The sequence below is a fragment of the Tachyglossus aculeatus genome, unplaced genomic scaffold (assembly GCF_015852505.1).
Source record: "Tachyglossus aculeatus isolate mTacAcu1 unplaced genomic scaffold, mTacAcu1.pri scaffold_187_arrow_ctg1, whole genome shotgun sequence".
Classification (NCBI taxonomy): Eukaryota; Metazoa; Chordata; class Mammalia; order Monotremata; family Tachyglossidae; genus Tachyglossus; species Tachyglossus aculeatus.
Window position 1 is genome coordinate 156,963 of NW_024044905.1, and position 137,621 is coordinate 294,583.

At 51.9% G+C, this 137,621-nt stretch overlaps 2 protein-coding genes across 3 annotated transcripts; one reads left to right on the forward strand and one right to left on the reverse strand.

The window, feature by feature from the left end:
- Positions 1-10,449: 10,449 nt before the first annotated feature.
- DLL1 (delta like canonical Notch ligand 1) lies at positions 10,450-20,995 on the reverse strand. The gene is made up of 11 exons (XM_038742806.1): positions 20,653-20,995; positions 20,152-20,475; positions 18,739-18,799; positions 17,510-17,767; positions 15,645-15,705; positions 15,143-15,273; positions 14,459-14,628; positions 14,131-14,347; positions 12,023-12,800; positions 11,206-11,323; positions 10,450-11,071 (listed from the first exon to the last, which is right to left on the reverse strand). The coding sequence occupies exons 1-11, from the start codon at positions 20,704-20,706 to the stop codon at positions 11,066-11,068; spliced, it is 2,178 nt and encodes a 725-aa protein (XP_038598734.1). The 5' UTR covers positions 20,707-20,995; the 3' UTR covers positions 10,450-11,065.
- A 23,647-nt stretch (positions 20,996-44,642) lies between these two features.
- Positions 44,643-118,114, forward strand: FAM120B (family with sequence similarity 120B). 2 transcript variants are annotated; one of them, XM_038742804.1, is made up of 11 exons: positions 44,643-44,707; positions 49,230-50,285; positions 52,244-52,424; positions 65,591-65,692; positions 73,627-73,808; positions 79,040-79,132; positions 101,709-101,915; positions 103,887-103,995; positions 104,854-104,994; positions 112,631-112,691; positions 117,078-118,114. In XM_038742804.1, the coding sequence occupies exons 2-11, from the start codon at positions 49,266-49,268 to the stop codon at positions 117,175-117,177; spliced, it is 2,196 nt and encodes a 731-aa protein (XP_038598732.1). In that variant the 5' UTR covers positions 44,643-44,707; positions 49,230-49,265; the 3' UTR covers positions 117,178-118,114. The 2 variants fall into 2 exon arrangements, with proteins under 2 accessions (XP_038598732.1, XP_038598733.1); XM_038742805.1 differs by having other exon boundaries at positions 116,592-117,161.
- The last annotated feature ends 19,507 nt before the right edge of the window (positions 118,115-137,621 follow it).

Consider the following 137,621-nt stretch of genomic DNA (forward strand, 5'->3'; position numbering starts at 1 on the left):
TGATTCCCATCCTCAGCTTACCCACAGCTCTTCATGGAGAGCTGGGCACCCCTCCCCAGAAACAGCACCCCAGCCTCCGACTGACAAAGAAAACTGTTCGATGGCTAGTTGGGCCTTACTCCATTGGCTGCTTCCTTTCCATGCCCGAGCACTCAGCTGGGCCTTGGCACACGGGGCCTTTGGGCCATCCTGGCTTGGGCAATTACAGCCCAGAGTTTTCAGGTCAGGAAATCCTTCCTCGATGACCCCTGTTCAGGTGATTCCAGTTCAGAGATCCTGGTTCAGGTTGTGGAGGGTGAGGGGACTGGGCAGAGAGGGTGTGTCAGGTGAGTGGCCAGTAGCCAGCTGGGCAGATGGTGGCCCCCCCTGGACAGACCAGTGCAGCACAGCCCAGGGAAATACTGGATGGGGCCCCCCGTACCAACCACCCCTGGCACCAGCAGCCCCCGGCACGAGTTGCGAGCTTCCCCAGGCCTGCCCTTTTACCGGCTGGGTGCAGATTTCTGCTTCTTCTCTGGCCAGAGGGAGCCAGCCTGGCAGCAAGAGGCAAAGAGGGCACCACGGATCCAGGCAGCTCCTTGATGGTGCCAGCCACAGGAGAACGTGTTGGGAACTTCCAGGTCCAGCACCAATGTTCGGGCCTATATTTCTGGCTTAATTCGGGGGGAAACGAAAACACGCTGCAGCCCCATAGAGAGCAGAGAACTGCGGGTGACGCAACGATGCTTCTGCACACACTTAGGCCCCCTTGCAGGCCAGCCAGACCAGAAAAGGGAGAAGTGTGAGTAGAGCGACCCTGCCCGTGAGTGAACTTGAACCTCTCTCTCTGGGAATGAAGCCAGGACTCTTCCTGCCGGCTCTGCCTGGCTCCAAGACTACCATGAAGCCAGAGTGCGCACTCATCCAGAGCCAGGAGACCAAGTAAGTGCAGTGGGCACATTGGAGACAGCAGGCACAGCAAATACAGTGAGCACACTGCGTGCAGCGGGCACAGCAGACACAAAGGGCACAGTGGGGTCAAGGGGGCAAAGCAGGCGCAGCCGAAGCAGCGGACAAAGCAGGGGGCACAGGAGGGGCTGCAAGAGGAGCAGACCCAGCGAACCCAGGGGCTGGTGACAAAAGGGGCAGCTCAGCCCAGCGGCAGGCTGGCACATTTGCCCTGGGCTGCCTCTTTTCAATGATCCAGACTTTTCATTTGATTATCCAAACGAGCATCAGTTCAGATAATCATCATCATCATCATCATCAATTGTATTTATTGAGCGCTTACTATGTGCAGAGCACTGTACTAAGCCCTTGGGAAGTACAAATTGGCAACATATAGAGACAGTCCCTACCCAACAGTGGGCTCACGGTCTAAAAGGGGGAGACAGAGAACAAAACCAAACATACTAACAAAATAAAATAAATAGAATAGATATGTACAAGTAAAATAAATAAATAAATAAATAAATGAGTAATAAATATGTACAAACATATATACATATATAATCAGTAAGCCAGTCCATCACTGGAGCACCCAGAGCCCAGGACAGAGCTCTACACACAGTCAGAGCTCAGCACTGTGCTCTCTGTACATAGTCAGTGCCCAGCACAGTGTTCTACACACAGTCAGGGCTCAGCACATAGTCAGTACTCTGTACAAAGCACTAAGCCCTTGGGAGCACAATAGCAGCAGAGCATGGGTTTCCTATCCTCAAGGAGCTCACAGTCCAATGGGGAAGAGAAACACCTGTAATTTACAGAGGGAGAGCAAGGAGGAAGAACTAGGGTGGAGCAGGAATTACACTGGGATTAAGGACCTGAATAAAAAATGGGAAGTTCAGGCAGACACAGATGGTGAGACTGAAGGGAAAACAGAGCTATCACTGGAAATCTGAAGGGCAAGGAGAGAAGGATAAGTGAATACACATCAGTGTGTGTAAATCCATCTACACCTAAGGGCTAAGTGTGACTCAGGGGGTGGATGGGGATTATAATACCTGGAAGGTGGGAGCCAATCAGGGAAGGCTCCCTGAGGAAGGTGGGTTGTCAGGAGTCTTGGAAGTGAGGAGGATTGTGGTTCTCCTTCTTCTTCAGCCCAACAAGTACAGGTTTGTGGGGGGGCTGGCAGGATGGGGGACTGCCCCCCAAACTCTCCTGGCCACCAGCTCCCCCTGACCTCCCATCCACTGTGCCACCAGCTCCCCATCCCAGTAGGTTCCCCCAACACCCCCAGCCCCCTTGACTCCCACAACCCCCTCCAGCCCTGCCAGCCCCCAGCCTGGGAAAGCGGTGTCCTGTAGGCCCCCTCCCCGCTTCTCTCCCCCTTCCCCTTCCCTTTTCTCACCTTCTTTGTCTCCCAGTCCTGAGTTGGGCAGTGTGGTCTCATGCCACATATGTGGGAGTTGGGAAAGCCAGGTTCCAATCCTGGTTCTGCCTTTGGCCTGCTGAGAGACCTTGGGCAAGTCACTCAACCTCTCTGGGCTGCACCAGGCTGCTCTGAGCAATAAGAAGAATGATCCTGCCTCTCTTGACCTACCAATGCCAAGAGGGTGAAACACCAGAATTCAAGTGGAAATGCTTGATAGATTCAGAGTCTTACTTTTTTCCCTGGCCCTCCCTGTTCCCCTACTGCCACCCAGGTCCCTCCCTTCCTCTCTCCTCCTCCTTCTCCAGTTCTCAGAAGTCTCACTCACTCAATCAATTAATGGTATTTATTGAGTGCTTACTGTGAGCAGAGCACTGTACTAAGCCCTTGGGAGAGTACATGACAGATTTGGTAGACATGTTCCCTGCCCACAGAACTGCTAAAACATCAAACAGACCCCAGGGATGGTGGTCATTGGCCTCAGAGAGAGGCCCCTCAGGCCCCTTGGATCAGGTGGACTGAGACCACAGGCCTCCCGGGCCCCTCAGGGCGGCTGGGCGGACGGTACCCTGACCCTGGGGAGCCCAGCTGTCTCAGGCAGCCTGGCACCAGAAGACGAGGACGCCAGACTGAATTCCAGTCCGGACATTGGTCTCTGCTTCGTCTGCCACCAAAACTGGGCGCCAGGATATGCCCAGTGGATGAACTCAGGGATGTCGTTGGGCCCAAGCACACACTCCAGCCATGCGCTCCAGCCTCCGGCTCCGGCCACACTCCAGCCACCTGCTCCAGGTACGGGCTCTGAACACAAGCTCCAGGCATCCACTCCCGCAACGCGCTCCAGCCACCACATCCCTCGGCCTGGTGTTCCAGCCACATATTCAACCGTGCACTTGGCCCCGCAATCTGGCTAACTGCCCTGCCTCATGTTCTGACTCTGTACTCCAGCTAAACACTCCATCCCGTGCTCCACTCCCGACACCGGTTACACCCTTTGGCTCTGCCAAAGAGGGCAGGGAGGACACGGGAGCCGGGGGGTTGGATGGGGGCGTTGCCCTCTATCTCCCCTTCCAGGTTGTCCCCTAGGGATCCAAGCTGGGAAGAGCTGCTGGGTCCTAGGCGGCAGGCCTCTGTTGGGGGGCCTGGAAAAGCCCCACACTCCCAGCTGACCTACCCGCAGGCAGCCGGGCAGGAGGGATGACAGAGTCACGGGTCCGGCAGGTCGTGAGGTGCGGAGTCCCGACGTTCCCGCGGACTGAAGAGCTTCAGCAACAGCTGCGTGGACCGTGGCCATGAAAGGGCAGGAGGCGGCACGACGGCTTTGATTGAAAATGAATTAAGGTGAAAATGTATCGGGGGGATCATTTTTTCCCTCTGAGCCAGATGGCCTTTGGGAACAGGTGTGCCGCCGGCCAGACGAGGCTCTGGACGGAGCCCGGGGAGAGGATGGACTCGCCGCGAGGAAGGCCCGACACAAGCCAGGAGACTCCAGCCCCTGCCAGGACTCCCGGCTCCAGGGAGACGGGGCCGAGGCACGTGGCTGCCCCCGTGGTCATTGCTGGGGGGCGGGGCGAGTGACAGGGCTTGGGGGGGAGGCGGGACTGTAGCACAGCTGGCCAATCCTTCCTTCACCCCTTTACTGGGGCACCAACGGCCACCAGGCACGATGCTCTGCACACAGCCGCCACCTGGTACAGGCTCTGCACCCAGAAGGCGCCCAGCACAGTGCTCTGCACACAGCTGACAGGAGGCAAAGAGTTCTATTCACAGTGGGGGCCCAGTAGATACCACTGATTGATCAATGGATTTATTGACTTGATCAATTTGGGGGTGGGAAGGGAATCTTCTGTGGGAGGGACAAGCCGGAAGAGGGTGTGTGTCTTCTGCCCAACTCTCAGGAGCTGGAGAAATAGGCCCCAAACAGGCGGACTGCGGTGGGGGCACAAAGACAACCAGGCCCATTGTGGCAGAAAAGGTCCTGCGGCCCATTTGGGGCATCCCGGGAAATGAACACCATGCCCGCAACCCCATTGCGTACCACGTCCGCCATGTCAGCCTTCCCCAGGGCAGGAGGAACACTGTTGGCACCCAAGAGTAGGGCAGGTCCAAGGACTGTTGATATCTACAACCGAGTGTCAACCAGCAGCCGAGTTCTGGCTCCCAGCCTCTTGAGGGCAGAAGCCGGTGCCCTGTGCCACCCAACGAAGCAGCGGTCTCTGCCTGGTGGGAGATTTCCCAGCCCACCTGTGCCCAGGAACGAGAACTGCGGCCGGCTCAGGGTGCCTGCGGGCAGTGGTGGCCCTCGGGTGGCTCTCACTCAGCCCGGCCCAGCAGCCCAGCCGCCCCAGGCTCCGCCCCAACTGATATGTTGGGAATGGCCCCGACGGTGGCCGGGAGTTGGAGGGAGCGGCTGGAGCAGGGCCGCAACCCGGCTCTGTCCAGGACCCCCCAACTCAGAGGAAGACCAGCCAACCCCGGCCATCGGCCCCAAACTATCCATGCTGATGATCCTCTCCAGTCCATCCACCCTCAGCCTGCCAGCCCAGGACTCACCCCTCTGCTCTGACAGCTGCACCAGGAAGCTGGGAGGAACCGGGGGCTGGTTGCCCACCTGAGTACCGAAAGTAGTGGCTCCAGATAGACCGGACCAACCTCCCTGACTCTCCCCTCTCCATCCTTGACTCCCCAGTCAATCAATCAATCAATCGTATTTATTGAGCGCTTACTGTGTGCAGAGCACTGTACTAAGAGCTTGGGAAGTACAAGTTGGCAACATATACAGTGCCTACCCAACAGCGGGCTCACAGTCTAGAAGGGGGAGACACAGAACAAAACCAAACACATTAACAAAATAAAATAAATAGAAAGATATGTACAAGTAAAATAAATAAATAAATAAATAGAGTAATAAATATGTACAAACATCCCAGAGACCTAGTAAGAATCATCCCCCAGTGACCTGGCATGAGAAGCAGCATGGCCTAGTGGAAAGATAACAGGCCTGAGAGGCAGGGGATGTGAGTTCTAATCCCAGCTCTGACCTTGGGCAAGTCACTTAATTTCTCTGTGTCTCAATTACCTCAATTAAGACCTCCGCCCTCTGATTTAGACTATGAGTGCTTTGTGGGACATGGACTGTGCCCAGACTGATTATCTTGTAATCTACCCCAGCACTCAAAACAGTGCTTGACACATAGTACACAAATTCTATTATATTATTATTCAGCACCCTGACTCTCCCCTCTCAATCAATTGTATTTATTGGGCGCTTACTGTGTGCAGAGCACTGTACTAAGCACTTGGAAAGTACAAGTTGGCAACATGTAGAGATGGTCCCTACCCAACAGTGGGCTCACAATCTAGAAGACTCCATTCCTGACTGCCCCCAGTGACCCAGCATGGACCAGCCAACACCCCTGATTCTCCCCTCTCCACCTCTGATTCTTCTTCAGTGACCCAGCGTGGACCAGCCAACGTCTCTGACTCTCCCTCTCCAACAGCCCTCCTCTGGAATGAGGACGCTGGTCTTGGTGAAATCTTACAAATGTTCAGATAACAATTGCCTACTTACCCCTCCACATCCCCTCCTTTCATTCATTCATTCAATCGTATTTATTGAGCGCTTACTGTGTGCAGAGCACTGTACTAAGCTCTTGGGAAGCACAAGTCGGCAACATATAGAGACAGTCCCTACCCAACAGCGGGCTCTCGGTCTAGAAGGGGGAGATAGACAACAAAACAAAACATGTGGACAGGTGTCAAAACCGTCAGAATAAATAGAATTATAGCCATATGCACATCATATATGCTCCTCTCCAAGAAGTCACACAATCATCCTTGGATTATTTCCCCCTGTGATGCTGGGTCAGAGAGAGCAACGGGGGAGCCACTGGAAGGCCCAATCAATCAATCAATCATATTTCTTGAGTGCTTATTGTGTGCAGAACACCGTATTAAGCACGTGGGAGGAGTCAATGCAACAGGGTTCTAATTCTGGCTCTGCCACTTGTCTGCTGTGTAACCTTGAGCAAGTCGCTTCACTTCTCTGTGTCTCCGTTACCTCATCTGTAAAATGGGGATTAAGACTGTGAGCCCCATGTGGGACAGGGACTGTGTCCAACCTGATTAGCTTGTATTTACCTCAGCGCTTAGAGCAGTTCTTGACACATAGTAAGCGCTTAACAAATGCCATCATTATTACTGTTGTTGTTATTATTATTACTATTATTATTATGCCCATTGTCCTCGCCAGTTGTTGCAGATGTTAAACTCCCTCCTCAACCTCCCTCCCCCAGCCTCTCCCATCCTTTGCCCCTAATGACCTATTTACCTACTTTATTGAAAAACTGAAACTATCCTGCATGATCTCCCGAAAATCTCCCCTGGATTTTAGAACTCCAGGCCATCTCTCCTCCTTGCCCTTCTTCAACTCTCCCATCCTTACCAGCAGGATCTCAAGAGGAGATCTGCCTTCTCTCAAAATCCACCTCCTTCACCTGCGTATCCGAGCTCATCCCTTTGTGCCTTACCAAAACACTTGCTGCCTCCCTTCTTCCCTCCCTGACTGCCACCTTCAACTGTTCTCTCTCCAGTGACTTCTTCCCCATTGCTTTCAAACATGCTCATGTCTCCCCTATCCTAAAAAGACCCTCCCTTGACCCCACGGCTCCCTCCGGTTATCCAGTTAACCCATCTCCCTCCTACCATTCCTCTCCAAACTCCTTGAGCGAGTTGTCTACACCCGCTATCTCAAGTTCCTCTCCTCCAATTCTCTCCTTGACCTCCTCCAATCTGGCTTCCATCCCCTTCACTCCACAGAAATTGCCCTCTCAAAGGTCACAACTGATCCCCTTCTTGCCAAAATCCAGTGGTCTCTACTCCATCCTAATCCTCCTCGACCGCTCAGCCGCCTTCAACACTGTGGACCATCTCCTTCTCCTGGAAACTCCTCCGCTCCTCATCGCCCCTACTCCCTCAATCTGCCCTACCCCCCTCCCCACCCCACAGCACCTGGGTACATTTGTACATACTCATTATTCTATTTATTTTATTAATGATGTGTATCTATCTATAATTCTATCTATTTTGATGCTATTGATCTGTTTTGTTTTGTTTTGTTGTCGGTCTCCCCCTTCTAGACTGTGAGCCCGTGGTTGGGTAGGGATTGTCTCTATCTGTTGCCGAATTGTACTTTCCAAGCGCTTAGTACAGTGCTCTGCGCACAGTAAGCACTCAATTTATAAATACGATTGAATGAATGAATGAATGAATGAATGAATGAATGAATGAATGAATGAAATGAATGAAACATCCAATCTCAGCTTCACTGACACCGTCCTCTCCTGGTTCTCTTCCCATCTCTCTGGCTGCTCAGTTCCTTTCACGGGCTCCTCCTCTGCCTCCCATCCCCTAACTGTGTATGTCCCTCAAGGTTCAGTTCTGTGTCCCCTTCTATTCTCCTTCTACACCCACTCCCTGGGAGAGCTCATTCGCTCACACAACTTCAACACCTCCTCTGTGCAGTCGATTCCCAAATCTTCATCTCCAGCCCCGATCTCTCTCCCTCTCCGCAGTCTCACATTTCCTCCTGCCTTCAAGACATCTCTACTTGGATGACCTGCCTTCACCATCAAACTTGACACGTCCAAAACAAAACTTCTTATCTTCTCACCCAAACCCGGTCATCCCCCTGGCTTTCCCATCACTGTAGATAGCACCATCGTCTTTCCTGTCTCACAAGCCCATAACCTTGGTGTTATCCTTGACTCATCTCTTTCATTCAACCCACATATTCAATCTGATCACTACATCCTGTCAGTTCAACCTTCACAACATCGCTAAAATCTGTCCTTTGCTCTCCATCCAAACTGCTACCACGTTAATCCAAGCACTTATCCTACCTCGCCTCGATTAATGCATCAGCCTCCTTGCTGACCTCCCTGCCTCCTGTCTCTCCCCTCTCCAGCCACTCTTCACTCTGCTGCCCGTTCTACAGAAACGTTCAGCCCACATTTCCCCACTCCTCAAGAACCTCCCACCATCCATCCAACAGAAACGCCACACCATCAGCTTTAAAGCACCTGATCATCTTGCTCCCTCCTACCTCACCTCGCTACTCTCCTACTACAACCCGGACCCCACATTTCGCTCCTCTAATGCTAACCTACTCACTGTACCTAGATCTCACCTATCTCACCGCTGACCACTCACTTACATCATGCCTCGGGCTTGGAATGCCCTCCCTTCTCATATCTGACTCTCTCCACCTTCAAAGCCTTATGGAAGGCATGTCTCTTCCAAAAAGCCTCCTCTAAGCCCTCTTTTCCTCTTTTCCCTGTCTCTTCTGTGTCACCTCGACTTGCTCCCTTCATTCATCCCCACTCCCAGCCCCACACAACTTAAATGCATACCTGTAATTTATTTATTTATAGTAACGCCTGTCTCGCCCTCTAGATTCTAAGCTCGCTGTGGGCAGGGAATGTTGTCTGTTATATTGTTATGTTGTACTCTTCCAAGTGCCTAGTACAGTGCCCTGCACACAGTAAGCATGAAATAATAAATAGGATTGATTGATTGATTGAAGGAGAGCCATGGGGAGATCCCAGGGGAGAGTCTTTGGAGAGAATCCTTGAGGAGTGCCACGGGCAGAGCCATGGAGATAATCCATAGGGAGAGCCCTGTGTGCGAGCCATGGGAAGCAGTGTGGCCCAGCGGAAAGAGTATACCCCTGGAAGTCAGAGGACCTGAGTTCCAATCCCGGCTCCGCTACTTGTTTGCTAAGCGACCTTAGGCAAATCAGTTAATTTATCTGCACCTCTTTCGCCTCATCTGTAAAATGGGGATAAAAACTGTGAACTTTACATGGGACAAGGACTGGGTCCAACCTGATTATCCTGTATCTACACCAGCGCTTAGTACAGCCTGACACACAGTGAGAGCTTAATACCGTTAAAAAAAATCCATAGGGAGAGCCACGGAGAGAATCAGAGAGAGCGAGCCGTGGAGATAACCAAAGGGAGAGCCGGCGGGGAGAAACACGGGCAGGACCAGAGAAAGCAGCTTGCCTCATTCCCGACCCAATCCGTGCCCTTGCCAGGCATACCCAAGCCCCGTCTCCAGTGCCAGCGCCAGCCCCAGCGTGCCCAGAGCCTGCCAGGAACCGGGGAGTGACCTTGGGCCCATCTGTTCCGACCTGCCAGTTGAATCCAAACTCAAATAACTTTGACTGAAAGAACAGAACCAGCTCCAACTCAGCAACACAACATTTGCCATGGCAACCTATTAACTTCCCGAGGAAGTTGGAGCCCAGGCTACGCTGCGGTCAACAGTTTCCCAAAGACGGCACTTCTTTTTCCCCGAAAGAGCCAAAGAAAAGAAGCCGGTTCACCGTCCCTGCGTTTCCCCAGGGAAACGTGACAGAAAGAAGTGTCAGGTGCCCTGCAGCCTCCTTGGGGGCATCAGGTCCTCCCGTGGGCAGGACGGCTGGGCAGGACGGACCGGTGGTAACGTCCTGGCTGGGTGCCCGCTGGCTGCCCAGGACCTGGAAGTAAGAGGAAAGTCCCTCTCCATCTATCCAACGAAACCACGCGAGAGAGGAAACAACGCTGGGATCGTGTCTGTTTCCAGGATCACAGATAGAGTGGCAATATGAGTGGGAGACAGGCAGAGCAGGAGACGGGCAGAAAATGGTGGCAAGCAGACAAGCAGTGGGGAAAAAATCCCTTCAGGTGATCATTCATAATATTTATTTTGGAAAAATATTTTAAAAATGAATTTCTTCATTAACAAAAACAGTAAAAAAACATTTGCACAATATTCCATAAATACATTTATATACAAAAAAATATAGTCACATAGACTCGAAGTGCCTTTGTACATATTTACCAAAATTTAAATTATAAAAAAGGAACGTCACAAAATACTCAAGCTTTACAGATATCAGGAAAATATTTTTACAGATTCAAAAAAATAAGACGCATTTCTCTCCCCACCAGGAAAACACGTTTCAGTGTCCGAAGAGGCGGCGAAGGCCGTGTCCGTGTTTCCGCTGGAGAGGGGCTCCGCGGAGCCCGGGGCCCGAGGGGGCGGGGGCGGGGGAGGAGAGGAGGGGTGGGGCCCAGCACCCAGGGTGGGCTCCGAGCCCCGCGGGGAGTCCGCTCATTAAATATCTCGCTCAAAAGGGCCTGTCCATAGTGCAATGGGAAGAGTCATCAGAAGGGCAGTGCAACAGGTACCCCGGGGCGGCCGGTGGCTGGCGGGCGGGGAGGGTGGGCACAGCACCTATCGCTGCCCGCTCGCTAACTTCAGCAAGAGAACCAGCTCAGTCTGAATTTAGTTCTTGAGCAGCAGGCCACGGCTACCTCTGCTGTTGGTTCCGCCCCCGGCGGAGGGAGCCCAGGGAGGGTGCCCACGGAGGGCGTCCACGGAGGGAGCCCGCGGAGGGCGTCCACGGAGGGAGCCCGCGGAGGACGTCCACGGAGGGAGCCCGTGGAGGACGTCCACGGAAGGAGCCCAGGGAGAGAGTGGAGTTGAGGGGGCCCGCAGAGGGAGCAGAGTGGAGGCGGCCCAGAGGAGAAGCCCAGTGGAGGGAGGAAGTCCTCCCTTCCTTTCTCCGTCCCTCCTTCCCTCCCTCCTTCCCTCTTTCAGCAGCATTCATTCGTTGGGGCAGAGATCTTCGCCCGAGACAAACAGAGGCTGTGCCGCGTCACTTCCACGTTACACCTGCGGGGCCAAGAGGAGGGTTAGGGTTTGCGGGATGGCAACAGGAGAAGGAGACTCGATCTCGGTTTGGGCTTCCCACCGCGCCGCCTCCGACCGGGAGCGGCGGCGGCGGCGGAGACGGCCGCCCTACTGACCTCCGTGGCGATGATGCACTCGTCCTTCTCCTCTGATATGACATATACCGACTGGTATTTTGTGTCTTTGGAGGTGGAGTACACGGACTCTGGCCTTTTCCTTTCGGACACGTCGCCGCTGCCGGAGAGCACCGAGATGACGCTTCGCGCATACCGACGAACCCCGCTCCCCCGACCCCGCCCTCCAACCTCATCCGCAGAACCCCGGCCCCCACAACACTCACCCTCCCCACCGACAGGTCTCCCAGAACCCGAGACCTCAGATCTCGGCTCGTCCACAGCCCCAGTTCCCCAGCCTCCCCATCACCCTATTCAACTCCCTGAGTAATTAATCTGCAGCCCCCCTTGGCCTCCCAATACCCCGACATTGAACCCCCTATTTGTCCACAGCCCAACCCCTCAGGCCCTCATACTTCAGTCGATCGCCTGAGTCACTCACAGCCCCGCTTGTCTCCCAGCACCCCAACACCCCAACATTCAACCTCCCCACTCATCCACAGCCCCAATCCCACAGACCGCAACCTCATTCGACCGTGAGTCATCGACAGTCCCCTTGGCCCCCGACCCTTTAATCTACCCCTGCCTCTCCTAAGATTCTCTTAATCCACACCCCCCCCAGCTCACCCAGCCCCCAATCATCCAACACCCCGGCTCCCCAACACCCCCGAGTCAGCCTCATCCCCTCCTCCCCCACCTTCTGACACCCAGCCGAGCCCCTTGCTCGGTTTCCACGGTCCAGCCGGTGCCCGACACCGGGACTCTCAGAGCCTTCCCTGACATCCCCACGGCGGCCCCCCTCACGTGGCTGGCTGGCTACCTCTTGAGTGGAGCAGGGGTCCTCTCTGGGGCCTCGGGGGTCGGGGCCTTGCCGAGCTCCTCCCCGCCCCGCTCGGCGCTCTTGAGGTCGGGCACCAAGTTATAATCCACGGCCGGGTAGCGGGCCTTGAAGCCGTTGGGCGGGGGCTTACTCTCCCCGTGCAGCTCCGCCTTCTTGTTGGTGTTCTTGATCTGGGTGGCACCGATGACGCTGACGGAGATGTCCTTCTCCCGCTGGCAGTTGGCCAGGTTGTTCATGGTCTCGGTCTCGCCCCTGCCCGTGCCCGCCGGGGGCCGCCGCTTCTGGAGTCTGAGCCGGACGCAGACCACGGCGGCGGCGCAGCCCAGCAGCAGCGCGAGGACCAGCACCACCCCGGCGCCGACGGCCACCCAGGGGAACGGGCCGCCCCGAACCTCCGTGTGCTTCTGGTTCAGGTCCACGGTCCCGGATCCCGGGGCCGGCTCGGGGAGCAGGAACTGGCAGTTGGGGCCGCCGTAGCCGCGGGCGCACTGGCACACGTAGCGGCGGCTCCTCTCGTGGCAGGTGGCCCCGTTGTGGCAGGGGCCGTGCTCGCACCGGCTGACGGGGGCGCTGCAGTTCTTGCCCGTGTACCCGGGCGGGCACGTGCACGAGTAGTCGTTCACCCCGTCCTGGCACGTGCCTCCGTTGGCGCAGGGTGAGGAGGCGCAGTCGTCCGTGTTGTCGTCGCAGTGGGTCCCAGTGAAGCCGGCCTGACATTGGCAAAGGTAGGAGCTCCCGAGGTCCACACAGCGGGCGCCTGGAACACGGTGGAGAGAGCCGACGGGTGAGAGACCGAGTGGGAGCGGCTCCGCTCCGCCTCCGGCCCACCGCGGGCGCGGCCCCAAGGCACGCAGACTTCCTTCGCCGGTGCCGGTTGCCCCTCCGGTCCAGGCCCCCTCGCTGCAGGGGGGCCCGTCGCCCCCCTCCCCTCCGCTCCTGGGACAGGACATCCTCCCATCCCTCTCCTCCCCGCCTCCTGTCCCGCCAGGCTGTGAGAGTGAAAAATCAAAGCTCGATTTCCGACCTGGGACCAGCTCCAAGGTCAGAAACATCCAGCTCCCCCCCGTACCGCGCAAGAGGGCCGGCTGCGCTTTCGAGTCGACTGGAGGGCCGGCTACTGTCACTGAGATGATGATGAAACTAGCACTTCCGGGTCCCCACAAGCTTAAAATGGATAAACCGCGTCCAGGCTTTCCGCCAAACGTCCCCTGCGCTGCTGGATGGCAGCGGGGCCCGGCCGTCTACGCGGAACCAAGCCGCTGGTTCCGGCCTCCGGTGTGCTGGGAGAACGCACGGACCCCTCGGCTTTGGGGCCTGCTTGACGGGGCCCCTCCCGCCCCTGGAGCTGCCAGAAGGGACAGAGCTCCATGCCCTCTCCAGAGTCCCACCGCCCCCATCTCAGCCAAGGCTCCAGGGCGCACATGGGCAGACGAGGCCCTCGGGCCCGGTTTCCTCCCGGCCCGAACCACTTGCCCCGAGCGGGCCGACTCTTGGGGGGCTGGGATCCCCCCCGCCAGCCCCGTGGAAGGGGACCCACCTCTCATCCCCACTGCCGATACCAGTTTGCGCCCCGGTTTCGTTTGGCCGTGGGTCAGATGAGCCCAGCAAGGCTCACCACGCAGGCTCTCCCAAGAGCAGAGTAGGGAGCCGGTGGCTTCCGAGTTTGAACCCCCACCACGGGCAGAGAGTCTGGCTAAGTGAACCCTCTGTGGGACCTGACTGACACAAGTCTACCCCAGCACTTAGGACAGTGCTTGACATATGCCAAGTGCTTAATAAATATGACCATTATCGTTATCATTATTAAGCGCCCACTTGGGCCGAGTGCCCACTGTGATCAGAGAGATGGGCTGGGGGCCTACCGCAGGCAGACAACCAGGCTGGGTGCCCACTGCAGACCCAAGATCCGATGCCTGCTGCAGGCAAAAGGAAGAGCCTAAAATCGCAGGGTGCAGGTTTGAAAACCCGCTGCCCCACCACACATTTGAAAATTGCAGGTTTCCCCGGTCCTAGAGTCTTCCCACACCCCGCCCCCGCAAGACCCTGGCCTCCCCCAAGCTCCCCGAGGTTCCCCAAACTCCTCTCACCATTGGAGCAGGGTGAGGAACTGCAGTGGTCAATTTTCTTCTCACAGTTGAAGCCCAAGTATCCCAGGGGGCAGTGGCACAGGTAGCCTCCATCTGGATTATCGGAGCACCGGCCCCCGTTGAAGCACGGGCCGTCGGCACAAGTCATGGCACTCAGCTCGCAGTTTTTCCCGTAGAAGCCGGGCGGACAGGTACAGGAATAGCTGTTCTCCAGATCCTGGGCGGAGCAAAGGGGACGTCATTTCAAGCTGGTCCCGGAGATGCGGGGGGACCCGTCACCCCACCCCACTCTGCTCCCCTCCCTGGGCCGAGAAGGACGGCTCCTCACCGTGCAGCTCCCTCCGTTCTTGCAGGGACTGGCGTCACACTCGTTGATCTCCATCTCGCAGTTGGCGCCGCTGTAGCCGGGGCGACAAGAGCAAGTGTAGCTTCCCTGGCCGGTGTTGGTGCACGTGGCCCCATTCTGGCAGGGTCTGTGGTGGGTGCAGTAATTGAGGTCTGTGCGGAGGCGAGGGGGAGAGATGGTCAGCACGGGGCCCGGAGTGCCTCGCTTCCCGGGACCGCACAGCGAGTTGGGGGTGGGGTGGGGGGTGGAGGAGGGGGCAGAAGGATCGCTTTCCTGGGCTGGCAGAGTAAGCTGGAGAGCGCACGGCTCCCCCGGCATGGCACAGCGAGCGGAAGAGAGCGCTGCTCTCCCAGGATGGCAGAGCGAGCCAGGGAGACTACTCTCCCGGGACAGGAGAATGACAAGGAAGGTGGCTCGGGTGCGGAAGGGCAGTGGAGCAGCACTGTTCCCCTGGGAGTGGCAGAGTGGGAAAGCACACCGCTAACCCTCTAGACCGTAAGCTCGTCGTGGGCAAGGAGCACGTCCGCCGTACTGTATTCTCCCGAGCGCTTAGTATGGTGCTCTGCACACAGCAGGCGCTTCATAAATACGATGGACCGATCGATCGACTGATAGCTCAGGGGCGCTGGTCTCAAAATGTTCTGGGGCCAAGGACGGAAAACTCACCCTGGTTGCAGAAAAGACCTCCCCAGCCTTCCTGGCAGTTGCACTGCCATGGCTGCTGGCAGGTGCCGTGTAGACAGCCGGGGTAGCGGATGCACTCGTCGCAGTAGCGCCCTTGCCAGCCGACTCGACACCTGCACGGAAATTTGCCAGATCACCAATGGGTGCAGTCTGACTCCCTCCGAAGCCAAGTCCGTCTCCCCTTGGGAAGCCCCTTTCCGATCGGACCGCGCACCCCGGGGAAAACAACTGCAAACAACTTCCGGCCAAGTTTCCTTCACCAGTAAGCCCCCGGGGACCCTGGCATCAGCAGCCGCCACCTCCTCGGCCCTCCCTCGCTTTGGCAAGATCAAGCCCCGCCTCCCCGGCCGGGCAACGTCAGCCAGCGGGTCAGGCCAGGATCGTCTCCGGGGTCCGTCTGTGGGGGCACCGGGCCCCCGCCCCCAGGTAAAGGTGAGGGTGACCGGGGGCAGAGGGTGGAAAGTAAGAAGTTCCGGAGACTCACTTGCACTCTCCGGGCTTGTCACAGAAGCCGTGCTGCTCATTGCACCCTGGCAGGCAGATCGCTGCAACGAAGCACACGCGTACGGGTGAGGCGGCAGCCGGCCCACCCCGGGGACCACCCGGCTCCCGCCACCTCCCGGGCTGGGGAGAATTTAGGCGACGGCACCCAGAGGAGGGGACCTCGGCCCCGGGCTGGCCGAGCGCTGGCGGTGCCCGGCCCCTGACGACTTTCCTCATTGCTGGGAACCGGCGTCGGTCCGTCGGTTGGCCTCCGTACAGTTGCACACAGACAAAAGAGGGCTTACGGGGCCTCCCCCGCCCCTCCAACCCCTTTTCTTGCCAAAGAGGGTCAGAAGTCCTTTCTCCCTTCCCCCTCCCCTTCCCAATCCCATGCACAAAGCCCCACCTCTTAGAAGCCCAGAAAGTGTGTGTGGAGATAAGAGTGGACAGCTGGTGTGCAGGGTGCCAGGGCTGGACAGCTGCCCTATTGTCTATTCTCTCCAGCAGCTGCCCCATTGCAACAATACCGCAGCCCCCCTCCACCCTCAACACACAAACACACACACACACACACACACATGTGCCGGGGGCAAGGGGTGGGGGGGGCAAAGGGGGCCTGGCTCTCTCTCCCACACACGCGCACGCACACGCACACGGCCAATGGGAGCAAGGCCTGCTTCCTGGACAGCCTATCCCCACGGAGATCTAATCTACGGCACGCGCGTGATTCCTCAGCAAGGGGGAGGCTGGGGGGAGGAGGGAAACTTTTGTATTTGAATAAGAAAGAGAAACGGTTTAAGTTTATAGCTATCGTGTCCAGGAAAAGAAAATGCCGGGTGGGCTAGTCCCGACCTCGTAAAGGGTCGGAAGAGGGGGTGGACGGTGGGGGGGAGGAGGTCACGGAGGATGGGAGAGAGTGGGGAGAGGCCCCTTCTCGAGTTGGTTACCCGGCCTGGTTAGAGAGGCGCTCATTAAGCCAGCGGCTCTTCAAGCTCCAATTGACAAAGCCGGGCCAGGCACAATGCCTTGCTCCAAAGGGAACCGGGTGGAGAATCGATCTTCTCCTTCCAGCGGGGGTGAATGGGAAAGCAGCAGCCAGGCTTTGAAGTGAGCCCTTGCTAGCTTCCAGACCCTCTCCTCCCTGCCCCTCACCCCTAGATACCCCGGCCTCCCTCACCTCCACCTGGTTGTCCCTGCAGGGACCCCCCGATACACACACCCTGTGGGACCTACCTCCGCCCAGGTGAGGATGGGAGAGGGGGAGAGGGGGGAGACGGGGCAGTCGCTACTGCCGGTCCCCGGAAAGCAAAGCCGAACCTTCTGTGGACCACAAACTGCCTGCCCTGCCGAGCCAGCCCGGAGGTAGGCAGACTACGCACGCGGGTGGTGGGGACTAGTGGTGGGCAGCCAATGAAGTCGGGTTATGGGGGAGGGAAGAGAGATTCTGCCCAGTGGGGCACTAAGAGATTGGCTTGCTCCCTGCCTCGGTCCTCTTGGCCGGCCGGCCCGAAGCGACCCCCGGTGTCCCTGCTTGCCCCGGGGTGGTGCCACCTACCACCTGCCACGCCACCGCCAGAGCAGCGTGGGGGCCAAGCACCGGCCAGCCAACCGCCATGTATTGGACCGACCGATCCCGGGCCACCACGCTGCTTCTCCCAGGGCACGGACAGGGGCATATCAGGACCCCTCATAATAATAATAATAATAACGATGGCATTTATTAAGCGCTTACTATGTGCAAAGCACTGTTCTAAGCGCTCATCTCGGGTGCAGCATACCGAGTGCAGTCACACTCGCCTGTACACGCGGGCCCACACACGTACACATAGGCCAGGATACGCAAAGGTGAAATTTCGAGGTACTCACGTTCAGTACAATACTGGCCCTTCCAGCCCGGGTCGCACACCTTCTCGCCTCGCTCCCCGCATGTGAAGTGGCCAAAAGCGTCATCCCGGGGACGACAGAAGACGGAACAGCCGTCGCCGTAGTAGTGCTCATCACAGACAAAGCGGTACGAGTACTTGAGGTCCGTGCGACCGCTGCTGTGAAGATCCTGGGACCACTCCTCGCCCACAGTCAGGTGCCGCTGGGTGGTCAGGCGGCTGATCAATCGTTCCGGATTCTCTGCAGCCACAGAGGAGAGGGCCGTGAGCCCAGTGGGGACAGGGAGGAGGCCAGGGGGAGAGAGTCTGGGGGATATGGGGATCAGGAAGAGGTGGCGGGTTGGGACAGAGAGGGGCAGGAGGCCAGGGGAAGCTGGGAAAGACTCAGGGGCAGGAGGCTGGAGGGAGAGACTCAGGGGCAGAGAGAGACTGGGGGCAGGAGGGCTGAGGAAGCAGAGAGAGCCTAGGGGTGGGAAGGAGAGAGCAGGGGGTAGGAGGGCAGGGGGAGCGGGAAGAGATTACAGGGCAAGAGAGCAAGGTGGGCAGGGAGAGATGGCAGGGCTGGAGGGAGAGATGGGGGGAAATATGTCGGGGGGAGCATGGAAAGAGGGGAGGTTGGAGGAAGAGAGTGGAGAATGGGAGGGCAGGAGGGGCCAGGAGAGATGGCAAGGCTGGAGGGAGAATCTAGGGGCAGGAAGGCAAAGGGGGCAGGGAGAGCCAGGAGCTAGAGGGAGAAACTGGGGGCAGGAGGACAGGGAGAGCCAGGAGCTAGAGGGAGAAATTGGGGGCAGGAGGACAGGAAGCAGGAAGAGGGAGGTGGCTGGAGGGAAAAAGTTGGGACCCAGGAAGGCAGAGGGAGCAGGGATTCAGGGCCAGGCTTGAGGAACAGCCTGAAAGGGTGGAGGGCAGAGGGGGCAGCTGGAGGAAAAGAGTAGCATGTAGGAAGAAGGCAGGGGGAGCAGGGACAGGGGATGGCTGGAGGGGAAGAGTAGCAGACAGGAGGGCAAGGGGAGGAAAGGGGGAGAATTGTTGGGCTGTTTGAGGAGGGAGTGAGGAGCAGAATCCTGAGAAGTTCCAGGCCAGCAGGTGAACCCCGGAAGCTCAGAGGTTATAACAGTTTCCATTCCAGAGGGAAGTAGAGGAAGCCGGAGTCTGTCTTGCCCCTGCCAACCGCCCCCCACCCCTTCCCTGCCAGGCAGCTGAGAGATTTACCTGTAGTGAGATCATCGGGGGAATCCGTGTGAAGAGCTTCGATGATAAGCGAAAACGTTCCCTGGAAGAAAGGAAAAAGGAAATGAGTGCGAATCCGAGATCCAGAAAAAGCCGAACCTGGGCGGCAGCAGCGGCGGGGGGGCTGGGGTTCGCTTTTCTCAAGGAAATGGAACAACTTTTTGAAGACTGACTTCCTGGAATGCTTTTTTCAGCCTGTTAATACAGGAGAGAAAGAGAGAGAGAGAGAGAGAGAGAGAGAGAATATGTATGTATGTATGTATGGTGGGGAGGGGGGCAGGGGAATGGAGAAGGCGGCAGGGAGGAGGGGAAGAGAGAGCAGTTGTCATTAATCTCGGCACATGGGCTCACCCAGTTTCAGCCAGTGGGCTCGATGGGGGAGGGCGGCAGAGGGGAGTCTCCGGGAGTTTCACGCGGGGGCTGACAATTACAGAACCCGTCCTTCCGGAGAAGTGTCAGGGGGGAAGGAGGGGAGCGGAAGCGGGGAAACCAAAACTTTCCCACACTCAAGGCCCCAATCTGTTTCGGACTGACAGCGTGGAGGAGAAAGAGGGGGTCGGCGGGGTCCGGGATCGAATGCTGGGAATACCCTCCCCACCGCGGGGCACCTTCCTCGGGGTCTACGGCCAGAAGCTCAGTGGATTCCCGCCAGGCCTGGTCCCCGTCTGGAAGGCCGGGCCCTCATCCTTTCTCCCTCTCTCCCCGTCATCCCATCCCTGGGACTTTCTCAGGGTCGCTTGATCCCAGCCGGCGGCCGGTCCTTCCGCGCTGGGGCAAGTCCCGACTAGGTCGCACCTCGCAGACCCCCACACAGGCAAACCAACACCCCCCCCGCGCCCCCAGCACACACACACACACACAGGTAAGCAGGAGGGCGGGGGTCGGGTCTCTCTCCATCCCCCCCCCCCCCCCCCCCATGGCTCTGCCAATAGCCAGCTGTGTGACTTTGGGCAAGTCACTTAACTTCTCTGGGCCTCAGTTACCTCATCTGTAAAATGGGGATTGACTGTGAGCCCCCCGTGGGGCACCCTGATCACCTTGTAACCTCCCCAGCGCTTAGAACAGTGCTTTGCACATAGTAAGTGCTTAATAAATGCTATCATTATTATTATTACCTTACCTCCTTCCCTTCCCCACAGCATCTGTATATATGTATGTACATATTTACTACTCTATTTATTTTACTTGTACATATCTATTCCAGTTATTTTATTTTGTTGGTATGTTTGGTTTTGTTCTCTGTCTCCCCCTTTTAGACTGTGAGCCCACTTCTGGGTAGGGACTGTCTCTATGTGTTGCCAACTTGGACCTCCCAAGCGCTGAGTCCAGTGCTCTGCACGCAGTAAGCGCTCACTAAATACGATTGATTGATTATTGATTGATTGATGGACTCACGGGCCAGGTGAAGCCGAAGGGGAAGCGGATGGGGTTGGTGAAGGCCGGGTCCTTCCCGCGGGCGCCGTCGGGGACGCTGAAGGAGTTGGCGCCCAGGACCGGGGTGACGGCGCTGCCGTAGGTGCAGGGCGGCTCCGGGGACACGCTGGCCTGGTAGTGCTTCAGGCAGACGCGGAAAAACGTTTTGCAGTCGCAGTGCAGCTGCAGGCCCGGGGCGGGGGGCGCGGGGCCCCCGGGCCCCCCGCAGCAGTTGCGGTTCCCCGGCAGCCCCTTGTTGTTGACGAACTCCTGCAGCCTCAGCTCGAACACGCCGGACCCGCAGACCTGCAGGGGGGGGAGGGGGGAAGCGTGGGTGGGATGGATGGGAGAGGGGGGCCCCCCCAGTCGCCCGCCCCGGGGAGGGGGCCGCCGCCTTCCTTGCGGGGCGGGGGGGGGGACCCACGCGTGCCCGGCCCCGCTCGCCCTCGAGTCCAGGGACCCTTCACCCCCGAGGCCCTTTACCTGGGGCAGCAGGGCGGTGACCACGACGAGGGTGAGCGTGGACGGCGGCCCCATGTCGGCTCCGCCGGAGGGCCCGCTCCTCTCCGGGCCGGGGGCGCTGCGGGCCGAGCCCCGGCTCCACAACGGGGGGATGGCGGGGAGCCCCGCCCCGGCCCCGCCTCCCGTGCCCGCCCGCTCGAGGGGAGCCCTCCGGGAGGAGCCCGCCAGCCGGCACCGGAGGACGTCCTCGGCCCGGCGCCTTTGTCGGTGTTCGGGCCGCCCGCTCCTTCTCTTCGGGAGGCGGGGGAGCGAGGGGGCGCGACGGCCGGCGAGGCCCCCGCTCTCCCCCGCGACGTGTCGTTCAATTGGCGGACGGCCGCGCCCCGGACGGCCCGGCGGACCGCTCCGGGAGGGTCCGGCGGCGGTGGAGGAGGAGGGTCCGGCGGCGGCGGCGGCGGCGGGGCGCGGAGGGGCGGGCGTGGGGGGCGCCGAGGCCCCCGGCCCCTGCCGAGCGGCCCGCGCGAGGCTCAGGGCGGCGGCGACGGTGATCGGAGCGCACGTTCCCCTGGCCCTCCTCGGCCGCGTCGAGGGACAGCCGGGTCGGCTCGTTTATTCGTCTTTGCCTTGCTTTCACCGAATCCAAGGAGGACGGGATTTGCAAAAGGATGAAGCCCACGCCGAGGGAGAGACTGTATTATTTGGGGGGTGGGGGGGGGGCAGAGGGGAGGGTCTTCAACGGGCCGGCGCGCGCGCGCGCGCGCGAGGCTGCGTCTTGGCCGCCGGGCCGGGCCGGGCCGGGTCGGGTGGACGACGACGACGACGAGGAGGAGGAGGAGGAGGAGGAGGAGGTCCGTCCTCCCTCGGCCGTTTGTCCGGCGGGGCGTCCCCCCGGTCTCCTCCGGGCCGGGCTCTGTCGGTCCCGTGCGGCGTCGGCGGGGCCGGGCCCGGTGGGGCGGGGGGGCGGGGGGGGGAAGCGGCGGCGGCGGCGGCCGTGAGCCGTGAGCCCCGAGCCCCGAGCCCCAAGCCCCGAGCCCCTTGTCGCTCCCGGCGGCCCGCCGCCCGCCCGCCTTATATCTCGCCGGACGCCGGCGCGCTTAATGACATGCAAATGGGCGGACCCCCAATCTGGCCAGACCTGTCACAAAGGAACCTTTTCCAACCCCTCTCGATGGATCGCCAAATGGTCAGTGAGCTGTAAAATGGGCAACCCTCCTCCCCTCCCCCGACCGCCCCGCCCCCTCCCCTCTCCTCCTCCTCCTTCCCCTCCTCCTCTCCTCCTTCTCCTCCTCTTCCCTTTCTCCTTTTCCCTTTCCTTATCTTCCTCCTCCTCCCCTTCCTCCTTTTCCTCTTCCCTTTCTCCTTTTCCCTTTCCTTCTCTTCCTCCTCCTCCCCCTTCCTCCTTTTCCTCTTCCTCTCTTCCTCCTCCTCCCCATTCCTCCTTTTCCTCTTCCTTCCTCTCCCTCCTTTTCCACCTCTTCCCCCTCTTCTCCTTTTTCCTTCCTCCTCTTCCTTCTCATCGCTTCCTTTTATTCCTCCTTTGCCCTTCCTCCCTCCTACTCCTCCTTTTTCTCTTCCTTCTCATCCCTTCTCTTCCTCCGTTTCTCTTCCTCCTCTTCCTTCCTTCTTCCTCTTCCTCCTTTTCCTCCCCTCCTCCTTTTTCCTTCCTCCTCTTCCTACTTCTCCTCTTCTCATCCCTTCCTTCTCTTCCTCCGTTTCCCTTCCTCCTCTTCCTTCCTTCTTCTTCTTCCTCCTCCTTTTCCTCCTCCTCCCCTCCTCCTTTTTCCTTCCTCCTCTTCCTACTTTTCCTCTTCTCATCCCTTCCTTCTCTTCCTCCTCCTCTTCCTTTCCCCCTCTTCCCCCTTCGTCCTCTTCCTCCACTTCCTCTTCTTCGCATAAAACAAAATGCCACTCCTTTACATTCCTGCCCAATTTTCAGCAAGACCCCCCCCCGCCCCCGCCCCCGCCCCCGCCCGCCTTGCCCCCTGCCCTCTCGCCTCCCAGCTCTCCGCGCCGGGGGGCACCGGGGGGCAGACTACGCCCGCAGGCCCGCGACCACCACTCCATCCCAGCAGGAAAACAACTCCCAGGCGCAGACACCTGAAAAGTGCCAAAGTCTGGGTCTGAGGACCCTCGGCCCAGCGCCCCTCCCCAAGGCCGCCCACGACGAGGGCTCTGCTAGCCCCCCTGCCGGGTTGCGGGGTGGGGGCTTAGCCTTAAGAGGACGGGGACCCGGAAGGCTCCACCTGAAATCATCAATCCGCTTCGGAAATCCGCGACCGATCCAAACTCGGCACCTTATTTGGGGCTTGACTTGGACAGCCCCTCCCCCTGCCCCCCGGGGAGAGGGGGCGTGGGGTGCGGGGAAAGGATGGGGATACCGGGATGAGGTGTGTGCACAGGGAAGGAGAAACGGTTGAGGGCTCCTCAAACTTCGAAAACTGCCGGGAAAGAGAATGAGACGCAAACCTTTGAGCGGGTTGCCCAGGTCGGCCTTGGCATAGGACAGCGGGGACCTGGGGGCGGGGGAGGAGGGCGAAGAGGGGGCATGGGGGGAGGCAAAGGAGGAGCTTAGGCTTCCTCACGCTTCTCTTCCTCCCCCCACCCCTCCATCTCTTCATCCTCGTCCTCGCTTTGCCCCGAATTTCCGTCTATGCGGAACGCAGGCCAAAACCACTTGTTTCCCAGGTCTGGACTCCAGGCTGCCCCTGGCGAGGGACAGTCAGTTATCCTCCACCTTCCCCTGGGTCCTCCCGTCTGTCTCTCTTATTCTCCCTCTCTTGCTCGTTCGCTCCCGATCCCCTGCGCTTTTTTTTTTCTTCCCTTCTCCTCCTTCAGCTTGGTAAAAAGTGAGTTTGGTGTGTGTCGCTCGCGTGGCTGTCATTAAGGCAGTTTGTTATTGTGCGAAGGCTGAATCAGTCGGCTCTTTGTCCTCTCAGCTGTATGGTAATGCGGGCAGCACCTGCTCGGCCGCACAATGCGGCCGAGTGAAAGAGCCCCTCGGCGCACGCTGCTGCCGCGGCAACAATGGCCGCCACATATTTTAAAGCAATCCCTTCCAGAAAAAAAAAACACAACACCCTAAAAAACATCTTTACACCAACCGCCACCTTATTATTTTTTTTTGCACATCCATCAGACACTAGAACTTTTGTTTTGATTTTTTTTAAGAGATAGAAGAGTTTATTGGGGGGAATCACACACATACCCAGGCCAACGAATATAGGCCCTCAACTCAGAAAAAGGGAGGGGGGGTTCTTAATTATGCTTGCAAGGATTTTTTTTTAATTGGCCTCATTCCTCTGACTCTTGCCCACCATTTTGTACTGGGTCTTCCCATCCTTGTCCCCTGCCCACCTCCCCCCACCTTCCCTAACTCTCTCTCTCCCTCTCTCTCTCTCTCTCTCTCTCTCTCTCTCTCTCCTTCCACTGCCACCCCCACAACCCAACACCTATGGGCTGCAGGGGGGTTCACTGGGAAGAAGGTGACAATGCCTGAACAAATGCCATTTTCGTTCTAACAGATCGTTTCCGTCCAGACTAAGCTAGCGGGTTAATAACAGTAACCCTCTGGACGTGTCTGCTGGGCTACAAGCTTTATTAGGGTGAAGCGATTGCAGGGAAACGTGCATTTGCACGGCAAGATGGGACTTTCATTGAAGCAGATGTCTTGATCACAGATTATCTTACAATGACTCGGGAGAAAGAAAAAAAATGTGCAACGCTTCTTCCAGTAAAATCCCGGGCGCTGCCAGAAAACCCTCCAGCATGCGAGCTCAGGGACACCACCTTGACTCACGGCTGGCCGCCGCTTCCGCCTTACCTGCGAAGTCGAAACGGATCGACCTGCCCAGGGCTAAATTTGAGGTTTCCATTGCTCTCCTGAGTGGCTGGGGTCTGGGTTTTAGAGGAGGGGGCTGAGGGGCAACGGGGGCTGGGGGCAAGGCCGTCGTGGTACATGGATGCCCTGTAACGCTGGCTTAAGCTCTAAGATGCTTTCAGGGCCGTCGCCCCCGAGTCCTTGTCTTCAGCAGTGAGACTCCTCCCTCCCGGCCCCCCTCTCTCAGGTGCTGTCGAGACTTGCTGAAGAAGCAGAGCTAACCTTCATCTCCCAGTTTTATGGCATTGTTAAATGCTTACTATGTGCCAGGCCCTATACTAAGCGCTGAGGTACCCCCTTTCTCGAAGGCACCGGCCTTCTTATGCTTATGAACCTCGAATTCAGGCGGAATCTGTTTCGCACCTGGAATTTAAGAAAATCGCATAGGGAAGGTCAAATGTGGAGCTCATGGGAGAGGGAAGGGGAGGAGAGGGGAAGGTGCCGGTGGAAAGGTCGCAGGGAGAGACCCCTTCTTAAGAGAACATTGGCTCTACATGGAGGTGAAAAGTGATAGCGGTAACATCACTGCAGATCTTTTAATCGGATGCTAGAGTTAGAAATCCCTCATTTGCAACTCTGTTTAAAAAACTGGAAATAAAAAGTTCCACGCGTAAGGGCTTAAGCTTTTTTCTATAAATATATAAGAAAAACCTTGCCCCGAATCTTTAACAAACCCCCTCAGTACCAAGTATTTGTTAAATTGACGCGGCACAGATTTCTCGATTACTGCGGTAAAGCGTAACTGAAAGGCCTCGAAAAATCCATCAGAACCCTGCCCAAAGGGCTTATTCTCTTCCAACTTAATTTATGCCACGCGATTCTGTATTGGGGAAATCAAGCAGAAAGCTTTTTTTCCCCTTCCACCCCCAGGTCCTCCTCCTCCTCCTCTTCTCTCTCCTCCTTTCTCTCCTCCTCCTCTCTCTCTTCCTCCTCCTCCTGCTCCTGCTCTCTCTCCTCCTCTCTTCTTCTTCGTCGTCGTCTCTCTCTCTCTTTCTCCTTCCGTCCGGTTCCGTCCCGATCCCCGCACCCTTTCTCTTTCCCTGTCCCTCCTCCCTCTTTCTCAGATGCTGGGCTAGCGGGGACTGTTTAACCAAGTGTTTCTATAGGACCCTGTTGTAGTTTAACTCCTGCCCACCAGTAGCTGGGAGGAACAAAGGAGGGGCTCGAGGTCTAACCATTCATCCTTTCTTTGCACTTTAATTTTCATTGATTGGGAAGACAAGGGGAGCCCTTAGGGATTTGAGCTGAAGGGAATGACACGCCTTCAGACGCGATCAGCCCCTAGCCAGCCATCTGCTCCTAACCAAATGGCGTTTTTTCACTCCCCAACCGCATGTCTCTATACTCCCATAACGCAGCGCCCCCAGCCCCGCAGACGCGCGAGGGAGCTTAAGTTAAAGTATGTTCAAGAGACCTACGGTGGTGTTTGCCCGCGCTCGCAGCTGCACACCCTCACCTTGCTCCTCGAAATAGGAGCCTGAACTCTCGCTGAAACCCTTCGGGATGCCCCGGCCGAGTCACGGGGCAAAGGGCAACTGCAGAAGGCCTCCACGTCAGCAGACGCCCGGGGTCGGGGGCTGGGACAGTGAACCGGGGTGTGGAGACGCGGGGCCCGGCTAGAAAATCGGAATGAAATACCTGTTCCCCTTCCCTCCCCCCACCACTGCATTAGACTGTAATAATAATAATAAAAATAATGGTATTTGTTAAGCACTTACTATGTGCCAAGCACTGCTCTAAACGCCGGGGTACATACAAGGTAATCGGGTTGGACACAGTCCCTGTTCCTGCACGAGGCTCACACTCTTGATCCCCATTCTACAGATGAGGGAACTGAGGTCCAGAGAAGTGAAGTGACTTGCCCAAGGTCACACGGCAGACAAGGGGCGGATCCGGGACAGAACGCACCACCTCTGACTCCCAAAACGTGCTCTTGCTACTAGGCCAAGCTGTAAACCCCGCGTGGGGCAGGAGCTGTTCCCGACTTCGTTATCTCGGGTCCATCCACTCAGCACAGTGCTTAGCGTAGCAGCAGCAGCATCCCCCACCCCCTTCCTCTTCCTCCTGGGCTGGGCAGGATGACAGCCGAGGTTTTGGTGGGACGAGCGGCAATCCCCACCGGCAGATTTTGCGTCCCGGCTCCGACTCCCGTCCTACCCTTTTAGACTGTGAGCCCACTGTTGGGTAGGGACTGTCTCTATATGTTGCCAACTTGTACTTCCCAAGCTCTCAGTACAGTGCTCTGCACACAGTAAGCGCTCAATAAATACGATTGATGGTGATGATGATACCCGGGGAGCCGGGTGGCAGGGAGGGGTGGGCACTTGGAAACGACCCTAGAGCAGACCCCCCTCCCCCCACGGCCTCCGGCCCCGAAAAACCAGAAGCTGAAGGCGGGTTCGGTTTTGTGTATCAACAGCTCTGCAGACAGGGCCGAGTTTTGGTGCTCTCTCGGGCGGGCTGTGTACCCAACAGACCCAACGAAAACCAGGGCCGCTTCTCTCCCGAGAAGAATGAGGAACCCGTGTACGGAACAACAAAGTCGAAAACTTCCAGTTAGCCAATCTTGTGTTGATCAAACATGCCAGCTGACTTGGAAGGGGGCCTGAAAGCATGTTTATTAATTAGTATTAGCATCACATCGCTCGTCAACATAGCCTCTGCCTGCTCTCCGTCCCTCAGAGGGTTTTTGTGTTTTTATAGGCATAAAAACCGCAGGCTTAAACCTTCCTGCTGTACACCCGGAGGGGCGCACCCCATCACGTGCCGAAAGGAGGGTTGGATGGGCGCCTCCTAAACGTGTGGGGCTCACACAGCCAGGTACAGCACGTTAGACGTTCTTTAAAGGCAGATGAGGAAATCCTGGGCCGGCGGCACGGATACCCCAGTTACCCCTTACACACTCGCGCTCAGACGGACGGACGGACACGTACACACCCATCCCCTGCTCGATGCCACCGAACGGAAATTTCAGCTTTGGCAGACCGCTGCGCTGATTGTTCAAATATTGTTCAAACCCACGAATATGCGGGGGTTCATGGAGGGCAGGGGATGGGGGAGGTCGGGGTTCGGGGCGCTTCTGCTCCTCCTGGGGCCAGGGTTCGTCCCGGTGCTGGCTCTTTTCGGGGAACTCTTTCCTGTGGGTATTTTTTTTTTTTTGCGGGGGTTGGAGGGGGGGGTGTTGTTTTTTTCCTCGGCGCTGGGAGCCGTGATAAGTTTAGCGCGGAGGTTCTTCCAAAGTTGCAAAGGCATGTGCTGATTTGAATGAGAAAGGGCGGGTCGCGTGGCTCAGCTGGCACCCAGAGAACGCAGATGATGGATAAGCGGCAGCTTAGTGGCTTTTTCTCCCGCCCCCCTCTAACCCCCCCTCCCCTTCTTCTTTTCCCAAATCGCGAATCATCTGCTCCAACCCTTCCTTCGCCTCTTATTTCCATAACAAAGCGTGTGTGTTTACCTGGGACCCTAGAGGGCCGAAGGGGCATTCCTTTGTCTCTAGATCAGATTACTGCGGCCAGCTGCTCTTCCGCCTTTCCCGAGCCCTCTCCCTCCCTTCCTCCCTCCCTCCCTCCCTCTCTTCCCTCCCTCCAGCCCTCCTTCTCTCCCTCCCCTCATCCCTCCCTCCCTCCCTCCCTTCCTTCCTCTCGGGGTCTTTCCGATTGAACTCCCGGGGTGCCCCCGGGGAGGGGCGACGGCGGGGAGGGGGAAGCAGGTTTAATATTCCGGCGAGGGCTGAGGCCGGTCGCGTGCCGCTGTCGGCCCGGGGCCCCTCCACCGGTTCCCGAGGGCCAATTCGGTGAAGGTGGTCAGCCCGGTTCCAGGGGCGGGACTGCACACTCCCCGGGCTACAGAAACACGGCCAAAATCTCCTTCATTCATTCATTCATTTTCTCTCTCTCTGTCTCTCTCTCTCCCTCACACACACACACGCTGACAATAATAGTAATAATAATAGTGGTATAATAATAATAATGATGGTATTTGTTAAGCGCTTACTATGCGCAAAGCACTGTTCTAAGCACTGGGGGGATACAATGTGATCAAGTTGTCCCACGGAGGGCTCACAGTCTTAATCCCCATTTTTACAGATGAGGTAACTGAGGCTCGGAGAAGTGAAGTGACTTGCCCAAGGCCACACAGCAGACTGGTGGCGGAGCCGGGATTCGAACCCACGACCTCTGACTCCAAAGCCGAGAGCTTACTACGTTCTAAACTCTGGGGTGGATGCAAGCAAATCGGGTTGGACAGAGTCCCTGTCATTCATTCATTCATTCAATCATATTTCAATCAATCCATCAATCGATCAATCGTATTTATTGAGCGCTTACTGTGTGCAGAGCACTGTACAAAGCGCTTGGGAAGTCCAAGTTGGCAACGTACGGAGACGTTGGTCCCTACCCAACAGCGGGCTCACAGTCTAGAAGGGGGAGACAGACAACAGAACAAAACATATGAACAAAATAAATAGAATAAATATGTACAAATAAAATAGAGTAATAAGTACGTACAAACATATATACATATATAATGTATTTGTGGTATTTGTTAAGCAAATCGGTTGGACAGAGTCCCTGTCCCACATGGGGCTCACAATCTTAATCCCCATTTGACAGAGGAGGGAACTGAGGCCCAGAGACGTGAAGTGACTTGTCCAAGGCCACAGAGCAGACAAGCGGCGGAGCCGGGATTAGAACCCATGACCTTCTGACTCCCAGGCCCGTGCTCTAGCCACTATGCGACGCTGCTTCTCTACCATCCAGATGCACACGACACACACAGAGTGCGCACCATGAACGTCCTGTCTTCTAGGGAACCCTGTTTAGCTCCAAGGGATTTTCCTGAAGTGCAGTCCTGTCTGCAGGGTCAACTTGCACACCCTCAGGCCCTGGAAAAGGGACCTGTCTTGGCCGAATTGTTGCCAAACTGTACTTTCCAAGCGCTTAGTACAGTGCTCTGCACAGTAAGCGCTCAATAAATACAATTGAATGAATGAATGAATGAGTGCAGAGACAGGTGACCACCTGGCTCCTCTCTCCTCTCTGACTGACCCCCAGGATCCCGCTGCCTCAATTTGGAAGGGCACTCTTCTTTCTAAAACTTCCTCTCTGGAAGTGGCTTGGGTCCTGGGGCTCCTGGATAGGGCCTGCCCGGAGAGGGCCAAGGGTGAGAGGCGGTGGGATGGGGGTGACACCCACTGGGAACCGTGCCACAGCAGGGAGCCGGGGCCTAGAAGCAGCTTCCAACCCAAGTTTTACCCCACGGGTGTCAATCCTTCAACATGATCAGGAAGGATTCTGATCCTTTCAAGTGCTTAATACAGTGCTCTGCACACAGTTAAGTGCTCAATAAATACGACTGAATGATCCCTCCGCGCTTTCCTTTCGGTGCACACCTTAGTGCCTGACCGCTGTCGAGAGACCACAGAGACTCGCTGCTTACGGTTTAGGCTTGGCTGGCCGGCCTTCCAGAAGTGACCGTGAAGAGGAGGAAAAAGAGGATGTAGAGACTGAAGATGAGGAGAAGGAAAGAAGTGGAAGATGGGGAGGAGGAGGAAGACAGAGAAGATGGAAGGGGAAGAGGACGGGGAAGAGAGAAGGAGGATGGGAAGGATCAGGAAAAAGAAAGAGGAGGAGGGGGACAAAGAGGAAAGAGGGGGAAGAGAAAGAAGGGGGAGGACCAGAAGACCAGGAGGAGTTAGGCCAAGAGACCCCAGTCCTCTGCCTGAACTTAGCGGTCCCAAAACTGGACTGACTCTCTTCCAGGATGGAAGGCTATATAACCTGTTATGAATGCTATTTACTGATTTTCCCTGCTTTCTTCACATTAAACTCCAATTTCAAATCCCCTTCACGGTCAGCTATCTAATTTGCTGCACGAACTGACTCTCTCTGCAGTGAACTGGGGTGGTCAGGACACGGAACTGGAAAATTCAGACTTTCCTGTTTTTGTGCATATTCCGACCAAAGGGGAGGGGGAGAGGGGATTGCTCTATTTGCTACGCCAATGATCCCTTCACTGATCCTGCCCTGGCCAAGAGGGGCTCTTGCTGTCCAGATCCCTAGGCCAGGCCGTAACCGACCAGGTCCCGCACTCCCCTCAAAGCCAGGTGGGGCCCCCTCCTCCCCCCAGCCTATAGGAAGAAGTGCAGGTGCACCTGTCGTTCTTCTCTCCCTACTCCAGTCCATATTTCACTCTGTTGCCCTCATCATTTTTCCACAAAACTGTTCAGTCCATGTTTCCCCAATAGACCGTGAGCCCGTTGTTGGGTAGGAATTGTCTATCTGTTGCCGAATTGTATTTTCCAAGTGCTTAGTACAGTGCTCTGCACACGGTAAACGCTCAATAAAAACGATTGAATGAATGAATGAATGAATTGCCCATCCACCTCCGCATCTAGACTGTGAGCCCGTTGTTGGGCAGGGACCGTATCTATATGTTGCCAATTTGTACTTACCAAGTGCTTAGTACAGTGCTCTGCACACGGTAAGCGCTCAATAAATATGATTGAATGAATGAATGAAACAGAAACTCTTCACCATTGGCTTTAAAGCACTCAGTCACCTTGCCCCTTCCTACCTCATCTCATCACACTCCTACGCCAACCCAGGCAGCACACTTCGCTTCTCTGATGCTAACCTTCTCACTGTGCAACGATCTCATCTATCTCACCAACGACCTCTCGGCCACATCCTGCTTCTGGCCTGGAACACCCTCCCTCCGCATATCTGGCAGACAAATATTCTCCCCCCACCCACCTCCTTCAAAGCACACCTCCTCCAAGAGGCCTTCCCTGACTAAGCCTGCTTTTCCTTTTCTTCAGCTCCCTTCTGCAACGCCCTGACTCACTTTGTTCATTCCCCCCTCCCGGCCCCACAGCACTTATGTACATACCTGTAATTTATTTGTTTACATTAATGTCTGTCTCCCCCTCAAGACTGTAAGCTTGGTGTGGGCAGGGAATGTGTCTGTTTAGTGTTATTTTGTACTCTCCCAAGCGCTTAGTACAGCACTGTACACAGTACAGTCAATTGACTGACTCACTCTTCCCCAGGGAAACTCATCAATCACTTCCTTCACTGGGACAAACGAAATCGCCCACCATCACCACCACCGGGCCCCCCACCGAACCAGGAACCCCCCACTTCACCTCCAGCTCCACTGCCCTGCTGTAAACCTAGACTCTAAGCTTGTTGTGGGGAGGGAATGTGCCTGTTTATTGTTATATTGCATTCTCATTCATTCAATGGTATTTATTGAGCACTTATTGTGTACAGAACACTGTACTAAGTGCTTAGGAGAGTACAATACAACAATAAACAGACATTCCCTGCCCACAAGGAGCTTACAGTCTAGAGGGGGAGACAAACATTAATATAAATCAATCAATCACAGACAAGTACATAAGTGCTGTGGGTCTGGGACGGGGGTGGGGGAAGGACCCAAGTGCTTAGTACAGTGCTCTGCAAAGAGTAAGCGCTCAATAAATAGGACTGAACGAATGAATAAATGAAGCTGGGGTTGGGTGGGGATTGGGAGGCCGACATTTGATTTGGGTGCCTATGCCTTCCCTATCACCTCCTTTCCCAAATCTCTGCTGCCCAAACTGCTGAGCTGGTTCCCCTCTCTGCCCGTCTCGATGGGCTAGATGCCCCTTCAGGAACAGAGTCCCACCACCCTCTCCCCTCGCCACCCTGTCCTCCGGCCACCCTCTCCCCGTTCCACCCTGGGAGAAAGCAAGGAGCCTCGAAGAAGGGAACTGTGGCAAGGGCGGTGGTCCGAAGCTCCAGGAAAGGCTGCTCTGGTTGCTTTCCCTCCCGGCCTTCCCTGGCGGCCTGGCCTCCCCTCCCACCTCCCCCCTCCCTTTTCTGTGAGCATCTGCCTGGAGAAGAACAGATGTGAGCACCTGCGGTGACAGGCTGCATATGCTCCGGCCCATTCACAGGCATTCAGGCGGGGGGGCCACAATGAGCAGCCTTTGTGCGCATCGAGTCACTAAATATATTAATCTGTTCTCCCCAGAGCACTGCGCTGTTTAATTTTTCACTAGCAATAACATCTGATCTAATCCTCAAATCGGCTCCCCAAAGCCCTCTCCCCTCCCCTCCTGGTCCTTCCCTCCCCACCGGCCTCTCCTGGAAACGTGTGAAGCTATTCAACCTTCCACCTGTTGCCTGTCGACTTGGGGAGTGGGTTATTGCGAACATCTTGTTGGCTCGGGACGCGCTGGGCATCTTCCGGGCCGTGGCTGCCGCTGGCCCCCCGCCCTGGTCACTGGCCCGCCTCCCCGGGCACTGGCCTTTTGTCCCGGGGCTGGAAAATGACCAGGAGGAATCAAGCCTAAGGCAGAGCGCCGATTCCCTGGCTGGAGAGCTAGCCCAGAAAGAGCACCAGTAAACAGCCGGCCAAGCAGCACCTCAGTATACCCACCCTGGCTGGGCTGGGCCTTCAAATACTACTCATATAAAGTTCTCATGTACAGCTTTGTTTAGGAAACTCTAGTGGTTATTATAAACACTGGTCAATAGGCCACGCAGCCAAAAGGTAACATAAATCTCAGATGTAAGACTTGGATTTTTTGCACAATTTTGTTGCATGACTCTTTTATCTTAGCAGCTCTTATTCTATTTTGATTTGTTTTCTACCACAATGAGTCCTTTAGCCCCATTGTGGACGTCACAATGCCCGCGGACATCAGGCTGTGAATGAAGACAGAAGCAGTTTAAACAAACCAGGCTCCTTCTTTCCTCTCTGTCCATTGTGAGATGAATGGGCCTTCTGCATTCTGCTGCTAGGAAACACTCTTTGCAAAGCTACCCGAATAAATGCCCAGAGAGAAAAGACCCCAATAAACAGCTACCTTATAAAAAAAAAAAGAAGAAAAAAGAGGGGACAGACTTAGGCAATCCTTTTTACTCCAACACATCCCAAAATGCTAGGCAAGTTGAGAAAACAAAAACACACCTTACACAGCACGAAACCTCATCTACCCTTCTGGCCTACCCCTACTCCACTCCCTGACCTCCAAGCCCCTTCCTTCCTCCCCTCTCACCCCCTCGCCTGGATCACAGATCCCACTGGGTCACTCTCCAAATGTTTTCAAAATGCTATTTTTTTTTCTTTGAGGAAAACAAGAACTGGGGAGGGGGGCAGGCGCATCGGTGATCATCACGGTTAAGCAAAGATGTTCAGACAGGCAGTACTAGAGCATCCCCGGGGAGGGGCAGGGGTGGGGGGAAACCACTGATGTTAGTCTAGGTGTTGAGTGGCCAGTCTAGACACCTTCTGGTACTTCCGGCCCTTCCAGTCAAATTGTAGTTTGGGAAGGGGCTCCTGATAATAATAATAATAATAATAATAATAATAATAATAAATTTGTTAAATGCTCACCACATGTCAAGCGTTGTTTTAAGTGCTGGAGTAGATTCCAGTTACTCAGGTTGGACACTGTCTCTGTCCCTCTTTAGGCTCATAGTCTTAATCTCTGTTTTACAGATGAGGTAACTGAGTCACCGAGAAGTGACTTGCCCAAGGTTACACAGCAAGTAAACCTGGAGGCCGGCTGAGGCAATGGAATCAGCTTCTTTAGACTCTCTGGACTGCAGGGGCCCCCACATAGGCTAGGGGCTATGCCATCTTCTAATTAATAAACTTTACTCCCCACCCCAAATCAATCAATCACCAATAGTATTTATTGAGCACTTACTATATGCAGAATACTCTACTGAGCGCTTAGGAGATCAATGGTTCTGAGCACTGAACTAAGACCTTGAGCGAATACAAAAGAATTAATGGATACATCCCTACCCGTAATGAGCTCACAGTCTAGAATTGAGAGTACCCCATGAAGGGGTATGTCGGAAAACCAAACTCTTTCACTCGATCCAGTTGCCTTGTCCAGTCCATTCATTCATTCAATCATATTGATTGAGCGCTTACTGTGTGCAGAGCACTGTACTAAGCACTTGGGAAGTACAGGTTGGCAACGCCATACTGTGAATGTGGGGTGCTTGATAAATGGCGTGTAAGAATGACTATTTCAGGCTGTGCCAAAGACTGAGCTCTTCAAATCATAGAAGGTGAAACCCTTCTCCGTGAGCTGTCATTGGGCCAGCCTTCCAATCCAAATCTGAGGAATCAATCAATCAATCAATCCTATTTACTGAGCACTTATTGCTTGCAGAGCACTGTACTAAGCGCTTGGGAAGTACAAGTTGGCAACATATAGAGACAGTCCCTACCCAACAGTGGGCTCACAGTCTAGAAGGGGGAGACAGAGAACAAAACCAAACATATTAACAAAATAAAATAAATAGAATAGATATGTACAAGTAAAATAAATAAATAGAGTAATAAATACGTACAAACACATATACATATATACAGGTGCTGCCTTTCAGATGGGAAGTTTCTGGGGAGCAGCATGCTCTCGGGGGGGAAGGAGGGGAGGAGTAAGAAGTGGGAGTCAGATGGTCAAGTAAAATGGCCATGAGTCTGTGAGTCAAGAGCGCTAGGTTCTAGTCCCCCGGCCTGCTGTGTCACTTCAGACAACTCACTTGATCTCTGTTTCCTCATCTGAAAAATGGAGAGAATGTGTCTGTCTCTAGTCCCTCTCCCCATGAGAAGCAGTGTGGCTCAGTGGAAAAAGCACGGGCTTTGGAGTCAGGGGTTCAAATCCCAGCTCTGCCAACTGTCAGCTGTGTGACTTTGGGCAAGTCACTTAACTTCTCTGTGCCTCAGTTCCCTCATCTGTAAAATGGGGATTAAGACTGTGAGCCCCACATCATCATCATCAATCATATTTATTGAGCGCTTACTATGTGCAGAGCACTGTACTAAGCGCTTGGGAAGTACAAATTGGCAACATATAGAGACAGTCCCTACCCAACAGTGGGCTCACAGTCTAAAAGGGGGAGGAGGTTATTCCCCAAATGGAACAACCTTATCACCTTGTATCCCCCCAGTGCTTAGAACAGTGCTTTGCACATAGTAAGCGCTTAAATACCATCATTATTATGATGATGATTATTATGTAAGCTTTTAGACCGTCAGCCCCTTGAGGGACAGAGACCGTGTTTAATTTCCACCTGGGTATTCTCTCCCAGCATTTTGTATAGTGTTCTGCGCACAGTTAGTTCTTAATACTATTACTACTACAACTAGGCAGTACGGCCTAGTAGGTAGAGCAGGGGCTTGGGAGTCAGAAGGGCCTGGGTTCTAAGCCCAGCTCTGCCACCTGTCTGCTGGGTGGCCTTGGGCAAGTCACTTAACTTCTCTGTGCCTTAGTTATCTGAAAAATGGGGATCAAGACTGTGAGCGCTGTGTGGAACAGGGACCGTGTCCAACTCGATTACCTAGTAACTACTTCAGTGGTTAGTAGAATGCCTGGCACATAGTGAGCACTTAAATACTACAATTATTATTATTATTACTCTCAGGGATGTTGGGAGGATAAAATGATGTCATTGACATGGACGCGCTCAAGAGAAGAGTTATGCAAAGTCAGGTGCTGCTGCTATAATAGTTAAAATAATATCAACATTAGGTAATCCTTGCAAACATTAAAAATCTCAAAACAATCTCCTGAGAGAGCAAGGGGAGCATTCCACCCCAGTTCAAACCTGGATAATTGCAGTCTGCTGAGAAGGTTGCCTTCTGGATACCTCAGTGATGGGCCTCAGGGCGTACTTTGTGGTGGACTTCATGATGCAGCGTGGCTTAGTGGAGAGAGCCCGGGCTTGGGAGTCAGAGGTTCGTGGGTTGTAATCCCTGCTCCGTCACTTGTCAGCTGTGTGACTTTGGGCAAGTCACAACTTCTCTGGGCCTCAGTGACCTCATCTGTAAAATGGGGGTTAAGACTGTGAGCCCCACGTGGGACTGATTACCTCCCTCCCTTCAAAGCCCTACTGAGAGCTCACCTCCTTCAGGAGGCCTTCCCAGACTGAGCCCCCCCATCCTCTCCTCCCCATTGTCCCCACCCCCTCCCTCTGTCCTACCCTCTTCCCCTCCCCACAGCACTTGTGCAGAGCACTGTACTAAGCGCTTGGGAAGTACAAGTTGGCAACATATAGAGACAGTCCCTACCCAACAGTGGGATCACAGTCTAGAAGGGGGAGACAGAGAACAAAACCAAACATATTAACAAAATAAAATAAATAGAATACATATGTACAAGTAAAATAAATAAATAAATATATAGAGTAATAAATATGTACAAACATATATACATATATACAGGTGCTGCCTTTCAAATGGGAAGTTTCTGGGGAGCAGCATGATCTCGGGGGGAAGGAGGGGAGGAGTAATCACTTGATATGTGTATATTTGTACATATTTATTACTCTATTTTATTAATGATGTGTTTATGTCTATAATTCTATTTATTTTGACGGTATTGACACCAGTCTACTTGTTCTGTTTTGCTGCCTCCCCCTTCTAGACTGTGAGCCCACTGTTGGGTAGGGACTGTTCTATATGTTGCCAAATTGCACTTTCCAAGCACTTAGTAATAATAATGATGATGGTATTTGCTAAGTGCTTACTATGTGTGAAGCACTGTTCTAAGCACTGGAGGGGATACAAGGTGATCAGGTTGTCCCACGTGGGGCTCACAGTCTTAATCCCCATTTTACAGATGAGGTAACTGAGGCCCAGAGAAGTTTAGTGGCTTGCCCAAGGTCACACAGCTAAGTAGCTGAGCCGGGATTCAAACCCATGACCTCTGTCTCCCAAGCCCGTGCTCTTTCCACTGAGCCACACTGCTTAATACAGTGTTCTGCACCTTCTAGACTGTGAGCCCACTGTTGGGTAGGGACCGTCTCTATATGTTGCCAACTTGTACTTCCCAAGTGCTTAGTCCAGTGCTCTGCACACAGTAAGTGCTCAATAAATATGATTGAATGAATGAATAGGGACCGTCTCTATACATTGCCGACTTACTTCTCAAGCGCTTAGTATAGTGCTCTGCACACAGTAAGCGCTCAATAAATACGATTGATTGATTGAGCCCCCTCCTTCCTCTCCCCCTCATCCCCCTCTCCACCCCCACATCTTACCTCCTTCCCTTCCCCACAGCACCTGTATATATGTATACATGTCTGTACATATTTATTACTCTATTTATTTATTTATTTTACTTGTACATATCTATTCTATTTTATTTTGTTAGTATGTTTGGTTTTGTTCTCTGTCTCCCCCTTCTAGACTGTGAGCCCACTGTTGGGTAGGGACTGTCTCTCTATGTTGCCAACTTGGACTTCCCAAGCGCTTAGTCCAGTGCTCTGCACACAGTAAGCGCTCAATAAATACAATTGATTGATTGATTAGTACAGTGCTCTCCCCCTCGTCCCCCTCTCCACCCCATCTTACCTCCTTCCCTTCCCCACAGCACCTGTATATATGTTTGTACATATTTATTCCTCTAGTCATTTATTTATTTTGCTTGCACATATCTATTCTATTTATTTTATTTTGTGAGTATGTTTGGTTTTGTTCCCTGTCTCCCCCTTCTAGGCTGTGAGCCCACTGTTGGGTAGGGACTGTCTCTATCTGTTGCCAACTTGGACTTCCCAAGCGCTTAGTACAGTGCTCTGCACACAGTAAGCGCTCCATAAATACGACTGATTGATTGATTGCTCTGCACACAGTAAGCGCTCAGTAAATATGAATGAATGAATGAATGAATGAATGAATACAGGTCGGGCCCTGCCTGAGGCGGCGGTGTGGGCCTTCCGCGCCTGCGCACGGCGCCCCCGCCGCGGGGGTTGAGGCGGCTCCCTCGGCGCGAGGAACCCCGCTTTCCCTTCCCGCGCACGCGCACACGCGCGCGCCCGGGACCGGAAGCGGAAGTGGGACGACGGAGCCCGGCCTCGTTGCTAGGTAGGGCAGGGGCCCGGGCCCTGGGGGAGGGCGCACGGCGCCGGCGCAGCGTGGCTCAGTGGAAATCAATCCATCAATTAATCATTTATTGAGCGCTCACTGTGTGCAGAGCACTGCACTAAGCGCTTGGGAAGTCCAAGTTGGCAACATAGAGAGACAGTCCCTACCCAACAGTGGGCTCACAGTCTAGAAGGGGGAGACAGAGAACAAAACCAAACATACTAACAAAATAAAATAAATAGAATAGATAAATACAAGTAAAATAAATAGAGTAACAAATATGTACAAACATATATACAGGTGCTGTGGGGAAGGGAAGGAGGCAAGACGGGGGGATGGATTGATTCAATCATCATCAATCATATTTATTGAGCGCTTACTGTGTGCGGAGCACTGTGCTAAGCGCTTGGGAAGTCCAAGTTGGCAACAGATAGAGACGGTCCCTACCCAACAGTGGGCTCACAGTCTAAAAGAAGAGCCCGGCCTTTGGACTCCTCAGAGGTCATGGGTTCGAATCCCGCCCCCGCCCTTTGTCAGCCGGGTGACTCCGGCCCAGTCACTTCGCTTCTCAGGGCCTCAGTGACCTCATCTGTCAAATGGGGATGAAGACCGTGAGCCCCACGTGGGGCAACTTGACAATAATAATGGCATTTATTAAGCGCTTACTTTCATTCAAAGTGAAGCAGCGTGGCTCAGTGGAAAGAGCCCGGGCTTTGGACTCAGAGGTCATGGGTTCAAATCCCGCCCCCGCCATTTGTCATCCCCCGGGCCTGGAATGGCCTCCCTCTGCCCATCCGCCAAGCTTGCTCTCCCTCCCTTCAAGGCCCTGCTGAGAGCTCACCTCCTCCAGGAGGCCTTCCCACAATCAGCCCCTTCCTTCCTCTCCCCCTCGCCCCCCCTCTCCATCCCCCACATCTTACCTCCTTCCCTTCCCCACAGCACCTGTATATATGTATATATGTTTGTACAGATTTATTACTCTATTTTACTTGTACATATCCTATTTTATTTTGTTAGTATGTTTGGTTTTGTTCTCTGTCTCCCCCTTTTAGACCGTGAGCCCACTGTTGGGTAGGGACTGTCTCTAGATGTTGCCAACTTGTACTTCCCAAGCACTTAGTCCAGTGCTCTGCACACAGTAAGCGCTCAATAAATACAATTGATTGATTTGTCAGCCAGGTGACTTCGGGCGAGTCACTTCACTTCTCTGGGCCTCAGTGACCTTATCTGTCAAATGGGGATGAAGGCCATGAGCCCCACGTGGGGCAACTTAATAATAATAATGGCATTTATTAAGCGCTTACTTTCATTCAAAGTGAAGCAGCATGGCTCAGTGGAAAGAGCCCGGGCTTTGGACTCAGAGGTCATGGGTTCAAATCCCAGCCCCACCATTTGTCAGCCAGGTGACTTCAGGCGAGTCACTTCACTTCTCTGGGCCTCAGTGACCTCATCTGTCAAATGGGGATGAAGGCTGTGAGCCCCACGTTGGGCAACTTTATAATAATAATGGCATTTATTAAGCGCTTACTTTCCCCTCGTCCCCCCCTCCATCCCTCCTGTCTTACCTCCTTCCCTTCCCCACAGCACCTGTATATATGTATATATGTTTGTACATATTTATTCCTCTATTAATTTATTTTACTTGTACATATCTATTCTATTTATTTTATTTTGTTAATATGTTTGGTTTTGTTCTCTGTCTCCCCCTTCTAGACTGTGAGCCCACTGTTGGGTAGGGACTGTCTCTATATGTTGCCAACTTGTACTTCCCAAGCGCTTAGTACAGTGCTCTGCACACAGTAAGCGCTCAATAAATAAGATTGATTTCATTCAGCATGAAGCAGCGTGGCTCAGTGGAAAGAGCCTGGGCTTTGGAGTCAGAGGTCATGGGTTCAAATCCCAGCTCTGCGACTTTGGGCAAGTCACTTAACTTCTCTGTGCCTCGGTTACCTCATCTGTAAAATGGGTATTAAGACTGTGAGCCCCCCGTGGGATAACCTGATCACCTTGTAACCTCCCCAGTGCTTAGAACAGTGCTTTGCACATAGTAAGTGCTTAATAAATGCCATTATCATTATTATTATTCATTCAAGCATATTTATTGAGCACTTACTGTGTGCAGAGCACTGGACTAAGTGCTTGGGAAGTCCAAGATGGCAACACAGAGAGACGGTCCCTACCCAACAGTGGGCTCACAGTCTAGAAGGGGGAGACAGACAACAAAACATATTAACAAAATAAAATAAATAGAATAAATATGTGCAAATAAAATAGAGTAATAAATATGTACAAAGATATACATATATACAGGTGCTGTGGGGAGGGGAAGGAGGTAAGGGAGGGGGAGGAGGGGGAGGGGAAGGAGGGGACTCAGTCTGGGAAGGCCTCCTGGAGGAGGTGAAGGCTATGTGCAAAGCACCGTTCTAAGCGCTGGGGAGGTTACAAGGTGATCAGGTTGTCCCACAGGGGGCTCACAGTCTTCATCCCCATTTTCCAGATGAGGGAGCTGAGGCCCAGAGAAGTGAAGTGACTTGCCCAAAGTCACGCAGCTGACAAGTGGCGGATCCGTGATTTGAGCCCATGACCACTGACTCCAAAGGCCGGGCTCTTTCCGATGAGCCACGCTGGTTCACTTGATCACCTTGTATCAATCAATCGTATTTATTGAGCGCTTACTGTGTGCAGAGTACTGTACTAAGCGCTTGGGAAGTACAAGTTGGCAACATAGAGAGACAGTCCCTACCCAACAGCGGGCTCACAGTCTAAAAGGGGGAGACAGAGAACTTAGAACAGTGCTTTGCACGTAGTAAGTGCTTAACAAATGCCATCATCAACACGGCCCCCCTGCTGGGGTCATCATCAATCGTATTTATTGAGCGCTTACTGCGTGCAGAGCACTGTACTAAGCGCTTGGGAAGTACAAGTTGGCAACATAGAGAGACAGTCCCTACCCAACAGCGGGCTCACAGTCTAAAAGGGGGAGACAGAGAACTTAGAACAGTGCTTTGCACGTAGTAAGCGCTTAACAAACGCCATCATCAACGCGGCCCCCCTGCCGGGGTCCAGTTGGGCGTTCAAGCCAGTCCTCACCTCTCTGCCCCTTCCCTCCAACAAGCCCCGCAGTGCCGGCAGGGCCCTCTGTCTGACCTATAAAGCTCCATCCCCTAATCGGCTCCGAGGGGCTTAATTGACTGATTGATTGAGCTCCGTCCCACCTGCCCCCCCGCCTGGGATTCATTCATTCAATCGTATTTATTGAGCGCTTACTGTGTGCAGAGCACTGTACGAAGCGCTTGGGAAGTCCAAGTCGGCAACATATAGAGACAGTCCCTACCCAACAGCGGGCTCACAGTCCAGAAGGGGATAACGATGGCATTTATTAAGCGCTTACTATGTGCAAAGCACTGGCCTAAGCGCCGGGGAGGTTACAAGGTGATCGGGTTGTCCCACGGGGGGCTCACAATCTTCCCCTCCATTTTACAGATGAGGGAACTGAGGCACAGAGAAGTGAAGTGACTTGCCCAAAGTCACGCAGCTGACAATTGGCAGAACTGGAAGGAGCCAGGTTTGGGAGTCAAAGGTCATGGGTTCTAATCCCAGCTCCGCCACTTAGCTGTGTGACTTTGGGCAAGTCACTTCACTTCTCTGGGCCTCAATTCCCTCAGCTGGAAAATGGGGATGAAGCCTGTGAGCCCTATGTGGAACACCCTGATTACCTTGTATCTACCCCAGCGCTTAGAACAGTGCTTTGCACATAGTATGCGCTTAACAAATGCGATCATTATTATTATTATTTAATTGCTTACTATGTATCAAGCACTGTCCTAAGTGCTGGGGTAGATACAGGGTAATCGGGTTGGACACAGTCTCTGTCCCACATGGGGCTCACACTTTTAATCCCCATTTTACAGATGAGGTAACTGAGGCCCAGAGAAGAAGCAGCGTGGCTTAGTGGGAAGAGCGCGGGCTTGGGAGTCAGAGGTTATGGGTTCTAATCCCGGCTCCCTCACATCAATCAATCCATCAATCGTATTTGTTGAGCGCTTACTGTGTGCAGAGCACTGTACAAAGCGCTTGGGAAGTCCAAGTCGGCAACATATAGAGACAGTCCCTACCCAACAGTGGGCTCACAGTCTAAAAGGGGGAGACAGAGAACAAAACCAAACATGTCAGCTGTGTGACTTTGGGCAAGTCACTTAACTTCCCTGTGCCTCAGTAAAATGTGAGCCCCACGTGGGACAACCTGATTATGCATTCAGTCGTATTTACTGAGCGCTTACTGTGTGCAGAGCACTGTGCTAAGTGCTTGGGAAGTACAAGTCGGCAACCATGTCTCTACCCTAGTGCTTAGAACAGTGCTTGGCACATAGTAAGCACCTAACAAATACGAACATTATTATTAGTAAGTGAAGTGACTTGTCCAAGGTCACACATCAGACAAGTGGTGGAGCCGGGATTAGAACCCACGACCTCTCCCCCAAGCCTGTGCTGCTTCTTCCTACCTGCATCTCCCCATCCCGGTTGGACAGTCCAGTGGGACTGGGATTCCTCCCGGAGGGGCCTGGCAAGCCCAGACCACCCCTCACTCTGGGCAGCGTGGCACCGTGGCTCAGTTGGAAAGAGCCCGGGCTTTGGAGTCAGGGGTCATGGGTTCAAATCCCGGCTCTGCCAATTGCCAGCTGTGTGACTTTGGGCAAGTCACTTCACTTCCCTGGGCCTCAGTGACCTCATCTGTAAAATGGGGGTTAAGACTGTGAGCCCCCCATAGGACAACCTGATCACCTTGTAACCTCCCCAGCACTTAGAACAGTGCTTTGCACATAGTAAGCGCTTAATAAATGCCATCGTTATTATTATTATAGAGCCCAGCCTCGGAGTCAGAAGCTCATGGGCTCTATTCCCGGCTCCGCCACTTGCCTGCTGTGTGACCTTGGGCAAGTCACTTGAAGCAGCGTGGCTCAGTGGAAAGAGCCCGGGCTTTGGAGTCAGAGGTCAGGGGTTCGAATCCCAGCTTCGCCACATGTCTGCTGTGTGACCTTGGGCAAGTCACTTAACTTCTCTGAGCCTCAGTTCCCTCATCTGTAAAATGAGGATTAAGACTGTGAGCCCTACGTGGGGCAACCTGATCACCTTGTATTCCCCCAGCGCTTAGAACAGTGCTTTGCTTATAGTAAGCGCTTAACAAATGCCATCATTATTATTATTATTATTATTATTATTATTCTTTGGGCCTCAGTGACCTCATCTGGAAAATGGGGATTGAGACTGGGAACCCCACGTGGGACAGGGACTGTGTCCAAACCGATTTGCTTGTATCCACCCCAGCGCTTAGTACAGTGCCTGGCACATTCAACCACTCATTCAATCGTATTTATTGAGCGCTTACTGTGTGCAGAGCACTGTACTAAGTGCTTGGGAAGTACAAGTCAGCAACACATAGAGACGGTCCCCACCCAACAGCGGGCTCACAGTCTAGAAGGGGGAGACAGACAACAAAACATATTAACAAAATAAATAGAATAGTAAATATGTACAAGTAGAATAGAGTAATAAATATGTACAAACATATACACATATATACAGGTGGTGTGGGGAGGGGAAGGAGGTCTTTTAGACTGTGAGCCCACTGTTGGGTAGGGACTGTCTCTATATGTTGCCAATTTGTACTTCCCAAGCGCTTAGTACAGTGCTCTGCACATAGTAAGCGCTCAATAAATACAATTGATGATGATGAAGGAGGTAAGGTGGGGGGAGGAGGGGGAGAGGAAGAAGGGGGCTCAGTCTGGGAAGGCTTACTGGAGGAGGTGAGCTCTCAGTAGGGCTTTGAAGGGAAAGCGGGCATCCCTTCAAGCGGCACATAGTAAGGACTAAATAAATACCACAATAATTATTATTATTATAGCAAGCACTTAAATGTCATTATTATTATTATTATTATTGTTGTTGTTATTATTAGTGGATGCATCACCTGGAAGAATTCTCTCCCTCAGCATCCTCATTCACCGATGGGTCTAGAACAAAGCTGAGCTGTCAAAGAAAGAGAGGCAGGCAAGCACTTAAATACCATTATTATTATTGTTGTTGTTATTATTATTAGTGGATGCATCACCTGGAAGAATTCTCTCCCCCAACATCCTCATTCACCGACGGGTCTAGAACGAAGCTGAGCTGTCAGAGAAAGGGAGGCAGGCAAGCACTTAAATACCATTATTATTAGTGTTGTTATTATTATTAGTGGATGCATCACCTGGAAGAATTCTCTCCCCCAGCATCCTCATTCACCGATGGGTCTAGAACGAAGCTGAGCTGTCAAAGAAAGAGAGGCAGGCAAGCACTTAAATACCATTATTATTATTGTTGTTGTTATTATTATTAGTGGATGCATCACCTGGAAGAATTCTCTCCCCCAGCATCCTCATTCACCGAAGGGTCTAGAACGAAGCTGAGCTGTCAAAGAAAGAGGCAAGCACTTAAATACCATTATTATTATTGTTGTTGTTATTAGTGGATGCATCACCTGGAAGAATTCTCTCCCCCAGCATCCTCACTCACCGATGGGTCTAGAACGAAGCTGAGCTGTCAGAGAAAGGGAGGCAGGCAGGGGAGTTGAGGTTCCAAGCCTTAAAATGTAGGTCCACTTGTTGTGGACATTTGAGCTGTTTGCAGCTACGGGCCCCTTACTTCTGTTTAAGATGGAAAACCAGCTACTCTCCGTTAGTCTGGTACATTGGCAAAAGGAAGGATGCTTGCTTTGACTCCATGTTATTTCTTGGTGTCTTTTTTTGAGAGCTGGGTATTTAAGTTAGAGGAGTCATCAGAATATCATATTGTCCACAAGTTAAAAGAACACTTCAGTAGTGCCATTTGGTAGGGGTAAAATTCTGTTTACACAGTCCTGTAGTTTTCGCATCCATTCTTCAATGTCGATTTCGCCAAATTACCCGGCTAGGTAGACAATTCCTATAAATATATGTTTCACAGTGAGGAAACTGAGCTGAGCTGAAACTGAGCCACAAGGAGGTTTTGACCTGCTTAGAATAATAATAATTATGGTATCTGTTAAGTGCTTACTGTGTGCTAAGAGCTGTACCGAGGAGAAGCAACGTGGCTCAGTGGAAAGAGCACGGGCTTTGGAGTCAGAGGTCATGGGTTCGAATCCCAGCTCCGCCACATGTCTGCTGTGTGACGTTGGGCAAGTCACTTAACTTCTCTGAGCCCCAGTTACCTCATCTGTAAAATGGGGATTAAGACTGTGAGCCCCACGTGGGACAACCTGATCACTTTGTATCCCCCCAAGCTCTTAGAACAGTGCTTTGCACATAGTAAGCACTTAACAAATGCCAATATTATTATTATTATTACCAAGTGCTGGTGTGATTATGAGCATATCGGGTTGGACACAGTCCCTGCCCCACGTGGGGCTTAGAGTCTCAATCCCCACTGTGCAGATGAAGCAACTGAGGCTCAGAGAAGTGGCTCGCCCAAGGCCACACAGCAGACAAGTGGTGGAGCCGGGATTAGAACTCATGACCTTATAACTCCCAAGCCCATGCTGTGTCCACTGCACCATGCTACTTCTCTCAGCAAGTGGTGGAGGAAGCCACTCAGCCTTTGAGCCTCTCCTAGCCTCAGTGATGGCACTGGAATCATCCAAAGCGTGGAATTCCCTGAAAGTTCTTGGGAAATGATGGAGTAGGGTGAGGAGGAGGATGGTGGTGAAGTCTCCCATGTAGAGGGACTGCTGAGCCTTGGGCCTGAGACTTCAGGGACCCACAACCTGTGTGAAAGAATTGATTTCAGTAAGGGTGTAGTGGCTCGCACAGGCCAAAACGTTCATTTAGTTTCTGGGTCCTTTATGGGGGAAAGGAAAGCGATCAGCCAGCGGTGTTTATTGACAGTGCCTCCAGAGTGGGGAGCGACATGATTGCTAATCATGAGAAGCAGCCTGGCTCAGTGGAAAGAGCATGGGCTTTGGCGTCAGAGGTCGTGGGTTCGAATCCCGACTCCGCCACATGTCTGCTGTGTGACCTTGGGCAAGTCACTTAACATCTCTGTGCCTCAGTTACCTCACCTGTAAAATGGGGATTAAGATTGTGAGCCCCACGTGGGACAACTTGATCACCTTGTATCCCCACCAGCGCTTAGAACAGTGCTCTGCACATAGTAAGCGCTTAACAAATGCCATTATTATTATTAATAATAATAATATAATAATAATTATTAATTCTGCTGGCCTCTCCCAAGTACTCAATACGGTGTTCTGCACACAGTGGGCTTTCAGTCCACGCTGCTGATCGAGGGACCCATACTACTGATTGGAGGCGGACCCCCAGAGGGGGAGCAAGTTCAGCCTCGGCACAGCAGTAAAGGAGTTAAAAAAAATATGGAAAAAGTAATATCCACCCTGCCTTTCTAGATTGTTTTAAACATTTCATTTCACACCACCTTGAAGCGGGGTGTGTGGGAATTGCACATGAATGGTGTGAATATTTAGAGCTTGTCAGAAGTAAAAATACCCGTAGTCCCCCTTTAATGTCACAAGTTCGCAATCCATTTCCTATCCAAATTTTTCCTTTTAATGCCATAGTAGAGCACTTTGTAATGTAACACTCCAGAGCTAATTTGTAATTCAAAATGCGAGGAATCAGCAGTGTGAAAGACAGGAAAGCCAGCCTCCCTGCTTAATTAAAACATTTGAGTGAATTTCTTCCCGACTGGGGCCAGCAAAAAGGGGAAACATTTGAATAAAATCAAAGTGAGAGATCAGCTAGCTCGATGCCTTGCAAAATAAAGAGGAGAAAGGTTTTGTGAAATTCAGTTGACACTTGCGGGCTTCGGTAGAAAATAGTTGAAACGGACACCCTCTTATTGGAGAGGGGGAGGAGCCGCACCCGGGATGGAAGTCAGTGACTGTCCAAAAGGGCAGGAGGGAGGGTTTAGCTTTCAAGCCGCCTCCTAAATCCATCTCCCCTTGCTTAGGTCGATGCCTAAATCCATCTCCCCTTGCTTCTGTCGATGCCGTTTGCATTTGCAGCATTGCTGCACGGTGACTGGAGGAGCGAGCTCAGCCCAGGAGCCGAGTCTCGAGCCCCTTGACTTCCAGTGGGGAGAGCTGAGGGGTTTCCCAAATGTAAAGCATTTTAGAGGAGGCCAAACAGCCATGACAATCTAGCTTGGACTGTGGTGGGGACTGCCAGGAAGCTTTTTGGGTAGAAAGGTGTGTGGAGGTTGTGCAGATGGAGGCAGGTGGCATTCCCAAGACCATTCCCAGCGAGGGAAGACCAGGATGCTGGCAGCGGCCAGCTTCCACAGGTCACCCAGTCAGTGGGTGATCGCCGACCGGCTTTCCCTGGTCGATCGGGTGTTCTCAAGCAGCCGCTCACTGAATAATGCGGGGATGTCAGGCCAGCCTTCTCATCGACTGGGTGACCTTGGCCGGCACTCACTGAGCGGGCCGGGCGATCTCGGCGGGCCCTCGCCGAATACCTGGGCGAGTTTAGTCTGGCTTTTACCGATTGAGAGACTGTATGTCGGCTTTCACCGGTGATCGTAGATAGGCTGTTTGAGTTCCTCCGTCCCGACTGCAAGATGAATGGCTCGAATAGCACTGCACCAAGTAGAGCTTCCTTGCTTCCCTGTGGGGACCGAAGCAGCCTGGCCCAGTGGAAAGAGCGCGGGCTTGGGAGCCAGAGGTCATGGGTTCGAGTCCCGGCTCCGCCATTCGTCTGCTGGGTGACTTTGGGCAAGTCACGTAACTTCTCTGGGCCTCAGTTCCCTCAGCTGGAAAATGGGGATGAAGACTGTGAGCCCCACGTGGGACAACCTAATCACCTTGTACCAGCGCTTAGAAAAGTGGTACGCTTCGGTTGGTGTGTCTTCTTTTTTAAGAAATTGACCACAGTTCCCGCGTAAGGGCCTGGAATTGTACCATTGACATTTCTGTAGCTGGCCTTTGTTTTCCAAGTTGGCACAGCCGGTCTCGAGGTCCAATCCATGTGTGTGTGGCTGTTAAGGCCAATTTGACATGCACCCTTATCTCCTGTGTTGTTTCGGTATCTTTTCTTGGCATTTTGCCCAGTATTCCCTCGAAGCAATGAGGATCGTCGCTGTCGTTTAGTAAAGTCCAACTCGGGTACGTTCTCTTATTGAAAATTCTCCCTGGCCGCAGTCTTTTTTACTTCCCGTTAAAAGTCACTGTGAATTCTCCCCTGCAGCCACCTTTAGCACTTTCCCGTGTCGATCCTGTATGGACTCCCAGCACTCTTATAGTGGGAATTTTGTTTTTTCTTGATGAACCCCATTATAAGCAGTCTGTCTTGGCCAGTACCTCCAGGAGGCAGGTTGCGTTTGATCCAGGTGAACGTGTGCCGCGAGACCTTTCCCTAATCCCTCTATGCCGTTCCAAGAAAATGTAAATAAATGTACGGAGCAACCGAGGGCGCTTGTTTATAGGTTTGTTTCATTTTTCCACGCCCCTATTATTACCAGTTCTAACTATATTTTCCCTCCTCCCCTACTGTAGGAGAGTAACTTACCCCAGTCTGTGTTTCCCCTCAGCTTGGAAGGTCCTGGAGGGCAGGAACTGTGCCTTTGATTTTTGTGGCACTCTTTCAGTGTTACAGAGCCACACACACAGTAGGGCTCTGTAAATACTATTGTGTGAGTCAATGAGGGAGTGGGGGAATGAATGAAGAGGTGGCTATGTCCCAGGAGCAGCAGCAGCAGCAGAGGACAGTCTCAGAATAGGACTGGCCTGTTGTTGGCCAAATGTTCCCTGGAAAGGTGTCACCTTGGAGATGGGCACCGCCACGCCCGCTAATGGGTGTTCTCTCTATCTTTCCTTCTTCAGACCGCTGGGAGACTTTCCCTTGTCGGGAGCGCGGCCATGGGCGTGAGGGGCCTGCAGGGATTTGTAGAAAATGCCTGTCCTGGTGCTCGGGTGGAGGTCAGTTTGAGAGACGTGGCAGAAGAATACCGCAGCAGCCACCCTGGGAGGACCCCCGTGCTGGTCGTCGATGCGCCGGGTTGTCTCCGACACTGGTACAGTCCCGAGTCCTGGGTGTGTGGAGGCCAGTGGCGGGAATACCTCTCGGTCCTACGAGATTTCATCGAAGCTTTTACCGCTGCGGGCATCAAGCTGGTGTTCTTCTTCGATGGTGTGGTGGAGCAGACCAAGAGAAACGAGTGGGTGAAACGGCGACTGAAAAATGACAAAGAAATAGCCAGAATCTTTCAGGCCATCAAGAGAGACGGGCAGCAGCCCGGCAGAGCCATGTTCTTCCTCCCCTCGGGGCTGGCCACGTTCACCCGTTTCGCCCTGAAGTCCCTGGGGCAGGACACGCTGTGTTCCGTCCGCGAGGCCGACTACGAGGTGGCCGCCTTCGGCCTCCAGAACGACTGCCTGGGGATCCTGGGCGAGGACACGGACTACCTCATCTACTCCACCTGCCCCTACTTTTCCGTGAGGAATCTCCGCCTGGACCGGCTCACCACCGTCATGTTCTCTAGAGACCAGCTCTGCCGCCGGCTGGGCCTCCGCAGAACGGACCTCCCGCTCCTGGCTTGCCTGCTGGGCAACGATACGGTGCCGGAAGACTCCTGTGCCGCTCTTCGGGAGAGATGCCTGGCCTCCCGCTCGTGCCCGGCCCAGCCCGCAGCGGACGGGAGGAGTGCCACCGTCCTCGCGGTGGCCGCCTTCATATCCGGGGTTCTCCGTGGGCAGCAGGGGGCCAGAGACTTGGGGGCCATGATACCTTCCGGGCCAGACCCATCGCTGCTGTGCAGAGGGGTGACGTCCTACCTCTTACCTGGACAGGACTCTCCCTGGCTCCTCCAGGGGCCGGATTGGGCCACGGCAGAGGCGGAGGGTCGAGCGGCTCTGTGTCCCGACCCGGAGATCCTTCAGGTATTTCGGGCGACGTACCCTTCTAAACCCATTTCTGGTTTCGGGAATGGGCCAGGACCACATTTCTCCAAGTAGGGCTTCGAAGAGCACGTCTTCCTCCGCTGGGTTAGCCCTGTCCCTTCTCCTTACCTGGTCCCCTTTTTCTCACGTTCAGCTCCAAGGGGGATTTTCAGAGAGCCCCCAGGACGGTGCCAGGCAGGTGGTGGCGTTCAACAGGTTATTGGTGGGAGCCATCAACGGATCGACGGTGTGGATTGAGCAGTTCCCGTGTGCAGAGCACTGTACTGAGCACTTGGGAGCTTACGCTACCACAGAGTCGGTTCCCATCCACGTGAGCCGAACGTTTTTCTAACTACCCTTTACGTTTATGAGTTAACTCTAGGTTTGTAATGAGCATCTAGTGTTACTAGTATCAAAATTTGCCAAGTCCCTCTCAAGTGCAGGGCACTGTACTAAGTGCTGGGGGGCGGGGGGTCCAAAAGAACCGTAAGCTGTATTCTCAGCACACAAGGAGCTTTCCAAGGAAGGGATAGGAATGGTTTGGGAGAAAGGCAGTAAAACACCCTTTTTTAAAAAAAAATTAAAATTCCCTTAATAGTTTGCCTTTAGCCTGGTTAATGGGTTATGTTTTTTCCGGCAACTGTTTTCATGAATTGTGTAAATTTTTCGAAACATGGCGCCGTTTCATTTAGAGAAGCAGCGTGGCCTAGTCGAAAGAGCCTGGGAGTCAGAGGCCCTGGGTTCTAATCCCGATCTGCCACTTTCCTGCAGGGTGACCTTGGGAAAATCGCTTCACTTCTGGGCCTCAGTTTCCTCATCTGTCAAATGGGGACTAAATAGCTGTTCTCCTTCTCCCTTAGACTGTGAGCCCCAAGTGGGAGAGGGACTGTGTCTGACCTGACTGTCTTACTTCTACCTCAGCACCTAATACAGTGCCTGGCACACAGTAAGCACTTAACAGACACCACGATTAGTGTCATTAATATTATTCACTGGGGTTGACTCATTCATAGTGTTCCTACTAGGAAGGGAAGTGTCAAATCTGCTTCCTGGTGATTTTCTGCTGAAAGCATTTCCACATCAGATTAGTGTCTTCCTCTAGGCAAGCCATTTTAGATTGCCCTCACTGAAAATACAGTGCAAGCGCTTAGTACACTGCTCTGCACACAGTAAGCGCTCAATAAATACGATTGATTGATTGATTGAAAATATGTGAGCCATAAAGCTGGGGAAGCATTTTACCCTCAGTCAGAGAAGGTATTATGACTGTGAGCCCCGCGTGGGACAACTTGATCACCTTGTAACCTCCCCAGTGCTTAGAACAGTGCTTTGCACATAGTAAGCGCTTAATAAATGCCATTATCATCATCATTATTGAGGAGCAGCATGTCCTAGTGGAAAGAGCTCAGGCCTGGGGAATCAGAGGACCCAAGTTCTAATCTCAGTTCTGCCATTTGGCTGCTGCGTGACCATGGGCAAGTCACAACTGCTCTGTGACTCAGTTTCCTCATCTATAAAACGGGGATGAAATGCATGATCCCCCCCTCTACATGGGACAGGGACTGTGTCTGACCTGATAAACTTGTATCTACCCCAGCTCTTAGAAGAGTGCTTGACACGGGGTAAGCACTTTAACAAATACCACAATTATTAATCATTACGATCGAACACCTTCTTTGTGCAGAGCTCTCTGCTGACATTTTGGGAGAGTACAGTGCTCTGCATACAGTTAGCGCTCAATAAATACGATTGAATGAATGGTAGAATCGACCCCCGCCCTCAGGGAGCCGACGGTCAGTTGTCGAGCTCCGAGCAGACGTCGGTCACCGCTCAGCTCGGCCCTCAGACTCACAAACCCCGTGGTCCGAGAGGCCGGCCGGGAAGCCTCGGGCTTCTCCCTTTCCTGGCGGTCTCTGAGAACTTAAGAGAAGATCAACTGTCCTTCCCTGACCTGACAGGTGGCTAAGGAGCGGCACATCAGAGCGGAAAACTACCTGGCGTACAACGTCCTGAGTTGCGGGGAGGTCGAGTGCAGTAACACCCTGGAAGATGCCCTGGATGCGGAACTCCCCGGCCAAGCCCTAGTCTACCGCCCGGCCCGGCAGCGCCTGTACTGGGTTTTGCTCGGTGCCGGGAGAGGTGAGTGCTCTCCTCTGTCTGTCCTCTCGTCACCCACGCTGATCGCTGAATCTGAGCCCCACGCCCTTCCTCTGCCCCGCAACGCCCTCCCCGTCCAGATACGCCAGACCACCACTGTCCACCTCTTCAAAGCTTTATTAAGGTTGGGTAGGGACCGTCTCTATGTTTTGCCAACTTGTACTTCAATCAATCAATCAATCAATCGTATTTATTGAGCGCTTACTGTGTGCAGAGCACTGTACTAAGCGCTTGGGAAGTACAAGTTGGCAACATATACAGTCCCTACCCAACAGTGGGCTCCCAGTCTAGAAGGTGGGCTCACAGTCTAGAAGTTTTGGGGAAAGGGGAAAATTTGGGGGAAGTTTTCAGAGCTGGTGGAAACACATCCCATTCTTTCCTGTTGCCAATCCCCGCAAATCAACAAATCAACAAACTTCCCAAGCGCTTCATACAGTGCTCTGCACACAGTAAGCGCTCAATAAATACGATTGAATGAATGAATCTGCTCCAAGAGGCCTTCCCTGATTAAGTCCTCTCTTCCCTGGCCCCCTCTTCTCTTTGAGTCGTCTGTGTACTTGGATCTGTGACCTTCGGGCATTTGAAATTCACCCCACCCTCAACCCCATAGCACTTATGTACATATCTTTAAATTATATATTATACATTATTTCTGTTAATGCCTGTCTCCTCCACTCCACTGTAAGCTCGTTTCAAGCAGGGAACGTGTCTGCTAACTCTGTTGTACTGGACTCTCCCAAGCGCTCAGTACAGTGCTCTGCACAGAGTAACTCCTCAATAAATGCCTTTGCTGCTGCTGATGACCCGGCCTCGGGCTCACCATCCAGCCTGGCTTTTGAATCAGGTTTGGGTTTTGCCAACCTCTACAGCTGAGATTATGGCTCCCGGCTATGTGAAATTTAGGCTGAATGCCCTAGGGCATCTCTAGGTATTAAGTAAGAACTCAGTCAGGATTTGTTCAAAGAAGATTATATTGTTTCTGCCAACTGTTCAGTTTTTATGTCCTAACGGGGTTTTTTGTTCTGGCTGTATGTGTGTTTTGGGAGTGGTTTCTTTTTTTTAAAAAAAAAGAAAGAAAGAAAGGCAAATAGACTATGTATTGATGCTGCTTCGGCCTCTGGCGCAAAGCATGACGTTTAGCCCCCAGCCACCTGGCAGATGCCTGGATGAACTCCAGTAGTCCAGTCATGCCCGAGGGCAGTGTTGCCAAAGCACGCCAACCCTGAATGTACCACAAAGCGCGCCAACGCCGAGTGAACCCCAGAGCGTGCCAACACCGAGTGTTCCTCGGCAGGCCCCTACCCCGGGTGCCCCTCAGAGGGCCCCGACCCCGAGCTTTCTACGTTGTATCTAGAAGGAGAAACCAGAGATGCATCGAACCTGGAAGCCCAATTGTCTCAGAAAAACCAAAATTGTATTCCAAACGTTTTCCCGAGGGGATGAAAAATTGTTGTTACGGACATGAAAACCAAATTACTAAGGCTCTTTTGTAGATGAGCTTCCTTGGAAAGCATTTTAAGGTTTCTGTGCCTCTTATGGCAGATTCTTTCTATTTAAGCACTCCTAAAGTGTTCATTTAGTGCTTCCTTACAAATCGATCTTGACCTTCCATTTACTTTCCTGGTTTAGCATTCCCCCCCTCTATGAGTATTTCATAGGATCTAAAAGGGAAAAAAAAACTGCTGCCACTTGCTCATTACAGTTGCTCTTCTGTGCCATTTCCTCCGGGTCATTTGTTTGAACTGAGTTCTGGCATTCTCTATCCTGGATGTTAATTAAATTAATGGATGAGTGAGAATTGTAAAGCAATCATGTAATGGTGCAGGAGACCACTTAGGAAGTCAGAGGGATGAAAAGTTTAAAGGGAAAATGTGAATCCTGGATTCGGTGGAGAAAATCTACACCACCACCACCACCCCCCGTCAATCCCCGTGAGAGTTAGAAACATGCAGAACCTGACTTGGCTGATTTTCATTGACTTTGATGAAAAGTTTAAAGGGAAAATGTGAATCCTGGATTCAGTGGAGAAAATCTACACCACCACCAACCCCGTCAATCCCTGTGAGAGTTAGAAACATGCAGAACCTGACTTGGCTGATTTTCATTGATTTCAATTTACACCAGGCTTTTCAGTGCTCTAAACAGAGGAGGCACACCTCAAAAAGCAGGCATTTTTGTGAATGGCTGTAGAGCAGCATGGCCTAGTGTAAAGGGCACAGGCCTGGGACACAGGAGATCTGGGCTCCACCACTGGTCTGCTCTGTGATCTTGGGCCAGTCACTGAGCCTCAGTTTCCTCATCTGTCAAAATGGGGATGAAATACCTGTGAATCCCAGGTGGAACAAGGACTGTGTCCTTTTATGCTTCTATTACATCTTCCCCAGCACACAGCACGCACTGAACAAATGCCACCATTATGAGAGCAGCCGTGGGTGTTCACAGACAAACTCTTTGCTTTTCAAGGGGGGGGGCCTCGTACCGTCATATATGTAGTAGATGTATATACGTCATAGCTTTGAATGTGTTTTTGTAATGTCAAAGACTTAGTAGAGGAAGAGATACAACTCTGTGGCTCAAAGTTATTTGTCACTCTCAGCTTGTATAGCTCATTTCCCCTACCCACCCTCCCTTCTGTGTTGCCTAGGCACCTGGATCTGTACCCCTTAATCACTTGATAGTCACCCCAGCTCCACAGCGCTTACATAATATCCTTATACTCTCCCATTTCCCCTATCTGTAATTTATTTTAATGTCTGTCTTCCCCCTCTGAACTTAAGCTTCTTGTGGGCAGGGATCTGGTCTGCAAATGCCATTGATTGACTGAGAGAACTAAAAGTTCAAGAGCTCACTCTGACCTCTCAGTAGAATAGCTAATCGTGCCAGAGTGGAGGCACCCATCCATCCCCAGCTGCCGGGGGCTGGGGGGAGTAGGGGACACTCATAAGACTGAGGCTGTTCAAGTTTTTGTTGGTGGTGGGGAAGATGCAACAGGGAACCTGGAGGGTGGGGTTCGACTAGACGCTGTCCCAACTCAGCAGGCTTGTAAGCATCAGCTATAGTCCTGCAGACGGGCGCTCAGAAGGGGTCAAGTGCAACTCCTCGAAGACCGCGCACACATTGAAGCCCGGGAGAAGCAGCGTAGCCTTAGTGGGTAGAGCGTGGGGCTGAGAGTCAAAGGACCTGGGTTCTCATCCCAGCTCTGCCACTTACATGCTGTGTGAGCTTGGGCAAGTCACATCACTTCTCTGTGCCTCAGTTCCCTCATCTGTCAGATGGGGATTAAAAGTGTGAGCCCCATCTGGGACATGGACCGTGTCACCTAACCTCTCACTGTGCCTCGATCTCACTGGTCTCTCTGCCGACCCCTGGCCCGTGTCCTACCCCTGGCCTGGGATGCCATCCCTCCTCAAATCCACCAAACAATCACTCCCCCCTTCAAAGCCCTGGTGAAGGTGCACCTCCTCCAAGAGGCCTTCCCATACTAAGCCCCCTTTTCCTCAGCTCCCCCTCCCTTCTGCATCACCTCAACTCACTCCCTTTGCTCTTCCCACCCCCTCCCCGCCCCACAGCACTTACGTGCATATATATATATATATATATATGTATACATTATATTTATTAATAATGATGCCTGTTTACTTGTTTTGATGTCTTTCTCCCCCACCCACCCCCCACCAGTTATGAGTCCGTTCTGAGCAGGGATTGTCTCTCTCTGTTGCTGTATTGTACTTTCCAAGTGCTTAGCACAGTGCTGTGCGCACAGTAAGCACTCAATACAATTGAATGAATGAATGATTATTTTGTATCTATCCCAGTGCTTAGCACAGTATAAACTAAGCGCTTAACAAATGCCTTGAAAAACAAAGCAAAACACCATAAAGGAGCTGCAGACCTCTGGGAAGCATTGCGCAGTGTCAGACTTGTGGTATGGACTGTCAGTAATCTGAAGAACACTAAGGCATCGTGCCCGTATACACCAGGGAAACCCTGCCCATAATCAAACGCCTTCATTGGAAACCCAGAACTAAGAATAATAATAATTATGGTATTTGTTAAGCACTTAGTATGTGCCAGGCACTGTACTAAGCGCTAGGATGGATATAAGCAAATCGGATTGGACACAGTCCCTGTCCCACATGGGGTTCATAGGCTCAATCCCCATTTTCCAGATGAGGTAACTGAGGCACAGAGAAGTGATGTGACTTGCCTGAGGTCACACGACAGACAAGTGGTGGAGCTGGGATTAGAACCCAGGGCCTTCTCACTCCCAGGCCCATTATCTATCCATTAGGTCACGCTGAACTGTACCATTTTCGAAGATGCACTCGATAGAAAAGAAGTAGAAAATTCAAGCAAGAAGGCCAACATATTCTTGGAGAAGCTGCTAGAAAATGTGGGGCTGCAAAAGGGCGTCAAACTTCCAAGCCAGTTGAAAAATCTCCTCACCATTGGCTTTAAAGCGCTCAATCGCCTTGCCCCCTCCTTCCTCACCTGGCTACTCTCCTACTACGACCCAGCCCACACGCTTCGCTCTTCTAATGCTAACCTTCTCACTGTGCCTCGATCTCGTCCATCTTTCTGCCGACCCCTCACTCACATCCTTCCTCTGTCCTGGAATACCCTCCCTCCTCAACTCTGTCTGACAATGACTCTCCCTCCTTTAAAAATCTTATTGAAGGCACATCTCCTCCAAGAGGCCTTCCCCAACTAAGTCCCCCTCTTTCCCCTTCAAACTATGAAGAGATGATGTAATGCTTTAGATTTTATTAGATCATACCGAAGTTGGAAGCTTGGAAGATTATTGTGTATTTTCCTTTGCTGAAACTTAACAAAACTTTTGTTTTGTTCTCTGTCTCCCTCTTCTAGACTGTGAGCCCACTGTTGGGTAGGGACCAGTAAGCGCTCAATAAATACGATTGATTGACTGATTGATTCCCTCATCTCCCACTCTCTTCTGCATCTCCCTGATATGCTCCCTTTATTCTTCCCCCCCTCCCAGCCCCACAGCACTTAGGTACATATCTGGTACATAAGATTATTTATTTTTAATAAATAATGGTTATTTACTTGCATTGCCAACTTGTACTTCCCAAGCACTTAGTACAGTGCTCTGCACACAGTAAGCACTCAATAAATATGACTGAATGAATGAATGTACTTCCCAAGCGCTTAATTCAGTGCTCTGCACGCAGTAAGCGCTCAATAAATATGATTGAATGAATGAATTAATGTCTGTCTCCCCCACCTAGACTGTAAGCTCATCGTGGGCAGGGACTATATGTCTGTTTATTGTTGTATTCTCTCAAGTGTTTAGTACAGTGCTCTGCACGTAGTAAATCTCAATAAATATGATTTTTTAGCCCCCTTTTAGACTGTGAGCCCACTGTTGGGTAGGGACTGTCTCTATATGTTGCCAATTTGTACTTCCCAAGCGCTTAGTACAGTGCTCTGCACATAGTAAGCGCTCGATAAATACGATTGATGATGATGATTGAATGAATCTCCAGAATCTTATGAGACCCTAACCCTTTCCCACAGACACCCCTTGAGCAGTGTCGTCGATGTCACCCAGGGCCCAGACTTCAAACGAAAAGCACAGGATCCTGAAACCAAGGCAGCCTCTCCTGCCCTTGAAGTTACGCTCACCTCAACACAGCTGCACTGGGTGGGCCATGGGGGGAGAACGGCGGGCAGCAGGACACCCAGACGGCTGCTCTTTGGGGAGCTGAAGCAGGGTGGCCGAGGATAGGGGAGCAGAGTAAACGTCCTAAGGCCGCCGACAACTGTGGCAGATAGGCAGCCTCTCCTGGTGCCTTGCAATCCACAGAGGGGTGGTGGGTTTTCCTAGCAGGAGCTTTGAGAAATTGGGAAGACCGAGGCAGGCGCCAGAGCAGCACCGGGCTCTGCCAACAGGAGGGCACAGACAGTCTCTGTGTGTGCACAGTGTGCCCCTTTTACCCCAGTGTGCACATAGTAAGTCTCAATAAATACGATTGAATGAATGACTGAATATCCAGAATCTTATGAGACCCTAACCCTTTCCCACAGACACCCCATCTGACCCCTTGAGCAGTCCCCACAGACATCCCTGGGAAAGACGTCACCCTGGGCGGCATCAGTTTTGAATATGAAGGACAGATGTGTGTGTCTGTGCTTGTGGGGGGGGGGGGGGGGTGTGTGCGCGTATTCGCGCACACGCATGCGTGCGTGTATAATGTCTCACTCCGCTCTTTTGAACTTAGAATCCATCGGGTCGGAAGCCCCCCACAGGAAACATCCGTTTCTTTCTATTTCCTTCGCTCAGCATGTTGGTATACGAGACCCGTTCTTAATGGTAATCCTTTTATTTGGCTTAGGCAGATCAAAGCCCCGCGCGAGTTACCGCTATGGTTCGAAAATGCCAGTCAGCATTAAAAAACAAAGTAATTAGTTCCATTACCCAAATGCAAGCATCGCACATTAGGGTCTGCCAATAGGACGATTTTATTTTGAGCCCCCAAAAGAGATAGGGACCCGATCGCTCTCATGCATATGTTGCCAATTTGTACTTCCCAAATGCTTAGTACGGTGCTGTGCACACAGTAAGCGCTCAATAAATACGATTGATGATGATGATGATGCATATGCCACCTGCTTTCCTTCTTCAGCAGGTCCTTATAATACTAACTGTGGCATTTATTAAGCGCTTTCTATGAGCCAAACACCGTACTAAGCACTGGGCTAGATGCAAGATTATTAGGCCCACGTGAGGCTTACAGTCTAAGTAAGAGGGAGAACAGGTATTGGATCCTTATTTTGCAGGTGAGGGAACTGAGGCACAGAGACATAAAGTGACTTGCCCAAGGTTACACAGCAGACAAACTACAGAGTCAGGATTAGAACCCAGGTCCTGTGACTCTCAGACCAATGCTCTTTCCACTAGACCACAGACCCTTCCCCACTCATTCCCAACCCCGCTGTGCTCACCAATTCCACACCAATTCTTGGCTCTTATTTAGCTTATTCCTATCCTCAGCACCTAAGTTTGGATGTCTATTGTTTGGTGTATATTTAATCAATCAATTAATGATATTTATTGAGCACGTACCATGTGCAGAGCCTGGTACTAAGTGTTGGGGGGAGTTCAGAAGAGTAAGTAGACTGGATCCCTGCCCACCAGGAGTTTACAATCTGAGGATACAGGGGAGACATATATTAAAATAAACCACAATTGATTTGTGTATTCGGTTGTTTATTCAGCTGATTCATCCCATGTGCGTGTAATACTTCCTGCTCTATCTGTGGTTTTCCTACCCCCTCCCCGTATTTGCCTATCATTTTTGTCTCTCCCCCAGTAGATTATACACTCCTCGAGGGCAGGGAATGTGTGTCTTGCTTTGAGTAATAATAATATGGTGTTTATTAAGCATTTACAATGTGCCCAAGCCCCGTGCTGAGTTTTGGGGTGGAGACAAAATCATCAGATCAGATCATCCCACACAGGGCTGGCAGTGAACAGGAAAAGAGGGCAGGTATTTTATCCTCATTTTACAGATGAGGAAACTGAGGCCCAGGAAAGTGAAGTGACTTGCCTAAGGTCACAGAGCAGGAAAGAAGTGGCTGAGCCAGGACAAGGACCTGTGGCACCTGACTCCCAGTCTAGTTCTCTGTCCACGTAGGAGACCTCGTAGGAGAGTGTTAAGCATTCAGTAACCATAAGACAAGACAAGACAAGCAATCGATCAGTGACTCTTATTGAGTACTTACTGTGCGGCGCAGAGCACTGTAGTAAGCTCTTGGAGAGTACGATACAAGAGGCGGTAGACACGTTCTTTCCCTGCCCTGGAGGAGGTCACAGTCTAAAGGGAGAGACAGACAGTAAAATAAATTACAGATATGTACATAAGTGCTGTGGGGCTGAGGGTGGGGTGATTATCAAGTGCTCAAAGGGCACAGATCCAAGTGCATCGGTGACACAGAAGGGAGAGGGAGTAGGGGAAATGAGGGCTTTGTCGGGAAATGGTCTCCTGGAGGAGATGTGGTTTTAGTAAGGCCCTGAATAATAATAATAATAACAGTCTTTTAGACTGTGAGCCCACTGTTGGGTAGGGACTGTCTCTATATGTTGCCAACTTGTACTTCCCAAGCGCTTAGTACAGTGCTCTGCACACAGTAAGCGCTCAATAAATACGATTGATGATGATAATAATAATAATGATGGGATTTATTAAGCACTGTTCTAAGCGCCGGGGGGTTACAAGGTGATCAGGTTGTCCCACGGGGGGCTCACAGTCAACCCCCATTTTACAGATGAGGGAACTGAGGCCCAGAGAATCAATCAATCAATCAATCAATCAATCGTATTTATTGAGCGCTTACTATGTGCAGAGCACTGTACTAAGCGCTTGGGAAGTACAAATTGGCATCACATAGAGACAGTCCCTACCCAACAGTGGGCTCACAGTCTAAAAGGGGGAGACAGAGAACAGAACCAAACATACCAACAAAATAAAATAAGTAGGATAGAAATGTACAAGTAAAATAAATAAATAAATAAATAAATAGAGTAATAAATATGTACAACCATATATACATATATACAGGTGCTGTGGGGAAGTTAAGTGACTTGCCCAAGGTCACACAGCTGACAATTGGCAGAGCCGGGATTTGAACCCACGACCACTGACTCCAAAGCCTGTGCTCTTTCCACTGAGCCACACTGCTTCTCTTTCTCCCTTCTCCCTGAAAGTGGGGAGAGTAGTTCTCGGCCAGAAGAAGGATTATGGGCACGGGGTCGGCAGCCCACTCTTGGATAGGGACTGTCTCTATGTGTTGCCAACTTGTACTTCCCAAGCGCTTAGTACAGTGCTCTGCACACAGTAAGCGCTCAATAAATACGATTGATTGATTGATTTATTGATTGAGAGTGAGGTACAACGAGTAGGTCGGCGTTAGAAGAGTGGAGCTACAGGCTGGGTTGTGATAGGAGATGAGCAAGGTAAGGTAGGAGCGGGACAGCTGAGCTCAGTAAGGAGTTTGGTTGATATGGAAGTGGATGGGCAACCACTGGAGGGTCTCAAGGGCTGGGGAGACACGGACCGAATATTTCTTTAGAAAAACGAACGGGACGGCAGAATGAAGTAAAGACGGGAGTGAAACACGCCTCTGCATGTGATTGTCACTGTCACCATCCATACTGAGCATTTACTAAGTGCAGAGCACTGCAATAGGCACTTGGAAACAGGGTAGAAGTAAAAGATTCAATCTCTGCCTCAAGGAGCTTACAATCTGATGGAGGAGGCAGATACACACACACACACACACACTGCAAGTATACAGCAGGAGCAAAACTAAGAACATATATACAAGTACTTTCAAAGCGTTTAGTACAATGCTCTGCACACAGTAAGTGCTCAATAAATACAATTGAATGAATGAACTAGTACGATAAGGAAGTATGATAAAATCTAAATTTGGGCATCAGAGAGAGAGAACTGGAAAGAGAATGTGAGATTCATTCAATCAATCAATCGTATTTATTGAGCGCTTACTATGTGCAGAGCACTGTACTAAGCGCTTGGGAAGTACAAATTGGCAACACATAGAGACAGTCCCTACCCAACAGTGGGCTCACAGTCTAAAAGGGGGAGACAGAGAACAGAACCAAACATACCAACAAAATAAAATAAATAGGATAGAAATGTACAAGTAAAATAAATAAATAAATAAATAAATAGAGTAATAAATATGTACAACCATATATACATATATACAGGTGCTGTGGGGAAGGGAAGGAGGTAAGATGGGGGGGATGGAGAGGGGGACGAGGGGGAGAGGAGGGAAGGGGCTCAGTCTGGGAAGGCCTCCTGGAGGAGGCCTTCATTCATTCATTCAATCGTATTTATTGAGTGCTTATTGTATGCAGAGCACTGTACTAAGCGCTTGGGAAGTACAAGTTGGCAACATAGAGTGACGGTCCCTACCCAACAGCGGGCTCACAGTCTAGAAGGGGGAGACAGACAACAAAACAAACCAAAACATATTAACAAAATAAATAGAATAGTAAATATGTACAAGTAAAATAGAGTAATAAATCTGTACAAACATATATACTGGTGCTGTGGGGAGGGGAAGGAGGTAGGGCGGGGGGGTGGGGAGGGGGAGAGGAAGGAGGGGGCTCAGTGTGGGAAGGCCTCCTGGAGGAGGTGAGCTCTCAGTAGGGCTTTGAAGGGTGGAAGAGAGCTAGCTGGGCGGATGTGCAGAGGGATTGGGGGCATTCCAGGCCAGGGGGAGGACGTGGGCCGGGGGTTGACGGTGGGACAGGCGAGAACGAGGCCCATTGAGGAGGTTAGCGGCAGAGGAGCGGAGGGTGCGGGCTGGGCTGGAGAAGGAAAGAAGTGAGGTGAGCTAATAGGGGGCGAGATGATGGAGAGCCTTGAAGCCCAGGGTGAGGAGTTTCTGCCTGATGCGTAGGTTGACTGGTAGCCACTGGAGATTTTTGAGGAGGGGAGTAACATGCCCAGAGTGTTTCTGCACAAAGATGATCCGGGCAGCAGCGTGAAGTATAGACTGAAGCGGGGAGAGACAGGAGGATGGGAGATCAGAGAGGAGGCTGATGCAGTAATCCAGTCGGGATAGGATGAGAGATTGAACCAGCAGTGCAGTGCTTTGGATGGAGAGGAAAGGGCGGATCTTGGCGATGTTGCGGAGGTGAGACCGGCAGGTTTTGGTGACGGCTTGGATGTGAGGGGTGAACGAGAGAGCAGAGTCGAGGATGACACCAAGGTTGCGGGCTTGTGAGATGGGAAGGATGGTAGTGCCGTCAACAGTGATGGGAAAGTCAGGGAGAGGGCAGGGTTTGGGAGGGAAGATAAGGAGTTCTAGTATGCCCTCAGTTGTAAGTGTCTTCTCTTTAGCAAATGAATTTTTCTCTTGGTAACTTTCTCCGGCATTTATCGGGCCAGGGGAAAAAAAAAGGTCATATCAAAGTTAGAGCTTCATTTAACCCCATTGATTGCCCAAATAATCAGTTTTGTTTGAATTTCGAACTAAGTTGGCAGGGCTTTTTTTTTAGAAAAAGCATGAAATGCCTGCACCTGTATTACTCCTAGCAATTAAAATGGGATGCACTGTGGCACGAACACTTAGCTGGCCTCTAGAAAGGCTGGAATTACTCCCAGTTCTAAGATTAGTAGGTTAAATTGACCCTCCCTTTGACACTGCCAAGAGGCGTCCTGTGTGCAGAAACCTGGGCCAACACAAGTGACAACAGTGTGGAGGGCGGGGCGCCTGGGGGAGGCTTTGCAATGGCAGGGTTTGTCCATGTGGAGAAAACAGGCATCAGGCCAGAATTTCCCAAGTGCTGAACCAAACTCGCCAGCCTTGAAGACGGCTTCTGGAGCCCCTATTCCGGTTCATCCCACCCAGGGCTGACGGAGCGGCTGTCCTCCAGTGATCCCAGAAAGGGCTCGGGTTGGTGAGGGTGGAACCCGGGCCTTCAAACTCATCCTCTTAAATGGGCCTGATTTATTTTTGGAGCCTTCCATAGCATTGCCTTCTTACAAAACACTGTGCAAATATTTGCAGTTCGACCTCCTTCTTGCAGAGGAGGAAACTGGCACCCAGAGAAATTCTGTTGGCAACTGACCATGATATCAGCAGTCAGTGGCACAGCCTAGGTGAAACCACGATACCCCCTGCTGCCACTTCCCACTCTTTCTCTGGCCGGCCTGGCAGCAATGCATTGCTTCTCCTTCCACTCCCAGGCCTCCATCTCCAAAGCGGGCCGTTTCTGAGAATCAGCAAGGACTCTGTCTGTGGCCACACCTGTCAGGACTCCTGTCTGCTCGTTTCTGTCGCAGTTTTCATCATCATGATTGCAGCCACAGTGGCAGGGTGGCTGTGAGGACTGAAGGGCTGAGGTTCCGAAGTGCAGTTATTTTATCTTATCTTGGCCTCTGTGGAATCACTAGACCGTGATTGGGTCTGCCGATCAATCAGTCATTTAGTGGTATTTATTGAGTGCTTATTATGTATCGAGCAATCAGTCATTCACTCGTATTTATCGAGCACTTCCTGTAATCAGAGCACTGTACTAAGTGCTTGGGAGAGTACAACAGAATTGTACTGTAGACACATTCCCTGTTCTCAGTGAGCTTACCTGCTAGAGGGGGAGACAGGCATTAATATAGCGTCTGCCAATTCTATTGCACTCTCCCAAATTCCGAGTTCAGTGATCTGCCCGCAGTAAACACCCAATTCTTGTCTTATGCTATCGAGTTGTTTCCGACCCATAGCAACTCCAAGGACACATCTGTCCCAGAACGCCCCACCTCCATCTGTAATCATTTTGATAGTGGATCCATAATCAATCAATCGTATTTATTGAGCACTTACTGTGTGCAGAGCACTGTACTAAGCACTTGGGAAGTACAAGCTGGCAATATATAGAGACAGTCCCTACCCAACAGTGGGCTCACAGTCTAGAAGGGGGAGACAGAGAACAAAACCAAACATACTAAAAAAATAAAATAAATAGAATAGATAGGTACAAGTAAAATAAATAAATAGAGTAATAAATAAATAAATAGAGTTTTCTTGGTAAAAATATGGAAGTGATTTACCATTGTCTTCTTCCGAAGCACTCAGTAACTACCATTTATTTATTGATTGATTCTACTTTCTCTCTCTCTCATGATCATACTTTGAGCCTCTCTTGAAAGAATCTTAATGTCCTTTATAAGTATTTCACTTCAGCCTTAGCAACACACTCGCTACCTAAGTAAGTAGCTGTCAGGAAGACCCACAACTCACAAATTTGGAGCGAGCTAATTAAAAATCCAAATTATAGGAGCTTGTTGCTGTGTTTGAAGGCTGTCTTGTTCCCACCTGCTAGTGTGCGGCAGCACGGGCTCAGTTTAGCCTCTGTCCAATGTCTGCAGTGTCTGGGTCCCTGCCTATCCCACTGAATCTGCCCATCTGCCCTTGTGGTGGGCTTGTGAGGCACGTTCCTGAGATGGGGCGTCGAGTGTTGGTAGACGTTCTGGGACCGGTTCTAACTGTGACACCCCCCAGGAAGGTAATGCTTGGCTGCTACCCATCTTTCTCTCCCCACTGAAACCAACATAAGCGTTCACCTTGCATGTACTAATCCAGCTTTCTGTTACCAGACCCCTGTGAGGCCCGCCCTGCGGTCAAGGAGTGGTTCGTGCACGCCGGGAATCCACTGAGGCACCCAGAACTCGTCCAGCCCGTTCAGCCTGACCTCCCAGGTACGCTCGTGGTTAGTTTTTGCTTCCGGGGAGTGTGTTCGCCAATCCTCTGGTCAGACCAGCGGACTGGGTGCAGAGCACTGTCCCGGGTACTTGGGAGGATACAGTGAAAGTTCAAGATATGGCCTCTGCCTTCGAGGAGCTTTCAGTTTACAAGTGAAGACCAGAAGAGAGAGGTCAAACTCATGGAATGCGGGGAGCAAGAGGAATAATAGCTCGGTGGGCAACATCCGTCTCCCCTTGCGGACTTGCTGAAGGCGACTGCTTGGGAACGACATGACCGGGGTGGTGAGATCCATTGTCGGATCCACCGTTGAGATGGGCAGGTCTAGTTTGGGTGGTCATACGGTCACTCGGGACAGCTTTCTCCCAGGAGGCAGGTTTTTGGGCTGCTTGGAGGATGGGGAGGGGCCTAGTAGCACTGTTATTATTATTGTTGTTATTATTATTATTATTATTACTCTCCCAGGTCCATAGTCGACTGTGAGCCTGCTGTTGGGTAGGGACCGTCTCTATATGTTGCCAACTTGTACTTCCCAAGCACTTAGTACAGTGCTCTGGACACAGTAAGCGCTCAATAAATATGATTGAATAGTACAGTGCTCTACATACAGTAATCACCCAACAAATACCATCAACTGATAGTTGGTAGAGAGGGACAAAAAATGACTTCCTTTTGATTCCAACTGGGGGAACAGGAATCTCAAACAGCTGAAGGAAGTATTGCCAGAAGAGAAAGGAAATAAAACTTTTTTTTTACTTAGAGAATAAACGGGAAGTTTGTGGCAAGACTAACGTATCCTTAAGTACCTGAAAACAGCCAGGATCTAGGGAACGGCTGCCTGGTCCACTATGCCTGTAGCCTCACTGTCCTGACTGCAGAACCAAGAATGGAAGAAGAGAAGGGAGAGACCTGGAGTTTATTTTTAGTGCCATGTCATTCTCTAAGGGAACAAATTTTTTTCCAAAATTTTGCAGTCCACATCTGTATGTGTTAAATTTTCTGGCCACTCTTTTTCCTCACTGTACATATCTATAATTTTTGCCAAATAAGGATTTCAACCTCATGACATATATTTCTAAAGGGCATCTTGTTCAGAGAGAAGTTTAAAAAATCATCAAAGGTACATTTGACCCTTCTACCCTGGCCACCATTAAGAGTAGTTGTCCACAAGCCACAGGTAATTTTATTTTTTGCTGCAAATGGCAATTAGTATAGCTGAGGAATGACCTTGGAAATGAATACACTGTCCACCTTCCATAGCTTTACAACCTTCTTCCTGGAATGATTTAATCAAAGAAAGTGGAGAAAAATTTTTCCATCTCCACTGATATTTAACTGGCATTGTTGCTCCTAGTACACTGATGCACACACTAGTACATGCAACGCTCTGCACACAATAAATGCCCAGTAAATTCAATTGATTGATTGATTGAGTATCGCCGACATCACACATGTTCCTCTTGGTCAGGTAAACACCTGGATATTGGGCATCCCCAACCCAGCCCTTCCCATCTGGCTGAGATGCTGTTGGGGAACTAGGGAATGACGTTCCAATAACAGCACACGTCTGGAAGAAATGGTTATTAATCATGATCATTGTAATAATAATAAAAACCATGCTGTTATGGCCAGACAAAGCATGTGTCCAAGAGCAAGAGTTTTCCATACCTTGAGGTTTGCTGGGAACAAAACCTTCCCCACCTTGCCCGGTGTTCTCAGAACTCAGAAAATCCAGAGTTTATTTGGATTTTATGGGAAATTTTTGAGGTGCCCAGGACTCATTCATTCATTTAATTGTATTTATTGAGAGCTCATTGTGTGCAGAGCACTGTACTAAGCGCTTGGGAGAATATGCTCTAGCAATAAACAGACGCGGTCCCTGCACACAGTGAGCTTGCAGTGTAGAGGGGGAGACAGATATTAATATAAATAAATAAATGACAGATATTACAGACTCACCTGAATGTCCAGACAGTCACTTTGGGACAGCCGGTATCGCACTCCTCTATATAACATATGCAGCCCTGGAGGAAGGGCTGGAAGAGACCCGTGGAAGTCACGTAGAACTGCCCCTGCCTCTCGACAAGGCACATTTAGCATTTCTGGCCTAATCGCATTCATGGGAGAGCTGCCATTTTAAGTAGATACAATTCACCTAGGGTTCGTTAGAACTACGGCTCCAGGTGCTTTTGATTAAAACACATTTGACTCTTGCAATTTATGCTAATCACCCAAAGAGGTGGAAAATACTACAGGAATACATTTCTTGCCCTTTCTCCCTCACCCTTGCAGAACCGTCTCCTTATTACAGTTGGACGCTAAAACACTGGGTTCTTTCCATTCATTTGCCAGCTACTACTTCTGTCAGCCACCAGAACGGTTCAACCCTGGAAGAGCACTAGGTTTCCTCATAGGAAGGAAATCTTGCCATCATCTACCTGATCCCACTGCTACCCAGTTTTCCTTAGGCTTGGCCATCTTCTGACAGCGTGGCTCAGTGGAAAGAGCCTGGGCTTTGGAGTCAGAGGTCACGGGTTCAAACCCCGGCTCTGCCAATTGTCAGCTGTGTGACTTTGGGCTTCTCTGTGCCTCAGTCACCTCATCTGTAAAATGGGGATTAAGACTGTGAGCCGCCCGAGGGACAACCTGATCACCCTGCAACCTTCCCTGCGCTTAGAACAGTGCTTTGCACATAGTAAGCGCTTAATAAATGCCATTATTGTTATTATTCTGAGAAAACCACCCATTGGCCGGGCCCCCTACAGACTGCCTCTCCTACCGAGGCTCCCATTGCAGAGACTCAAATGCCACGGCTATTGGAGAAAGCTTTCTTCCGTAAACGGCGCCCGAACAGAACTCAAGAGCTTGCTCTGTCAGGTGCCATTCACACACATTCATTCTCACCCGGAGAAGCCAGTGTCCCGCCATAGCTGTCGGTTGAAAGATGGATGTCCTCTCAAAGAGTTTTGCTCCACTTGGCCAAACGTGGCTGTCGAAGCACTAATAGGTGAGCCAAACCTTTTGTTTCCACCACCTCCAACTACCCTCACTCCACCCCCTCCCGAAGAGGTCCTTCCCCCCATCCCTACTCCTCACCCCAGAAACTGGGCGAGTGGAATTAAAGAAACCGTGCGAATGGAAGTAGAAACAGCATTTATTGAACACCCATTAGTGCTCGAGGTGCAGATTGAGTGGAGACCCCCTCATCGATCCAAGGAAGGTGTGCCAGGCTGCTCAAGGAGACCCAAGCAAAGCCCACGTTTTTCTAGTGATAAAATGTGATTGATACGAAGGTGGCAGCATATTCTGAATGGCCAAGAAACTGGAGGTGGGGGCAGGGGAGGTGGAGTTAATGCCCCCCCGCCAAAGGGCACCTTCTCTACGCTACCCAGTCTAAACCAGAACAGCGAGACTGGCTCCTCAGCTGGTTCTGGGGCAGGGCAAAGATGTCTGGTTAGTCTCATCTGAGTGGGAAAGTAGGGTTTGGAGGCACTAAGTCCAGAATCCGAAATGTTTATTCATTGGTTGACTGGGAGTTATGGACACTTTCCATCAAACTGGATCACACTGCTGGGCAGAAACCATAGATTTGCAAAATGAGCAAGTATGGCAGACCAGATTATGGGCCGCTGCAGTTACGCCCGTGGCAGAGATGGAGTTCTGTGGTGAGAGCTAGAGTTCCCATTTAATAGCAGTGTCTCCGAAACCATTATAGGCCTCAGGGCAAGGGTTCAGGGAGAGGCAGTAGAAGCTTCATTTTTAAAGCCACATCCTCTCTGCATCTTGAAAGTAATAGACACTCTAAGCAGTGGAATACCATCATTTTGCAAGCATGAAATTATATGGTGCAGCTGTGGCTAATGTGGAGTTTAATGTTGTCGAGCTGTCCGTGCGCTCTCCTGTCTATATCTGAATGTATTATTTGCTTTTTATAAATAAGCCATTGAAGCTTAGCCAGCCAGTGTAAAGATGTGTAGTAGGCGGGGGGTTTTGTGTGTTGTTTTCATTTAGTTTTGGCCGGGAACTTTTCACCCACAGGGAACTCTAAATGAATGTTAAATTTGAACTCAACTTTCCCCTTCTTTTCCATGTGCTGCCCCGTCTCCCCTCCAACACCCACACACACACACACTGCACTCCCACCCCAGTGAAATTGAGAAAGAAGATCTTTGCATGTTTATTTAGGCTTCTCACCTCCCACACCCTGAGAAAGGGCCAAGCCATTCTGTTTTGTGGTTTTCTCAGCCTAGGAATATGCAAGAAGAACAACCCATAAGATAACTCTTAAACCCAGCTATTAAAACACTTATTTCCCTATAAAAAGCAGAGAAATGACATGGCCCAGAGTCTTGGAGAGCCTTTCTTCAATTCACTTGTGTTGGTAGCCGGAAAAACATAAATGGGACAGTGGCTTTGTTTCTAATGAGGCACGTCCAGCAACCTCCACCCAGGGGTTGGGGAGCCGGTCTTCAGAGCTGTCAGTCAGGGCGATGACCTCCTTTGCCCCGCCCTTCTGCCCGCTCTTCTGGAGTTCTGTGTCTCCTGAAAGGGCCCTAAGGCTGTCCTGTTCCGCTATTCAGGGAAACTTGGACCAAATTATGTAATTAGGGTTTTGAAGTTGATGCGTTTTCGATGTAATGATAGTGAGTGACCCAGAGACAGGGTGACTTGTTTGGGCCTTTTGATTCTTGGTAGCAGCTTTTCTGCTGCCGCCAGTCTGCTGGGTGGCGGGCCAGGGGCCACCTTTGATCTTCCTGGCAGAGCTGGCCTCTTTTCCCACGACCCAACTGTCCCGGGGTCTTTACCGCACTGGTCACTGGTGCCCAGATTCCCCTGGGCAGCCCTGATCGAGAATGGCCGTTCTGGAGAACTGCTGACCCACCGGGCATGCGACCCGTGGTATTTACGGAGCGTTTGGGAGAGGACAGTAGAGTGTAGTAGGCACGACGATCCTTACCGTCAAGGACCCGCCAATGGGTCCAGTGGTCACCACTTTCTCCGCTTGCTGCTCCAGAATTGAGGACGCGGGCCACTGGCCCACTGAGGCGAATGGAGCCGGCCGGATCGAGTCTTCCCAGCAGCCTTTCCCCTGAGGAAGGTGAAGAAGTGTGGGGAAGGTATCTTGAGAGGGCCTCGCACCTTTCCATGCTGAGCGGGCCATTCTGCGGGCGCCGGGCCATTGTCCTGACTGAGTCTGAACCTTTCCTCAGCACTTCACCCAGGCTCTGCGCAAACAAAGTAAGCTCTCAACAAATGGCACAGAAAGAGAATAGGTGCTCATTCAGAAAGAGAAGCAGTGTAGCGTCATCAAAGGGTGGACTTGGAGTCCTCTGCTTGTTGGCCAAAAGACAATGCCCAGGGGCTGTGCTTTCCACGCTGAGCGGGCCATTCTGTGGGCGGGGCCGGGCCATTTCCTGACTAAGTCTGAACCTTTCCTCAGCAGTCACCCAGGCTCTGCACAAACGAAGTAAGCTCTCAACAAATGGCACAGAAAGAGAATAGGTGCTCATTCAGAAAGAGAAGCAGTGTAGAGTCATCAAAGGGTGGACTTGGAGTCCTCTGCTTGTTGGCCAAAAGACAATGCCCAGGGGCTGTGCTTTCTTCCGCAGGAGATAAGATTCCCTGTCAGTCCCTCCATTTTGCTGAGGTGAAACAATGCCCCCTCTGTGGAGGCCGTACTCCCTGGATCTATTTGGCAGGATTAGGGGGTGAGAGGTACTGTAGATTTGAGATGCCCAGAGGCCAGGCTATCAACTGGAGACACAAGGAACACTTTTGGTGGTTGGCTTCAACACGTCCCCTCCCCGTCACCCAGCCCCTCTAGAGTTCTCTTCCAGGACAGTGGAAGCAGCTTGGCCTAGTGGATAGAGCATAGGCCTGGCAGTGAGAAGGACCTGGGTTCTAATCCCGGCTCTGGCACATGTCTGCTGTGTGACCTTGGACAAATCACTTCTCTATGCCTCATTCACCTCTCATCTGTAAAATGGGGATTAAGAGTGTGAGCCCCATGTGGGACAGGGACCGTGTCCAATCTGATTACTTTGTATCTATCCCAACTCTTAAAGCAGTGCTTGGCACACAGTAAGTACTTAATAAGTGCTTAATTAGCACCTCTACACACCTCCTCTACACCCACCTTCACGAACAGAGACTTGGCCCTTTACGCTCTGTCAGCGGGTTCACTCTCTGCCTTTGAAGGGATGGAACCGCGGCTGTGCCCCTTGGGGGCTTATCCGAGGGCTGGAGCCCATCTCCGGGAAGCCCCCCTTGACCTCTACCTGACATTCACCCCTCCGGATTGGCAGTGCATTCTTACCATCGGCTTTCTTCCCGTGAGCTGCAGATGATCCATTCTGGCCGGGTCAGGGAAGAAAATGTGTCCGATTTTGTCCCCACAAAGTAGATCATGAAAAACCAGTCTGGAGAAAATTTCCCGTGCAGAGAAGATGCTCAAATTTGGTCAACAGCAAGTGGCCTTTTTTGAGTGTTTCCCATCTGTTGGTGAAAAACATCTTGCTGGGAATATTTAAAAAAAACAGTCTAGAGGTGCGGGGAGAAAAATGGCAGAATTTCTCCTTTAGATTTTCTTTACTTTGGTACCATTTGGTTAGGATCTTTGTTTGCTCAGTAAACATGCGAGCACCTAGGTTCTCAGATGCCTGGGAGCACTTTTAACCATTTATTCTCACCAAGTGGGGCAAAGCAAGGCTGGCAGCTGTGGCTGACAAAGGAAGATGTGTTACCAATTACAACTTAATCTGCCAGATCTGAAAACTGGCACCTTTCTGTTTGTTCAGCAAGCAAAAGCAAAATTGTTCCACCATGGCAGCGGTGCTGGGAATCTCCACTGGGCCCTCTTGACCACAGCTGAGAAGGTGTCTCTTAGCACCTTGTCCAAGCCCGGTGTTTGTTTGGACAGCGGTTTCACTGGAATGGAAGCGGACAGCTTTCTGTCCTCTTTCTGTCATCTGTGATCTGAGTTTACAAAAGGATCCGTAGCTGGATTTCAGAAAATGGTGCCTTAGAGATTTCTGGGGAGGCCGGTAATGAAGAATTGAAACTCCTGGGCCTGTTCCTGAGCTCCATGGCCTGAGAGGAGTCCTGGAGCCATTATGCTGGGGGGAAGATGAGAGATCGAAGGCGAGAGAGAACGAGATGAACTGGGAAACTGAAAGGAACCTCTTGTCAGGCAGTCATATTTATTGAGCATGTACTGTGTGCAGAGCACTGTACTAAGCACTTGGGAGAGTTCAATTCAACAATAAACAGACTCATTCCTTGCCCACAACAAACTCCAGAAACTGGATGCTTTGAAATTCATGGGCAAAAACTACTAGGGAATCCAGAAACCCATCTATTAGTAGTAGTGCTTCTCCTCTAGTAGAGAAGCAGCGTGGCTCAGTGGAAAGAGCATGGGCTTGGGAGTCAGAAGTCCTGGGTTCTAATCACGGCTCTGCCGCGTGTCAGCTGTGTGACTTTGGGCAAGTCACTTCACTTCTCTGAGCCTCAGTTCCCTCATCTGTAAAATGGGGATTAAGACTGGGAGTCCCACGTGAGACAACCCGATCACCTTGTATCCCCCCAGCACTTAGAACAGTGCTTCATACATAATAAGCGCTTAACCAATGCCATTGTTATTATTATTATTATCCAGTATGATGACTGCTTCTATTATCATTCTACATTAAAGAGCAGTCCCGGTGGATCAAGATGAGGCAGTTTTCTGAGGATCCTTGTGAAGGGGGCCATTCAGGTAGCTAAATATCAACTCCTGGAAGCTCACTGTGCTCTCAGTCTTGCCTGAGCTCCAACTTGCCTAGAGCAGTAGGTCAGGAGAGGAAGACATCCATTTCCTACTATTGTATGCCCGAGAAGGCGTGTTCCAACTTGCTGCTGCAGAGCCTAATTGCCCATGGGTTTCTGTTCACAGGGGGGACGCCCAGTCTGAAGACTCTGTGGCTGGTCCAGGAGCCGGGGGCCAGGGCCCAGCGCTACAGCACGTTCCTGGCCTGCTTCGGCCTCCCTACGATGGCGCCGGAGGCAGAGGAACTGCAAGCCCTGGAAGGCTCCCTCGCAGCCACCTGCTGCCTTCTCAGCTATCTCCTCCTTCAGGTATCACAGCGGCTGAAGGAAGGCACAGGACTGCAGGTTTCACCCAAGCAGTCCTTGCTTGGCGCTTTGGCACGCTGAGCTGGAAGCGGACCACGAGGCCATTTTTCCTGACTCCTCGGGTTCACTCGGCATCTTCAGCACTGGCCTGACTTCACGGGTCAGCCTGGCTCAGTGTCCCAAATGGCACACTTCAGTTCTGGCACGACCGGGTGGGATTCAGCAAGGAAGTAAATCAAACAACTTGTCAATTGAACAATAATTCTGTGAACGTGGTTTTGTTCGGACACCCTGACACAGAGCTTGAGACTTTACCATCTTCCAATCAATCAATCAATCATATTTATTGAGTGCTTACTGTGTGCAGAGCACTGTACTAAGCACTTGGGAAGTACAAGTTGGCAACATATCGTGGGCTCACAGTCCACCTTTTCTCCTTTCCCCTCCACTCCCCCTCCTTTCCCCACATCTGTCTTCTCTCCTCTCTTCTCCTCTTCTCTCATCTCTTCCTCCTCTCCTGTCTTTCCCTCCTCCTGTTTCTTCTCCCTACCCCCACTCTGTTGTTTTTAAGTTGGTTTTTGTGTCTCACTTTTGTTAGAACAAAAAGAGTTCCCTTCCAACCTAACGTCTGCTCCTCTGGCCATCTAGGCAGACTCACCAGCTCCCATGACCCCTTTAACCACCTTGTCAAGTCCCCCCATCCCAGAACATGATGGGTGTGTGGCGAGGCCGTCGAGTTCACGTTGGGCTCTAGTAGGCCAGCGTGTGATTTGGCTTTAGTCCAGACTTGCTGCCCCTCTGAATTTGCTTTTAAAGTTGCCAGTGGCCCTAGAGAGTTTTCTTAAAATGGCCAAATTGGGTCTACTCCCTCCGGGGGTGGATTAAGTGATTCTTAAACACTGAATTTCCTCTCATTATCTGCTCCCCCTCTAGTGGGTGGTTCCTTTGCATTTTCCCCATTACCCAGGGGGACCTGGGCTGTGACTTTTATAAGTGTGCATACCTCTCTATATTAATATTAAAGATTTCCCATCAACTTTCTGTTAACCTCTGTGCTGCCAGTTCTAGCACTGATTTTTAGGTGGGGGCTTGGAAGAAAGAGGAGAGTGAATGAGCTGTCTCTTTTGGGACATGAAAAAATTGCTCCAAAAAAATCTGGTTTTTAGGTTTGCTTTGAGTTTGTTTTTTGTTCTTTTAAAATCTCCATATTTAATGGGGTGGGCCTCTGCCATTTTTTCCCTGGACATATAATTCTAGGGAGGTTTATTATTATTCATTTTCCAAATTATTCCACAGCGATTAATTTCAGGGGGGAAACTAAGGCACCATTCCTCCGTTGAAACCTGCAGGCATCCAGGCAACCGGAGGGACATGCTGACGGACATTAGGGCCTTTGTTCCTGCTTGGGAATTACTTTTAAATAAAATCACATTTGTGCGAGTCAGAGGGGCAGGACCTCTGTAATAGATGGGCTTTTCTCCCCAAAATGATTAAAGATGTGTTTAATGAAAATGAAAGGAGGATACTTTAAGAAGATATATTTTGAAAAGATCAAAGCTACACTACATAAATCAATCGGCAGGATTGATTTAAAGCAAGAAGATGTGGCAGCCTTTTTCATAAACCAAATTACCATCTCAGAATGAAGAATAAAAGATAAATTGATCAAGAATTGTAGTTAAGGCTGTCTTAAAAGATTTTCAGGCAAATAAGCAATCAAGCCAGATTCTGATACAGATTGGTGAGAACCAAGTGTCCTTATTGGGTCTCTTTGTGTTCAGTTTTCCCAGAAGGAAGTGGCGAGGTAGGTTTTCTAAGCAATTCCTAAGAAACTCTTGTAAAAAGTCAAGTTGGCGCACCGGTGATGGGCATGAATTTTGCAGGGGATCCTGCCTTGGGTGGCACAAAACACACAGTAGTTTAAATAATAATAATGATATTGCTCTCAATCCCTGAGAATTTGGACATGCCAGACAGTAGGGGAGAGTAGTTATGGGGTGTTTTGGATTGCTTAATTATCTATGGAGAAGTGTGAGAGAGGGCCAGCCAGATCCAGAAGAAGCTGGATAATTGCAGGCTCCTTGAGGTCAGGGATCATGACTACCAACTGTATTTTATTCTCCCAAGGGCCTAGTCCAGTGCTCTGCATACAGTAGGTGCTTAGTTTTTTTTTTAATGATATTTAAGGCCCTTCAAGGCCCTACTGAGAGCTCACCTCCTCCAGGAGGCCTTCGCAGACTGAGCCCCTTCCTTCCTCTCCCCCCTCGTCCCCCTCTCCATCCCCCCATCTTACCTCCTGCCCTTCCCCACAGCACCTGTATCTATGTATATATGTTTGTACTTATTTATTACTCTATTTATTTATTTATTTTACCTGTACATATCTATTCTATTTATTTTATTTTGTTAGTATGTGTGGTTTAGTTCTCTATCTCCCCCTTTTAGACTGTGAGCCCACTGTTGGGTTGGGACTGTCTCTCTATGTTGCCAACTTGTCCTTCCCAAGCGCTTAGTACAGTGCTCTGCACACAGTAAGCGCTCAATAAATACGATTGATTGATTGATTGATTAAGTGCTTACTGTGTACAGGCACTGTTCTAATCACTGGAGTAGATTCAAGGTATTTGGGTTGGACACAGTCCCTGCCCCACACAGGGCTCACGGTCTCAATCTCCATTTTACAGATGAGGTAACAGGCACAGAGAAGTGAAGCGACTTGCCCAAGGCCACACAGCAGACAAGGGGCAGACCGTCTCTATATGTTGCCGATTTGTGCTCCCCAAGCTCTTAGTACAGTGCTCTGCACACAGTAAACGCTCAATAAATACGATTGAGTGAACCCAGGTTCTCTGGCTCCTGGGCCCATGCTCTTTCCATTAGGCCACACTGCTTCTCAAGTTGACCTCTACTGTGTCGATCAATCAATTAATAACATTGATTGATCTTTGAAGCAGCTTCTCTTTGCCCCCTGGGTAGAGAAGCAGCATGGAGTAGCGGGTAGAGCACGGGCCTGCCAGTCAGAAGGTCATGGGTTCTCATCTCGGCTCCGCCACTTGTCTGCTGTGTGGCCTTAGGCAAGTCACTTCAGTTCTCTGTGCCTCAGTTACCTCATCTGTAAAATGGGGATTGAGACTGTGAGCCCCACATGGGACAGGGACTGTGTCCAACCCGATTTGCTTGCATCCACCCCAGCGTTTAGTTCAGCAGCTTTTCCCTTTTCCCCGGGGCTCTCCCAGAGTACCGTCTCCCACCCCCCACCCCTTGCCAGGCCAACTAGACGGGACAACTCTGCTAAAGGCCGCAGGGGCCCGAGGGGAGCGGTGGAGATTAATTAATTAATTCATTAATGATGGCATTTGTTAAGCGCTGGGAGGGATACAAGGTGATCAGGTTGTCCCACGTGGGGCTCACGGTCTTAATCCCCATTTTACAGATGAGGGAACTGAGGCTCAGAGAAATTAAGTGACTTACCCAAGGTCACACAGCAGACATGTGGCAGAGCAGGGATTCGAACCCATGACCTCTGACTCCCAAGCCCGGGCTCTTTCCACTGAGCCATGCGGTGGCAGCGGTGTGAGGAGACTCTCCCACTCTCGGGTCGCTAGCCCTCCTGCCGAGCGGCCTGTCCTGGGCCTGGCCAGCTCCGCCCCGCCAACCCCAGGAGTGGCGGGTCCCCAGTGCCTCCTCGGGCCACGCGGGGAATCGGCCGGGATAAAGACAACCGACCCGGGAAGCTCCGGCTATTGTGGGCTCAGGACAGGGGGTCAGAAGACGACACGCCACTTTTCCCAAGGCTCATTTCGGGGTCCCCCCGTGAAGAACAAATCTTGGCCTTAGCAGCAATTTGTGTTTAACCCAGAATGGAGCCAGCCAAATGGCTGAAAGCTCTTCATCCCTGAGTGAGGAGTTTCCGTAAGGCAGCCTGGTGTGGGTGAGGAAGCCAGGCGGACAGCAGCAGGCAGCCCCCTGTCTCCTCTACTTGGCCAGCATCTCTCCTCTGCCTGCCTGGACACCACGTGGGATTTAGGAAACATCATCATCAATCGTATTTATTGAGCGCTTACTGTGTGCAGAGCAGTGTACTGAGCACTTGGGAAGTACAAATTGGCAACATATAGAGACAGTCCCTACCCAACAGTGGGCTCACAGTCTAAAAGGGGGAGACAGAGAACAAAACCAAACATACTAACAAAATAAAATAAACACCCTTTTATGCCAAGCTCTTCCAGTTCCAGGAGTGGCAGGGGAGCAGCAGAGGCATCAGTCCATCAGTCGAGAGTATTTCTCGACTGCCCACGGAGTGCAGAGCACTGGACTGGGCCCCTACTTCCCACAGAGCACTGGACTGGGCAGAGCACTAGACTAAGGCCTTTGGAGGGTACAGTTGAAGAGTAAAAGACACAATCTTTGCCCTTGAGAAGTTTAGGGTGTAATTGGGGAGGCAGAGCAGTCATAGATTAGCACACATACAAGTAGACTGCAGTGACAGACAGAATGTCAAGGATCCAAAAGAGGAAAACCCTGGAAAAACAGGCCCCTCGGGCCTGGAGGAACAGCTACTGGGGGAGGGGGAGGTCAGAGTCAGGTGGAGGGGCATTTGGGAAAGGGGGGTTCGAGCAGGGAAAATGAAGGGAGGGTTGGGTGGGTCCGGGGAGGAGAGCCAGGAGGGTATTTTGCTTGGGCTGGGTAGAGCCAGGGGCTCGGTTCCACGAGAACTGGGAGCAGTGAACAATTGGAAGGTAAGGGGTGCAGGAGCACTAGCGGAGAAGTAGCAGAAGCAGCCAAGGGCTTCTAGGTGAGGGGGAACCTGGAAGCCTGTAATCAGTTTGGGCCTCAGTCCAGCAGCAGGGTGACAGGCCTGGATTGAGAGGAATCCAGGATGTCCACTGCAGTCCCGGGCAGCCTAGATGGTCCATCCTGATTTGCTGCTCCCCGGAGGAACTCAGCCTGGCTGCAGCATTAACGCAAGCGTCGTTTCCCTTTGGAAAGGACCAGGGTGGGCAAGACCCTCAAGGTCTCTCCCAGCCCTGGCCTTACCCACAAGTATCCCAGGGGAGGTGGCACAGGAAACTTGGAGCTTCAGATTAGGTGTTGGGGGTGGGGGACGAGTGACGGCAAAGGCCCGGGCCGGGTGCTGGAGGGTCGGAGGTGGCGGAGGAGGGCTGACTCCCATTTGCAAAGTTTTGTGTTTTTCCATAGCTCAGAGCTAGGATTTTTTCTCTCCTCTCTTCCAGGTGGGCTCCCTGTCCCTGGAGGACTTGAATGCTTTTATTGCTCAAACTCTGTGCCTGCGAGGAAAATCGGCTGCCCAGCTCGCTGGCTTGCAGGTAGGGACATGCCACCGGACCCATTAGCATAGTTCTGCTGATGATAACCCTGGAATGACCAGAGGCTTGGCCTGCTGCTGGCCAGCTCGCCATTCCATTCCTGCCATTGTTTCGGGAGGGGAGGGGAAGACAGGAGGGGCTGTTGCAAAAGGAGAGCATGGGCTGCAGCCAGAGCTTCACTCGGTCCCGGGTGGGCCCCAACCCCGGGGACCTGGATGAGTCTTTTGCCCCCTCTGGGGTCCCACCCCCTGTCCAGGGAGCAGTGACCGGTGAGCAGTGAAGCTGACTGGTGGGGCTTACACTTGCCAGTGAGATTGTCTCGCTTTTGGGGGCCGAGCAGGGCTGAATCTGCGGCTCACTTCACTCTCCCTACCCCTTCCTCTCCGCTCTGACTTCTCCATGCATGTGGAGCCAGTGGTGGCCTGGGGGGCGTCTTTCCAGATATGCTTAGACTATCACTTAGTAATGTCAGCCCCATGTGGGACAGGGACTGTTTCCAACTTAACTTGTATTTACCCCAGTGCCTAGAACAGTACTTTAAACATAATAAGCACTTAATAAATACCATAAAAATATGCTCTTGCACATGGTTAGAGGGTCAGGGTATTCCCCTCAGTAGCTTCATCTTTAGAAACAAAAGACTAGTAGAGAGAGAGAGAAAGTCTCTCTCTCTCTCTCTCTCTGTGTCTCCACCCCTGCCTCCCAACCGCTCAAGTGGACTACCATCCCTTCTGACTTCCCTGAAAGGCCTACTTGGTAATGCCTCTTCCTTCACCAGCCATTTCCCTCCGGTCAGTTGGACTGTCCAGACTCTGCTGCTTCTGGTCCAACCGATCTTTCTGACTGTCTATGAGGTCTAGACCTCGCTGCAGTGATGACCGCAACTTTCTTGTACATTTAGTTCTCCTAGATTGCAGGGATTGTGTGAACAAAAACGTACATACTCACCGGTTGCGGGGCAGCGTTCACATGCTCGACTCTTCCGTCCACCGCTGCGTCAGGCTCTATCCACACAGGCTCGCGTTGTTGAGTAGAAGTTTGCAGTTCTCTAACAGTGTTCTAGCCAAAACCTGTACTGAAAACAAGCATTATGCAGGACTGTTTAATATTCTGTCTGGCGTAATGGGGGACAGGAAGGCCAGGGTGCTCAGGGGCAGAGGGACAGGGAGGCTGGAAGTCCAGGAATAGGGAGGTCAGGAAGCAGGGAGGCTGTAGGGCAGAGGAGCAGGGAGGTCGGCCTCAGGAAGAAACAGTGCTGTCCCAAGCTGGAGAAACTTCAGGTGTGAAGAAACAGGTGTTTATGCCACCAACAACCCCTACTACACACTCATTCTGCATGAGTTGCCCTCTACAGTGCCCAGCTGGGCATAGAGTGGGTTGGAGGTGGTGCCAGAGAGACTAGGAACTCCATACTGCCTAGGGGTGCCATCCAGCTCCTACTATCCAGACCCTGGTCGTCCCTCGGCTCCCCAAATGCATGTGAAGGAAAAGTCCCACTAATCGCTAAGGCCACCTTGCTGGAATCACAGCTCCATCATCATCATCATCATTATCACTTTGGTCTTTGGTAAGTACTTACTATATGGCAAGCCCTGTTCTAGGTGCTAGGGCAGAGACAAGATAATCAGATGGGTGGTCTGGGAGGTGGGGGGTTATGGCATTTGTTAAGCGCTTACTACGTGCCAGGCGCTGCTAAGCACTGGAGTAGATACCAGCTAATCAGGTTCGACACAGTCCATGTCCCATGTGGCGCTTACAGTTTTAAGCCCAATTTTACAGATGAGGTAACTGAGCCACAGAGAAGTTAAGTGACCTGCCCAAGGTCAGCCAGAAGACAAGTGGTGGAGCCAGGAGCAGAACCCGGGTCCTTCCAACTCGCAGGCCCATGCTCTTTCCAATAGGCCACGGTTGCTTGGTCTCAGTGTTATGGGAAATCGAGAGAAAAAACGAGAGCAGGGAGGGACAAGGAGAAGACAGGGCAGAGCAGAGGCTCTTGTAGGTAACTGTGCTTCTCTGAGTTCAGCCAGGGCAGTGGGGAAGTCACAATTTACAATTAGGCATCAATAGATGAATTAAGGTGGGCAATCTGTCCCTTCATCATTCATCCCCCATCCCAAGGTGAACCCTTGGCTGTGAACTAGGCTGGGCCCTCAACACCCAACGAAGACAGGGCCAAAGTAATTCTAAGGGCTGTGACTTGGAATCTACCAGGCTCTCTTTCTCTCTCCCCGCCTCATATGATTAGCCAGAGTGAGGGTTCTATTTTAAAGTCAATAAGGCATGTGGTCTTTGGAAGAATTTAGATCAATTGAGTGAAAGATGTGTCCTGGGTGTGGAGTGTGTTTTAGGGGTGGTGGGAGGGGAAAAGGGCTCAGGTAGTAGTAGGAGTTTCATCTGTCCACCGGGCTGTGGAATGCATTGTTCTTTCCTAGACCCTGAGCCTGTTTGAAAGGCCCTTGTCTCGATAACAAGGTAAATGATCCGTTTGTTGAGGGGGAGGAGAGGGACCAGTGGTCTTCAGGGGAAGTAGGGGTCCGCTGGTCTCTAGAGGAGGAGGGGGACAGATTGCTGCTTTGGGTTAGCAGGAATTCCAAAAATGTTCCATCCTAACATTGCTTTCTTGAACCAACGACTGAAATCGGGCATTTAAAGACTGTGTTTCTAACAGGAATGACACCTCTGGGTCTATGTCTGTGTCCAGACCTGCTGAACTGGCCAAGGGAAAGCTGCAGGGTCGAGACAGTGAACTCTCAATCTCCTCCAGTGGTTGATGGTGATGGAGTCAGTGGGAAATGCCAAAGCATTTTGAAACGTGCTGTTTTTAAGAGTGACTTTCAAGCCTATGAAGGGTTACCACACAGAGGATGGGGCTAGCACTGCTTTCCATCCCCAACAAGGACCCCTGCTCAAAAAAAAAAATGCTGTCACTCTAGCTTCACTCCTAGTGAATATGCATTGATTTGTTATAAAAGTGTCATTGCATATTGAATGAATTCTGTCTGGGGGCCTCACGAATCATTCATTGAAGGGACTTTCCCATGATTACCTGTCGTTGTGTGTCTTGACCAGAAATTCCTGGAGGATGGGCCCAATTTTGTTTTACCTTGCATTTTTGAGTCCCCAGAATGGTCCGTGTAACTGTAACTATTTTCATGTTGGTCTCGCATGTTACAGTGCGAGCTCCCTGTGGGTGGGAAACATGTCAATCCTTTGTTCTTCACAAGAGCCTAGTACAGTGCCTCGCACAAAGTGGGCACTCACTAAATGCTGCTGCTGTTACTACTGCTGAATCAGAGCTATTTCAAGATGTAATTGCCCCAGGAAGGCAGCAGGACAATTAAACCCTAGGGTGAATTACTTTCCAAGCTGTCGAAAGGAGTGCCTCCTGACATTTAACAATAGCACGGGGTCTCCTCTGCGCCTGGAATGAGTTCTGTGAGCGCGCATCAAGGTAGTCATTGAGATGGGGGATGGATGGGGCCGCCCAGACAAAGCATTTGTGCCAGAATAGCACCACAGCAGACCGGGAGGCCACTTGTGGCCTGTGGGACTGCAGGGGACCCAGAGAAGGGGCACCAAGGGCATCTGGCCGATTCAGAAAACGATCGAATGTGAGCCCAATGTTTTCTGAAGGGCTGCGGGATGTGGCCCTGGCCTGCTAGTTCACAGTTCAGACCTCGGGGGCTCCACGCTGCCGCTCACCACAAGACCTGCTGCTGCCCGCTCCACCTGCACACCTGGAAGCTGGTTAGGTGCTCTGCACCAACCCCGTGGCCCTGAGCACTGGGAGAGGCAGGGACGCCATGCCGGGGCGGCCTTCCGGCCCGGTCGGGAAAAGGAGACAGGACCCAGTTGGGTCCCGGGGCTGCAGGCTGAAAGGTAGGCAGCAGGGTCAGGTTACTTACCTGCTCTCCTCCTCTGGTCGCTGGTGTAAAGGGTCCCAACACCCAATTTCATGGGGTGGGAATGACAACATGGGGTTAACTGCCCCCACTTGGCCCACGTTGGTTGGTTGATTGGCTTTATGGCTGTGGTTTACTTGTTTCGCTTTAGCCCTCGGCCTTGGAGGACCTGCCTCTGGACAGCCCCAGCCCCCGATCAGGCCCCCACCGCTGAACAACTGTCCAACAAGGGTGGTTTCTGGCAGATTCCCTCCCATGGAATGGCCTTTGTTTGTCACATCAAAGAGAATCGGCTCAGCCCCGCCCTACTCTACTTTGTCCTGCTCTGCCCTGCCCTTCCTAGGCCTGTCCCACTCTGCCTTTCCCTGTCCTGGCATGCGCTGCCCAGCCCCGCCATGCCCAGTCTTGTTCTGCCTTGCCCAGCTCAACGCAGCCCTGCCGTGCCTTGCCATGCCCAATCTTGCCCTGTCCTGTCCTATCTTGCCCAGCCCTGCCATGCTTAGTCTTGCCCTGTCCTGCCCTGCCTTGCGCAGCTCAGCCCAGCCTTAGCCAGCCTTGCTAAGCCCTGCCAAGTCCACGGCAGACTTAGACTGGGATAGACCCGGAGGAAGGAAGGAAACTTCCCAAGCAAACCTACCTACCCTTCCTCTTGGTAAACACACCCTGCCCCAGGAGGGAATTCAGTCCTGGAACTGTGGAAGAACCCAGCCCAGACCCTGCCAGCTGCAGCTGAGTCTTAAAGCAGCTGCCATGGCTGCCTGCCTTAAAGTGCCTGTCCAGCCCCCGTGAGGCGAAGGATGATGTGGAGGTAGGGTGGGGCAGTGTGCCCGGTGGGCCGTAATAGGGGAGTGGGGCATGGTGACATGTGGCATGATCAGGAGTGATGTGGCTCGTGAGGGGAACGGTGTGTGTTGGGATGTGTGATGGTTGGGGAGCGGTGTGATGGGGCATGGTAGACCTGACTCCCAGTCCGTCCAAACGGGATTCTGCTGGAATCCTCTCCCCAAAGGATTGTTTTCCCCTCCTTTCCCTTGGGATCCTTCAGACGGTTTGCTGTGAATTCTGGAAGAGTGGGTAACTGAGAAAACACCTGCCCACACGGGTGCAAGGGTCCTTGCTGAGGGCTTGCCCTGAAGGCCCAGGGTGAGGGGCCACCCTGAGGGTCTGTGCTGAAGGCCCAGGGTGAAGATCCAGCCTGAGGGTCAGTGCCACTGGGATGATCTTGCTTTCTGAGGGAACCCAGAAAAGTGAAGGAGAGGGGGATTAGCCAGCCAGAGGCTGCTGCTGCTGCCCCTCCTAAACAGCCCGAGGCTCATCGAACCTCTGTGTTCCCAAGAAACAGAAAAGCCTCTGGCTCGGAGAAAAGCCACTGCCTAGAAGCCAGAGAGCGGGGGCAAGGGCCGTTTCCCCCCGAGATCTTCCCTGCCTGGAGCTGGAAGAGTAGGAACCAGGGAAGCCTGAGGAGGTGCCAGAGAAGAGGAACAAAGCCCGGAGTGCAGGCCCCGGGCGCACACAGAGCACAAACCCTTGGCATTGTTGCAGCTGGCTATTTTTCAGGGGGAAAGAGATAATCGTTTCCTCAGTGGCCTGATTAGTCCCCAGCCAGTTGGCCTATCAAAGTCTCCCCTGGCTCTTAAAAGGAACGGTTTTTTTTCTGCCCTCCTCTTTATGATAGCTTGAAAGGGCTGATTGTGAAAAGGACCAAGTCAAAGAGGATGGATAGCCGGGAGAGAGAGGAGAGCGAGCGAGCGTGTTTGCTGGCTGGGGTGTGGCTGGCGGCCGGCAGGTTTTCGAGCAACCTAAGTGGCAGGTGGCGGCTGCGGGGCGGGGCGGAGGGAGGGAGGGGGCAGGGGGAGGCCGCAGAGGGTGAGCAGTGGCACCCGCACCTGCCTGTCATCTGCTCTAGGCCGCTGCACCTGTCTGGACGCCCATTGTTACCCGGCCAGGAATGCTAGTGTCACATCTGCCCGGGCTTTCTCTAGGCAAGGCAGATGGCGGGTGAGGCCAAGCTTGGAGGAAGCGGACTGCTGAGGGGCCGCCTGTGTGGACTCACCCTCAGGAGAGCGCTCTGGGGTGAACACCGACGGAGCGATATTCGGGGGGAAGCTTTGAAGGAACAAGACTACGGTGGGGAGTATTGACGGACTGAGACACCATTGGAGAGCACCAGTGGAACAAGGCCCTGATGAAGTGAGGGGACGAGGCTCCATTGGGGAGCCCCGATGCAACGAGGCTATGCTGGGGAGCACCGATGGAACGAGACTCTGGTGGGGAGCACCAACGGAACTATTTCCTCAGGGAGGTTTGAGGGAAATGAGGCTCCAGTGGGGAGCATCGATGGACTGAGACACCATTGGGGAGCACTGATGGAACAAGGCCCTGGTGGGTTGCACTGAGGGGATGAGGCTCCGGAGTGCAGCACCGATGGACTGAGGCTCTGGTGAGGAGTACCAAAGGAACGAGACTCCAGTGGGAAGGGCTGATGGAACTATTTTCCCAGGGAGCTTTGAGGGAATGAGGCTCCGGAGGGGAGCATTGATGGCTCGAGATTCCATTGGGGAGCGCTGATAGAACAAGGCCATGGTGGGATGCACTGAGGGGACAAGAGGAGACTGGGAGCCAGACAGTCTCTAAGCTGATTGCCCCTGGCACTGATCGGGACCCTACTGGACTAATAAGTAAGTCCCGGCACACCGTCCGCTCCGTGCCCACCCAGGGCACACCCTACGGTCGCCTCTCCCTGAGCCTCCAATTAGGGATTCCAAAACTACCGCCCCACTCAAGTCCTGGGACAGCCCGGAGGATATTTCCTTTTCAGAGCTCACCGCAGCTTACCTCATTCACCAAGGAGCTCGTTTCCTTTCCGGAGGACTGGAAAGTCTGTGGTCCTTTAGAATTCCAAACTCTCCTAAGGACACCTTATCCGGCTCCCGATTCAAATCAAGGCAAACCCCGCCGAGACGCCACCGGGCGTTGAGTTCTAAGTTGGAGCAAGGAGGCAGCAGGCCATTACCAAGAGCGTCCGCTGGTGCTGAACCGGAGTGCCCGGCACCCCACAGAAGTGTCGTGGACGGGATCTATCCCCCATTCTTGCCTCGGATCGGATGAGGAAGAGGGTCAGCGTCACATGGCAGGGCTTCCATCCATGCCGGCAGGGGCCCCGTTGCTACCGTTGAAGCCGGAAGGCTGACCTGGGCAGACTGGAGCTTGGTGCCCGGCCTTCCATTCAGATGTTTCTGGGAAGTTCTCTTTTCCTCCTCCTTCCCCTTTCCCTCTTTCTGGCATCGGTTCTGTCCTCAGAGATGATCTGTGAATGTTGACGGCGTTCCCAGGTTCCTTGCTTCCGGTTGGCCCCAAGAAGACTTCTGCGTGGCCTGCCCACCTTTCCTCATTGTGCCCCTATGGAGACAGTCCCTAACTAGAGAAGCAGCATATCCTAGTGGCTAGAGCATGTACCTGGGAGTCAGAAGGACCTGGGTTCTAATCCTGGCTCTGCCATTTGTCTGCTTTGTAACCTTGGGCAAGTCATTTAACCTCTGTGTCTTAGTTGCCACATCTGTAAAATGGGGATTAAGATTATGATGAACCCCATGTGGGACAAGGACCCGTGTCCAACCCGATTGCCTTGTATCTACCCCAGTGCTTAGAACAGTGCTTGGCACATAGTAACAATTATCACAATTATTATTATTATTTATTAGCTGCCGGAGAGCAGCAGTTCCGTACGGAGCCCGGTGCTGCCTCGAGGGCTCTGCATTTCCCCAGGCCATGCCCTCTTTGTGTGCAGGCCAGATTGGTGTGCCTGCCACAGCTGGACCACATCACTTGATGGCTTGCTTCACTCTTTCCTAGGGTGCCCTCTCCCTCCACCCCTCCTTCCTTCTGGTCTGCCGAGGCCAGGCCGGGCCGGGCCGGGCCGCCCCTACTGCACCTAGAGCAGCTGCTTGCCGGAGCTGGTTGACTGGCATGAAAGTGACCTTTGCTCTCTCCCATAAAACTGCTGGGCCGGGTGGGTGCTGGGAGCGGATTCCTCTGCAGTCTGGTGGAAGTGACGCTTCCTCGCATTTCCTCCCAGGCCTTCCGGACACTTGTGGGACATTATCCAGTTATTCTCCCACCGTCCCTCTGAGAGGAGCAGAGGGAGGAATATTATCCCCACTTTCCAGCAGAGAAAGCCACAGTTCCCGCCCTCTGCAGTTCTGCCCAGGGGCTCTCCTGCCACCCAGGACTGTAATTTGTGGTCAGAGGGCGAGTTCCAACCATGTTCAGTGTGTGGTTTTGTCACATGATGGAATCGGGTGGTGAACATGGTTGGTTGGGGCTCCCCGCTCTGACCACTAATTACAGCCCCCTGAGGGACAGTGGGACCCCATGCAAGGCAGCGGGGCCCCTGCGGGCCTCAAGCCATCAATCAATGGTATTGATCTAGCGTTTACTATGTGCAGAGCGCTGTACTGAGCGTTTGGAAGAGAACGACAGAGCAGAATTAGTAGATACGGTCCCTGCCCATAATGTGTTTACAGTCTAGAGGGTGCAGATGTGCCCGATGAATCAGTTGGGATCTGCAGGCTGTGGGTTCTGTGGCCAGAACTCCCACACTCCCTCAAGACCACCCCCTCAACAGCAACAGCCTCTCTCCCCGAGACCTCCTGGACCTCAGCGGTCCTTACGCACGTACGTATGGCCCACAGAAGTGGAGAAGGTAGGACGAGGGCCGGGCTCCGGCTGGACAGGGGCCGGAGTCCCGGCGGGGTGCACTGCCTGCTGCTCACCTCGGTCCTCGGCCTCCAGCTGCCCTCCCTCTCACTGTAAAAAAAGAAAAAAAGCCACGAAGGGAAAGAAATGTCTTTTGGCCTGGTTAATCTTGGGAAGAGAGCCCCTGGCACTGGGGATGCAGGGAGGCTGGTAGCTGATTTCACAGGAAATTTGTTTTGGCGCATCTTCTTAGGGAAGCCAAACCGGGCTGGAGCTTGGCCCTTTTGTTCTCAAGTGAGGGGGAGGTTATCTCCTGAGGCAGGAAAGAAGGTGAGAAACTGCATTGCAAAGTTCCCCAGGAGCCAACTGTTGGCTGAAGTGCTGAACCCTGCAATCTCCACCCATTCCATAATTTGTTCTGAAAAAGCCAAACCATTGTTAAGGGAAAGCCTTTAAAAAGGGTTTGGGAAAACAGCCTCACTTAATTGCTGTTTCCTTTTACCGCTGTGTTTTGTAAGAGATGATGGAGAGGGAGAACAGATCGTTCTCAGGGACCGCACAGACCACATGGAAAGAATGCAGGCGGGCAGTTCTCAATTGTCTGTGTTAATTGGGGCCAGGGAAAGCATGGATAATTGAAATCCATAGATAACCCCAAAACCTCATTTGAACCAGTTAGCCCCAATCCCCTCCCTTCACCAAATCTTTACCTCGAGGGGTTGTCGTTTTGAGCGCCCCCCCCCCCCCCCACCTCCCCTGCCTCCACTCACCTCCCCGTGGAGATGCCAGTGGGATGAAGCGGTGGAAGGTGGAGCACTCCAGGGGCCCGGACCACCATCCCTTGAACAGGAAAAAGTTGGCCAAATGGTTAAGCGAGTGTTGCTGGGTGAAGCTTGTTAATAGTAGCAGTAGTTCTGGTAACAGCAGTTGTATTTATTAAGGACTTACTGTGTACAAAGCACTGTACTAAGCTCTGGGAGAGAATTATCTGGTGGGAACTGGTCATGGTCCTTGCCCCTTGGCGTTCATGATTATTAGGAGGGAATTCTCTTCTAGAGGTTTTGTGGGCGAGTTTTTTTTCCCCGAGGAGAGGCCAGGGATGACCAGAGAGGGAAGTTTCTGTGCTCCAGAAACAGATCCTGGGTGTTGCTAAGTAGCAACTTGGTGTGAGTTACTTAGAAGTGGGGGTTATAGTTCACCCAGTGTTTTGATATTTAGATTTTCTCTCCTTTCCCTGCACTCCAAAACCGATGTTTCCCACCACATCCAGTAGCTACCTTTTGGTCTACCTGCTGTGCTGCTCTCCCCACAGAACCTAGGCCAATGGGAGAATGCAAATAGAATTGTTCATGTGACTTACAGTGATACTGATTTGTATTGTACTTTGATAATTATGCCGTGGCTCCCGCAAACGTATTTTACCCAAGTCTCAGGCAGGAGGTTAATTTTTCCAAAGTTACCTCACAAACTGGTTGCCCCTTCCTTCAGCACCCTTCCTTTCTCGTGCTTTGAGCGTCCCAGTCTGTTCACAGGCTTCCTTCTTCACTGCAACGCGTTTCAAGTTTCTCCTCCGTTTTCTGCTTCACCGGGGTTTTCCCACAGAATCGCCTAGGGGAAGGTTATGGAAAAGCACATTAATTAATTAATAATGGTATTTGTTAAGCACTTATTATGTGTCAAGTACTGTTCTAAGCGCTGGGGTGGATACAAGGTAATCAGGTTGGACACAGTCCCTTTCCCAAATGGAGTTCAGGGCCTAAGCAGGAGTAGGATTTAATCCCCATTTTTCAGTTGAGGAAACTGAAGCATAGAGAAGTTAATCAATCAATCAATCAATCAAATTTATTGAGCGCTTACTGTGTGCAGAGCACTGTACTAAGCGCTTGGGAAGTACAAATTGGCAACATACAGAGACAGTCCCTACCCAACAGTGGGCTCACAGTCTAGAAGGGGGAGACAGAGAACAAAACCAAACATATTAACAAAATAAAGTGACTTGTTCAGGTTACACAGCAGACCAGAGATTGAGCTACAATTAGAACCCAGGTCCTCTGATTCCTAGGCCCATGCTCTTTCCACTTGGCCATGCTGCTTCCCATCTCCTCACTCCAGCTCCTATCAGTCAATCAGTGGTATTTATTGGGCACTTCCTGTATGCAGAGCACTGTACTAAGCAAGTGGGAAAGTACAGTGCAACGGAGTTGGTAGACATGATCCTTATCTTGTAGCTGAGAGTTTTGAAGGGGTAAATGACAAACTGCTTTCAAACCAACACTTGAGGTCCGGTCAGTGGACCAGTTCTTGAGATCTGGGGCAAAGGCTGGGGGAAAGTCCTCCTTTCCTCCGGCCTGAAGGCCGGGAGAGGGGGCTTCCCAGCATCCCGACGTCCGGTTTAGATCAGCGAGGCCTCTTCAGGTTGTTGGCTCCAACTCTCATTCTTCACCTTTCATTCTGGAGCCTGCTTCTTGCCTGAATTTTTTTTTTAAATGGTATTTGTTAAGTACTTACTATGTGCCAGGCAATGTACTAGGCGCTGGGGTAGATATTAGCTAACCAGGTTAGACATAGGCCCTGTCCCACATGGGGCTCACAGTTTTAATCCCCATTTTTCAGATGAGGTAGCTGAGGCACAGCCAAGTGACTTGCCCAGGGTCACACAGCAGACAAGTGGCGGAGCCAGGTTTAGAACCCAGGTCCTTCTGACCCCCAGGCTCGTGTTCTAGCCACTAGGCCATGCTGCTTCTCACGCTGCTCTCCTTGACTCAGCGTCTGCCCGTGCTGCCTCCTGTTCCCTGAAGCGGGAACGATCTCCCCTCTCGGGCGGGGACGAAGCCTAGGAACCGCTGCGGGTCATCGTCCTCTCGCTGAACTCCCTAAATCCGTTCTTCCTCATTCCTTCAGCCAGCTGATTCTTCTTCTTTTAAGAACAGGGATCCTGTTTCATGCCTTGAATCCCCGGCCTTGCCCTGACACAACCGTTTCCCTTGATGGAGCAGAATGCTCTGGGGCCAGGATCCCAGGATCTGGGGCTGCTACCCAGACGGCCCTTTTCCACTCTAGGCCTCTCCTACTTTTTCAGTTCTGGTCCTTTCCTAGTTTGCCCATTTTTTCCCCGTGTCATTCACCTCCTCCCTCCCTCTCTCCTGCACCCCTTCCTCTCCCCGCTTCTCAACTCCCTTCACTGTATCCATCCTGGGGCATATTGTCAAACTCCTAGCTTCTTGCTAAGGGCTCTCAGCAGGGGTCGTTTGAGTAGAAGGAAGAAGCTATATTCCCAAGAGCTGTTTGTTTTTAAGCACTCACTATGTGCCAGGAACTACTAAGCACTCGAATAGATACAAGATAATCGGTTTGGACACAGTCCCTATCCCATATTGGGCACACCATCTTATTCCCCAGTGTACAGATGAGGGAACTGAGGCCCAGAGAAGTTCCATGACCCGCCCAAGGTCACACAGCAGAAAAGCGGAGGAGCTGGGATTGGAACCCAAGTCCTCTGACTCCCAGACTTGCAGGTCTGTGCTCTTTCCACTAAGCCAGCTGTTCCCCTTGCTCATGCTGGTCATTAGGAATTTGGTTGCAAGGATTAGATTGGAAGTGATTGCTTTGATGTTTTCACAGGGCGGGGAAATTCTCCCCTTTTTGAGTGCCACTGGCCTGCAGCTAAAGAACGTTCAGCTCCGGGTGTGCCAATTAGAGCCAGACTCCAGACAGATCCACCACTGGGACCCCCACCTTGGAAGCCGGCCAGGCCGGCCAAGAAGTTGACCGTCTGGAAGTGTGGAGGTCCAGGCCACTCCGGTGACGGTCAAGGGAGGGGATTGTCCTGACGGGAAAACGGGGATCCCGCCGCCGGATCCCAAGCGGTACTTCTTCCCCGGCATATAAGGCGGGTCCTTTCGAGGCCAAAAGCCCCAGAAATCTGAGGAGCACTACCACTCTCCTCTTTATATTTCAGGCTGCTCTGAAGCCCCTCCGCCGTCACTGCTGATGGCATTGGTGAGCACACGGGCTGGATTTAGGCTTGGCCAAGTGCCCCCCAAGGGGGGACCCCCGAGGCCAGGGAGCAGCCAGAGCTCTTGCAGTAGGGTTACACCCGAAAGACCCTCCAGCCAGAGCTGGCCTGGGGGCAGGGGGCCTCCGGAGGCCCTGACAGGGCTAGGTTATGTGGTCCGGGTGGGCCTCCATCTTCCCTCCTGTTGAGAAAGACAGAGAGAGAGAGAGAAAAGGCCCTGGCCAGCATGGGGCAGGGCATCCTGACCCTGGAAGGGCGGCGCTTCGGGAGGAGTTCCTCTCCATTCCCGTGGACCACAGTCCTTTGATCCAGAAAAGAGAACTCACTTGGGAACAGGAGGCGGATGGTTCGGGAGGAACGGAGCGGGTTTGGAGGGGGATGGAGCTCAGTCTTGGTGCACAGCTCCTCCTAATGAGGTGGAGGGGACGACTTTCCTGGGCCTCACGCTGTTGTCCCGGTCCTCTCCACGCGCCTGTGGCTTCACGGTGCAGCAGCAGGGTCATTTGCAAAAGGAAATCAATGCCTGAACCCAGAATGGGGTTTTTCAAGGGAGGAAGAGGGAGGCATTTTATGCAAAATCAATGCTAATTTGAAAGCGTGTTTATGACCTGGATACAGCTGCTGGGTGTGTTGCCTGGAAGCAGATGGTTGGCGTGGGTAATGGGCTCCACCGCCCGTAAATCATTTTTTATAAACTTTCCCGAAGACTTTGGACTCCTTTGATCCAAATTCAATAAGGATCGATTCTGGTTGTAATAGAAGGCAAACCATTACCTTATGCCCTCCTACCGTTCATTCCTATCCACCTGTTTTCGGCTTCCATCTTTTAACCATTTCCAGTGTCCTGTTGTCAGAACACCTGCCCCTCCGCGCCGGGGTTCCCCGCTTCTCCCTACAGTAGTGGCCGTCCGGGGCCCGCTAAAGAGGAATGAAACTCCAACTCGCAGCAAGCCAGGGGTGTTGAGCTAAAGGAGTAGGGGTTATTCCCCTGCCCCAGGAGGAATCAACAACTCGGTGCTTGCGGCCACTCCGTAGGCTGGAGCCCCTTGCCCCTGTGCCCTCCATGCCTGCTGGGATAATGGTGGAAACTGGCTCCTTTCGGTGTTTGGCTTTCCTGAGAAGAGCAGTTATGTCCCACACAAGTATCGCTTTACACAACCACCAATAAACCTCAGCAAATGAACCTTACTTAGCATATAAACACCAAACAGTGAGCTGTTTACTGTTAAATATTTACCATGAAGCATTAGGAACATTAAAAACTGGTTTTTCTAGTTTCTGCCCTCCCATCAGATGCCTTTGAAGGACCCCCACGCCCCCAACCACCTCCTCCACTGGCTTTTCCACCCCTCTGGTGGGCAGCAGCGGCTGCCCGGGCTACTGGTCCTGCCACTGGGACCCAAGCAGGAAGGGGTTAGCTCTTCCCGGTGCCTGACCTTCCGCGTGTTTTCAAAATACTGACCACTTTGATTGATTGATTTGATTTGAGGAGGCAGGGAGGCGAGAGAGAGGCCAAAGCTTCCATCAATCTGAGGCATTGAAGGAGTAACCTCCCCCCCACTCCTAGAGGCCCTCCCCGTGGCACCATGGGTCTTTAACCCTTTTCCGGTGGGGCCCTGGGGATTTTATTTTAACAGAGCAGACAATTTGCTATTCAACTTTCGCTGTTGCTGGAAAATTGACATCACGTTATATCCCCAGAGGATATGTCGACTTTGTGTTTCCTCTGACCTCCCGGGCTCTGTTTAGCTTTCGTTAGTCATCTTGTCCTTGCATTCACTAGGCACTGGGCAGAGTGGAGACTCCTGTCATTCCAGGAAAAGGAGCCTTTCCACAAAAATGTCCACGAGCCTCCAGTTGCCGGCAACCACCCCGGCTCTCTGGCTGACTGGGAGGGGGCCCCCGGCTTGACCAGGAGGAGAAGGAGCGCGCTGATTCCTCCTTCCATACGGATGCCAGCCCACGGGGCAGAAAAACAGCCCTAGAGCCACTGCAAAAAGTGGATTTGCCAGAAAACCTGCCCCAAGTGTGCATTCCCCGGGGCCCACGTGGCTCTCTCTGAACACAGGAAGCAAATGCCACGCGTGCCCATGCCAGTGCATTGGCAGAGAGCAGGGCAGAGGGGAACCTACTGAGAGGAGCCATAGGCGGTGAGCATCTATCTCGGCCCTCCCTTGGAGGGTTCCTGCGGCTCAAACCCTAGTCACCGCTTAAGGGCCGGGGGATCTTGCAGCTGGCCAGAGCCACACGCCTCTGTCCGGCCTCTGGGCAAAAAAAATGGTATATCTCTCGTCTCCCTTGGTTGCCTTCCCCGGAGGGATGTAAGCGTGGGGCATAACAACCCAACTACCTTCGAGGAAGCCCAAAAGGGCCTCAGGAGCCCACCTGGCTTGTCTCTTTCCTTCTCGGGCTTATAAAGGTCAAAATGGATTCACATTCATTTTTTTTTTCCTGACAGGGTCCAGAAATAGGACCTTTTCTCCGCGTTGACAGGCCTCGCCTTTCCCACTTGAGATCCAGTTACTTGGCCAAGGGTTGGGTGAGAGGTGGGCGGGGGGAAGGGAGGGAGAGAGAGAGAGAGAGGGCAGGTGGGCCAGACATTCTGTGCAGCCAAGGGGTCCCCGAGTGCCCGGTTGGGTGTTCTGCACACGGTAGGTGCTCAGTCAATCAGGTTGATTGACTGGTGAGCTGGCCCATCCTGACACCCTTGCCCCCAAGACACACACACACACACCCTAGTGCACAGGCGATGCTGGCTAGGGACCAACGGATCCAAAGCGAGCCCGTCTGCTGCCCAAGTGTGTCGGCCTTCTTGGAGTGTAGTCACTCGGCTTGGGTTTCTCTTTCAGCCACCGAGTGGCCCCAGGTCAGGTTTCATCTCTTTCCATCGCCTCTCCCGCCCTGATGGAGATCACCAGGTGTTGGCAGGTTCTGGCCTGTGGGGAGCCTATCGGAATGGTGTTTGTTGTTGGCTGGTGGGTCTTTATTTTCCCTCCAACGCAGACTAATAAGCAGCTGTGAGGACAGAGCTAGTTGTAATCGGCAAGAAGCAAGAGTAAACATTGCGAAAGGCTCAGCACATACCTAGAAAACCCACGCTGCCTCTTATCGTTCTTCAGGAGTATGAAATTTGCAGAGATAATTCTGAGGGCACGCGCGCGCGCGCTGTAGCAAGCCAGAAACCATTTAGATACCTTGTGACCTCACTGAGCACCTTGGTGCTTCCAGAAAGATACCCTCTAGATTGCTCTCCCCATCTAAACTATAAGGTCATTGTAAGCAGGGAACGAGTCTACTAGCCTGTTACGTTGTACTCTCCCAAGTGCTCAGTATAGTGCTCTGCACACAGTAAGCGCTTAATAAATACCAGTTTGATTGATTGACAGGGTTTGCCCAGTTTCTAAACCCTGAAGGGTCACGCCTTCTGCTCCGTGGTGGGGCTGTGAATGGCTTTCCGTCCTCCCTCTGAGAGGAACCGGCGGGTCGCCCTTCCAGTTTCCCACCTCATCCAGTGGCATTTTCCCTTCCTGTGAAACTCTCAAAAAAACACCTCTTCCTTGAATCCTGCCCAGATTGCCCATCCTGACCAGGTGCCCCCACGCTTTGGAATAGGGCATCTCAGTGAACCCGGAAAGTTTATCTCACTACTTTCTCTAGATTTTTTTATGGCATTTGTTATTGTGTGCCAGACACTATACTAAATGGTGGGGTAGATACAAGCTAATCAGATTGGACACAGTCCATGCCCACGTAGGGCTCATAGCCTTAATCCCCATTAAACAGGTGAGGTAACTGAGGCCCAGAGAAGTTAAGTGGCTTGCCCAAGGTCACCCAGCAGACAAGTGGCAGAGACGGGATTGGAAACCAGATCCTTCTAACTCCGAGGCCTGTGCTCTAACCATTAAGCCACGCTGCTTCCAGGTTGTTTTCCTATTTAAAGTCTGGGGCTTGCCCTCTCCCCCCTACAGGGATTTCAAACTCCAGGAGGGCAAAGATCAGGCCGTGATTGTCCTTTGCACAAATTAGGCACTAATAAACACAAAGTTGCAGCCTCTGCAGCTGCCCCCAGGGCTGCTGATGGGACCTCAGAGCAGGAATCTGATTCTCTGTGGAGCTCTCTTTGTCCAGTAGGAAGTCTCATTCCTGGTACTGAGGTAGAAAAATAATCAGGGAGTAAACTTTCCATAAATGCATCATTTCAGCTTTGGAAGTTTTCCCTAGTTGACACGACCTGAAAAATAGCCCGTGGCAAAGACTGAATTAAAATTAGGAAGATAGTGAGGGCCTGGGAGCTGAATCAGCTCACCGGAGGCCCGATGGGCTGGCGCTACAGGTTGTCGCGGCACACCTGGCTGGCAGACTGGGGCCTTCTGAGGAGGCTGCCGGAGCCACAGGGCTGCTGGGCCTGGTCCCGCTGTTGCCAGAAAGATGGCCCAAAAAGGCCCAGCTTTTTGGAAATTTACCGTTTACAGTTGGCCCCCGTGCAGCATTTTACCTTTATTTTCCCGGTGGAGAGCACGCCGGGCTGGGTGCCAGAAGATTCGGGGTCTAGGCCCAGCTGTGCCACCGGCTGCTGCTGGGCGATCATGGGCAAGTCACTTAGCCTCTCTGGGCCTCAGTTTCTTCCTCTGCAAAGTGAGCATAGGTAGATGATGGTAAGATAGGATAGGGACCGTGTCCAATCTGATAACCTTGTATTTACCCCAGCGTTTAACGCCTTGTGAGCTCTTAATAAATGCTGTAATTATTATAACCTAAGGGTTCTCCTGCGAGAACAAGCAACCTCCCAGGACTCTAGACCAGCTCCAACCAGCTCTTCAAACTCGGCGCTATGCCCTCGGTGCTGGCCATTAGAAAGGGACCGAGTAACACCAGAGCAGGAAGTGATTTGTTTCTCTTCCCCAGACTAAGGGCTGCAAATACTTTTCAGGCCGATCGGGCAATTGGTGTAAAGATGAGGTGCGTATGCTGCATCCGTGGTCCAAGGCACTAGGAGAGTTGTAAGAAGTAAAGAGGTTTGTAACACCTCTGGTTTGTGTTGCCGGACAGTATTGTTCTGTGTATCTCCCTTCAGCTTAGGAAAGGACAGCCGGAAGAATGCCAGCTAGAGTGACAGTGTGGCTTGGCTGATAAGTGGAGGCTGTTTAAATTATAAAAGAATGTCAGATTATTAAATGTGCCCTATTTATTGTGAAGGGGAGGGTATTTCAAATCTTCACTCTGTGAATTAATAGTAGCTGTTGAGCTCTTACCCTGTGCGGGGAACTGTACTCAGAGCTTAAGAAGGTAGAGTTAACAGGAGTTGTGAGTACATGAGAGCTTAGGTGACCTGGAAATGCTAAAGTGACAGTTAAAGGGCTGTAATATGCAGATTAAAAATGAATTGGGGATGGCATCCTGAAAGAGCTGTGATTTAAGAAGGGTTTTGAAAACGGGGAGGGCAGAGCAGTGCTCCATCCGCTGGATGTGAAAGGGGGCCGGAGTTCCAGGCGATGGGAAGGGCCCGAGCAAGACGTCCAGGGCAGGAGAGACGAGACCAAGGCTCAGTGAACGTTAGCCTAAAAGGAGCCGAGAGGGCAGAATCCAAGAATCTCAAGGCCCTGCTGAGAACTCACCTCCTCCAGGAGGCCTTCCCAGACTGAGCCCCTTCCTTCCTCTCCCCCTCGTCCCCCTCTCCATTCCCCCATCTTACCTCCTTCCCTTCCCCACAGCACCTGTATATATGTATATATGTTTGTACATATTTATTACTCTATTTACTTATTTATTTATTTTACTTGTACATATCTATTCTATTTATTTTATTTTGTTAGTATGTTTGGTTTGTTCTCTGTCTCCCCCTTTTAGACTGTGAGCCCACTGTTGGGTAGGGACTGTCTCTATATGTTGCCAATTTGTACTTCCCAAGCGCTTAGTACAGTGCTCTGCACATAGTAAGCGCTCAATAAATACGATTGATGATGATGATGATGAAGAATTCAGGTCTTGGATTATCTGATTTTTAAGACTTAGGTTGAGTATTTTATAGCTATTTAACAGCCTGGGGATTTGAACATTTAAAGGCAATCAAGAGAGTGTCAAAATGACCAAGGGAGAGCATAGGCGTCCAGGCTGTGGGGTCCATACTGGACTGCTGCTTAAGACAAGGAGGTGAGTGCCTCCCCTGGGAAGTGGGTGGGGGGAAAAGAGAGGGCAACCCTCTGGAGATGTTCTCTTTGATGGCTCTGAGCCCCTCCTTCGGGGAGTAATCCCCCCTCACAGTCCACTTGCTTGAGTGTCCTTTTTCCTCAACTCATCCTGCTTACAGAGACTTCCGAATGTAAGTAGGGTAGCGGATCAAGCATCGTGGCCTAGTGGGTAGAGCATGGGCCTGGGAAGCAGCAGGTCATGGGTTCTAAACCTGGCTTCTCCACTTGTCTGCTGTGTGACTTTGGGCAAGTCAGTTCACTTCTCTGGGCCTCAGTTACCTCATCTGTAAAATGGGGATCGAGACTGTGAGCTCCGCATGGAACAAGGACTGTGTCCAACTTAATTTGCTTGTATCCACCCCAGATAATAATAATAATAATAATAATAATAATAATAATAATAATAATGGCATTTGTTAAGCGCTTACTATGTGCAAAGCACTGTTCTAAGCGCTGGGGGGGATACAGTGTGATCAAGTTGTCCCACGTGGGGCTCACAGTCTTAATCCCCATTTTTACAGATGAGGTAACTGAGGCTCAGAGAAGTTAAGTGATTTGCCCAAGGTCACACAGCAGACTTGTGGTGGAGCCGGGATTCGAACCCATGACCTCTGACTCCAAAGCCCGGGCTCTTTCCGCTGAGCCACGGTACAGTGCCTCGCAAATAGTAAGCACTTAACGAATACCATCGTTATTATTATCATCATCTCTGTCGGCAACACCAGGACACCTGGAGGGACTGTTACGTGACCCCCGAGCCAAAGCCTTATTAAAAGCACACCTCCTCCAAGATGCCTTACCCGACTAAGCCTTCATTTCATTCATTCATTCATTCAGTCGTATCTATTGAGCACTTACAGTGTGCAGAGCACTGTACTAAGCACTTGGGGGGTACAAGTTGGCAACGTATAGAGATGGTCCCTACCCAACAATGGGCTCACAGTCTTCTCCCACTCCCTTCTGCCTCACCCTGGCACTTGGATCTGCACTCTTTATTCACCCCACCTGCAGTCCCCCAGCACTAATCTCCATATCCTTAATTGATTTACATTAATCAATGATTTTGTTGTATTATATAATTAATTAAATTGATTATTGAATTATATTAATGCCCTCCCCCTCTAGTCTGCCAGCTCCTTGTGGGCAGGGAACAAATCTACCAACTCTGTTATGTTGTAGTCTTCCAAGTGCTACAGTGCTCTGCACACAGTGAGTGTTCAATAAATATGATTGATTGACTGGGTAGTCCTCATGGACACCTACCCTCATAATTAGGGATGGACCATCCAACACCCCTGACACTTCCATCTCTATTTCTGACGCCCCCCGCCCCGACAGTGTCCCAGCACAGACCACCCATCACCCCTTTGTCTTCACTCTCTAGTCACACCCTTTCTTCTAGTCGAGGGAAAAGCCCTGCCATTTCACATAGGTTGAAGAGCCCCAAAAGTCTCGTGGCAATAAGTTCACTGATTTCAGTTGTGCTTTTAGCCCAACTTCATTGACCTGCTCAGGAGGCCATGCCAGATGATCAGAATTATTACATGGTGAGACCAGACCCTTTCCTTGGGCACAGTGCTTTATGTGTGAGCACCCCCCACCAAACCCACAGACTCTCTTCCAGTTTCCCTCTACATCAAATGGACTTCAAGATTTTCCACCAACTTTCTTCATCCACTTCTCCCTCGCTCACACTCCTTGCTCCTCCCAAGCACACCTTCTTTCAATCAATCAATCAATCATATTTATTGAGTGCTTACTGTGTGCAGAGCACTGTACTAAGTGCTTGTGAAGTACAAGTTGGCAACACACAGAGATGGTCCCTACCCAACAGTGGGCTCACAGTCTAGAAGGGGGAGACAGAGAACAAAACATATTAACAAAATAAAATAAATAGAATAGATTTGTACAAGTAAAACAAATAAATAAATAGAGTAATAAATACCTACAAACATATATACAGGTGCTGTGGGGAAGGGAACCACCTCCAAACCCTGGCTTAAACTCAAACTGGCTTAAACCCAGCTGGAAACTCTGTCCCCTATTGAATTCTCCAGACCACCGCTCTGCCCATCTTCAAAGACTTGCTAAAAACCTCCTTCAGGAACCCCTCTCCAGTTAATACCCAGGACCCCAAGACATGTCGACCCTGAACATGTCCAAGACTGAACTCCTTGTCTTCCCTCCCAAACCCTGCCCTCTCCCTGACTTTCCCATCACTGTTGACGGCACTACCATCCTTCCTGTCTTACAAGCCCGCAACCTTGGTGTCATCCTCGACTCCGCTCTCTCGTTCACCCCTCACATCCAAGCCGTCACCAAAACCTGCCGGTCTCACCTCCGCAATATTGCCAAGATCCGCCCTTTCCTCTCCATCCAAACTGCTACCCTGCTCGTTCAAGCTCTCATCCTATCCCGTCTGGACCACTGTATCAGCCTCCTCTCCGATCTCCCATTCTGCTGTCTCTCCCCACTTCAATCCATACTTCACGCCGCTGCCTGGATTGTCTTTGTCCAGAAACAGTCTGGGCATGTTACTCCCCTCCTCAAAAATCTCCAGTGGCTACCAATCAATCTACGCATCAGGCAGAAACTCCTCACCCTGGGCTTCAAGGCTGTCCATCCCCTCGCCCCCTCCTACCTCACCTCCCTTCTGTCCTTCTCCAGCCCAGCCCGCACCCTCCGCTCCTCTGCCACTAATCTCCTCACCGTTAGGCCTCATTCTCGCCTGTCCCGCCGTCGACCCCCGGCCCACGTCATCCCCCGGGCCTGGAATGCCCTCCCTCCGCACATCCGCCAAGCTAGCTCTCTTCCTCCCTTCAAGGCCCTACTGAGAGCTCACCTCCTCCAGGAGGCCTTCCCAGACTGAGCCCCCTCCTTTCTCCCCTCCTCCTCCTCTCCTTCCCCCCCGCCTTTCCTCCTTCCCTTCCCCACAGCACCTGTATATATGTATATATGTTTGTACATATTTATTACTCTAACTTGTACATATTTTATTTATTTTATTTTGTTAATATGTTTTGTTTTGTTCTCTATCTCCCCCTTCTAGACTGTGAGTCCACTGTTGGGTAGGGACCATCTCTATATGTTTCCAACTTGTACTTCCCAAGCGCTTAGTACAGTGCTCTGCACACAGTAAGCGCTCAATAAATACAATTGAATGAATGAATGAACCGCCCTTGGCATATATGTGTTTATACCCATCTTCAGCAATTCCGTAATTCAATCGATGGTATATATTGAGCGCTTACTTATGTGCAGATTACTGTACTAAACTTTTGGGAGTTGCTGGACATTTTCCCTATCAACAGTAAGCTTACAGTCTAGAGAGGGAGACAGACATTAATATTGTATATTCAGTTATTTCTCCTGCTACTTCATCCTCAGACCTTGGTGCTTCTAGACTGTGAGCCCATTGTTAGGTAGGGATTGTCTCTATTTATTGCCGAATTGTACTTTCCAAGCGCTTAGCACAGTGCTCTGCACACAGTAAGTGCTCAATAAATAAGATTGAATGAAAGGATGAATGCTTCCACCTGCTATTTCCTCGTTCTTCCCCTTGCCCTATTTGTAAATAATTTTGGCCTCTCTGCCTTCCCCATTGGTTGGTGAGTCCTTTGAGGACAGGGAACGAGTGCTTCACTTCGGGGGTCCTCACCCAAGTGCTTTTTTAGTACAGCGTTCTACATTCAGTAAGTGCTTATAAAAACCACTGATTGATTGATTCCAGTTGCAGGTGATTGTTGGATTTTGTTTTGTGTGTTCAATTTCCACAGCCTGCCTACGTGGACTCAAGAGCGGTTCACCTTGGTTCTCTCTTCATTCGTGGTCTCACCACGTTGGTTTTGGCCAACAGTACTTGTGGGTGTCCCTTCTGCATGGACGATCTGATGCCCTGGCAAGTGTTCGATGGGAAACTTTTCCAACAGAAGTACCAGCAGTCACACAGCGGACGGTCCCCAGACGAACTTTTAGAAGGCAATGTGAGTCAACCCATTATTGGCTATGTATTATTGTCGCTGTGGCTAGAATCAAAAATGTCGTGTATTTACAAGGCCTTCTACACGGGCTCCCTGCAGAAGTCCCCGGGGGAACCCCACTGAGGCTCCACAGGAGGTCCCCCAGACCCTTCTCGAGCACGGCCACAGTGGTTCTTAAGAGGTGCAAAGAGTGACCAATTCACTCCAATTCCAATTCAAGAAACCAAATTAGGAAACCAAATGTCTTACCTGGAAAATGATGTCCACTGGAGGTGTCCACCAGAGGAAATGATGTCCCCTAGATGCCCCAGACTTTTACAAGCACACCGCAAAGGGGCCGTTGGTGAAGCCCTCCTGTTTCGTCCCTCTGTTTTGAGTCCCGGCCGCTGTAATGCAGCATGATGGCATTCCGTAAAAGCCCTGGTCTAAATGCACACCATGTGTGCTTCGTGTTGGCATGCCTGGAAGAAATGTTGCCGCTGCAATATTTAAAGCAATTTCCAGGCACTGACAGTTCTGTTGTGGGGGGCCCCAGTCCAGCCTATTTTGAATTTTTCAAGACCTTTGCATTCCTTAGTCCTGTTTGAATGACGGTTTTACGCCGCAGAGATTGCCAGCGAAACTTCTAGAGTCATCCAACAGTTGGCTTTGGAGGGGTGGTGACTGCCGGCAGTCCGCCCGGGGAGGTGGGGACACTGCAGCAGCATTCTGCAGTGGTTGGTTAGGGTGCTCTTCCAACTTCTTCAGGTCAGCCGGTGCACATTTCCTGGAAGGCGTCCAAAGCAAGGCCTCAAGCTAAGCTCTCTTGGCCTCAGATTCTCACTCTTCAAACAATAAGCATGACAATTCCGATCTAGCCAGAGATCATAACAACAAACCCAGATAAAGAACCTTGTGTTTCAATTTTGGAGAGAAAGCATAAGCGCTTCCCCCACTGCTCCTTTCCCACCAGAACTCTGGGTGGTGGTGGGGCGGGGCGGGATGGAGTTGAGGATGCTAGGTGAGTTCTCTGATCTTCAAATAAGTTCTGGTTCCCCATCAGCAACAAGGGAAATGCACTGAGGTGAGAGGGTTCCTTGGATGGTGGGAGACGGAGTGGGAGTGTTGGTAGCAGAAAGCTTTTTGAGAGGGGCTTGGTTGGTAGAATTTCCGTAGCTGAGTCTCCTCTCTTAGGCTTGCCTTTCCTTTTTTTTTTTTTCTAGGTATTTGTTAAGTGCTTTCTATGTGTCAAACACTGTTCTAAGCACTGGGGTAGATAAGAGTGAATTAGGTTGGACACAATCCCCATTCCACATGGGGCTCACAGTCTAAGTAGGAGGGTGAACAGGAGAACTGAGGCACAGAGAAGTTAAGTGACTTGTCCAAGGTCAAACAACAAAACATTTGGCAGAGGCGGATTAGAACCCAGGTCCTCTGACTCCCAAGGCCCTGCTCTTTCCCCTAGGCCATGCTGCTTTTCAACCTTTTGGAGGAGGCAGGGGCCAGTTGGCTTGGTCCCGGTGACCAGTAGTGACTTAGCAATTAGGGCGGAAGCTTGGGATTGGGGAGCTGGAGACCAATTTCTAAATCTGTCACTGACTTGCTAGGTGACTTTGATGTAGTCCTTTAATGAACCTGCCATTCAGCAGAATTTGAATGCTGAAACAAACAGAAAAGTCCTTAGGGGCAGCCTACTTAAGGAGCTGAAACAATTCCTAGGTTGCAGAGAATATTTTTTAGAAATTGTCAGCTTCTTGTCTGAAATGGGAAAGCTTTTTTCCAGAGGGTGGGCAAGGTGACCGTTGGCTAAGAGTTCATCTCTGCCCAAATGATTTTGTTGAAATCAGCATGCCAAGTGATCAGTACCCGGGCGGCATAGGACATGCAACAGAACCAGCCGGATGTTTGGGAACCTGGTTTACCAATGCAAGGAGTCACTGGAGAAAAGAAGCGGGCTGTCCCCGACTTAGTGACTGAAATCTGTGTCTGTTTCAGAAACGCTGGCAGACAGAGTTCCAAAACCTGACGTCCCTCATTTGCAGGACCTGCAACCTGAAGAACAGAACTGTTCTGAGCAGACAGAGAGGGGTTGTATTCAACAAAGGTGGGCACTACTGGATGCTCGATCAGACAAGAAAACACGGGTCAGTGGGAATCTTGAATTAGTAGGCATGATCTTTGTCTTCAAGGAGTTTCCAGTCTTGCAGGGAGACAAGCACCTGATTGTCCTTTTTCTTCTCCTGGCCCGAAACTGCTCCAATCGCACCAGCCATTGGTGTCCACCTTGTCTCAAGGGAAAAGCAGAGAAACATCGTGACCTAGTGGATAGAGAATGGGCCAGGAAATCAGAAGAACCTAATAATTTTGATATTTATTAAGCCAGGCACTGTTCTGATCCCTGGGTTCTAATCCCAGCTCCACCACTGTCTGTTGTGTAATCTTGCCCAAGTTATGTAATCAATCAATCGTATTTATTGAGCGCTTACTGTGTGCAGAGCACTGAACTTCTCTATGCCTCAGTTACCTCATTTGTAAAATGGGGATTAAGATTGTGAGCCCCATGTGGGACAGGGATTGTGTCCAAACTGATTAGCTCGTATCTACTCCAGTGCTTAGTACAGTGCCTGGTACGAAGTAAGTGCTTAACAAATACCATTTAAAAAAAAAAAGAAGCAACTGCCTGCCTCCTGCCAGTTCCTGTTTCTTTCAACCCTGATCCCCCCTTGCTATTCTGGAACCTTGGGCATCTGGGCAAGGAGGCGTGGTCACCGTGGGTTGGGGGCCTCTCTTGAGATTGGGTCAGTCTGGGCTTTCCGGGCTCCGGGTACCTGGCCATAAAGCCTGGCTGTGTTTTCCAAACCAACTTGGCCCCACCTCACCAAGCGGGGTTCGAGTGAAGTTTACTTTGCGGGGTGAGTCCTACCTCTGGGGCTTATTAATCGGCTGATTCTGGTCCTCCCAGGAGGTCAAGAGAGGATGTGGGAATCCCAAGCTCAGCTGTCCCGGCAGCATCACTCCGCTCCTCCACGTCACCGTCCAGACCGAAGTCTCCCGTGGCGAGGCCCTCTACCTTCTCCTGCTGGATCTCCGGCCCTTCATTCAGGTAAAAGAGCCAACACATCGGGTGACTTCGGAGAACATTCACCACACGTGTGTTTCTCCATTTATCGGTTTCTGACATCTACTCTTGGCCTGGAGGATAGAGCGCAGGCCTGGGAGACAGAAGGACGTGGGTTCTAATCCCGGCTCTGCCGCTTGTCTGCTGTGTGACCTTGGGCAAGTCACTTAACTTCTCTTTGCCTCAGTTACCTCCTCTGTAAAATGAAGATTGAGACTGTGAAACCCATGTGGGACAGGGACTGTGTCCAACTTGATTAGCTTGTATCTACCCCAGCACTTAAAACAGTGCTTGACACAAAGTAAGCGCTTAACAGATATCATCATCATCGGTTGGGGAGTGCTTACTGTGGACCAACCCTGTGCTGGGTGCTGGCGAAAGCACAATGACACTGGGCCAGACCCAGTTTCCGCCCCAGCCCCCTGGGAGCACGTGGTCTGAAAGGGGGGAAAAGAAGGCAGGCACGGCATGGCTGGGAAGGAAGGGGCAGGATTAGTCTAGGAGAAATAACGATTCGTCAGGGACACCGTCAATGTCACCTTCAGGGAGTGGCCACTACACCCCTCGGGGCCACGCTTGGGCCCCCGTTCCAACCTTCCTAACACTACCATGCTGGCCAGGGACTTGGGCCCACCTGCCCTTCCCGCTCCTTTGGGGTTGTTGGGGTGGAAAAGGGTTCTTCTCCCCAGCGATGGCAGGCAGGAGGATAGGGGGCAGCTAGTCTGGATCAACAGAAACACCCAACTGCCCCGCCAGAATAGAACAAGAATGAGGTGTATTTAGCCACAAAAAAATAATCAAGCATGGCATACCTTTATCCATGTGAATTGAACAAGCATAGTATACCTCACCCAAATGATAGAGCAAGCACAGATTATGTAGCCTTTGCTCACTTGTCTTGATCCTCCCTCTTTTCATAATGCGTTTTCCTGGTTTTCTCTGAAATTATCAAATATACTAACCTTTAGCCCATTTTAATATATCCAACAATGAAGTAATAGTCCTACACACATATGCCCTTTTAACTCAATATTAATGAAAGGCAGCACACGAATAACATGGACTCTGATTTTTCCGTGACTTGGCTCACACGATGTATGAGGGTTACAGTGTAATCTGGGAAATAAAAACAAATCCTTTACATCTCGCATCTGGGATGCAGATGCTGTCGGTTTGGATGCACATGCTAAGCTAGTTTTAGTGTGCAGTAATTTGCCTGTGAAATACGTGGAGGACTTCCCATCCTGTTGAAACCCAAACGGGAAACAGTTGTCGACAACCTAACGCTGCAACCTCTCGGGCAACTCCGCATAAGTCACTGTAGCTTCTCAGGCAATAGTATCTCCCCAGCAAGCAGATCCTGGTCACCGCTTGGGATCTACATTGTGACTCTGGAGTGTGTGTCTTCTTTGACCCGGGCAACCTTAAAACTAAACCCCGGCTTCCAAAACAGTGGCGACCCGACCGGCACTGAGTGCCGTTTAGCGGGGCGCTCGGTGCCTGGTGAAAACTCCCGGGTGATCCGCATGCCGGGGGTGGGGAGGAGGCAGGGATTCCGTGGACCGGGTAGGGGGTCAGTCATTCCCCTCAGCAAATCTCCCAGAAAGGCCACGGGCAGAAAAGCAGAACCTGCAGAGGGTCAGGTTGGGCCGCGTTCCGGCGGCCTGTCTTCTGATCCGCTGCAGGCTACCGACGTATCTCCCCCGGCTGCTGACTGCAGCACCATCTGGACGCTTGTCCGATTGTAACAGAAATGAGACAGGGGCAGAGACCTGCTTCCCTTTACTGAAAATCCCTCTCGTGCTACTTGGACTTGTGGCTCGGGAGGCGTTCGGCGCAGGAGGCTGAACAAGAGGCCGCCCCTACCTCCACCCCCAGCCCCCAGAAATGGATGGATAGGAGCTGCTCATGCCCGGGCTCGACGCGGAAAAGAAATCTGGCCCTGTGGTGGGAGACCTCTGCTGCTCCTGCAGGCAGCCGGCTGGAGGGGATGGGTGGGAGGCAGGAAGGAGAGGGGATGGGATGGGAAGGCATTATTGATGAAGTCTGGCAGCAGAGCTCTGACTGTTCCAGAGCATGACAGCAGATCAGCCTGCTCCCACCACATGGATCTGCCAAGTAAGCGCTCAATAAATACGATTGATGATAACGGTTTCTGAGAGAGGGGTGCCGCCTCTGGAGGCGGCCACCCCGCTTTGGCCTCCCTGGGTTTCCGGACACAGTGAGGATCCTTGTGGAAACCCAGAAGGCCAAGCCCTGCAGTTCTGGGGGATGACTGGGGCTCAGGCTGCTGCTGCCCTGGCCTCTGCCCAGAGGAGCCCTGCCAGTTTTCAGGGTGTGGTCTGGGCAGGCTGGACTTCATCCAAGCACCCCCGCGGGGGGCAGACATGGCTTCACTCCTAGGTCAGATCCACGAGTTGGCCAGGGCTGCCCTCAGCAGCAAAGGGATCTGTGCAACACCTGTTCCTCCTAAATGACCCAGGGACGGAACTGAAAGACTCCATCTTTCACCATCACCGTTGCTGCTTCCTCCCTCCCGCCCTTATTCTTGACCAGAACCCCCTGCGGGCCAGGAACCGTATTTGAACGACCATTTTTGTACTTTTCCCCCCAGCACTTAATGCAGTGTCTGGCACAATATAGCATTCTGAACACAATAGGTGCCCAGTAAGTACTGTTAACTGAATGAATGAGGCATCATCATTAACCTCCTCCTGAAGGGGTTTTTGTGTTATTCATATTGTCCTGTCCCAAGTGCTCAGCCCGGTGCTTGGCACATGGTAAGCCCACAGTAAATACCACCGATGATGATGACAGAAGAGCCATGGCTTAGGAACCCAAGTTGGGCCCGGCCAGAACCAGAATCCACTAGTACCTTCCCAACAAGGCCATGGTCTCACCAGGGAGCAGGCTCCTGTCAACTATTGTGAGCAGGCATCACAGCTGCCAACTCTATTCTACTGTGCTTTCCCAAGCACTTAGTCATGTGTCCTGCACACAGTAAGCATTCAGAAAATATCGTTCATTGATTGAGAAGCAACCCGGCCTGGTGGATAGAGCACAGCCCTGGGAGTCTGAAGGATCTGGGTTCTAATCCTAGCTCTGCCACTAGTCTGCTGTGTGACCTCGGGCAAGTCACTTTTCAATTCTCTGGACCTCAGTTCCCTCGTCTGTAAAATGGGGATTGAGACTGTGAACCTCGTATGGGAAAGGGACTGTGTCCAAACTAAATAGCTTGTATCTACCCCTAGCGCTTAGAACAGTGCTTGACGCGTAGTAAGCACTTAACCAATACCATTATTATTCCATCAGTGAATGTCTCCTACAGGCCAGAACCAACTAGAAGTGGCAGGCAGCCAGTAGTCACAGAATAGTAGTCATAGTATTACTAGGTGCTTATTGTGTGCAGAGCACTGTACTAAGCACTGGGAGAGAATACATAGGTAGGATTTAGTAGCATTTCCATCTCACGCACATACACACTCACACACTCCCCATGTCCCCAAACACACTGTCCTCATCTCACACATACTCACGAACCTTCCCTTGCATTGACGTGTTCGCTGTCTGCGGTGCCGAATGCCATTTTCGCATCCGCTTCTTGGTCTTAAGCTTTCAGAGTGCCGGCTCCCCAAGAGCCCTACCTGTCCAGATTGCAGGGCCTCGGGCTGGCCTGTCTGCTTCAGCTGACACCCAGGTTTCAGCTGAGATGTAACATTGTTAGAGGCTTTGTTTCGGTGCTTAAAACAGTGGCTGGCATAGAGTAAGCGCCTAACAAATACGGTAAAAAAAACAAACAAAAAGGAAATGTCCTGAAAGCAAGTCCTCTGTCATCCTTGCTTTTGGTGCCCTGATTTGAGCTCATCTTGTTGTATTTGGGTATCCTGCTGTTGTTCAACCTTCTTACTTGTCCTACCCAACACCACTGTATTGTGGTGAGCAGAGCACCAATGCTAAGAGACCGATCCAGAACTAGGAGATTTGCGGTTCTGTCCTGTTCTTAGATTGTGAACTCTCTGAGAGACAGGACTGGGAGAGAATACATAGGTAGGATTTAGACCCAGGCCTGAGCTCTACCTATTAGGCCATGCTGCTGCAAAAGGACAGGATACTGACTGCTGGATGCTCCTGAGAGTGTGGTGGAGTGTTTGGCCTAAGTGGTTAGGAGACAAAGACTTTTAGGGCCTCTTCGGGAGATGCTTTAGATGAGGGTGCTTGCTAATTAAGACCAGTAGGCAAGTTTTCAGACCAGAAAACTTCCATCTGCAGTTTGAACTCCAGGGGGAACATGGCCTTCTTTCCAATAGCCCTGGCTCTAGTGACCTCCCTTTCTGGATTTGGCTTCCAAAGTGCACTGGGTGGTCAGATTGCGGGCAGGTGACTGTGCTGCTCAGAGAGGTTACAAAGGGTTCGGAATAGAACAGGAAACTTAGCATCAGTTTCTAGTCCAATTTCCCTTCAGCCAGAGCTGAGTCAGAGCAGGGCCGGGGCACTTAGGGCAAGGCCTCTTCCCTAAAATGATGTTCTGGGCCCTGTAAAAATCAGCTGCAAGTAGAAGCTGCAAGCTTCCCGGTCCTGGTCTCAGGAAGAGTTAATCTCGATGATATTGCTGGATAGACCAGTGAGGGATGAATTTTGGTCAGAGGGGCCAGCCGGCCTACAGTCCACAGAAGCCCAGCGGGGGCTACTGCTCTGGCTGCTGCTGCTGCTGTAACATCTTGTCCTCTGGTCGTTGTCAGTCTTGTTAAAATGGGGCCCGGTGAAGAGCTCTCCCAGGGAAAACAATGGTAGCAGCCGAGGTGTGAACCCGGCCCCCATTCACCTCCTGGAGGTGTTAAACATAAAAGCTTCCTTGAGACCATTTAAATGCTAGCATTACTAAACCAGGCTGCCTTAGAACAAAAACAGCAGCCACAGTGAGAAATGTTTCAGCTTTTCCCTGCTGTTAGATACCTTTGCGTTGCCCAGCTGGTGACAAACAATCTGTTAAATTCCACAGATAGCAGCAACCAAATTCCCCCAACAGCTTTTGCAGGTTTTGGTTGCTAAGCTTGAGGGGAACTAGTTTTGGATGCCTGAGCCCATCTACTCTTAGTGTGTATGTGAGTGTGGACAGCAACAATTCCTAGTTTGGATGTGAATGAGTGTGTTCAGCAACTCCTAGATGCTATGCTACCTTGAGTGAATCATTTAACTTTTCTATGCCTCAGTTTCCTCGTCTGCAAAATGGGAATTAAATACCTGTTGCCCCTCCCTCATGTGTGGCAAAGACTGTGTCTGATCTATCTACTCCAGCACTCGACACAGTCCTTAGCACATAGTATGCACTTAACAAACACCACGGGTGCTATTATTATTCCCCAAGCAGTGCTTGGCACATGTGAGCCTTTAACAAATATGTTGCCAACTTGTACTTCCCAAGCGTTTAGTACAGTGCTCTGCACACAGTAAGCGCTCAATAAATACGATTGATTGATTAACAAATACCAAAATTATTGATCCTCACAGAGCTTGGGGCCATGGAGAGTATGAGAACTGCTATAAACCCAGTGAAGCTGTTTGCTTCAACTCTCTCCCTAGCCAACCCCTTTTGCCAGAGGGGCAGCAATAAGGAACAAAATAGACTCTGGAGTTTCCTTCTATTTTTGTCCTTCAACTCAGTCTCTTGAAGAGGGTCCAATGTGGGGGCGGGGGTGAAAAGCCCCGAGAGGGGGTAAAAGAGAAGAAGAACCCCTGAAGTTGGAGAAGCGTTGTACTAAGCACTTAGTACAGTGCTCCACGCACAGTAAGCGCTCGATAAATACGATTGAATGAATGGAGAAGGGCTGTCCGGGGAGAACCTGTGGAGGGAGGGGCGCCCACTCGACTCCCAGAAAAGGTGAGATGAAAAAGTCAGAATCAGGCCAGGGGTTCATGGAGCATGAAACATCCCGCCCGCAATTTCCCCTAATGCCTAAAGGACTGGCAGGATGGCTCCCTCTCCTGGAATTCCATCCCCACTTTTCCTAGTGGCAGTAACGGTGCTTATTGAGCACCTTCGGAGCCCAGTGCACTGTACTAAGTGCGAGGGAAGTCCAGCAGAAGCACAATCCTTGCCCACAAGGAGCTTACCCTCTAACGGGAAGTCAGACTTCAAAATAGCAAGTCGACATATGGGTGCAGGTGCTGAGGGTGGCTGTGAAAAAGTAAATACATAAATAAAGACAGAGGTTCAAGAGGCAGCCGCAGAGCTGATTAGACTCAGGGCTCTTGGGGAAAACTGAGGTGGCTTCCCTTCCTTGGTGGCCAAACCCCAAGCTGGTGGCCACAGTCCCCTGCCCAGAGGCTCTAGGTCAGGAGGCTGGGATGAACAGGAGTGGCCTCATCCCCATTTCCTGACAGGAAGAGCTCTGCTCTTTCAACCGGCAACAGCCCTCCCCTCTATTAGTCATTTCCCCACTTCGGGACCGTAAAGGAGCAGGGCGGCAACTGGCTCGCTCCCGAGGCTGGCCGGCCGCTGGCGGGGCAGATCCGGGCCATCCGGGCCATTGCTGAGTGTGGAGCTCCAGCTGGCTCTACACCAGCCCCAGATGCGGTCAGCAAACCCCCTGCCCCTTCCAGCAGGCTCAGAGCCAGCTGGACCCTGCCGAGGACAGAAGCGTGGCCATGTCTGCACCAATCATTCAATCAATCAGTCGTATTTATTGAGTGTTTACTGTTTGCAAAGCACTGTACTGAGTGGTTGGGGGAGAACAATATAACACAGTTGGTAGGCACAGTCCCTGCCCAGGAGGAGCTTGTAGTCTAGAGCATCACATATGCATCTTAGCACCTCCCACGCATGCGCTTTCATGCGCACACGTGGACAAAAGCACTCACATCCACCACCGTGAGTTTGCGGGTCCAGCCCTCAACAGGATGGTAAAAAGGGGTAAATACCCCTCCGACCCTGGCAGAGAACCGTGACTGGGGAGGCTGAGTGGGATTTGGGTAATCAATAATCTGACTAATCCACAGAGACTTTAAATGGGTTCTAATGCTGAACCAGAGGGTATAAATCCAGTCGGGCCTCATGCTGGGCCAGCAGGTATTAACCTAGTCCAGCAGCTAACTTCAGAACAAGCTAGAGAAGCAGTGTGGCCTAGTGGATAGAGCACCGGCCTGTAAGTCAGAAGGACCTGAATTCTTACCCCGGCTCTGCCGCTTGTCTGCTGTGTGACCTCAGGCAAGTCACTTCATTTCTCTATGCCTCAGTTCCCCTATCTGTAAAAACGGGGGATTAAGATTGTAGGCCCCATGTGGGACGTGGACTTTTCCAACCTGATTAACTTGTATCTACCTCAGCAGTTGGTACAGTCCCTGGCACATAATAAGCGCTTAACAAATACCATTAACAACAACACCACTGCCACACCCCAGCCCCGGGCACAAACAAAACAACTACTGGTTAGGGTCCCTAGACTGGAGGCCAAGATAAGTAGACAGCAGATAAACTGGGTTGTCATGTAGCAGGAGAAAAGATGGGTGGCTACCTGTCTGTGTGCTTCAGGTACGAAGCATTTCACCGGGCTGTTTTGTTCCCGGTGAACCCGGAGAGATGGGATTGGCAGGGCTCTGTTTGATTGTCGTATGTTTTCGGCAGGTAGAGGATTCTGGTCTGAAGAGCGAGGACAAAGGAGAAAGAGGTTTCCATTTGCTCCGCGGTAAGTGATGAGCACACCTACCCAGCTTGTAACAGAGAATTGGGCTGAGCTTCTACTTGCCTAGAGGTGGCTCGGATGGACTGGGCTGCTGCTTGCCCTCCCTCCCCCCGCAGTGCTGTGCCTCACTATCCAGGACAGGCTTCCTGGACTGGGAGCCTGGATGCCCCCTCCCCACAATACCACCTCCACCATGGACGGGGGCTGTAACAGTTCCACATGGAGGTGGTAGAAGTCTTGGGATCCCAAGTCAGAATTTCCAACTCGGTCAGGGTGATGCGGACCATTGGCTTGTCATTTCTGCCTCCATCCCCTGCTCGCTCACCCACCCCACATTTCCAATAGTTGGGGCAAAGCTCTTGTTTTCCCCCATAGCTAGCTCCCCAGCCTGAAAAGCCACAAAATGTCAGTCTTTCTGGCCTACTAGTTCTTCAAAGCCTGCTGCTTCCAAGACCATCCCCCTATCCTTCCCTCCCCAATACCCCATTAGCCCCACCCTCTTATCACCCCCCAACACTCACGTCGAAAACTTGCCACCTAGGTCTGAAGTCTCCAACTTCCCTTTTGCTTTTGGTGAAACGGTGTAGGGGTGAAGGAGGCTGTCGGGGGAGAAGAGCAAGAGAGACCGTATTTAATTGTTTTGAGATCTTCACATGCAAGCCTCTCTATAAGCATTGTGTGTCCTTCGTTTGTCCGCCCGCCCCCCATCCAAGAGTGGGTGCCAAAACGATTCCTGTCAGTTTCCATTCAGTTGAAGCCCCAGCAAGAAGCCAAATGGGCCTGGAACTGGCTAATTCAGCTAAAGCTGAGTTCTGAACTGTCCCGCCATCCCCCCACCCCACCCCAATGCATGCGCACATGCAAAAACACACACACACACACACACACACACACACACACCACACACACACACACACACACACCCCAACCCACTGTTGCCTGCCTGCTTCTGACACCTGATTTCTTTGGGGTTGGCCCCAGTTTGGCCACCAGCTCATCGCTGGAATGGGAAGAAGGGGAAGCCCTAAATCCTGTCCCCTGGAAAGTGAAAACGTAACCCTCAGTTGGCCTCACCGCAGCCCTGTGCTGGTTTCCCAAGGGGAAGGGGAAGTATTGTTTATCTTAGTAACCTAGAAAGCTTGAGGCTCATTTCGCCCAGACATCTCTAAAGGGAAGAAAATGGAGAAAATCAATCAATCAATCAATCGTATTTATTGAGCGCTTACTATGTGCAGAGCACTGTACTAAGCGCTTGGGAAGTACAGATTGGCAACACATAGAGACAGTCCCTACCCAACAGTGGGCTCACAGTCTAAAAGGAAACCAAAAGGTGTTATAGGTCTCCAACTCTGGATGGGCTTCTGATTCTGCCCTTCCAAATGGATTACTAAACCTGTTCTCTGGAAGGCAGCAGATGTTCCTAGTAATAAGAAGATAGGGTAAATACTTGGGGTTCATTCTTCCCCTTGGAAGTATTCATGTTCCTTGTACATCTCCCTTGTGCTTCAGACTGAAAATAAGTACTCAACTTGGTGGGCCATCTCTGTCTCGTGCTCCTTCTTCTCTCTCTCTCTCTCTCACTCCCCGCTTCTCTCTCCCTCGCTCCCCACTTCTCTCTCCCTCTCTCTCAGCCTCTCTTAGGATTAGTATCTTTGGAACTAGGGCAGGGGAAATGTTGCCATTTTAATTTTTACTACATGAGAGCTAAGGGAGGGGTGGAGCTGATTTAGCTGGTTGAGTGAGATTGATGCATCTGTTAGTTAATTACACGTGCCCATTAGGCCCTCTGGAGTCTGGTAAATGGCCTACTTTGCCACGTTTTCAGTGAAGGTGGTGTTGGGCTTGCTACTGCCCACAAATGTAGCCAGAATGATGCCAGTGCACTGATTGCCAAGTTCCCTCCATGTGGGCTCCACCACCCCTTATTATTATTATTACAATGGTATTTGTTAAGCACTTACTATGTGTCCAGCACTGTCCTAAAAAGTGGGGTAGAAACAAGCTAATCAGGTTGGAGCCAGTCCATGTCCCATATGGGGCTCACAGTCTTAATCCCCATTTTTGCAGATGATTTAACTGGGGCCCAGAGATAACTGGGGCCCAGAGAATTTAAGTAATAATAATAATAATAATAATGATGGCATTTGTTAAACACTTACTATGTACCAAGCACTAGGCCGTGCTGCTTCCCTTGCCCACCCGTCCCCAGCCACAGCCTTAATGGAAGCCCTCACCCAAACCCCCCCGGGTCCCTAGGGTCTGGGGGACACTCTCAGAATGGGCCACCTCTTCTCTCTCAGGATCTCGTGCTGAAAGCCTATTTGGGGAAATGGACTGGGTGCTGCAGGGGGATCCTTGCTGCCCCAGGCAGGGCCCAAGGCACCTGCAAAGGATTAGTTGTTCTCTGGTACCCATCCTTTGGGGAAGAGAATGGGCAAACCCAGAGAAGGAGGTGGTGATGGCTGTGGCAGGGAAAGAATAGGCGGGCAAGTAGGTAGAAGATGGCGACAGGGAAAGGAACAGGCAGGAACCTGCCATTTTCTCTCTGGAGAGGCCCAGATATTTGTTTTCCAATGGTTAATTCCCCTAATATTTTAATGACTTCACCCTCACAAAAGAGACTCCTGCTCTCTCTCACTCTCTCTCTTTTTGGCAATTTGCATAATTGGCTACTTTCATGGTTATTTTCGACCTGCTAATTCCCAGGACAAGGCTCATGTTGTGGAGTGTGGGGATGGACCATTTTTCATTCCATTTTTGATCATTTTCTTTCAGTGCCCTGCCCACCATCCCTTTCAAGCTGTTCTCTGGGCTCCCTAGCCCATGTAGAGACGCACCCTCGTGTGCTTTCCACACCCTTCCTCCCGACCCTCCCCTGACCCCTCCCAGAAATTCCTGCAAGTCAGGGAGACCGTCCCAGGTAATCGGAGAGCAGAGGTGAGCCCTAAGGCCTCAGTGTACTACAGAAAAAAAAGGCATGCAGGCTCACGTAGCTGGATCCCGGGTTCCGTCTTGTAAACAGCCAAGCTCTGCAGCTCCCCTGTTCCTCTGGAAGAAAACATCCTTTCTTGGGCTTTTCCTCACCATTCTCCATGGCAGGAATCCCATCCTTCAGCTTCTGGAAGCGACCATTTTCCTCATAACTGGCCTATTTTGTAGCAGATATATCACTGAGAAAGAGAATTCATCCTGTCAAGAGGCTTAAAGAGTGACAAAGCAATGATGAAATACCTCAGATTTTTACAAATACCTGAAACTAAAAATAGGGTGATTTTGTCCAGGAAGGTCGGTCTCTGCCTATCCTGCCATTAAGAATGAATTTAGCACCATGGGTGACAGTATGAAACGAGTTCTTTACTTTGGGTATGAGAGAGGCCTTTTGTCTGAGGAAGATGAGGATGAGGACGAGGAGACCCCTGGATGTAGTGGGGATGAGGGTCCACCCCACACTGCCCTCATTCAAGTGACGAGGAAGATCAGCAAGAGACTCATTTCAAAAGAAGAACGCGAACCTGTGGGCCTGACCTGATTTGATGGCTCAGACACCTTCATTCACCCAGCTTGTCTAAGTACGTTCCATCCAGTCAGTCAGTTGTATTTACTGAGCGCTTCCTGAGTGCAGACCACTGTACTAAAAGCCTGGGGGAGTACAGTATAATAACATAGTAGACACATTCCCTACCCACATGGAGCGTACAGCTCTCAAAAGTTCACAGGGAAAGATCCTTTTGCAGTGGAGAGGGAGAGAACATAGGGGAAATGTTGAGTTTTGTTTCCACGATCATTCAAGAATCTTACGTAAAGTCTGAGTCCTGGGAATGGCCTCAGGGGCCATCTTTGATGTGGTCACCCCCCTGGCCCCACACCCCTTGACCCCCACCCCCATGGTGGCTTGTGTTCTAGGCACCCCCGATGACACAGCAGAGGAGGCTCCCTGCTCCGAAAAACTCCGCAGGAGCAGAGTGACTCCTGGGAATCAAGCCCCGAAAAACAACAGACTCGCCTCTTTTCTGCCATCGAGATTGAGAAATCAAGATGAGTCATTTGATTTAAGGAAGAAGGAGTTCATTAAAATCCCTTACCCTGCTTTTGCTCCTCCCACCCCTGCCCTACATTCCCTCCCTTCTCCCCCTTCCATTTGTTCCTCCGTCCTCCCTGTGTTTCCCTCCCCTTCCCTCTCTCCTCCCTCAGCACCAGCAGCCGGAAGGGCCCAGAATGCGGTCAGTCATTCAATCAGTGGTACCGATTGATAATGAATTGTGCATGCACGCATGTGTTAGTGTGGGTGTGGGTTTCCCTGCTGGTGGTAGGATGCACCTTTCCCCATTGGCCCATGCTCAGGAAAGGGGCACGACTGGCAGACTCAGTGTGTCGTGGACTCTTTCCCAGCGACATTCCTGCTCACCACCGCAGTCTCACCAGTGGAGGAGTCATCCTCGACCCCAGGGACAGAAACAGCAGCGGGACTGGTGGCGGTGATGATAATTGAGCACTTGCTGGTCGTGGCACCCCTCAGTCGGCAGCCCCTGGGCCGCACGCAGGCAGGGCGGAAATTGGCGTACCTGCAGAGCTTAGGATCTCCCCCGCACAGCCCTCACTCGCTCACCTTCCGAGGACACAGGGAAGGTCCTCTCTGCCCCGCGGGGCATCGTGCCCTCTCCACCCCCCACCGACTGGCATCAGTCGTGAATACTCACCCTCCATCCGTTCGTGGGATCCTGAAACAGTCCAGCTGATGAGGGTTGTTCTCGGCTCCCGGGAGCTTTGCCGGGACCCGGAGTCCTCCTGATCCTCTGAGACAATTCGGCATTCAGTGAGGAGGGCCAGGCAACGGCATTGCCTCACTGAGGGCCTACTGCGTGTAGAGCACTCTACCGCCGGATGCCTGCTGCATGCACAGCACTGCATTAAGTGCGTGCTTGTGAACAGACCATTTATTGGACGCCTTCTAGGCTGAATTTTGGCTGTCCGTAGAGCACCGTGCGGGGTGCCTTTAGTGTGCAGAGCACTGTCCTGGGCCCTATAGCGTGCACAGAGCACAGCTGGATACTTGCTGGGTGCAGAGCACTGCACTGGGCACCCACTGTATGTGCGATCCTGAGTGTCTTGCTGTGTGCACGGACCTGTTCTGGGCGCTTACCTGGAGGCAGGTGATGGTGATGATGATGGCGCTGGATGCTGGTGGTGTTTTCTGGTGCCTTATACTCCGGGTTAAGTGGCTTCGTTTTTGAACTCTCTGAGGCATTTCCCAGCATTGAGAAGAAGAGCAAGTTAGCAGCCCCCAGTTTCCCAGCAATTCCAAGAACATGGCCACCCTCCCAAAGGCCCCAACAAAAAGGGATTGTTGCGGGACGGGCGTCAGGTCTGGCCATGTGGCGTGGGAACAATACCGCTCTGCACACCAGCTGACCGCACCCTGCCCGCTGCTTGGTTTTGATTTATTAAAGTTACTTCTTGCTAGAAAGGGCTCCATTTTGTCATTCAATTTTTACATTTGGGTTAAGGCTCTTTTAAGACCCCTTTGTCATCGGGACCCTGGTTCAGGAGGAGACGATCTGAGAAACAGCTTTGCCATTGTGCGAGACATTGATCTTGTTATGCAACCGAGCTAGTCAGTGGGGACGGAGGAGGAGACTAAACCCCTTTTGTCTTCATTGTGTGGACGTCGGCGAGAGATCCCCGTGGCCTACAAGCCCCTCGGTCCCCCGCGGCCCCGGGGGACCCCTCGCTGCTTCCCCAGGTGCTCCGCCCCACCTTCCCGAAAACTGGCGACGACGTTCATCCCGGGCCCCTCTGGCCCTGTCCCTCTCGGGGGCAGCCACCGGGAGCCACCCGCTCCCCCTGGCACCAGCGAGCCGGGGGTCACCCCATCCCAGGCTCGTGCCCCCAGCTGCCTAGGGTGCCAGCTGAGCCCTCAGCGCCAATCGGACCTCCAAGCTGGAGCCGCCTGGCCCTGGGTTCCTTTCCCATTGCAGTCTGCACGGTCTGTTTCCAACATCAGTCCTTCAGTATCATCATCGAGCCCTTACTGTGTGCACTGCCATACTTCACGCTTGGGAAATCAGTAGACACGATCCTAGCCCTCAGGGAGCTTATGGTCCAAGTGAGAGGGATGGAAGGATGATAAAGTCAATTACAGGTAGTGGGGAGCAGTCGAGTAGAAAGGGATGGGAACATTTAAGTGGTCCAGAGGATGCAGCTGCCCAAGTGTTTAAGTGACAGGGAAGCACTCAGCCCCACAGCATTTAGGTCCAGATCTTTAACTTACTGATTTCTGTTAATGTCTGTCTCCCCTTCTAGACTAAGTTTCTTAATAAAAATAATAGTATTTGTTAAGCATAATGTGCAAAGCACTGTTCTAAAAGCTGGGATAGATACAAGATAATAAGGCTGGACACATATGGGGCTCCCAGTCTTAATCCCCATTTTACAGATGAGGAAACTCAGGCACAGAAGTTAAGTGACTAGCCCAAGGTCACACAGCAGACAAGTGGCAGAGCCAGGAATGAGCAGAGCACGTGTCTACCAACTCTGTTACATTGGACTCTCCCAAGCACTTAGTCCAGTGTGCTGCACACAGTAAGCGCTCAATAAATACCACTGATTGATTGAAGTGCTAAAATGTGTTGGCGGGGTGGGGGGACAAGACTAATCAGGGAAGGTTTCCTGGAAAAGGAGATGCAATTTCAGAAAGGATTTGAGGATGGGGGAGACTCAATAGACTGCTAGATGTCAAGGAGGAGGGCAGAGCAAGAGTTCCTGGAAAAGGAGATGCAATTTCAGAAAGGATTTGAGGATGGGGGAGACTCAATAGACTGCTAGATGTCAAGGAGGAGGGCAGAGCAAGAGTTCCATGGTGAGCGAGACGAGAACGAGACCCCGTGAGTAGGTTGGCTTGAAAGGAGCAAGGAGCGTAGGCCGGGGTGGAGCGGGAGTGAAGAGAGGGTAGGTTCTGGGGAGAGAGCTGATGAAGCATCTTTAAGCTGACACCCAGGAGTTTCTGCTTGATACAGACAGGAATGGAAAACCATCGGAGGTTTTTGAGGAGTGGTAGGACTTGTGCAGACATTTTCGGTAAATACTCCAGGCAGCCAAATGATGTATGGGAGGTTTTCTCTTCCCAGTTTCTTTCTAGGAATGGGATATTGCCGTTCACCTTTCTTGAAATGGGGTCTCTCTGTGGAGGCTTTTCTATCCTAAACTCTTCTCCTTAGTCCCATAGCCCTTTTCCCATCAGGTGCAAGTACCCATATGTAAGACAATGCAGTCCCAAAGAAAACACACTCCGCAGAACTCAGAAAAATCCTGCCCAAGACTCCTCTTGCCTGCCCATCCCTGTCCTTCTCCCTCCCCCACTCGCCCTGCCCCGCCCCTGGCATGCTCTTCCTCGACCCCGAGAACCCAGACTTCTCACCAGTAGTCCAGCTCACACTGAATGGTGCTGCACTAGAAGGCGTCTGCCCAGCCGAGGATGGGGGAAATCCACTTGGAAACTGGATCTCTGGATCTCAGGGTGGCCAGGAATCCGAGAGGTGGGGGCAGGGACCGGGGTCCAGCGAGATGCCCTGGCACCGCTCGAGGTCTTTGGTTCTCCCTGCACCACCCTTCCCCGACCCCTTAGCCCTCTGGTCCCACTCAGTGGCTGCGCTTGGGGGTCAAGGGAGTTGGAAGGGAGATAAAGCCACCCCACTCCCCGGACCCTCGACTCCCTGCCCAGCTGGAGGTTCTCCGCTGGAAACCCTGGGTCCCCTGTGCCCACTGACCCTGGCATCATGACCCGGAGAAGAAGGGGCCAGGCTCTTTGCTGGTCCGAAGGGCTGACCTTGCCAGGCCCGGTGGGAGTTTCAGACCCGCCCAAGGCCTGACCATGAGCTCTCAGTGGACCGGACACCCCTTCATGGCAAGGGCTAAACTGATCAACCAATCAATCGCATTTATTGAGCGCTTACTGTGTGCAGAGCACTGTACTAAGCGCTTGGGAAGTACAAGTTGGCGACATATAGAGATGGTCCCTACCCAACAGTGGGCTCACAGTCTAGAAGGGGGAGACAGAACAAAACATATTAACAAAATAAAATCAATAGAATAGATATGTACAAGTAAAATAAATGAATAAATAGAGTAACAAATACGTACAAACATATACATATATACAGGTGCTGTGGGGAAGGGAAGGAGGCAAGGCTAAAGAGACCACCAAATACCTCGCTCTTGGCTGTCCCGCCATCGACCCCCGGCCCACGCCCTCCCCCAGGCCTGGAATGCCCTCCCTCTGCCCATCTGCCAAGCTAGCTCTCTTCCTCCCTTCAAGGCCCTGCTGAGAGCTCACCTCCTCCAGGAGGCCTTCCCAGACTGAGCCCCTTCCTTCCTCTCCCCCTCTCCATCCCCCCCATCTTACCTCCTTCCCTTCCCCACAGCACCTGTATATATGTATAGATGTTTGTATATATTTATTACTCTAGTTATTTATTTTATTTGTACATATCTATTCTATTTATTTTATTTTGTTAGTATGTTTGGATTTGTTCTCTGTCTCCCCCTTTTAGACTGTGAGCCCACTGTCGGGTAGGGACTGATTCTATATGTTGCCAATTTGTACTTCCCAAGCGCTTAGTACAGTGCTCTGCACATAGGAAGCGCTCAGTAAATACGATTGATGATGATGATGATCCAAGTGAGTTCCCAGTACCCTCTGGCCAGGTTCCCTTGGGAATCCGGGTCGCGGTGGGGCGGCTACTGTTTGGACGGGAGGATGGTGCTGGGGCCTCTGGACAACAGCGCCAGGCTGCAACATGAGCAAGCGCAGCTGGCTCCCCCTGCCCCCACCACTGGCCACCCTTGCCCGGCCCCAACGCCCACCCCCTACCCCCCACCCCACCCCCCCCCCCGGACCCCGCCCCAGCCCCTCTTAGAGAAGCAAAGCGCCGGGGCACAGCTCCCCGCTCCGAGCTGCCCAACAATGGAGCGGCGGCTGCCATCTGACCCTCGGTGCAATTTGGAGCTAATTAATAAAGTGACCATTAGGGCCGGAGTGGATAATAACAGGAATAAAAACAAATTACTGCCATGCTAATGCCTGATGGGGGTCCCGAGGAGACGGGCCTCATTGTGGTGTAAATTTCCTCCTGTTTTTACAAATACCCTTAAAGTGCACCCACTCAACCCCTGTGCTGTCCGGGGCCCTTGCTGGCCCCGTAAGAATTAACCCTTCAGAGATCAATCAAGAGCTAATTGCGACGAACAAAGTGCCACCTGGGGAGAAACGTGACAATGCGCCTTCATTTAAAAGCTCCCGTTCTCTTCTTTTCCCTCCTCCTCCCCCCTCCCATATCGCTCTTCCTCTTTCTTCCCTCCTTCCCAATCCCCCACTTCTCCTCCAAGAAGGCTTCCCAGATTAATCCAGGAACCAACTTGTCGAAAGGGCATTCTTTAACTAATAGCCATGTCCCTGGTCATCATCATCATCAATCGTATTTATTGAGCGCTTACTATGTGCAGAGCACTGTACTAAGCGCTTGGGAAGTACAAATTGGCAACATAATTGGTAATTGGTCATATCATCCTACTAGATAACTTGTAGGATGTTGATTTATTTATTTCAAACAGTGGCATTTATTGAGCACTTACTGTGTGCACAGCACTGTTCTAAATGCTTTGAAGAGAACAGTCCAATAGGATAAACACGAGCCCTGTTTACAGCCTAGACAGACAGACATTAAACTAGATTACAGATGGATACGTACAGACATTAAACTAGATTACAGATGGATACGTACAGAAGTACCGTGGGTGTGTATTTCCCTGTACTTAATTCACTGTTTACTTTTGCTCCCATCATTTGAATCTCTGGTCATTTTAACCTCAATGCCCCTTTGTTACTACATCCCCCCAGCAGCCCACTATAGCATCCTGCCCACGGCAGGCTTCCGGTACACGTTGCTTGGGATGAAAACCTGTTTCCGAATTTCAGCCTGAATGAAAGTGGTGGCGAAGAAGTGGCAGGTTGGGGCTGACACCTAGGATTGTCTCATTCTCTGTTTCCTCCCTCTGCTGCTTTCCCGGGATGTTGTCATCCCTGCCTTGGCCCTGGCAGCCTGGCCGACGAGGGCCCGAACCTTAACCCCGGAAGGACATGGGCATGCCAAAGCCAACCCACGCAGCCTAAAGGGATGACGTCCCGGGTACCGCTTTCTGAGAACGTGTGAATTCATTCTATCCTATTTCTTGAGTGCTTACTGTGTGCAAAGCACTGTACTAAGCATTTAAGGCCACCCGATCCTAGAATATCTCTCCACGGGGAGTCCTGGATGAACGTATCCTCCTCCCCCCTCCCCCTATCCATTCCCCCAGACCCTTTACCTGGTCGGCATGAAGTGTGACGCAGTCACTGCCCAAGCTACAAACAGGACGGGGCAGGGGCAGGCCGACTGTTTGGGCACCACCTGTTTCTCCCTCTAGCAGTGGTCAATGTCCTTCCCGCCTAGTCCTCCCCCCAACCCGGAGAATGGATCCCTGGGGGCTCCAGGCTTAGAATAGTGCTTTGCACATAGCTTTGCTTAATAAGTGCCATTATTATTATTATTATTATTATCATCATCATCATCATCACTCGGCCTTGAGGGGATGCATCCCTGCCCATGGCTGGCCACTTTCCCTCATCTTTCACCTTGAATTTCTCTAATTTAAGTGGAGGTGAGGGGCAGAGGGAGGCTCCCACATTGTGGACTGCCCACTCCAGCCCTCTCTCTCTCTCCCCCTCCGAGCCGCGGGGGCCCACATTGGTCAGGGCCAGGGACTCCGAAAAGGGGAGCTCCGTTCCCTGCCTACAAAATTCAGGTGACAGGAGCGAGCCGCCCGTAGGCTTTGGCTCTCCCAGCCATGAGGTACCGTCAGGAGGGGGCAGATGGAAAATCGGGGGAGTGGGGTGCAGAGAGAGGGAAAAGCAAGTGCTGTCTGTCTTTTCCGCCCCCATTCCCAAGGCACAGCAGCCTAGTGGTCAGCCCAAGGGGGTGGGAGTCAGGAGAGCCTGGTCTATTCCCAGCTCTGCCCCTGGCCTATTGTGGGACCTTGGGCGAGTCACTTACCGTCTCTTGGCCTCAGGTTTCTCTTCAGAAAAATGGGGACAGTACCACCGGCCTTTCCCAGCCTCATAGACTGTGAGGGCCCCGGAGGGCCAGGGCGGTGTCCCATCTGATTGTCCCATAGCTCTTCTAGCACTGAGCACAGTGCTTGGCACCCAGTAAACATTAATAAAGGCCATAATCATTCTTAATAAATACTGACGCTGGCAGCAGCCGTTGGTGGATCTTATGGGGCAGTGATCCAAGTCTCCCCTTACCCTCTCCTCGGTGGACCAGAACAGCACGTCTCCTCCCCAGCCCTGGCACCTGGAGAGCTTAAGTGAGTGGGATGTGAGAGTGAGAAGCGGCGTGGCGCAGTAGAAAGATCCCAGGCCTGGGAGTCAAAGGATTTGGGATCTAATTCCGGTTCCATCACTTTCCTACTGTGAAACCTTGGGCAAGGCACTTTAACTTCTCTGCTTCAGTTTCCTCATCGCTAAAATAGGGATTCGGTGCCTCTTCTCAGACTGTGAATCCTGTGTGGGACCTGATTAACTGTATCTATCACAGTACTTGGCACGCAGTAAGCACTTAAATATTCAATAACAATTATCATTATCATTAAGTGCTTACATCATTATTCTTATGGGCAAGAGCGAGCTGCAGACCGTGGCAGTCCCAGCGCCCCTCGGGATGGCTTCCTGGCTCCACAGGGCACTGCAGGCCTGGGGTAGGGGCAGAGAGAGATCCTGGAGCCCCAGATCCCGGGGTCCCTGGGGAGTTAGAATTGGATCCCCGTCCTTGGGGAGAATCAGATACGACTCCTCCTTCCCTTCCCCACAGCACCTGTATATATGTTTGTACATATTTATTACTCTATTCATTTTGCTTGTACATATCTATTCTATTTATTTTATTTTGTGAATATGTTTGGTTTTGTTCTCTGTCTCCCCCTTCTAGACTTTGAGCCCACTGTTGGGTAGGGACTGTCTCTGTATGTTGCCAACTTGGACTTCCCAAGTGCTTCGTCTGGTGCTCTGCACACAGTAAGCGCTCACTAAATACGACTGATTGATTATTACTCTATTTTACTTGTACATATCTATTCTATTTATTTTATTTTGTGAATATGTTTGGCTTTGTTCTCTGTCTCCCCCTTCTAGACTGTGAGCCCACTGTTGGGTAGGGACCGTCTCTGTATGTTGCCAACTTGGACTTCCCAAGCGCTTCGTCCAGTGCTCCGCACACAGTAAGCGCTCACTAAATACGACTGCTGGACTGATTGACTCTCCGGATCCCAGATCCTTGGGGGGTGTCCGAGAGCCCCCTCCCAGAAATGGGTCCTGGAGTGGCGGGCCTCGGAAGCCCGAAGGAGAACTTTGTCTCGGAGGGACGGGGGAGGTCGGAGGCGGTGGGAAGTGGGTCCCGGGGTCCCCCTCTGTCCCCGTCTGTCCCCCTCTGTCCCCCCGTCCCCGGGCCGGCGGATCTCCCGGGCGAGGCGGGACAATGCAGCCGCGCCGGCCAGGCAAGGCTGGCTTATGTTTCGGAGCCAGCGCGCAGCGCACCGTCCATCTGTGCTGATGTCAGGCCTGATTGGAACATATGCTGCCCGCTCCCCACCGGCCATCTGCTCGGCGCGCTGATGGACGGACTGGCCCCGTTACCCCGGCAACGCCGCCCCGCCCTCACCGAGCCCCCCCCGCCCCGGAGGGCCCCGGGGCCCGCGGACAGGCGGCCTTCCTGGGCCGGGACGGGGGCTGGGGACGAAAAACACAGAGAGAAACAGCAAGGACTTCAGGCGCGTTCCCGGCTCCGCCAACTGTCAGCTGTGGGATTTGGGGCGAGTCACTTCTCTGGGCCTCAGTTCCCTCATCTGGAAAATGGGGATTAAGACTGCGAGCCCCCCCTTTGGGACAGCCTGATCCCTTGTAACCTCCCCAGCTCTTAGAACAGTGCTTTGCACATAGTAAGCGCTTAATAAATGCCATCATTATTAACTTCTGTATGCCTCAGTTCCCTCATCTATAAAATGGGGATTAAGACTGCGAGCCCCACTTTGGGACAGACTGATCACCTTGTAACCTCCCCAGCGCTTAGAACAGTGCTTTGCACATAGTAAGCACTTAATAAATGCCATCATCATTATTATTAACTTCTCTATGCCTCAGTTCCCTCATCTGTAAAATGGGGATTAAGACTGCGAGCCCCCCCTTTGGGACAGCCTGATCACCTTGTAACCTCCCCAGCGCTTAGAACAGTGCTTTGCACATAGTAAGCGCTTAATAAATGCCAAAATTATTAACTTCTCTATGCCTCAGTTCCCTCATCTGTAAAATAGGGATTAAGACTGCGAGCCCCCCTTTGGGACAGCCTGATCACCTTGTAACCTCCCCAGCGCTTAGAACAGTGCTTTGCACATAGTAAGTGCTTAATAGTAAGTGCTTAATAAATGCCATCATTATTATTATTATTCTCTATGCCTCAGTTCCCTCATCTGTAAAATGGGGATTAAGACTGCAAGCCCCCCTTTGGGACAGCCTGATCACCTTGTAACCTCCCCAGCGCTTAGAACAGTGCTTTGCACATAGTAAGTGCTTAATAAATGCCATCATCATTATTATTATTATTATTATTAACTTCTCTATGCCTCAGTTCCCTCATCTGTAAAATGGAGATTAAGACTGTGAGCCCCCCGTGGGACAACCTGATCTCCTTGTAACCTCCCCAGCGCTTAGAACAGTGCTTTGCACATAGTAAGCGCTTAATAAATGCCATCATTATTATCCCAACACCCCAGCCCTCTCTGCTCATTCCAGCGAGTAATAATAATAATAATAGTATTTGTTACGCACTTACTCTCTGCAAAGCCCTGGGGTAGATAGAAGGTCATCAGGTTGGACACAGTCCCTGTCCCACATGGGGCTCACCGTCTTAATCCCCCTTTTACAAATGAGGTAACGGGGACAGAGAAGTGAAGTGACTTATACAAGGTCACACTGCAGATAAGTGGCGGAGCCAGAATAAGAACCCACATCCTCTGACTCCCAAGCCATTGCTCTTACCGCTAAACCACATTGACGCTGTGTCTTCCACACCCTGATGAAGAACCCCGACTAAATTCCCACCTGTGTTCACTCCCAGTGCTTAGCACAGTGCTCTGCAAACAGTTGGTTTTTAAAAATAATAATATTACTACCCCAGGGGATGGGTACCTCTAGTTTTCCCAGGTCTTCCAGCAGATTCCTGGCCTCAGGGTGGGTGTTGGTGGGGGTGGGGGGTGGAGAGAAGAAAGAGAGACAGCAGACTTGAGACATCTGGCTGTCCTGAGACAGGGAACAACTTTGCGCACACGCATACACACACACACACTGCTGCAGAAATGCACGCATCTGATCCATAAGGGTCCAGCATATAAGGCCCCCTTTTCCTCAGCTTCCCCTCCTTTCCGCGTCACCCCTCCCTCTGCTCTTCTCCCCCGCCCCACAGCACTGATGTACATGTGCATATATCTATAATTGTATTTATTTATATTGATACCTGTTTACTTGTTTCGATGCCTGCCTCCCCCCGCAGACTGTGAGCCCGTTGTGGGGAGGGATTGTCTCTATTGTTGTATTGTACTTCCCAAGTGCTTAGTCCAGTGCTCTGCACACAGTAAGAGCTCCATAAATACGATTGAATGAATAAATGATTACGATCTCCTTTGCAGCGCCTGAGGACTTACCGCATAGATTCATCCTGAAGAGGATCCTGGAGCCACCATTTTCAGATGGAAACTGTTGGAAAGACACCATTTTCCATTCTGTGAGAGAAAAGGGGTGACATCTGGTGACCCACTCGAGTTTGTGGGCAGGTTGCATCTATTACAGGGCAGCGGGGAGGCCCAGTTCGATGACGGGAGCGGTCGGGCACTGGGCCCCTGGCCTACCCTGGCAGGCTGTAGTGGAGCCATGACCCTGGGCGGGCCATCCGGTGAAAACTGGCCAGAGCCTGCCATCCCACCCCATCCCCACTGCGGCCCATATCTGTCATTTTATTTATGCGTACACATGTCTGTCTCTGCCCCCCCAGACTGTGAGCTCCTTGTGGGCAGGGATTCTCACTGTTTATTGTTGTGTTATCCTTTCCCAAGAGCTTAGTACAGTGCACTGCACACAGTAAGCACTTAATGAATGCGATTGAGTGAATGAATGAGAAGGCAGGATGGGGCGGGGGCCCCCGGGGAGGCCCTCTAGGTTCGGGGTTTCGGGTGGGTTTCTGCGTGATGTCATTGCATCCCACAGTACGCGCGTTCGGCACACTGTGAGGGCACTCCCTGCTCCCCGAACCCGTGGCCTGCCCGGAGGGGACGCATCGCACAGAGTCCCATGGGACCCTCCTCTGGAACGACCCAGGTAGGAGACCAGAGGACGGCCACAGTGGCCGGGGCCTGGAGAGAAAACACCCTCCTCCTGCGTAGAGGTCACCCCGTCCCCCTGAAACTCCCCACACACTCACACACAAACACACATGCACTCTTCCCTACCCCCCCTCATCCCTGGACTTCGGGGTCCCGGGGCGGGGCACAGGAAGACAGGGCTCCCCCGGCCCAGAGGAAGAGGGAATTGGCAGAGAGGAAGGAGCCGGAGCCACAGCTGTGGGGCCTTCCCTGCCCGCTGCTGGGGGCGGGGAGCTGCTTTTAGCCTCCGCTTTGTGAGTCTATTAAGTTAAATTATGAGAAGTGTTTTGAGGTCTTTGACACAGAATTTGAAACCTCTCCTTCCTTATTTACATTTCAGCCTGGATCTGCATGGAAGATTTTCTCCCCATGAATTAACTCCCAGGGAAAACAAACTCCAACACAGAAACAAATACTCATTTTGTGTCCCCCTTTTATAGATATAAAAAAAGGCGGAGAAACGCCCTGCCTGAATTTCCTGGCTAATTTATTCGAAGAGCGTAATTGATGTATCACCACCCAGACGTATAATTTACACGGCATTAGGGAAAGCCGCCACTGCCTCCTTCCCAGCGGCTGGCAGCCGAGCGTATCACCCGCCTGCCCCGTGCCAGCCGGGTGGGGTGTTGGGGTGAGGGAAGCGTGTGGTTGGGTGGTACTGGGGGGTGTGTGTGTGTGGAAGATATAGGGGGATGGGGGTGGGCAACATTAGCCCACGGAGGTTTAGGGGGCTTCCAAGACATAATTTCTGTTTCAACAGGCACCAACGTGTTTCATCTAATAGCAGGTTGGAGCCCAGCAGTCAGTACACCCAAACAACATCCACTCATACACACACACTGTGCCACCACCCCCTCCAGCCTCTTACTTGGTCTTCAGCAAACTCCTCTTGGTCTTCCACCTGCTTCTTTCCTCTCACTCTTCCTTCTGAGGGATGACTGAGCCCCAATTTACTCTGGTTTAGTCCCCCACTGCTCACTCCTAAGGGGTCCTCACCTTCTCCCACGCAAAGGTGGAGAAATCAGCCTTCTCCATGCCCCCACTCTCCTGGAAACACTTTTTTTTGAAAACATCATTCTGCACTCCTCTTCCCCACTCCTTAAAAGGCTCCAGTGATTGCCCCTCCCCCTTCATCAAGCAGAAACTCCTGACCACTGGCTTTAAGGCCCTCCATCAGCTTTCTCCCCTTGATCAATCAATCAATCAATGGTATTTATTGAGTGCTTACGGTGAGCAGAGCACTATACTAAGGGCTTGGGAGAGAACAATACCATGGAGTTTGTAGACACATTCCCTACCCACAATGAGCATACAGTCTAGAAGGAGACAGACAGTAGTATAAAAAAATTAATTGCATATATGTATAGAAATACTGTGGAGCTGAATGTGCAAATTGGATGGGAGTAGGAAATGAGCAAGATAAACAGAAACTCCTTCCCATGGATTTTAAAGCAATCACCTTGTCCCCTCTTACCTCACCTTGCTTTTCTCCTAGTACAACCCAGCCCATACACTTTGCTCCTCTGATAATAATAATAATGATGGTATTTGTTAAGCGCTTACTATGTGCAAAGCACTGTTCTAAGCGCTGATGCCAACCTACCCACTATACCTCCATTTCATCTATCTCGACACTGACTCCTCACCATGTTTGCCTCTGGCCTGGAACCTCCTTCCTCTTCGTATGTGCCAATTACTCTCTCCACCCTCAAAGCCTTATTGAAGCCACATTTCCTCCAAGAGGCCTTCCCTCAGTAAGCCCTCATTTCCTCTTTTCCCACTCCCTTCTGTGTTTCCCTGATTAGCTCCCTTTATTCACCCGTCCCTCGGCCCCGCAGCCCATATGTACCTACCTGTAATTTATTTATATTAATGTCTATTTCTCCCCTCTAGACTGTGAGCTCTTTGTGGTCAGGGAATGTGTCTACCAACTCTGTTGCATTGTACTCTCCCAAGTGTGCTCTGTACACAGTAAGTGCTTAATAAATATGATAGATTGAAGGTTAAGGTAGCTGAGTTGATTGAGTGATTTAAAGCAGCTGGTAAGGAGTTTCTGTTTAATGTGGAGGTAACTGGGCAACCACTGGAGATTCTTGACGGGGTAGGGGGACATGTACTGAATGGGTTTTTAGAAAAATGATATGGGCAGCAGAAGTTGGGCCTGGAATGGAGAGAGACAGGAGGCAGAGAGGTCAGCGAGGAGGCTGATGTGGCAATCAAGGCAGGATAGGATAAGTGCTTGGATCAGCATAGTGCTGGCTTGCACAGAGAGGAAAGGGCAGATTTCAGCGATGTAGTGATGGTAGACATAATAGGATTTGGTGACCGATTAAATATGTGGGTTTTATAACAGAGATGAGTGGAGGGTAATGCCTAAGTTATGGACTTGTGAGATAGGGAGTATAGTTGGTGCTGTCTACGGTGATGGGAAAGACATGAGGCGTTCTATTTTGGACATGTTTAGTTTGAGGTGTCAGCGGGACATCCAGGTAGAGATGTCCTGAGGCAGGAAGGAGAGCACAACTGCAGAAAAGGAGAGAGAGACTTGGGAATCATCCACATAGAGATGGTAGTTGAAGTTGTGGGAGCAAATAAATTCTCCAACGGAGTGGATGTAGATGGAGAAAAGAAGAGGACCCAGAACTGAGCCTAGAGGCTCTCCCACTATTAGACGGTGGGAGGCAGAGGAAGAGCCTGTGGAAGAGATTGAGAAGGAGCGGGAAGAGAGATAGGAGGAAAACCAGGAAAGGACAGTGTCAATTAAGTCAAGGTTGGATAATGTGCTCCCTACTTAACCACTCTGTTCTCCCACTATACTCCAGCTCACTATCTTCAGTCCTCTCAAACTAATTTATATCTTTTTCTCATCTCCCTCACTTCTGACCCCTTGCTTATACCTTCCCCGCACCCGGAACTCCCTCCTCTTCCACTTTCAAATCGATCAGAAACCAGTTCTCCCCATTCTCAAGGCCCTCGTGAAATCTTGCCTCTTCCAGGCAGTCTTCTGCAGTTAATTAGCTAATAAAAAAGGGCATGAGGAGATGCTTTCGGGTCACTCTGTGGGCCTTGATGTAACCCGGATCCAAAATAACCTTCCTTCTCGCCCAGCTCCCTCCCCTGCCCCAGCCCTGGGCATCTTGACTACCTTGGTCCCCAGGACACCCCCCAGTAGCCTCTCCCTCACTCACTCCAGGGCTACGGGTGTCCATCTGCCACTGTGTCACCTGGCACCGTGCCCAGGGTGGTGCATGGCATGAGTCAGCCCAAGCCCCTCCCCAGGTTTGCTGTCCAAGGTAGGTGGGAATGGCGGAGCCCTGGCCACGGTCACCCTCGATGGGGTAGAGTCGGCACCGGCCGCCGATGGGATCTGGTGGTGGCCCTGGAGGGATGAGGCATCAGGGGTCACTGTCGGAGAAGAGGACTCCTTCTGTTGTCTTGTACTCTCCCAAGTGCTTAGTACAGTGCTCTGCCCCTAGTAAGTGCTCAATAAATACCACTGATTGATTGTTCCAGACAGATAGTGCCCAGAGGGCAAAGCAGGAAAAAAGGGAGAGAAAATGGGAAAACTATCAGAAGTCTCCTCCCCTCCTCCCATTTTCCCTGGCTTCAGAAGAGAGGGTGTTATCATCTGTTAGTGTCTGACCCAGACTTGGAAGATGGTCTGGGGAGACCCCTTGGCTTCCCTCTCTCCTTCAGCACCCCAACTGGGTAGAGTCTCCCCTGCCGACCAGGACCGGGAGGCAGTTGGGAGACTGTCTGTGGGGAGACAGTTCGGGGACAAGGTCTGGAGAGGTGGTTTAACTCCTCTGGAGCATGTGCTGGGTCCAGGCTCCTGCTGGAGCTGGGACTGAATTATATTCCAGGAAAAATGCGGGGCGGGCAGGAACCCCTGAACCCACTGCCTTGCTGCTCCAGCCTCCTAAACCTCTGCCCTGCCCCTACCCCTTCAGAGGCATGAGTGTGCCCAGGGAGTGTGACTGGAACTCCGGGAGCAAAGTTGCAAGGATGTCTGCAGGAGAGCCGACAGGCTCCGCTGATCCCGGCACTGGGACTAGATACCTGGAGGCTTTGGGGCCATGCTACTGCTAAGCTAAGCTTCTTACCTGACAGAGATCAGATCCGTAAACCCATTGGAGACAGCCAAATCCCCATCCTCAAGTCGCAAGTCCCGACAGAGAGCCGAGGAGTCAGCGAGCCTCCTCCAGCTGGGAACTCTGGGAACCTTGAGGGCGCGGGGCGTGACTTTAAGCCGGACAGTCCGGCTTCTGTTCCAGCATGGATGCCTTTGGGCCTGGTATTTTATATTAAGCAGTAGTCTCCCTCCACCACCCAGCCCCAGCAGACACTGCCCTACTTCTGGCTGTTTCACACACACCCTCCGCAGTGAAGTAAGTATGGTCACCCACGTGGGCATGAGAGAAACTGAATGGGTGGCATCACGGGAAGGTGGGAATCGATCAAGGAAGGCCTGCTGGAGGAGGTGGCTGCTGAGGAGGCTTTGGCAGCAGGGAGGGCCATGATTTGGTGGTTTGGAAAGTGAAAGAGCCCTAATCTCTGGCTTACTATCTCATGTCTGGGCAGCTTTGCTCCGTAAGAATGGGGTGTGGAGCAGTGAGAAGTGAGCCTCTTCCAGCAGCCACCTTCGCTTTTGGAAAAGCGAGATTCAGGGCAAAGTGAGGAGCGGAAGTAGGGGTGGGGGGGAGGAATCTCAGGAAAGTCCACTTGGTCCCAAGCAGGTCCCTGGCTCCTGCTCGCTCCTTCCTTCCTCTCCCGAAGCCCCCCAGATCAAAGGCCTCCAAGCCCCACCAGTCAGGCCAGCCCAGGGCCCCAAGTTTGGTTCACGCATCCCTGGGCATGTGGATGGTGTCCCGTGTGGGTGGGGCAGGGTGGGGCCTGTGGTCTGGGGCGTTTGTGGGGGATGTGGGGGATGTGGGGGATGTGGTCTGTGATCTATGGAAGGCGTGTCCTGTAGGAGAAGTGGCCTGTGGGGGGTGGGAGGGGAGTCTGCGGGCAGTGTGGCCTGTGGGCTCACTGCGGCCTGTGGCTTTGGGTTAAGCAATGACACCTGCCCCTCTAGGAGAGGCACCAGGACCCTAACCAGCCCCTTATCACCCACCGTGAGCAGCTGTCAGGCGGCAGCCGATGGGGCTGCCCAGCCGGGCTCCAACAGGTGGTCCACAGAGGTGAAAAGCCTCGGATCCCATTCCCCATTCCCAGAGCGATCGAATTCCCCTCGCCTCCTCAGGGGAAGTTCAAGGAACAGGCACGCAGAACAAGCCACTTCCCCCCCACCAAACACACACACACACACACCACCACCCCTTTCCCCCTCCAACAGAAGCCAGATTACTCTTGGAGGTTTATTTCCCCAAATTATCAGTCCATCGATAGTATTTACTGAGCACCTACTCTCGGCAGAACGCTGTACCAAGGGAGAACAAAAGTTAGCGGGCACGATCTCTGTCCTCGAGGATCTTTCAGTCAAGCAGAGGAGGCAAACACCGAAATAGCTTCCGGATAAGGGAGAGAAGAGATTGGGAAATCAATAGAAAATGGATATGTGGACAACGGGGAGCTTAAACAGCAAGTGTGAGAGTGACTGTTTACAGAAGTGCTAGGAGTTTGTGTGAGTACATAGGTGATAGAGTTGGGAGGATATGACCTACATGGAGACAAAAAATAAAAATGTTTCGGGGATGGGCTCCTGGGGGAGGTGGGCAGAGCCCTGGGACCAGCCCGCGGAGCCTCTGGGAGCCGGCCTGCAGGCCACAGGAGGGCTGAACATCTGCCAGGCAACAAAAGGCCTCGGCAGTGGCGGTGGCGGCGGCTGCGGTGGCTGTGGCGGCTGCGGTGATGTCGGGAGGGACAAAGGGGGGATTATTTCCCCTCCAGCTCCCGCCGGCCCGGCCACCTCTAAGTTGTTGTGGCCTTAACACACGGAGTGAGGCTGGGTGCCGGGTAGCGAGTGAGGGTCCCGGAAGACAAAAAGGGGTGGGAAATCTATGCGGCCTGGGCGGCAAGGGGGACCACCCCGGACCGGCCGGATTGGCCAAACCCAAGTCCTACTGTACCTTCTTGGCCCAACCCAAACCTGGCTACTCCTGATTGAAACCCCAAGTTCCTACCAGTCGGTCACTCAGCAGTGGTGGCAGTCATGGCCTGGGGCAGGCAGGCAGGAGGGGGGTCGCTGTGAGGGTGGGGAGGGGAGGTTCTGCCTTGAGGCAGAGATGGCACCACGGGTCCTCCTGAGCCTACAGACAGCCGGTGCCCAAGCCTGGACAGGAAGTGAATCTGGACACGCCAAAGAACCAGCAGTAACCGTGGCCACACGGGACCCCGCTCGGTCAATGCCCAGGACCTCAGACGTCCTCGGAGGGTCAGTGTGGGGGAAGGAGCGAGGGACAGAGAGAAGCAGCATTGCCTAGTGGATAGAGCACAGAACTGGGTGTCAGAAGGACCTGGGTTCTAATCCCAGCTCTGCCATTTGTCTGCTGGGGGGCCTTGGGCAAGTCACCGAACTTCCCTATGACCCAGTTACCTCATCTGTAAAATGGGGATTAAGACTGTGAGCCCCATGTGGGACAGGGACTGTGTCCACCCTAATTAACTTGTATCTACCCCAGCACTTAGAACAGTGCCTGGCACATAATAATAATAATAATAATAATAATAATAATAATAATAATAATAATAATAATAATGGCATTTGTAAAGCACTTACTACGTGCAAAGCACTGTTTTAGACTGTGAGCCCACTGTTGGGTAGGGACTGTCTCTATATGTTGCCAATTTGTACTTCCCAAGCGCTTAGTACAGTGCTCTGCACATAGTAAGCGCTCAATAAATACGATTGATGATGATGATGATGGGGGGATACAAGGTGATCAGGTTGTCCCACGTGGGGCTCACAGTCATCATCCCCATTTTACAGATGAGGTAACTGAGGCTCCGAGAAGTTAAGTGACTTGCTCAAGGTCGTACAGCAGACATGTGGCGGAGCCAGGATTCGAACCCATGACCTCTGACTCCAAAGCCCGGGCTCTTTCCACCGAGCACGCTGCTTCTCATAGTAAGAACTTAATAAATACTACTTAAAAAAAAAGACAGAGAAAGGGAGAGAGGGGTGGAGAAGAGAGAGAGGGAAAGAACCACCAGGGATTATTATCCTCACTTGCCAGGGGAGGAAACTGATGCCAGAGAAGTTGGGACTTGCCCGAGGTCACACAGTGGGTGAGGGCAGAGCCGACACTAGAGCCTGGTTCTCCAGCCTCTTGGCCCGTGGCTCTCTCGCTGCCAGCCCATCCTGTTGCTTTAGCAGCTGACCATAAAAACACCCAGTGCCTATTCCCATTGCTTTGCATATAGTAAGTGCTTAATAAATGGCATTATTATTATTATTAGGCCCACGGCCCTGCTCACCTCCTGGGCAGCCAGGAGTGGGTAGCAGAGGAGAACACATCTCCGAGCTAGGAGGCCAGCAGGGGAGAGGAGAGGGTTTTCCTCTTCCTTCTCCTTCTCCTTCCCATTCCCCATTTATGTCCCTCCCCCTTCTTTACTCTTCCTCCTTACGCTTTTCCTCCTCTCCCTCCCCTACAACCTCTTCCCCGCTGCTGCCTCCTCCTTCTCGTCTCCTGCCCAGCTCAAGGCTCTGGTTTTGATCTTCCTCCGTGGGCATATGGTGGAGGCTTTGTGTTGGAAAATGTTTTCTTAGACCCTGAATGAGCCTTTGTCTGGCCGGGCTCTGCGGGAACGTTGGGATCCCGGCAGACGGGACAATGGGGGCAGGCACTCGGGAGGGTGGGCTGGCTGGTTTGTAGGTGGGCATACGGGCATGAACGAGAACGGGTGTAGATGGGCAGGTAGGTGGGTGGGCGGGCAGGCAGGCCTCTGAACAAAAAGTTTTCCTCTCTAGACTGTAAGCTTGTTGTGGGCAGGGAGCTTGACTGCCAATTCTGTTGTAGGGTACTCTCCCCCAAGTATTTAGTACAGAGTAAACGCCCAATACATACCATTGATCAGAGAAGCAGCGTGGCTCAGTGGAAAGAGCCCAGGCTTTGGAGTCAGTGGTCGTGGGTTCAAATCCCGGCTCTGCCAATTGTCAGCTGTGTGACCTTGGGCAAGTCACTTAACTTCTCTGGGCCTCAGTTACCTCACCTGTAAAATGGAGGTTTACCGTGAGCCCCCCTGTGGGACAACCTGATCACCTTGTATCCCCCCAGCGCTTAGAACAGTGCTTTGCTCATAGTAAGCGCTTAATAAATGCCATTATTGTTATTATTATTGATTGATTGATTGACTCTCAGGCTGTGGGGACCCTGATGTCGCCCTCAGCATCTTCTTGAGAAATGGAACAGCAACTGCCACTGCAGCCCTCTCCCCAGCTCCAGCCCACCCACCCCCGCCATCCTACCAGCGAAGGAGCTAGGGGAGCAGCAGTACTATTTGATCGATTCCAAGGGGTTACTGTATGCAGAGCAGGGTTTTGGACACCTACTGTTTACCCTCTGCTGTTAGACTTCTCCTCCTCTTTATGGGGGTGCCCTGTCCTAGTTGCTTACTATGTACAGAACACTGTAGTGAGCATCTATTCTGTGCCCAGTACTGTGCTGGGCACCATCTGGGTGTAGGATGCTATGCCGCTCCCCCGCCACTCCTGGAACTGGAAGAGCTTGGCACAAAAGGGTGTTTATTTTATTTTGTTAGTATGTTTGGTTTTGTTCTCTGTCTCCCCCTTTTAGACTGTGAGCCCACTGTTGGGTAGGGACTGTCTCTATATGTTGCCAAGTTGTACTTCTCAAGCGCTTAGTACAGTGCTCTGCACACAGTAAGCGCTCAATAAATACGATTGATGATGATGATGATGCTAGGTGCCCACTGTGTGCAGGGATCTCTGGGCCACTGGAGACTGGACTGCCAGGCCTGCTCGGATCCAGTCTTGCTTTGTTTCAAGCCAGGAATCGACCCAGCAGTGGCATTTATTGAGCGCTTAACTGTGCGCAGAGCACTAGACTAAGGACGTTGTCCGCCTTCGCCGCCTATCCGGAGCCCGGCAGCCTGGCCGGCCCCATCCAGCTGCGCTTCTCGCCCTACTCCTTCAATGGAGGGTAAAGGCCCTGCGGCACCCCCGTATATATGTTTGTACATATTTATTACTCTATTTTATTTGTACATATTTATTCTATTTATTTTATTTTGTTAATATGTTTTGTTTTGTTCTCTGTCTCCCCCGTCTAGACTGTGAGCCCACTGTTGGGTAGGGGCCGTCTCTATATGTACCCAACTTGTACTTCCCAAGCGCTTACTACAGTGCTCTGCACACACTAAGCGCTCAATACGATCGAATGAATGAAACAGGATGCGACTCTTCTTTGAGCCTCAGCTGTGAGTAGGCCTAGGCCGATGGGGAACGGGGCCCGAGAGGGAGAAGTTCGGCCA

Excerpts from the sequence above, each read along its gene's own strand:
- DLL1 (XM_038742806.1), bottom strand. The coding sequence starts at position 20,706 with ATGGGGCCGCCGTCCACGCTCACCCTCGTCGTGGTCACCGCCCTGCTG. Across the intron at positions 18,800-20,151 it reads CCTTCGGCTTCACCTGGCCC|GGAACGTTTTCGCTTATCAT; the intron begins GTGAGTCCATCA and ends CCTTTCTTCCAG. Across the intron at positions 17,768-18,738 it reads CCCCGATGATCTCACTACAG|AGAATCCGGAACGATTGATC; the intron begins GTAAATCTCTCA and ends CTGTGGCTGCAG.
- FAM120B (XM_038742804.1), top strand. The coding sequence starts at position 49,266 with ATGGGCGTGAGGGGCCTGCAGGGATTTGTAGAAAATGCCTGTCCTGGT. Across the intron at positions 103,996-104,853 it reads AGGGGTTGTATTCAACAAAG|GAGGTCAAGAGAGGATGTGG; the intron begins GTGGGCACTACT and ends TGGTCCTCCCAG. Across the intron at positions 112,692-117,077 it reads AGGTTTCCATTTGCTCCGCG|CGACATTCCTGCTCACCACC; the intron begins GTAAGTGATGAG and ends ACTCTTTCCCAG.